The sequence below is a fragment of the Astyanax mexicanus genome, chromosome 13 (assembly GCF_023375975.1).
Source record: "Astyanax mexicanus isolate ESR-SI-001 chromosome 13, AstMex3_surface, whole genome shotgun sequence".
NCBI lineage: Eukaryota > Metazoa > Chordata > Actinopteri > Characiformes > Acestrorhamphidae > Astyanax > Astyanax mexicanus.
Genome location: NC_064420.1, coordinates 20,146,906 through 20,291,084, shown reverse-complemented (window position 1 = coordinate 20,291,084; position 144,179 = coordinate 20,146,906). Strand labels below are relative to the sequence as shown.

The window sequence follows — 144,179 nt, the reverse complement described above, 5'->3', positions numbered from 1 at the left end:
TTATTTATTAGTCTAATTATTTATTGGTAATATTGTATTTTATTATACTGATGTGTCTGTGCAGTTGGTTTGATGTATCTGTGATGGAGTGCTTGAACCGGGGTTTGAACTCCCAACCTTTGGAACTGCAGACGGGTGTGCTACCACTGCACTACTTAGAGTGTGTGCAGTGGCTTTGGATGAGGGCCTTAAAATGTGGCAGTGAAGAAAAAGGGCGGGAAAATCAAATAAAGTCTCTGCTGCCACATGGCATGGCTCAAACAAAGGAAATGAGATCAAACTTTAAGAAACTTAGGAAAGACTTCTTGAAAATCAAAACTTCAAAAATAAACTGTGATCTTTTCTCTCTCTTTTTGCGGCTTCTTTTAAGATCTCTCTCTTTTTTTGTGAGCCTTTGTTTTTTTTTAGATCTTTTTTTGTGGCTTCTTTCAATATCTCTTTTTTTGTGAGAGTTTATTTCTTTTAAGATCTTTTCTTTTTTTTGTGGCTTCTTTTAAGATCTCTTATTTTGTGAGCCTTTGTTTCTTTTAGGATCTCCTTTTTTGTGGCTTCTTTTAAGAGTTCTTTTCTTTCTAATCTCTTTCTTCTGTACCCACTGTTATTGGTCACCCCTCTACAAAGGTGTGGCGGTGAACTGAGGTTTGGCTAGGGTTTTTAAGCTGTGTTCACAGCTGTGCCTGATTTGCAGTAATTACCGCTGGGGATTCTGGGATTTTTTTTGCCCCATATCCACCAGCTCTTCCATTGCAGTGTCCAGGACCTCTGCTGGTGGTTGGCGGCACATGCCGCTTTCTTACGGTACCCCCCCCCCTCTAGGGGCGGCACCTGACGACCCCAAGCCAGCAGCACGATCCCGCTGGAAGTCTCGGATCAGAGCCGGGTCAAGAATTCAGTTCTGAGGGACCCACGAACGTTCCTCTGGCCCGTAACCCTCCCAGTCAACAAGTTACTAGGTGCTGCCACGGACCTTACGCACGTCCAGCAAACGCCAAACTGTGAACGCAGGGGAACCGCCCACAAGACGTGGGGGAGGGGGTCGAGTTCCAGGTGAGGAGGCTCCACACACAAATGGACGTAGGTGGGACACGTGGAATGTCAGGTGCACTTTCATGGTAGATGGAAGTTGCAACCGATATGATACCGGATTTACCCTCCGCAAGATCTTGAAAGGACCCACAAATTTGGGTGCCAGTTTATGCGAGACACCTCGCAGCCGAAGGTCCCTGGTGGACAGCCACACACGTTGACCCACACGAAACTGTGGGGCACGGCTCCTTTTGCGATCTACGACCCGTTTCCTGGCCTTCGAGGTCGCCTGCAAGGTGGCGCGTGCCTTCTGCCAGGCCCTGCGACACCGACGGACATACTGCTCAGCAGAGGATACACCCACTTCCCTCTCCTGTTCCACAAATAGCAGAGGGGAGAACCCGAATTGGCATTCAAAGGGTGACATACCCAAGGATGAATGCCACAGGGTGTTGTGTGCATACTCTGCCCAGAGCAGTTGGTCAGTCCAGGAAGTCTGGTTGACTGCAGTGAGGCAACGCAGCTGTTGGCCAAGGTCTTGATTAACCTGCTCGGTTTGCCCGTTCGACTCCGGATGGATGCCGGAAGTGAGACTCACTGTGGCTCCCATCAGCTTGCAAAAGGCCTTCCAAAACCGGCTGGCGAACTGGGGCCCCCGGTCTGACACAAGATCCTGGGGCATGCCGTGTAATCTCACCACGTGTTGTAGAAGTAGATCCGCAGTTTCCTTGGCAGAGGGGAGTTTGGGCAGCGCCACAAACTTGCATGCCTTGGAAAAGCGGTCCACAAGCACCATTATAATCGTGTTGCCCTTTGATGGTGGAAGACCTGTCACAAAGTCCAATGATACATGGGACCATGAACGGGACGGAATCGGTAGTGAGTGTAGGAGACCGGGCGGTCAGGACCTGGGTGCCTTGTTCTTTTGGCATACCTCACAAGAAGCCACGAAAGCACGAGTGTCTTTGTCCATCCCTGGCCACCAGAAGCGCCTTGGAGGAACTCTGTAGTTCAGACTGCCTCGGGATGGCCAGAAAAGGAGGAGGAATGTCCCCATTGCAGGAGCTGCTGCCGGACGGCCAATGGCACATACTGGCGACCAGGGGGGCCACCTCCTGGGTCAGGCTCCTGTTGGAGGGCTCGTGTAATGGACTCCTCAATACCCCAGTGGAGGGGGGCAACTATTTTGGACGCAGAGACTGATTCAGGGACTGGCTCAGGTCCAGGAGGGACCCAACATCTAGAAAGGGCATCAGGCTTGGTATTTTTGGAACCTGGCCTATAGGACAGAACAAAATGGAAACGACCAAAGAATAGAGCCCACCGGGCCTGACGTGGGTTCAATCATTTGGCCTGCTGTATATAGGCCAGGTTTTTGTGATCTGTCCACACCAAAAACGGATGTTTGGCCCCTTCGAGCCAGTGCCTCCATTCTTCCAGGGCCAACTTCACTGCCAGGAGCTCCCTGTTTCCAATAGAATAGTTGCGCTCCGCTGGGGTAAGCCTGTGAGAGTAAAACGCACAGGGGTGTAGTTTCTTTGTTGGCCCTTGGCGTTGGGAGAGTACCGCTCCCACACCTACATCTGAAGCATCAACCTCAACGATAAATGGTTCATTGGGGTCCGGCAGTTGTAAAACTGGTGGTGAGGTTAGCCTAGCCTTGATTTCTTCAAAGGCTTTTTAAGTGTAGCGGCTCAGTGGTTTAATACCTGGTGCTAATTGAGATGTTGAAATATTTTTTAATTGGGCGCCAGTTATTAAATTAATTTAATTAGATTAATTAATTAATTAATTAATTAATCAAATTAATTAATAACACAAGACATCTCAGGGTGTGGTTTCTACAGGTGACAGAAATTTTCATAACCAAGTTATCCAGAAAAACACACTGAAATGACAGGTTTTGTAAAATAAAAGTATTTATTAAATCACACAGATATGAGTAAATAATTCATTAAAAAGTCATAATGTAGCCATTATATATCAAATCATAGTGTAGAATAATAAATGAGAAATAAAAGAACAAACACGTTATAATGCTGATATGAAAGGAATAAAGATTAATAGAACTATTAAGTGAATATTTCTAAATAAGGGTCTAAGGCATTTTAAGTCTACGAAACCAGTTCTTATTTCCAACCAAGCAACTCAAAATGAGTCATCTATACTAAAGACGCTCTATTAAAGACCCGACCAAACCATGACCAACAGACACCATCTGCCGAAAGATTAAACCCAGCTCTGCCTTACTCTGAGTTGTTGAAGTGGGCCTTGGTGACGTCCGCCTGGGTTGGTCGTCTGATGCTTCACCCCGAAAAAGGATCACGTGAGCCAGTCTGCAGGGTGGGTTGACTTCCTGTGTCAGCACGGAGCCCCATTAGAACCCACAGGGAAAATCCCCACTCTCAGCTGGCTTGCTGGTGGCCTCCGGACCGCAGGTTTCTGGGTTGGATCTGGCGGATCTCTTTTTAAGCTGTACTTTAGCTAAACTTAGATGGAATAATGCTTGGCTTCGTAGATTGTAAAATAACCTTAGATATTTTAACTAGGATAGCTAATAGTATTATACTTGAAGATTAAATGCACTAGTCTAAGAAAACTAACTTAAGATGACTAAACTAACAGTCTATCCTTTCTCCATCTCTGGGCTCCCTAACCTCTCTCCTCTAACTGTTTTCCTCAACTCATCTTCTCCAACTCCTTCTCCCACTCCTTCTCTAACTGCTTCTCCTCCAACTGCTCTGACCTGAACTCCCTAAACTCTACTGGCAACTCTCAACTGGAAACTGAACTGTGTCTGCCCAGTTTAACTATTAGTCTCTGTGGCCTGTTTGGCCCCTGAGCTATGATTGGCCCTGTGGCCCAAATGTCTGTGTTTTGATTGGTCTAGGAGCAATTTCAAACTTTGGTGGGGATTCACAAAGGGCCATAAACCCCCCCTCGCTCACATGGTCAGCATGCATCAGCTAGTGGTCTATTTTTCTAATAGACCCAACCAAAAGAAAACTCAACTAAACAGTGGATCAAAATACATTTTTCAGCATATCAGTTTGTGATGATAAATTCAGGAAACACAATCTTACAATTGAATCCCAATAAATGTAATATATATATATTGCCCACAAACAGTTTTGTAATACTCAAGATAATCTTAGAAATACAATGATGGATGGTACTCTGTCAGAAAGAGATCAAGAGTCATGATATTATTTAAACCCAATTAAATCACTTAAAAGAAAATACATGGTTAAACCACTGATAACCAAATAAAGCTAAATTATCAAATGCTAGTTAAACCTTGTTGATTCAGACTTGAATGTGTAGGAAAATTTAAATCAGGACACATCCAGACACATATACCATATACCAGACACATATACCATTATTTAGTAAACATTCTATAAAACACCTTTTTATATAGTCAATTTATATGTATTTTCAGCAAAATCTTCTTAGTGAGAAATTTCTCCCCCCTCTGCTGTGTTTAGATAAGCGGCTGGTCCTTGCCTGTCTGAATTTACGACGGTGGGGGAAGGAGTTCTTTCTGCACCCCACAGAATTTGAGCCTGCAATGTTGAAAATGGAATCCCAAGCTTAGAACATTTCTCTTAATTTCATTAATCTTATTTCTAAGTGATTGCAGAAATAACTAGGCACAAACCCCTAAATTGGTACAACATTTGGTGAATTAACAATTTCCAAGGCATTAATTAAGTTTTGACACTCTCTTAAGTCCGCAGTCCCGTCCTAGTGATGGTGTTGCAAATGTTCCAAATGTTTACATTAACTCCGAGGTTTATGACTTGGAGGAATGTAAACAGAATTTTACCCTAAACTCGCATTTAGGGCTCTCGAGCGAGGCTGAGTGAAGAAATAGTCAGTAAATGTCATTTTGAAATTTAAGGTTGTTTGAAAAAAGAGATTACTCCAAGGTTTTTTTAGAGTGTTCTGGGTTCGAAGTTTCCTTATAGGCCGTAAAGTGGGGGTAGTGTGTGTTTGTGTCCAAGCAATGAAGAAATCCTCTGGTTAATCCACTACATTCCCCCCCCATCGATCGATGGGCCACTGGACGTTGGGTCATCGGTCGATGTCAACGTGGATTTCTGTAGACAGAGCACGTTAGGGTACATCTTTCATGCAATTGGTGTCTTGTTGGTCATGCTTTCTTAAGACAATCTACTACAAGGTCGCTGACAGAGTTTTTGGTCTAATGGATATACAATTTCTCTGATGATCAGTTTTTTTTTTTTTTTTTTTTGTAGCTATTGGCTTTTGGTTCTGAATAAAATAGTTAATTTAATGTGATAGTGTGGTAACAAGCATAGGAAAGGGTCACAAATAGTTTGCTAGCTATTTGTTCCTTTATAACTTTATCAAGACAACCTACCCATAAGGTATGCTTCAATAATTAGCCACTACTTAGTCAACAATTGAGAACAATATAGCGGAGCAAACGTAGTCAGAAGGGAAACAAAATATGTTTTGGGCACCTGAAGAGAGAAGAAAGAAAAACAAAAAAAATTGGCACCCCCCCTCTCCACGTATTTATTATACTGCTATGCTAATGGTTTGAAATGGTGATTCAAACACTAGGTTTAACAAAATATCCAATTTGTTGTGAGTTATGCTACTTGGATAGGTGAGTTCCAGACAGTGAATGTGTGGTACTTTCTCAATTTAACAATTGCGTCAGGTCAGAATATGGTGGTCAATGAACACTCAGTGTGTCTAAGTATTTGGCCCAGTATTATGATTTAACCTAGGGCATTATTGGTCCCGACTTGTCCCATGGGGCTTTTGCATAGTTTGATTGGGTTACAGTGAACTTGTTTGAGAATCGGTTTAATAAAACACTGACGATGCGGGATTTGGTTCCAGATGCGAGGCAGTTTGTCTGCCTCTGCATGAGGACCAAACCAATGAGACCTGAGCTCGCGAATTGTTTTGCCAGTGCTGTGCTGGGACCTCACCAGTAGCTTGTCAGCAGTGTAACACAATGGTTGGTAGCCAAGCGTGCTTTTTCCCAGTTTTGGGTGTTTCCGCAGTTCACCCCTAGAACGGTGAGATATACCAACACCTGAGAAAGTGTGGTTCAGCGAAAAAGTTGTGGCCTGAGCCATTTCAATAGGGTCTGGGGGACGTCCCCCCCATCTGGCAAATACACCTGCCACAGTGATGAGATGTTTGTTCCTTCGAACAAATTTCATGAGTCTTTCGACCCAATCCATTTGTGGAATTGGCCATATACCACACAGATCTTCTGAAGACTGGGGCTGAAAACACACTAGCCTTTTTCCAACAAGTGGCAGATATGTCAATTGTGGGAATGCTTGGTGTGTTTCCCCCATCATTTTGTGGTCCACCCATGGGTGATCGAGGGCCTGGTCCAGGCTCTCCCCCCCATGGCGCTGAGGCACCACGAATGAAGATGAAGCGTGTGTATCTGGGGCATGAACAAACAGGCCCTTGAGCATCCTGAAAGACGCACAGTAAGTGGCAAGTGGATCAAGTTGAAATGCCAGTGTTCTGAAAGAAGTGTTGCCACATGCACCAATTGTCATGTTAACTTTCCATTTGATCTGAGCATTCCGAAAAGCACATCCATCTGTGTAGATGGTGGGAATGTTTTTACATTCATAAGAATCCAAGGGACTGTGTTTGTCTGGAACCACTGGTGCAGGAACAAGAAGAGAACAATCCTTTTGGTGCACGAACAGAGGATCACAGTTAGTCCGTGGCAAGGAACCTGCAGGTGGTCTGTGAACAGCTGACTTGTCAGCCCCTGGAACAAACATTTCACCGTTGACCATTGTGTTAAGAGTGAATGACTTTCCAGCTTTTGGGTTGTACTCATCTACAGCCGTAGAGGGAGTCAATGCCCATGAACAGGTGTTTTGTTTTAGAATCATGCTAGGGGATTCTGAGGATGGTGGTTTCAGAACCCTGACCATGAGCTTCTCATTGATTCCCGTGGAATTTGAAGGTTCAATGAGCTTGTGTGGCTCAATGTTGCTAGCAACATGATAGCATTGAACTCTATCCTGTGCCTTAGGACAGGGCAGGGGTTCGCAAACCTGTGCCCAGATTCTACGATGCTGAAAGTCAATCAATGGTTTGAACCGGTCAAGGAGGTCTTTGCCAAAGAGCAATTGGACGTTCTCCAATGGAGAAATGTGAATTGGATGGGTGAGGCTCATTGGACCGATGGCAACGTGCACCAGGGCTGCTGAATGCAGAGTGATACCAGTGTGCGAATATGGTTGAAGGTGAAGAGCACACTTTTTCAGAGGTATCTCTTTGTTGTTTCGGCGGGCTGTCGCCCTCACCTGGTCAAAAAGTGAATTTGACATTAAAGAAATGTCTGACCCCGTGTCCAAAAGAGCTTCATACCCGAACACATCTTCCAGCCAGGTGGCTAGGTAGAATTTTGGTGTTGAACCTTTCTTGGTTAAGAAACCCAAGAATTGTTTAGGTGGTGGATCCTCCAGGCTGAGGGAAGGAGCTTCCTCAGTGTGGTTGTCTTCAGCGTCTGGCTGTACAACCAAGGCTGCATTGGAGTGGATGGATTTCGCACCCCCCCAAGCAGGTTGATCTGGAGCATGGACAATTGGCAAGAATTCAGATTCAGCATTGTCCTGCTTGCGTATTTCGTCACGAAATTGTCTGAGCAGACTGCCGTCTTTAGTGCTCAGGTTAGTTGGATATGTCTCATGCTTGTGCCCTTTAGGTGGACACCAATGTTTGTGGTGCTTTGGGCTCTTTCTCCTGAGCGGAGATTGAAGTTTGCTGGAGCTCTGTGCTCGAGCATGGTGCTGTGAGTGTTTGCCATTCCAACTGCGTTTTATCCTACCTTTCCTTCGAAAGGAGGGCTTGTGGTCACTTTGCTGGGCCCAATGTAGGGACGAGCGACGCCAAGAGTGGAACACTCTCTGGTTTTTGTGGTTTAACTGGGTCTTAGGTGGCATTGGAGCCTTGTGTGCCCCTTTTTGCTTGACGTGGGAGGACTGCTCATTAATTATCAGGACGTCATTTGACTCTGATTTTTTATTAATGTTTTGTTGGAACTTAGCAAATCCTCTGAGAGCCAAGTCACGCAGCTGCCGGCTTGTTAGCGTACGAGGGCAGGCTGCGACTCCAAAAGAGTGACTGGTGGAGGGATGGAGGTTTCTCACGAACAATGTTTTGAAAACTTCCTCTTCCTCCATTCCAGGCTCATTTCTATAGCCGAAATAAGCGTGCCTGAGGCGGTGATAGTACTGTAAGGGTGTTTCCTGGCGACTCTGCTTTATTGCAAGAGCCGCAGCAAGGCCGGTTTGAACAAGGTTGTTGGAGAACTCATTCTCCAAAGCCTTGCAAAGAGCAGGATAGTCTCTCTTAACCTGGGGTGGTTGGCGCTCAATGAAACGTCCAACTTCCCGACTAGAGGACACCTTAATGAGGTAGATTTTATCATCTACCGTGGCCTTGGGGAAACGGCGTAAGAAGAAGTCAATGTCGCGAAGATACTGGTGGACATCATTAGAACCGTCCGGTTCTGGTTCAAAGCGTGGGATGTTACGCGCAATTTTGTCCAAATCTCTATCAGAGGGTGCTTGAGGTTGCACAGAGGTCCCATATGGCTGGGAACACTGACGGAACCTTGGTTCTACTGGCGCTTCAGCGCCTTTAAGGGAGACTAGAGGGAATGTATTTGTGGATGGTTGTTGCTTAAGATCCGGAACCCCAGGGGTTCCTGATTTACCAGCTGGATTGATGGGGGAGTCTCCCTCCATCATCAGCTCAAATGTTAACTCTGTTTGGTCTCGAGTTAATTTGACTGCATTGTTAGCATGTGCTAATTCAGTTTGTAGCTCAACCTGTTTTGCAATAGCATGTTTTAGTTTTTCCTGTGACTGAGCTGCAAGTTGGGTAGCTATGTTGGCTTCCTTTTGAAGCAGCTGCACTTCGGTTTTGAGGTCTCTTTGGTTCATTTCAGACTGTACAGTTTTGTTCTCTAGGTCTGCAACTCTATCATTTAAAGTCACAATCTCTGCTTGGAGTTTTTGAATGGTTTTGGAGGAAGCAGCAAGTTGATCCTGTGACAACAGCAGTTGTTTCCACAGTATTAGGGAAATCGGATCCACTTGTTGCTTGCCCTCAAGGATTTTAGATACACACTCATTGAGGCTTTTGGCAATTAGTGCATGGAGACCCCCACTGTCCGTTTGTTGGACTGGGACGGTAAGTCCTGGGGGTAAACCAGCTGTAAGCTCTAAAAGAGCTTTTTCGGTGGCCCACATTTTGATTTACGTAAGACACGTGGAATCAAACAATTTTGGTGACAAACAAGTTTATTTTATGTTCGAGTCAATTAGCATTGTGCCTTTAATAAGAAGAACATCTGTTAAAAGGGGGCGACCTAAGGTTACAATTAGTAGATTAATTTTGAAAGAATAGTTAGATTTGTTGTCAGTGATGCTAGTGAACAGTTTAATAACTGTAGGACACTATACACAATGTCTAAATCTAAATATGGGTATAGTTATTAACTATGTACAGGATGGGAGAATTTAACTATGTATTAAGCACAGGTGTGCTGGGTATATGGTTGAGTAACTGATAACTGGATAAGTTTTTTTTTTTTTTTTTTTTATGGTTAATCAATTAATTAATTTCAATTAGTTATTAATAATTGATCTTAATCGATCAATAATTAATCTTGATTTATTTGAAGATGGTTGAATTAAATTGAAAATAATTAATTAACAAAAATTTAATTAACTTTACTTAATCAAATTGATTAAAATGACCAGTTAATTATTTTATGTTGTGATTAGTTACTCAATGGAGATAGCTATTTAGCTTGGTTCAATGTAACATAAAGAGTAATGTTTGAGAGAGCAGACCTGAAACTTAAATTTAACTATTTAATATTAACCGATTAAATGAATGCAGTTATTTGTTTACTTATTTACAAACCATTTAACCCAACCACAATGCAAATTCCCTTTATTAACTTAACAAAAAGTTTGTTTGAAATTGGCACCCTCTGGCGACAGAAACTCTAAATGCACTCTACAGGATGATAGCAATTACCCAAATACCACACCAGGTGGCGACACAGCTATATGGCTAAGTGGCTCCCTCTGGTGGTCAAACAAATGAAATGCACCTTTCTGCACTGTATGCAGTTAACCAAATCAAACACCAGATGGCGATGTGGCAGTGTACCCCCCCCTAGTGGTGAGGGGTAGTAAAACACCCTTTGAGTTTGAGTGTAAATAGTCAGGCTGTCCACCAGATGGTGGCAGAGGCCGACTGGTGGGAGTGGTCACGCCCACTGATGATGCCACGTTAAGGACCGCCCCTTGGGTCTGGGACCTGGTCAGCAGATTTGACTGACTCAGTCGACTGTGAATAGCAGAGGAGAAGGACTCGGCTGTCCGAAAGTTTAACACAGCAGCAACACACTTCACAAGATGAGCAAAGAGGATTTACATCCTGGCGTGGTTAGTTTAATCACGCACACAATAAACTTCCTGCCACTCAGGGTGGTGTTACGTAAAAGTTAGCTACTCTTTTACGCACGTGGAAGTGTCCAGTACTGCAGGATTTTACGGATTTCGCGCAAAAACCGGCAGTTTTAACTGGAGCGCGGAGTCAATGAGCCGGAGATCCGCGACTCAGACCTGCGCGAAGGCCTTATCAGATCAACACTGGCAAAATATGTCTATTTTACCGGAAACAGTTCGAACTTTATGTAAGTACACACGTATATACACCCGGGTTTAAGGTTGCCCACACACGGCGGTGTGTCAACCAAGCTTATTTTACAAATAAGAGTAATGTTTTCAAGAGCGCTCACGTACCACACACACAACTGTACACGTTATACAGACACACAGGGGACCGTGCGCGCGACGCGCACACACAGCGGGGGACTGGCCAGTCCTGAATTGTAAACAAAAACACGTGTAGAACATGTGCGTGTGTTTCTAACACGCTAGGTTTATGCAGTTAACTCCAGCTAGGCCAGCTAGCCAGCAGCTAACGCATTTAGCAATAAAAACAAAATACACTTTATTCTGCAACTTACAGCGCTATTTTCTGGAACTGGTTATGAAATGTGTATATTCTGGTCTCGCGGCGGAGAGCCAATAATAATCCTGCCCCACGTTGGCGCGCCAAATTATGTAGCGGCTCAGTGGTTTAATACCTGGTGCTAATTGAGATGTTGAAATATTTTTTAATTGGGCGCCAGTTATTAAATTAATTTAATTAGATTAATTAATTAATTAATTAATTAATCAAATTAATTAATAACACAAGACATCTCAGGGTGTGGTTTCTACAGGTGACAGAAATTTTCATAACCAAGTTATCCAGAAAAACACACTGAAATGACAGGTTTTGTAAAATAAAAGTATTTATTAAATCACACAGATATGAGTAAATAATTCATTAAAAAGTCATAATGTAGCCATTATATATCAAATCATAGTGTAGAATAATAAATGAGAAATAAAAGAACAAACACGTTATAATGCTGATATGAAAGGAATAAAGATTAATAGAACTATTAAGTGAATATTTCTAAATAAGGGTCTAAGGCATTTTAAGTCTACGAAACCAGTTCTTATTTCCAACCAAGCAACTCAAAATGAGTCATCTATACTAAAGACGCTCTATTAAAGACCCGACCAAACCATGACCAACAGACACCATCTGCCGAAAGATTAAACCCAGCTCTGCCTTACTCTGAGTTGTTGAAGTGGGCCTTGGTGACGTCCGCCTGGGTTGGTCGTCTGATGCTTCACCCCGAAAAAGGATCACGTGAGCCAGTCTGCAGGGTGGGTTGACTTCCTGTGTCAGCACGGAGCCCCATTAGAACCCACAGGGAAAATCCCCACTCTCAGCTGGCTTGCTGGTGGCCTCCGGACCGCAGGTTTCTGGGTTGGATCTGGCGGATCTCTTTTTCAGCTGTACTTTAGCTAAACTTAGATGGAATAATGCTTGGCTTCGTAGATTGTAAAATAACCTTAGATATTTTAACTAGGATAGCTAATAGTATTATACTTGAAGATTAAATGCACTAGTCTAAGAAAACTAACTTAAGATGACTAAACTAACAGTCTATCCTTTCTCCATCTCTGGGCTCCCTAACCTCTCTCCTCTAACTGTTTTCCTCATCTTCTCCAACTCCTTCTCCCACTCCTTCTCTAACTGCTTCTCCTCCAACTGCTCTGACCTGAACTCCCTAAACTCTACTGGCAACTCTCAACTGGAAACTGAACTGTGTCTGCCCAGTTTAACTATTAGTCTCTGTGGCCTGTTTGGCCCCTGAGCTATGATTGGCCCTGTGGCCCAAATGTCTGTGTTTTGATTGGTCTAGGAGCAATTTCAAACTTTGGTGGGGATTCACAAAGGGCCATAAACCCCCCCTCGCTCACATGGTCAGCATGCATCAGCTAGTGGTCTATTTTTCTAATAGACCCAACCAAAAGAAAACTCAACTAAACAGTGGATCAAAATACATTTTTCAGCATATCAGTTTGTGATGATAAATTCAGGAAACACAATCTTACAATTGAATCCCAATAAATGTAATATATATATATTGCCCACAAACAGTTTTGTAATACTCAAGATAATCTTAGAAATACAATGATGGATGGTACTCTGTCAGAAAGAGATCAAGAGTCATGATATTATTTAAACCCAATTAAATCACTTAAAAGAAAATACATGGTTAAACCACTGATAACCAAATAAAGCTAAATTATCAAATGCTAGTTAAACCTTGTTGATTCAGACTTGAATGTGTAGGAAAATTTAAATCAGGACACATCCAGACACATATACCATATACCAGACACATATACCATTATTTAGTAAACATTCTATAAAACACCTTTTTATATAGTCAATTTATATGTATTTTCAGCAAAATCTTCTTAGTGAGAAATTTCTCCCCCCTCTGCTGTGTTTAGATAAGCGGCTGGTCCTTGCCTGTCTGAATTTACGACGGTGGGGGAAGGAGTTCTTTCTGCACCCCACAGAATTTGAGCCTGCAATGTTGAAAATGGAATCCCAAGCTTAGAACATTTCTCTTAATTTCATTAATCTTATTTCTAAGTGATTGCAGAAATAACTAGGCACAAACCCCTAAATTGGTACAACATTTGGTGAATTAACAATTTCCAAGGCATTAATTAAGTTTTGACACTCTCTTAAGTCCGCAGTCCCGTCCTAGTGATGGTGTTGCAAATGTTCCAAATGTTTACATTAACTCCGAGGTTTATGACTTGGAGGAATGTAAACAGAATTTTACCCTAAACTCGCATTTAGGGCTCTCGAGCGAGGCTGAGTGAAGAAATAGTCAGTAAATGTCATTTTGAAATTTAAGGTTGTTTGAAAAAGAGATTACTCCAAGGTTTTTTTAGAGTGTTCTGGGTTCGAAGTTTCCTTATAGGCCGTAAAGTGGGGGTAGTGTGTGTTTGTGTCCAAGCAATGAAGAAATCCTCTGGTTAATCCACTACATAAGCCTCCGCTGTCCAGCGAAAGGGCCCCGGGGTTTTTCGGGTTAAGGCAGTTAGGGGTGCTCCCACCGTGCTGAATTGACGCACGAAACGCCGAAAAAAGTTGGCGAACCCCAGGAAAGACTGGACCTGCCTAAGAGTGGAAGGGCATGGCCAGTTTTTGACAGCCTTGATCTTGGCTGGATCCATGCGAAGGGTGCCTTTGGATACCACAAACCCCAAGAACGATACAGTTTCTGAATGGAACACAGACTTCTCGAGTTTTATAAATAGACGGTTCTCCAAGAGCAACTGGAGAACCCGTCGGACATATCCTATGTGTTCCTCTAGTGACTGGCTGTAAATCAATATGTCGTCAAGGTAGACATATGCATATTGGTCCAAGGCCTCCCGCAGTACATCATTAATGAAGCGTTGGAACACTGCAGGGGCGTTCATGAGACCAAAGGGCTGTACGCGGTACTTGTAGTGCCCTGTTGGGGTAATGAAGGTCGTTTTCCATTCATCCCCCTTCCGTATGCGAACCAGGTTGTAGGCACTGCGCAGGTCCAATTTGCTAAAAATTGAGGCCTGCTGCAGTGCCTCAAAAGCTGTCTGCATTAGGGGAAGGGGGTTACGGTCCTTCACAGTGATGGCGTTCAGTCCTATGTAATCTATGCAGGGACTAAGTCTACCATCTTTTTTCCCCACAAAAAAAAATCAGCCCCTGCTGGTGATAAGAAAAGCGCCGTTTGAAGCCCGACTCCAAGGCCTCACGAATGTCGGTGTCCATGGCAGCACGCTCAGTTGTGCCTGGTAAAAGGTCAATTGTACAGTCATATGGCATGTGTGGGGGCAGGACCTGGGACTGTTCTTTCCTGAACACCTCACAGAGGTCCCTGTATTCCTTAGGAACTCTGTCTAGGTGCGGTATGGGCATCTCCTTCGGTGGAACTGCCCGAGGAAGTGCTTTATTGAGCTTTAAACAGTTCCCCTGACAAAATGGGCCCCAAGCATAGACTGAGTGGGTTGACCAGTCTATACGCGGGTTGTGAAGCTCTAACCAGGGGTACCCAAGCACCAGCTTCAGGTGGGGAGCCTGAGTCAGGTATAATTCCACCTGTTCCATGTGGGCCCCCACCTGAAGGATTATTGTTTTTTTGCGATGGGTCACAGGGCCGGAGCCTACAACCCTCCCGTCTGTAGCGAGGACAGGTAGCGGACGCTCTAAAGGCTTGACTGGGAGGCCCAAACTAGCTGCAAGGGAGGTGTCAATGAAACTTCCTGCAGCCCCAGAGTCTATAAAGGCTGTTAGTGAGGTATGTTGTCGAGGGGGCCAGGCTAATTTTACAGAGAGATGCAGTCCTGATATGGGGGATACCACAGGGTCTAAGGCCGATCTGCGAGGAGCTGTTTTAAAGCCTTCGCCTGCTGTCTGAATAGGTAAACAGGCACCTCCCAGCTGCATGGGTTCAGGTGCATCTTGCGGGGATACACCTTGGATGGAGTCACCCGACCAGTGGTGCCCAAATCCTGGGGCACGAGTACTAATAGCCCTTTTCCGAGCTCTCTGATACATGCAGGGTGCGGAACTCGATGGTGTATACCGCCACTGGGCGTGCACCCTGCGTAAGGTCTAGCAACCTGGGCCCTGCTTCCTTTCCTCCCAAGGGTTGGTAGAACGTCTGGCGTAAGGCCTTGGTAACAGCCTGGACTGTGGCACACTCGGGGGAGTTTTGCTCCCATAGAGCTGTGGCCCATGCCAGAGCCCTGTCTGTGAGCAAGGACACCATGAAGGTTACTTTAGAGCGCTCAGTGGGGAACCGAGAGGGTTGCTGCTCAAACACTAAGCTGCACTGTAGCTGGAACCCTCTGCATTTATCTGATTCCCCTGAATAACGTTCTGGAGAAGCCACCTGGGCATCATGTCCAGCTACAGCCACCTTGGGGATAGGAGGAGAAGGGGTAGGTTGTGCAGGCTGTGCTGCGTCTGGATTACTGGCCTGGTTCTGAATCAACAGGGCAAGTTACTGTGTGATCTCAAGCAGCAGCTGCCCATGGCAACCAGTGGCTGCCCCCTGGTACTGCACAGCCTCTTTAAGAGATCCCAACTCTGCTGGGTCCATTTTAATGGTCACACTTTCTGTTACGGTTTAGTGGGGGAGGTGGACTCAAATGCAGAGTTATTTATTTATTTTTGCTTATTTATTAGTCTATATTATATTTGATATTACTGATGTGTCTGTGCAGTTGGTTTGATGTATCTGTGATGGAGTGCTTGAACCGGGGTTTGAACTCCCAACCTTTCAAAAATCAAATAAAGGATCTGCTGCCACATGGCATGGCTCAAACAAAGGAAAAAAATTAAATTTTAAGAAACTTAGGAAAGGATTCTTGAAAATCAAAACTTCAAAAATAAACTGAGATCTTTTCTCTCTCTTTTTGCGGCTTCTTTTAAGATCTCTCTCTTTTTTTTGTGAGCCTTTGTTTCTTTTGAGATCTTTTTTTTGTGGCTTCTTTTAAGATCTCTCTCTTTTTTTGTGAGCCTTTGTTTCTTTTAGGATCTCCTTTTTTGTGGCTTCTTTTAAGAGTTCTTTTCTTTTAAGAGTTTTTTGCCCCAGATCCACCAGCTCTTCCACCGCAGTGTCCAGGACCTCTGCTGGTGGTTGGCGGCACATGCCGCTTTCTTACAGTAGCACAACTTTCTCCTATTAAATAGTGATAAAACAGAAGTTTAAGATTCAAAGCTGCTAGAAATAAATGATCAGACTTAATGATAAATCTGTCTGACTCGGTCACACCTGGTTATTGTTATGATAGATTCAGATCTAGCATTAGATAAACACATATCTAATGTTACTAGAACAGCTTTTCTACACCTCTGTAACATTTCCAGACTAAGAAATGCCTGATCCCTGCATGAAGCAGTAAAATTAATACATGTCTTCATTACCTCAAGACTAGATTATTGTAATGCTCTACTGTCAGGATGTTCCTACAGTAACTTCAATAAACTTCAATAAGCTAGTTCTAATGCTGCAGTCAGGGTTCTTACTAAAACTAGAAAATCTGATCATATTAATCCAGTTCTATCAGAACTGCTCTGTCTTCCAGTCAAATTAGACTATAAAATTCTCCTGTTAACGTATAAAGCTCTACACAGACTCACTCCTGAATATTTACGAGATCTCATCTCCTAAATGAACCACCGTGATTACACAGATCTCAGGCTGCTGCTTTCTTAGTAGTTCCCAGAATTCAGAGGAGCTCTGCAGGAGGAAGAGCTTTCTCTTATAAAGCTTCCCAACTCTGAACTAACCTTCCTGAATATGTTCAGAACTCAGACACAGTATCAGTCTTTATCTCTCTGTACTGCTGTTTTGTTCTGTTATTTGTTTGTTATTTGTTTGTACTGAGAGGGTCGACTCGAGGGGGATGTGTTCCTCTGACTGAGTCTTGGTTGTTTCTTCCTCTTAATGTAAGAGAGTTTTTTTCTTGACACTGTTTTTACCACAATAATAATTGTTATCTCTGTGGTGCTGCTCATAAGAGGTGTGGATCTGTTTTTCTCTGTTAAGCTGCTTCATGAAACTTCTATTGTAAAAAACTCTATAGAAATACAATTGAATTGAATAAAATTGAACACAAAGGACAGAGCTGAATATCACATTAAGTAAACTGAAGATGTCCAAATGTTTGTGGACGCCCCTTTTAATAAATGAATGAATTTTTCTACAATAAGATTTACACAGTGCTGACACAGATGTGCAAATGCACACATCCAGCTTATCTAGTCCCTGTGTAAAAGTAGTATCAGTAGAGCAGAACTCTGTGGAGCAGATGATCATCAGTGTATCTGCATCATGTGTAACGTCAGACGTGGGTTAGAGGGGGCTAAATCCCCCCAGCATTGAGCTGTGGAGCAGTGGAACTGTGTTCTGTGGAATGATGGAGCTTCATCCACTACTTTCAGGATGAGTTGAGGATGAGATGGGTGGTGATTCTGCAACATCCTGATCTCACTAAAGCTCTAGTTGACTGCAATCAAATCCTCACAACAATGATCCAAACTCTAATAAACATCCATCCCTGTGAGCTGGAGACAGTTACTGCAGCAAAAGCAGGATAATTCTCTTGATTTCAGAAGAAACTATCAGTAAGCAGGTGCTCCAGTGCTGTTGTTCATATGCTCTACTTTAGCTCCATCTGAAATGATGTTAAACTCTGAGGACTAGCTGTGATCACTTCTTGTTACTGCAGAGCTGCACTGTGGATCTGAAAGTGGGGATCAGTTCACTGAGCTGTGGAGCTGAACATGCTGTTCATATTTCTCTTTTAAAGCTCAGTGTTGTTTCAGAAGTCAGTCTATGTGAATGTAAACTGTTTGCTGCAGTTCAGGAAAGAGCAGCATCTGAACAGTGTTTACATTAGGAATGTTCTAGTGCAGATCCAGAACAATCCCACATCTTCCACCACAGAAAGCTTTTACTGTAATTCCTCCATGTGACTCTTCAGTTTTACACATTCTACATGTAGCTATGATTTAAATTCAGATATGATTCAGATCTTCCAGACTGACGACACGTTTTCTATCAGCACTGAGCAACATTATTCACAGTAGCAGAAAACACAATAAATACAGTAGAAATATAGAAAATATTGCATTTTAACCAGTTAGATGAGGAACTGCAGCTGCATGGGATGGAGTCAGCTTCTGTAGCTGTATTAATTCTTAATTAGTGAAATATAACTCATATGTTGTCTGAACTGACCTGATCAGTCTAGGGCTGCACGATATTGTAAAATTTTGACATTACATTACATTACATTTGGCAGACACTTTTGTCCAAAGCGACTTACAATATTGAAGTGCAAATAATAGAAGAGGTTAAGTACAAAAATAATAGAAGTTAAAAATAAAGCATCTATAGATAGGGCCTTAAGGAGGTCAGAGGGAAATAATGGGATAGAGGAGTAGAGAAGAGGAAGAAGGAGATGAGGTTAGAATTAGTTAGTGTGTTAGAGGTGTTAGGAGAGCAAGTGCTCTTTGAAGAGCTCTGTCTTCAGGAGTTTATTAAAGATAGCGAGAGATTCTCCTGATCTGGTAGTGGGAGGTAGTTTGTTCCACCATTGGGCAACTCTGTATGAGAACAGTCTGGATTGCTTTGTGTGAGTGTTTGGCAAAGCGAGGCGACGTTCATTGGAGGAGCGCAGCGGCCGGGAGGTAGCGTAAGCCTTCAGGAGCGAGTGCAGGTAGGAAGGAGCCTGTACTGTCATCACCTTGAATTTGATGCGAGCAGCAACCGGTAGCCAGTGGAGCTCAATGAGCAGCGGAGTGACATGTGCCCGTTTTGGTTGGTTGAAGACCAAACGTGCTGCTGCATTCTGAATCATCTGTAGTGGTTTTACTACACAGGCCGGGAGGCCAGTTAGCAGGGCATTGCAGTAGTCGAGGCGTGAGATTACCACAGCTTGTACCAGGAGTTGGGTGGCCTGTTGCGTCAGAAACGGTCAAATTTTTCCGATGTTGTAAAGCGCAAAGCGGCAGGAAGGAGAGCTGGTCATCAACCATAACACCCAGGTTCCTAGCAACCTTTGTCGGTGAGAGAGAGAGAGAGTCGATGGTTATGGCAAAGTTGTGTTGAATAGAAGGTTTTGCTGGTATGACCAGAAGTTCAGTCTTTGAGAGGTTTAGTTGGAGGTGATGTTCCTTCATCCATGAGGATATGTCTGAGAGACACTGTGATATTCGTGCAGAGATTGAGTGATCTTCAGGTGAGAATGACAGGTATAGCTGAGTGTCGTCAGCAAAGCAGTGGTAGGAAAAACCATGTGAGCGGATAACCCGACCTAGAGAGGTGGTGTATATTGAGAAGAGAAGAGGTCCCAGTACCGAACCCTGGGGAACCCCAGTGGATAACGATTGGGCTGAGGACAGCCGTCCTTGCCATGACACCCTGAACGAGTGCCCAGTGAGGTACGATCTGAACCACGACAGCGCATTGTCTGAGATCCCCATGTTCGAGAGTATAGTTAGGAGGAAGTCATGGTTGACTGTGTCGAAAGCAGCCGAGAGGTCCAGCAGAATGAGCACTGAGGACTGTCCTGCAGCTCTAGCAGTTTTTAACGCTTCCGTCACAGACAATTTGTGATAAAATTCAGCTTTAGCAGCAGTGAGGCTGAAAAAGAAGAAGCCAAGAGCAGTTGGTAGTTTTTTAGGTCTGTCTGGTTTTGCTTTTTTTGCCATTTTCTTTCAGCAGCTCTGAGTTTGGAGCGTAGTTCCCTGAGCGTGTCATTTTTGAGCCATGGCTGCGGTTTGCTTGGTTTAATGGCTTGAGATGTTTGAGGACAGAGGTCGTCCAAACAGGAGCTTAATGTGGAGCAAAGAGTATCAGTGGCATCATTAACATTGAGTGATGAAAATGAGCCTAGTGGAGGCATATTGTCAGTCACCAGCGAGGAGTACTGGTCTGCTTGGAGATCTCGAAGATTTCGGCGGAACGAGACCGTAGTAGGAGTAGCTGTGGGTTTTTTCAAAATGCGAACATTGAGTTGCATAAAGAAGTGGTCTGAGAGGTGCAGAGGAGTGACAGTTAAAGAGTCGGTGTCACAGTTACGAGTGAAGATCAGGTCTAGATGTTTGCCAGCTTTATGTGTTGGAGGGCTGGGACCTGTTCCAGATCGAAAGACTGCATGAGGGATGAGAAGTCTGTAAAGCTGGTACTGTCATGATGGATGTTCATATCCCCTAGAATGAGCATGGGGCAATCTTGCTCGGGGATAGAAGACGGTATCATGTCAAGTTCATGTGTGAAGTATTTACCAGTGTGGCATGATACTCGAACGAGTTGTATGAGTTTACAGGTAATAGTGGAGTGTATTTTAAGCCATTCGCGAGTAATAGGCCAGTTCCACCTCCTCGTCCTGAGAGACGAGAAGTATGGGTGAAGGAATAATTATTGGAAAGAGCCGCCGGAGTAGCAGTGTTTTCAGGTTTAATCCAGGTTTCAGTCAGAGCCAGCAGTTGTAATGACTGATGATTCGCATAAGAGGCGATAAAGTCTGCTTTATTAACCGCCGACTGGCAGTTCCACAGCCCAACAGAGAATGAGGTAGTAGTGGGCGTGGTTTGCTTAAGAGGAAGCAGGTTAGTACGGTCCTGGCGCCTATGTGTGTTTTTACGCCTTCTGTGCGTACCGGAGATGACAGGTATGTGATGGGAGCACATTTTGTGAGGCAGTAGGACGGGCTGCCTTGTCAGTGGCATTGCTCGGTGGACTCGCGCAGGTAGACTCGCAGGTCTTTACCCGAGTTAGGTCTTCACACAACAGCTGACGCCTTCGGCTGACGCCTCGGCGAGTGTGAGTGACGAAATAGGAGTCTGAATTGCGCGCAGGTGCGGGCGATATAGGAAATCAGCTCCACCAGACTGTCTTTTAAAGCGTGAGTAACGCCCCTGAGGTGTGTAGACAGAGAATGTGTGAATTAGGGGGTTTGCCACGCCCCGCTCAAGTGAGAATCGCTCAGCCTTGTCCGAAAAAGCTCGCAGAAAAGCGCGTTTGCTGTTGCTCTTACAGCGTAGCTGTAGTAAAAATGGGGTAAAAGCGCAGTCTGGTGTAGCTTCAGTTCCTGTTTGCTCTCGTAGTGTGCCCACTCTACATGGCATTGTTGTTGTTTCGGCAATATATATTTCGCGATATTAAATAATGCAGGACCTGTGCCAGCACAAGCCCCGCTCCCACCCGCACGCTGTCTCACGACAGAAATCCAGACCGACTGAGAGCTGAGTCAGCGCTTTGAGTCAGCCAAGCACTCAAAACCCGAGGAAAACAGCATTTACATGCCATTTTATAAGGTAAATAATAGAGTTTTTCTGCAATTAAAAGCGTGATTCCGGCTGTAACTGGAAAAAAAAAACTGCGCGGAACTGAGGTGCACAGCTTTGGACAGTCTGCTATGGATTTGCTCACGTGTAAAAAATAGCTGTGCTCATACATTTTCCATGCTCTCTCTTAGGGATGTCCCGGTCCAGCTTTTTGAACTTCCGATCCGATAACGATATTGGCCGATACCGACCTATCAGAGCATATATTAAAGTTTAAAGTTATTTAACCAACCTACTTTGTTTTCAAACTCATGTTGAAAAGCATTTTTCTCTTGATAACAAGTAGCCAGCTGAATTAGGTGTGTTTGAATAATACAGAATGGTTGGTAAGGAGAAACTGACCTGTTTATTTAGCAATTAATAAACTCACAATAGACAAAATAATAAATAACAAACAGAAATGCTATCAGTAAACCAATGCTTAAAAAAGCCATAAGTGCAAATAATATTGTAAATTGTATTAAAATAGCAAAACACACAACCTGAGTAGAAAATATGATGGGGAGATTCTTTTTTACAAAGACGAGCATTTCAATATGCTCAGGTGTCAGCCAGCTTCTGTGTTAGTAATGTAACCATAATATAATAAATATTTTGTATAAGCCATCAAAGCTAAATTATCAAACTAAGATACATTTCACACAGTTTTACCTTTTAGTTGCATAAATAAGAAACATAACATGTTTCATAAACTTCTTTATTTGCAAATAATTGTGAAATTTACCCATACCCACTAGTTGAGATGAGATACTACAATAAGCATAATGACACTAAAAACACAACAAGCAAAAATATTAATGTTAAGAGAGAGAAAACTTTATTAAATTCAAAGAAAAAGCTCTTCATAAAGGGAGCTAATGCTGCCTCCAGCCGGTCTGACCGGAGTTCATCTTTCCTGGCCTGCGTTCATCCCTGTGGACAAAATAATCTAAATTAGTAACAGAGCTAGGAGCGCTTAATTCCACTATTTACACATTAAATCACCCAGTTACACAGTAATCCACAGTAACTCAATCTAACAGTTTGTAACTATTTACACATTAAATCACTTAGGTATACGTAACATTGACTTAAAACAGTTAAAGGTTTTGTAATACTGGACGGCCGGGTTATCTTAGTTTCCTAGCGGGCTTTCTACAGCGCTGCAGCCGCGTTTGGTACACTGTAACTCGGCTAGATCCGTGTTAGCTTACCCGGTAAATTAGCGTGATACGCTAACGGTAGCTTCACCCGGTCAGGTCTTACATTAAATAACGTACAGGCAAAAACAACACTGGAAAACAACTTAAACAGTCTAAAATATACTAGTCTGATAAACACACGCAGCGGTGAGTGGAAATACAGGAGAAAATTACTTACATTGGTAGAGAAACTCCAGGCTCCGTCCGCCATGTATTTAAATCTGAGCGCTGGAACGCTGAGCTGGTGAATTTCACCGGACCGGATTTTACTCTCACTGGCGAAAACACAGCAAAACTGGAATGGATTATCTAAATGGGTGCGCTGGAAAACCCGGATCAAGCTTTAAAAAAAACTGGATCGGGAGTCTGGATCGGCACTTTCTCGTGCCTGCCGATCCGATACCGATGAGCATATCAGCGGCCGATCCGATCCAAATATCGCATCGGGACAAGCCTACTCTCTCTAAAATGCACGAACCCGGATCAAGCTTTAAAAAAAACTGGATCGGGAGTCTGGATCGGCACTTTCTCGTGCCTGCCGATCCGATACCGATGAGCATATCAGCGGCCGATCCGATCCAAATATCGGATCGGGACAAGCCTACTCTCTCTAAAATGCACGATTATCATACAGAGAGCATTTGTTTACTACCGGTGAAAGAATAGTCAGCTGATAAACTCACCCGCACTCAACTCTGCTCTGTTTCAGCTGCTCAAGCACACAGTGGTGAGAATTTAGTGCAACAGATTTAATCACTCTCCATCTCCCTAAAATAATCGAAATAAAATCAGCAGTGTGGGAATATTTGGATAGCTGCCAAACAGACGAGAGGATGGGAATCTAATTTGAAAACAATATAGTTGTAAAGTGGCAGCTAAAGGAGGAAATACCTAAAACTTGTTCTTCCATCTCCGAGATCATCCGAACTATGGTACCGGACTCGATGTGAAAGACGCCATTAATTTACATATAAATTATAATAATAAACATTTTATTTAAATATAGCATTTGGTCTAATATTTGACTAATATTTAAATTGGTTTGATGTTCCGAAATATTTAAGTGTGAAAAACATGCAAGAAATCAGGAAATCAGGAAATCAGGAAGGGGAAAACACTTTTTCACACCACAGTATCTACAGTACCAGAATGAGTAATTTGATATGTAAATTAATGAGTGAGTATTTAGATATGTAAATGAATGAGTGAGTAATTAGATATGAATGAATGGGTAATTATCTGATGATCTGTTGTGTTGTTAATTAGAGGATCAGTGAATTACAGTTAGTCAGATTTCAGATCATTGTTAGTGGAGGAAACTCATCTGCAGTGATGGAATTCTGTTTCAGTGTTTTGTTTGTGTTTCACTGTTATTTATTATCAGAATGATGAAATATTCACATTTTAACATGAATTATTTCTCTTTTCTTTACAGAGCGTCGTCGAGGTAAGTTGTTCTTTCTTCATCTTTATCAGTCAGTCGGGGGTTTATTCTCTTCATCAGAAGATCAGTTACAGGATGAGCTACTGTATCAAATTAACATATCAGGAATTAAATATGCAAATGAATGAATCAGTAATTAAATATCTAAATGAACAGATCAGTAATTAAACGTAAATTAACAGATTAGTAATTATGTATGCAAATGATTGAATACGTAATTAAATATCTAAATGAACGAATCAGTAATTAAATATCTAAATGAACAGATCAGTAATTCAATGTAAATTAGATTTATAATTAAACACACATCAATAATTACATATGTAGATGAACAGATCAATAAGTAAATCTATAAATGAATAAATAATTTATTAAATGTGTAATTTACCTGATCAGTAATGAAATATGCAACAGATTATTGGGTAAATAATATAGTGACCAGTGTTACAATACCAAAATTATCTAAATATCTGCCTAAATATCTCAGTACTGATATAGAAACGACACCATGAGAGAAGAACTTAATAGAAAAATAGATCATGGAACTAAATGTTTATATATATATTTTTTTAACTTTATTGCCATTAACACACATTGACAGGCAATTAACATTGTGTAACAAAATCTCCTTGAGATTGGGCTTCACTTAACACATTTTATACAAATAGAATAAAAAATATATATCTATCTTTACATAATCTTCATTCATATCTACGTATTGATACATGTTTACCTATAGATACCTACAAAACATACATACATACCTGCATACATACATTCCCACATATCCACCTTTATACCTACATACGTTCCTTTAAGATACAAATAACATTTTGATACAATCTAACTAAGGTACATAATAGCAGGTGTCCATCTTCTTATAAAATTTGGTAGCTTTAGTTGTAGCTGTGCAGTCATGTGCTCCATCATATAAACATATTTGACTTTTTGTAACCATTGTCCAACAGTAGGGGGATCAGGTTTCATCCAATTAATCGTAATAGTTTTCCTCGCAATCATCAACAAAATATGCATTATATAACACTGATTAGGGGTAAGCATATATTCAGAAAACATTTCCAGTAACAAAAATCGTGGGTCCAATGGAGTATGAACGTTTAGGATTTTTTCTATTTCCATTTTAATATTTTTCCAGAATGACTGAACTTTTGGGCAGTCCCAGAAAATATGGGTATGGTCGCCAACCATACCACAGTTTCTCCAGCATTTTTTGGTACCATTATTTTTAAATTTACATGTTACTAACGGTGTTCTGAAATACCTTATTTTTACCTTCCAATCAAACTCTTTCCATAACTGGCTCTCTATCCCCTTGTGACATCCGAGACATATAGTCTCCCAGACATAGTCATCCACTATATTCATTTCCAGCTCCCATTGTCCTTTTACATGTAGGGTGTTGTCTTGGAAATCCATTGTTAGTTTTTTATAAATATTGGAAATGTGTTTTTTTATTGATGTAGGGTATTCAAACAGATTTATAAAATGGGTTTCTATATTAGTTGGTTCTCTTTTAATAATATTCCAATCTGTGTTTTTTGTAAGATAGTGTCTAATTTGAAAATATCTAAATAAGTCACTTGAAGGTAGAGCGTATTTGTCTTGGAGCTGTGAAAAAGATTTCAATATATTTCCTTCAAACAGTTGGTTAACTGTTTTCAAACTATTTTCAGCCCATCTTTTGTACGCATTGTCCCACATGGAAGGAACAAATTCTGCGTTTCCTACAATAGGCATAGCTCGTAACAAAACTACAGCTCCCTTTAACTGCTTTTGGACTGCAGCCCATACTTTCCATCTATGTAATGCTGCAGGCCGGAGCCCAAGTGGGCGTGGCTAAAGGGCGGAGCATGTGTCAATCATTGTCGACTGCAGCCAATCAGATACTACACTTTTGTTGTCAATCATTTTTTACTAAGCCAATCCTCAGACAGACCAAGCTGTCCATCATTTTTTACTGCAGCCAATCACCTTAACAGATCTGTTAAAAGAAGGCGGAAACTGCGTTGCTGCTGGTTAAACGTAGCGCGATTTAAACTTCTGAACAGCGGAGAAGCTGAATGTGTTTTACAAAATACTATATTAACAGTTTAAACACATTTATGTGCTACTGTAGTTAGTCCTGCCTATATGCCACTCTTAAACAGAAGTAACTGAATGAAAACATTAGAAAAGCCCTGACTTTAGATATTTTTAAATCAAAGATTAAAATACTCGTTTTTCTGGAATGGCACTTTCGTGATTTTTTTCCTTTATTGCAGTAATTCCAAAATTTCTCCTCGGGGATCAATAAAGTGTCTGTCTGTCTGTCTTGCATTAAATTGTGTATACGTATGTGTACGTATATATATATATATATATATATATATATATATATATATATATATATATATATATATATATATATATACACACACACACACACACACACACATACGTATACACGATTTAATGCAATTACTGCAATAAAGGAAAAAAAATCACGAAAGTGCCATTCCAGAAAAACAAGTATTTTAATCTTTAAAAAGTCAGGGCTTTTCTAACGTTTTCATTCAGTTACTTCTGTTTAAGAGCGGCATATAGGCAGGACTAACTACAGTAACACATAAATGTGTTTAAACTGTTAATGTAGTATTGTGTAAAATACTTATACACATTCAGCTTCTCCGCTGTTCAGAAGTTTAAATCGCGCTACGTTTAACCGGTAGCACCGCAGTTTCCGCCTTCTTTTAACAGATCTGTTAAGGTGATTGGCTGCAGTAAAAAATGATGGACAGCTTGGTCTGTCTGAGGATTGGCTTAATAAAAAGTGATTGACAACGAAAGTGTAGTATCTGATTGGCTGCAGTCGAAAATGATTGACACATGCTCCGCCCTTTAGCCACGCCCACTGATGCTTCGGCCTGCAGCATTACCCTTCTCATAATTTCAGTGTGTTTTTGAGCCAAACATTATTTATTTTTAATTTTGTCCTATATTGTTGACTATAGAATGGAAGGGTAGATAATGGTATTCCCGGTATAGAGTTTTGTTCAATTGAGACCCATCTGTTCTCTATGTCTTTGTCTATCCATGCCACCATTGCTCGAAGCTGAGCTGCCCAGTAATAGAGTTTTAGATTGGGTAAATTCAGACCTCCTTTCTCTGTTGATGCCATTAGTATTTTTAGTCGAATTCTTGGTCTTCTGTTTTGCCAAATCAATTTTGATATCATTTTTTCCAATAGCCTAAATGTATTTTGTGGACTGGTATAGGTATGGACTGAAATAAAAAGAGTAATCTTGGCAGAATATTCATTTTCACTGACTCTACCCTGCCAAACAATGATAGGGGTAATGTATCCCACCTAGTTAGATCCTTTTTAATTTCCTGAATCAATTTGTCATAATTTGAAGAGAATAATTGTGTTGTTTTAGGGGTTATAACAATTCTGAGATATCTAAATCCTTGTTTGGGTCTTCTAAAAGATACCAGATCATCTAATTGTGAGGGCCATTTTCCATTTATCATCATGGCTTCAGATTTGATTGTGTTAATCTTATATCCTGACACTCTAGAATATTTGTTTAGGCTATGTAGGAGAGCAGGTATAGAGGTAACGGGGTTTTCCAAAAATAGTAATATGTCGTCTGCAAAAAGTGCCAGTTTATGTTGGTCATTACCTTCATCATGTATTCCCTGTATGAGGGGATTACTTCTTATCAATTCAGCGAGTGGTTCAATACTGAGAGCAAACAGAGAGGGTGACAGTGCGTCCCCTTGACGTGTACCACGTCCCAGGGGGAAGAAATCAGAGCAGTGTCCATTTACTCTTACTCTAGATCTAGGGTTTTTATAAAATATTTCAATCCATTTAACAAATGTATCATTAAATTCCATATACTTAAGCGTCTCTTTTAAAAATGTCCAATCAACCCGATCAAATGCTTTCTCAGCATCTAGGCTGAGGAACATTGCTGGGGTTTCTCTTTCAGCTGCTATTTTTTGTAAATTCGGTTATTAATAAAACCAGTTTGATCAGGTTTTATGAGTTTATGGATAATGTTTTGTATTCTATTAGCTATAATAGATGTTAAAATTTTAAGGTCTACACAAAGCAGACTAATTGGGGGATAAGACTCGCACAAAGTTGGGTCTTTGTTATCTTTTGGAATAACACTTATTAATGCATCTAACCATGACCCTGGTGAGTTTCCTTTTGAGAGGGTGTAATTATATACTCTACATAAAACTGGGGTTAACTCGTTTACTAAAAATTTATAGTATTCTCCAGGGAAGCTGTCTACCCCTGGGGACTTACTGTTTTTAAGTCCAGCTATAGTTCCCTTAATTTCCTCCTCTGTGATAGGTAGTGTCAGTGAATTGGCTTCATCTACTGTTAGTTTAGCTAGATTAAGTGAGTTAAGGAAGGATTTATTTTTTTCTTTCTTTTGGGGCAAGTCTTCCTCCTTATACAACATTCTGTAATATGCAGCAAACTCTTCTGCTATGTCTTTCGGTTGATTCAATATCTGGCCCGTATCTAGACATTTTACCTTGTGTACTACTCTATTGGATTGGGCTTTACGCAGCTGAAAAGCCAAAAGGCGACTTGCTTTGTTACCCATTTCGTAATACTTTCTTTTATAAATCGCAGTGCTCCCTCTGTTTTATAAGTTAAAAGGTCAACCAATTTCTGTCTGGTTTCTTTTAAGAGATCTAGTACTTCCTGATTTTGTAATTGTTGGTGTTCTGTTTCCAATTTCTTAATTTCCCTCTCGAATTCAATTTGTTGTGCTAGTCTCTGTTTTTTTGATCTTGAGGAGATGGCTATAATATTACCTCTCATCACAACTTTGGCTCCCTCCCAAAGAACAGAGGGGCTAACAGTGTCATTGTCATTAAAGATCAAGTACTCTGTTAACGCCTGACAAATTTCTTGTCTTATTGCTTCATCATTTAATAATGAGACATTAAGTATCCAGTATTTAAACTGTTTACTTGGTCCCACTTTTATCTTCAGGGTAAGCGGTGCATGATCCGATAAAGTAATAGGTTCTATGATGCATTCAGTAACTCTATATACATCTGTTCTAGACATTAAAAACATGTCCAACCTTGAGTAACTACCATACACCTGTGACATAAAGGTGAAGTCCTTTTCTTTAGGGTGTAAATAACGCCAAATATCCACCAAGCCCAGTTCATCTATCATTATTTGAAGTGTTATAGATTTTTTGGACAGAGGTCCTGCTTCTTTTGGAAGCCTATCCATATTTTGTCTCAAGATACAATTGAAATCTCCCCCTATTAGGATAATTCCCTCTGCCTCACTTGCCAGTAAGGACGCTACATTCTTAAAAAAATCTCTACAGTCTTTATTTGGGGCATATAAATTAAGCATTGTTATTTTAGTACCTCCCAAGTCCCTACTACCATCACGTACCTGCCCTCTTTGTCTCCAATTGTTTTATCGTGATTAAAATAAACCGATTTATTTAACAGAATAGCAACTCCTCTTTTCCTGCCATTTTTGAACGCAGCACTGTACACTTGGTCCACCCATTCTCGTCTTAGCTTTAGATGTTCTCTTTCAGACAGGTGGGTCTCTTGAAGCATAGCTACTGAACACTGTAATTTTGGCTAAATATTTTCTTTCTCTTGATTGGACTGCTTATCCCCTTTACATTGTAACTAATGCAGTTTAGATTTTCCATATATTAACGAATTGAATGTTTTCTGATGCATAAAAAGTAAAGTAAAAATACAATATGGCAATTGCCCGTTAACAATCTCAATGTTACGCCCTCGCTATATTTTCCTGTGTTTTCCCCGTTTCCTAGTGTGTTTCTCTTGTACTTTTCCATTACGTGTGTGTAATTTGTAGCTCCGCCCCTCGTTACCTGTTTCCCCAGGTGTTCATTGTTTCATGTTTAGTATAAATAGTACTTGTTAGTCTACGTTTGCGGTCGGTCTTTGCACCTTCCTCTGTCGTTTTGTCTCGCCACGTTAGCTATTGTTTATTCACGGTTTCGTCACGCTCTGCTTGTTTCTTGTTTATTTCTAGTTCCCTTTATTTCTTGTATATTTCTAGTCACGTTTAGTTCTTGTTTGTTTCTTTGTTTATTTTGTATATATTTACGTATTATTCCTTTGTATATATTCCCTTAGCCCTGTTTAGTTATTATCTGTTTAGTTTAGCTACTTATCTGTTTAGTTTAGTTCTTTGTTGGTTTTCCCTGTTTGTTTATGTATATAGATATTTTCGTTATTCCCCTGTTTTGTTTACTTGTTTATTTGTTATTTAATAAAGTCATGTCTTACCCGTTTAAACGTCCGCCTCCCTTCTGCTCGCTCGTTACAGAAAGACCGACCGCAATGGACGTTTATGCGGGAAACCCTTGGGTTGGATCCGGGCTGGCCATCTGTCATGCCCCCTTTGGGACCTCGGCACAGGAAAACCCGAGGCCTCGAGGCCGGAGAAGGCCTCGGGCTAGGCGTTCTAAGAGGTCCCAAAATTCGGAGGATTTTCTTGGCGGGGGGGGCTAACGGTTGGGGCCATCGGCCTCGCTCCGAACCGCGAGGTAGGCAAGGCGGGCAGAAACGCGGACTGTGAGGACTATTTCTGGGATTACGTGGACCTCCTCGCAGCCGCGTCCAGTTCGGAGGACGAGTTGTACTGTCCGATGAGAGCCCGCTTGCCGCCGCTTGCGGAGGCTATCCTCCACCCGCCTCCCAGGGCGCGCTCCACCTCGTCGGCTCCGCAGCTAGCTTCTGAGGCTAACCAGCTAGCTCCTCCGGCGGCTGCAGCTCAAGGCTTCCCCACGGCTACGCGGCTAACGCAGCTAGCATCTCCAGCGGCTGCAGCTCCAGGCATCCCCACGGCTACGCGGCTAACGCAGTTAGCATCTCCTGCTTCCACGGGTCAAGTTTCTCTGGCTGCTACGGCGCCCGCATCTTCTACGGCTGCAGACCCAGCTTCCACGGCGGCCGCCGAGCAGCGCTTCCAGTCATCCGCAGCGGCAGAAGATCTTCGCTCCGGGGTTCCCATGACAACGGCGCTACACTGTACTGCTACTGCCACCCCGGAACCTGAATACGCTGCGGTGAAATTAAGTCAAGTCTCCGTGCAGTCTTCAGCAGCCCGAGTCGTCACACAGACACCTACAGCCCAAGGGTCCAAGTCTGTTCATGTGTGTGTTCCTGTGTCAGCGGTGCCCGCCACTGCCAATGTTCCTGTGCCAGCGGTGCCCGCCACCGCCAATGTTCCTGTGCCAGCGGTGCCCACCGCCAATGTTTCTGTGCCAGCGGTGCCCACCGCCAATGTTTCTGTGCCAGCGGTGCCCACCGCCAATGTTTCTGTGCCAGCGGTGCCCACCGCCCATGCTACGATGCCAGCGGTGCCCACTGCTCCTGCTACGATGCCAGCGGTGCCAGACACCGTCCATGTTCCTGTGCCAGCAGTGCCCACCGTCCATGCTCCTATGCCAGCGGTGCCCACCGCTCCTGCTACGATGCCAGCGGTGCCCACCGCCTATGTTCCTGTGCCAGCGGTGCCCACCGCCAATGTTCCTGTGCCAGCGGTGCCCACCGCCAATGTTCCTGTGCCAGCGGTGCCCACCGCCTATGTTCCTGTGCCAGCGGTGCCCACCGCCAATGTTCCTGTGCCAGCGGTGCCCACCGCCAATGTTCCTGTGCCAGCGGTGCCCACCGCCAATGTTCCTGTGCCAGCGGTGCCCACCGCCAATGTTCCTGTGTCAGCGGTGCCCACCGCCTATGTTCCTGTGCCAGCGGTGCCCACCGCTCCTGCTACGATGCCAGCGGTGCCCACCGCTCCTGCTACGATGCCAGCGATGTCCACCGCTCCTGCTACGATGTCAGCGGTGCCAGACACCGTCCATGTTCCTGTGCCAGCGGTGCCCACCGTCCATGTTCCGATGCCAGCGGTGCCCACCGTCCATGTTCCTGTGCCAGCGGTGTCCACTGCCCATGTGCCGAAGCCAGCAGTGCCCACCGTCCATGTCCCTGTGCCAGCGGTGCCTACCGCTCCAGCGCCGACCACGCCGCCAGCCCCAGCTGCTCAAGTCGCCGCGCCGTCAGCTCCTGCTGGCCGAGATGCCGCACCGCCAGTGTCTACTGTCCGTGTCGCCGCACCGCCAGCTCCTGCTGCCCGAGTCGCCGTGCCGCCAGCTCCAGCTGGCCGAGAGGCCGCACCGCCAGCTCCTGCTGCCCGAGTCGCCGCACCGCCAGCTCCTGCTGCCCGAGTCGCCGCGCCTCCAGCTTCTGCTGCCCAAGCCGTCGCGTCGCCAGCGAGGCCCGTCACCACACCCATGCCAGTCCCTGCACCCAGGACTAAGTTTTGCCCCAAGCCCCGTGTGCCCAGGTCTGCCCCAAGGCCTCCGGACTCCAGCCCAAGAACTTTGCCCAGGCTGGCTCCATGGACTACCCCACAGACTTTAGCCAGTCCTGGGCATCCCCAAGTGGTTCTGGTCCCCATGTCGCTTCCTGTTCTGGTCCCCGTGTCTGTATATGTTCCTGTTCCTGTCTTGTCTGGTTTTTCTGTGCCTGTTCCTGTCACCGTCTTCGTGTCTGTTCCTGTTAATGTTTTTGTTCCCGTTCCCATGTCTAGTCCTGTCCAGTCACCCGTCATGTCTCAAGTCCAGTTATCGTCCCCTGTCCAGTTTCCTGTCCAGTCTCCTGTCTCGCCCAATGTCCAGTCTCCAGTCACGTCCCCGGTTCAGTCTCCTTTCTCTGTCCAGTCTCCTGTCAGGTCTTCAGTCCAGTCTCCAGTTCTGCCCCATGTTAAGTCTCAGGTCTCGTCTCTTGTGTTTCCCGGCCTCTCCCCGCCGCCGGCCCCCGGGGTTCGTTTTTACGCGCCTCGGGAGCTGTGCGTTTAGGGAGGGGCTTCTGTTACGCCCTCGCTATGTTTTCCTGTGTTTTCCCCGTTTCCTAGTGTGTTTCTCTTGTACTTTTCCATTACGTGTGTGTAATTTGTAGCTCCGCCCCTCGTTACCTGTTTATTTCTAGTTCCCTTTATTTCTTGTATATTTCTAGTCACGTTTAGTTCTTGTTTGTTTCTTTGTTTATTTTGTATATATTTACGTATTATTCCTTTGTATATATTCCCTTACCTTGTTTTGTTATTATCTGTTTAGTTTAGCTTAGTTCTTTGTTGGTTTTCCCTGTTTGTTTATGTATATAGATATTTTCGTTATTCCCCTGTTTTGTTTACTTGTTTATTTATTTAATAAAGTCATGTCTTACCCGTTTAAACGTCCGCCTCCCTTCTGCTCGCTCGTTACACTCAAGGTAGAAACAGAACCTGAACACACAACATAAAAAAATAAAGTGCCAACCGGCTAAAGCGGACTTCCACATACCTAACTGGTTTTTAGGACTAATACACAAACCAGTTCCCGTTGTAACCTGGGCAGAGGAGGGTGACTGCTCCTCCGAGGGAATCACACACAGTGTCTGCGCTGCTGTCATCCGGTTCCCGGAATGGTCGCTGCTTAATTAAGTTAATAATTAAGTTCCGTCCAATAAAAAATAACTTGGAGTCATCGTCCTAACGTTAATTGTTTCATGTTCCATAAAATGAAACTGGGTATCTACTGAAGTCATTCAGTTCCACTGAAAAGGGCTCTGATATCCGTGCCAGTCAGCACCGCTGGGTCTTTTCCTCTTCTCCGTCCCGCGCTGCTCCAGCTGAGCTGGGATAGCTCTCTCTCCATCTGGTCTCGTTCGTCTACACGTACCTGTATGCCGAGCACCTGGAGCTCCTGGAGAGCATCTATGAGGGTCGGGTACGTCTTCTCACCAGACGCAGTGAACAGTTTTAGCTGGGCCGGGTAGATGCACTTGGCCTTGATGCTTTTCTGTTTTAACTGTTTAATCACGGCCCGAACCTGCGCTCTCTTTTTCTGTAACTCCGGGGAGTAGTCGTGATCAAAATAGATCGGCTCGGCTCTGTAAAGGACCTGTCTTTGGCTCCAGGCTTGTCTCAGGATCGCATCTTTAATTGAGTAGTCCACAAACTTGACTATCAAAGACCTCGGAGCAGCAGTGGGTTCCTTTGGTTTGGCAGTTAGAGCACGGTGAGCTCTCTCTATTTGTAGATTTACTGCAGGCATTGGCTGGAGGACTGACTGAATGAGTTCTTTCACAAACGTCTTCACGTCCTTACCTTCACTCCCTTCGGGAACTCGGTAAACCCTTAAGTTGTTTCGTCTTGATCTGTTTTGCAGGTCCTCACATCTAGCAGTCAGGTCAATCTCTCGGCGTAGCAGATAGCGTATTGCGTTCTCATATCTCCGGCCTTTCTCCTCCACGGCGCTAATACGACCCTCCATCTCCGTGGTTCTTTTTTCTAATTTTGTCATTTCGTCTTTGAGCTCACTCATTGACAATTCTAGCTTTGTCAGCGATTGTCTGGTCTGTTCGTGACCCTCTCGGTTTTCAGCCCTTAATTTTCCTAATTCAGCCAGTATTTTTGTTTCCGAGTCGGGTCTGTTAGCATTAGCTTGAGCCGTAACTTCCCCCTTTTCAGTAGCCTGTGTTTGTTCCTTTGAATTTTCGCTCTTCTCTTTCATTTTCTCCAGTTTCTTGGAGCCCTTACCTCGGCCAGACGATGCCATTGTAAAATTATGATGTTAATCCCAGTTTTTGCTCGTTTTGTTAGGTGTTTTTTAGTTAAACGGACGGAGCTTAGTTTTAAGCTGTTGTCTCCAACATGTCATCACCGGAAGTCATCTAAATGTTTATGTTAATAATAAAAGAAAAAGAACAGTAAGGTTTAACATTGCCATGATGTTTATTCTTCATTTCAGTTAAAAACATAATAAGTTTATGGAATTTCTTTGATGACTTGGTTTTCACAATCAGATCTTACTTATTTGATATGTTTTATATCACTAAATACATGTCCATGATAATCAAATTTTCCAGTAATAGAAATGATTATTGGGGGCTCTGAGCGCTGCCACTATGTTCGGGAGATCGTTGGTTCGAGTCCTGTTCATGTAGCTGCCGTCCGAGTCCAGAGAGAGCACAATTGGCCTTGCTCTGTCTGGGTGGGTAGATGGCGCTTTCTCCCCACATCACTCCAAAGGGTGATGTCATTCAGCACGATGCGTCTGTGAGCTGATGTATCAGAACCGAGTTGCTGTGTTTTCCTCCGAGTGCGCTGTGATGCTGCTCAGCAATGCTGCATCAGCAGTAGCTCGAATAGAGGTGGTGGCTGGCTTCACATGTATCGGAGGAAGCATGTGCTAGTATTCACTCTCCTGGTGTTGGGGCATCACTACTGATAGGCGGAGTCCTAAGTCTGTGCTGCAGTGTGGGGTTGGTGGATGGAACGACACATGATGTTCCAGATGTGCTGGATTGGATTCAGGTCTGGGGAATGGGGCGGACCAGTCCATAGCATCAATGCCTTCATCATGCAGGACCTGTTGATCCACTTCAGCCACATGAGCTCTAGCATTGTCCTGTATTAGGAGAAACCCAGGACCAACCGCACCAGCATATGGTCTCACAGTGGGTCTGAGGATCTCATCCTGGTACCTAATGGCAGTCAGGGTACCTCTGGTGAGCACATGGAGGTCTGTGTGGTCCTCCAAAGAAATGCCTCCCCACACCGTTACTGACCCACTGCCAAACCGGTCATGCTGGAGGATGATACAGGCAGAAGAAGGTTCTCCACGGCGTCTCCAGACTCTGTCACGTCTGTCACGTGTGCTCAGTGTGAACCTGCTCTCATCAGTGAAGAGCACAGGGCACCAGTGGCGAATCTGCCGATCTTGGTGTTCTCTGGCAAATGCCAGTCGCCCTGCACAGTGTTGGGCTGTAAGATCAAGCCCCACTTGTGGACGCCGGGCCCTCATACCACCCTCACAGAGTCTGTATCTGACAGTTTGTGCAGACACATGCACATTTGTGTCCTGCTGGAGGTCCTTTTGCAGGGCTCTTGCACTGCTCCTCCTGTTCCTCCTTGCACAAAGGAGGAGATAGTGGTCCTGCTGCTGGGTTGTTGCCCTCCCACGGCCCCCTTCCATGTCTCCTGGTGTACTGGCCTGTCTCCCGGTATCTGCTCCATGCTCAGGACACTGTGCTGACAGACTCAGCCAACCCTTTTGACACAGCTCGTATTGATGTACCATCCTGGATGAGCTGCACTACCTGAGACACTTCTGTGGGCTGTAGACTCCACCTCATGCTACCTCTATAGTGAGAGAACTGACAAAATTCAAAAGTGACCAAAACATCAGCCAGAAAGAATGAGAACAGAGAGAAGGTCTGTGGTCTCCAGCTGCAGAACCTCTCCTTTATAGGGGTTGTCTTACTAATTGCCTCTCAATTCTACCTGTAGTCTGTTCCATTTGCACAACAGCAGGTGAAATTTATTCACAATCAGTGTTGCTTCCTAACTGGACGGATTGTGGTTGACTTGGAGTTACGTTGTGTTGTTTAATTTCCCTGTATTTTGCGTGAAAATTAAGATTTAAGAAGGACCTTGAATGTATACATTTTTTTGTTAATATTTCTTTATTGATTGCTTTGATGAAAAATAGTAAAAACCAGCACATCCTCTCTGTCATCTGGTGTGGATGAAATAGAGCAAAACTCTGTTATTGAAGTTAAGTTGGAAGTCTTTAACCCACTTCCACAGCTACAACTAGAGAAAATGATCTCCTCATTAAACAGCACAACCTGCACACTTGATGCAGTTTCTACACAATTACTAAAACAGAAACTGCTAGATATAATTAAAGGGCTGTTAATGATAGTAAACTCGGGCTCTGAGTGGTTCAGTGGTCTAAAGCGCTGCCACTATGAACGAGAGGTCGCCGGTTCCAATCTTGTTCAGGTAGCTCTGCCATCGGCTACCGGCGCTCAGAGGGAGCACAATTGGCCTTGCTCCCTCCGGGTGGGTAGATGGCGTTCTCTCCCATCATGCTTAAAGGTGGTGGCGGGGGGCACGAGGCGTCTGTGAGCGGATGTATCGGGACCTAGTCGCTGCGCTTTCCTCCGAGCGCTCTAGCTGCTCAGGTAATGATTCATCAGCAGCAGCTCGAAAAAAGGGGTGACTGACTTCACACGTGTCGGAGGAGGTGTGTGCTCGTCCACATCCTCCTAGGGTCACAGGTGCCACTGGTGATGAGGATGCACAAAGGGGTGGGACAATTGGATATCCAAATTGGGAGAAAAAGGGGAAAAAAATCAGAAATAAATTATTTTTAAAAAAATGATAGTAAACTCATCACTCACCCCGGGGCATATACCCAAAGCCTTTAAAATAGCAGTAATTAAACCTTTGATCAATAAACCAAATCTTGATCCTGTGGCTGTGGCCAAACAACTTTGTTCTTTCCTGCAAAGAAGCCAGATCTTTAAAAAAATTCAATCTGGATTTAGTTCTTATCATAGCACTGAGAGAGCTTTAGTTAAGATAACCGCCGACCAAGGCTGTGTTTCCCTACTGGTACTTCTACAATAGATAACACTTTACTTTTAGAAAGATTAGAGAACATGGTCGGTGTAACTGGAACTGCCTTATCATGGTTTAAATCATACTTAACCAAACGTTATCAGTTTGTGAGAATAAATGATATACCTTCCAGTTATACTAAGGTAAGATATGGAATACCACAAGGCTCTATATTAGGACCGTTATCATTTATATTATATATGCTCTCACTGTGCAAAGTTATTAGAAAACATGAAGTTAATTTTCATTGTTATGCGGATGACACACAGCTCTTCATATCAGCAAACCTGATGACAGAGTGAGAATAAAGAAAATAGAGGATTGTGTAGAAGATGTAAAATCATTGATGTAGCACAACTTTCTCCTATTAAATAATGATAAAACAGAAGTTCTCCTATTAGACTCTAAAGCTGCTAGAAATAAATGATCAGACTAAATGATAAATCTGTCTGACTCCGTCACACCTGGTTATTGTTATGATAGATTCAGATCTAGCATTGGATAAACACATATCTAATGTTACTAGAACAGCTTTTCTACACCTCTGTAACATTTCCAGACTAAGAAATGCCTGATCCCTGCATGAAGCAGTAAAATTAGTACATGTCTTCATTACCTCAAGACTAGATTATTGTAATGCTCTACTGTCAGGATGTTCCTGCAGTAACTTCAATAAACTTCAGCTAGTTCTAATTCTGCAGTCAGGGTTCTTACTAAAACTAGAAAATCTGATCATATTAATCCAGTTCTATCAGAACTGCACTGTCTTCCAGTCAAATTAGACTATAAAATTCTCCTGTTAACGTATAAAGCTCTACACAGACTCACTCCTGAATATTTACGAGATCTCATCTCCTAAATGAACCACCGTGATTACACAGATCTCAGGCTGCTGCTTTCTTAGTAGTTCCCAGAATTCAGAGGAGCTCTGCAGGAGGAAGAGCTTTCTCTTATAAAGCTCCCCAACTCTGAACTAACCTTCCTGAATATGTTCAGAACTCAGACACAGTATCAGTCTTTATCTCTCTGTACTGCTGTTTTGTTCTGTTATTTGTTTGTTATTTGTTTGTACTGAGAGGGTCGACTCGAGGGGGATGTGTTCCTCTGACTGAGTCTTGGAGTTTTTTTCTTGCCACTGTTTTCACCACAATAATAATTGTTATCTCTGTGGTGCTGCTCATAAGAGGTGTGGATCTGTTTTTCTCTGTTAAGCTGCTTTATGAAACTTCTATTGTAAAATGCTCTATAGAAATAAAATTAAATTGAATAAAATTGAACATGGAGGACAGAGCTGAATATCACATTAAGTAAACTGGTGTCCAAATGTATGTGGACGCCCCTTTTAATAAATGAAGGAATTAATCTACTTTAAGATTTACACAGTGCTGACACAGATGAGCAAATGCACACATCCAGCTTATCTAGTCCCTGTGTAAAAGTAGTATCAGTAGAGCAGATGATCATCAGTGTATCTGCATCATGTGTAACGTCAGACGTGGGTTAGAGGGGTCTAAATCCCCCCAGCATTGAGCTGTGGAGCAGTGGAACTGTGTTCTGTGGAATGATGGAGCTTCATCCACTACTTTTAGGATGAGTTGAGGATGAGATGGGTGGTGATTCTCCAACATCCTGATCTCACTAAAGCTCTTGACTGCAATCAAATCCTCACAACAATGATCCAAATTCTAATAAACATCCATCCCTGTGAGCTGGAGACAGTTACTGCAGCAAAAGCAGGATAATTCTCTTGATTTCAGAAGAAACTATCAGTAAGCAGGTGCTCCAGTGCTGTTGTTCATATGCTCTACTTTAGCTCCATCTGAAATGATGTTAAACTCTGAGGACTAGCTGTGATCACTTCTTGTTACTGCAGAGCTGCACTGTGGATCTGAAAGTGGGGATCAGTTCACTGAGCTGTGGAGCTGAACATGCTGTTCATATTTCTCTTTTAAAGCTCAGTGTTGTTTCAGAAGTCAGTCTATGTGAATGTAAACTGTTTGCTGCAGTTCAGGAAAGAGCAGCATCTGAACAGTGTTTACATTAGGAATGTTCTAGTGCAGATCCAGAACAATCCCACATCTTCCACCACAGAAAGCTTTTACTGTAATTCCTCCATGTGACTCCATGTTTTACACATTCTACATGTAGCTATGATTTAAATTCAGATATGATTCAGATCTTCCAGACTGACGACACGTTTTCTATCAGCACTGAGCAACATTATTCACAGTAGCAGAAAACACAATAAATACAGTAGAAATATAGAAAATATTACATTTTAAACAGTTAGATGAGGAACTGCAGCTGCATGGGATTGAGTCGGCTTCTGTAGCTGTATTAATTCTTAATTAGTGAAATATAACTCATATGTTGTCTGAACTGACCTGATCAGTCTAGGGCTGCACGATATTGTAAAATTTTGACATGGCATTGTTGTTTTTTCGGTGATATATATCGCAATATTAAATAATGCAGCACCCGTGACAGCACAAGCCCCGCCCCCACCCGCACGCTGTCTCACGACAGAAATCCAGACCGACTGAGAGCTGAGTCAGCGCTTTAGAGTCAGCCAAGCATTCAAAACCTGAGGAAAACAGCAAAACAACAGTAATTAAGCATTTAAATGGCATTTTATACGGTAAATAATAGCGTTTTTTAAGAGATTAAAAGCGTGATTCTGGATGTAACTGGAAATATCAGAGCAAAACTGTGCGGAACTGAGGTGCACAGCTTTGGACAGGCTGTCTGCTATGGATTTGCTCACGTGTAAAATATAGCTGTGCTCACACATTTTCCATGCTCTCTCTCTCAGATGAACTCTCCTCTTGTACCAAACTGCTCCTTACCTCGTGATTACGCCCGCTCCCTGTCTTCAGGAGTTTCTCAAAGATAGTGAGAGATTCTCCTGATCTGGTAGGGGAAGGTAGGTTGTTCCACCATTGGGGAACTCTGTATGAGAACAGTCTGAATTTGATTTGTGTGAATGTTTGTTTGGCAAAGCGAGGCGACATTCATTGGAGGAGCTCATTGGTCTGGAGGTAGCGTAAGCCTTCAGGAGTGATCAGTGCAGGTAGGAAGGAGCTGTTCTGTCATCACCTTGTAGGCGATTGTAAAAGCTTTGAATTTGATGCGAGCAGCAACTGGTAGCCAGTGGAGCTCAATGAGCAGTGGGGTGACATGTGCCCGTTTTGTCTGGTTGAAGACCAGAAGTGCTGCGTTCTGGATCATTGGGAGTGGTTTTACTACACAGTTAGTAGGGTATTGCAGTAGTCGAGGAGTGAGATGATCACCGCTTGTACCAGGAGTTGGGTGGCCTGTAGCGTCAGAAATGGTCAATTTTTTCTGATGTTATAAAGCGCAAAGCGGCAGGATCGAGCATCTGAGGCCACATGGTGCGTGAAGGAGAGTTGGTCGACAACCATAACACCCAGGTTCCTAGCAGCCTTTGTTGGTGAGAGAGAGAGAGAGTTGATGGTTATAGAGAAGTTGTGTTGAAAAGATGGTTTGCTGGTATAACCAGAAGTTCAGTCTTTGAGAGATTTAATTGAAGGTGATGCTCCTTCATCCATGAGGATATGTCAGAGAGACACTGCGATATCGGTGCAGAGTTTGAGTGATCTTCAGGGGAGAATGACAGGTATAGCTGGGTGTCATCAGCAAAGCAATGGTTGGAAAAGCCATGTGAGCGGATAACCTGGCCTAAAGAGGCGGTGTATATTGAGAAGAGAAGGGGTCCCAGCACAGAACCCTGGGGAACCCCAGTGGATAAGGAGTGGGCTGAGGACAGCTGTCCTTGCCACGACACCTTGAACGCGTGCCCAGTGAGGTATGATCTGAACCATGACAGCGCATTGTCTGAGATCCCCATGTTTGAGAGTATAGATAGGAGGAAGTCATGGTTGACTGTATCAAAGGCGGTAGAGAGGTCCAGCAGAATGAGCACCGAGGACTGTCCTGCTTCAGTCACAGACAACAGAGCCTTCTCGGTACAGTGTCCTTTTTTGAAACCAGATTGGTTCTGGTCCAGGAGCTCATTCTGGGAGAGAAAGCCAGAGACCTGATTTAAAACTGCTCTCTCTAGTGTTTTAGAGAGAAAGGGCAGTAGTGAGACCGGTCTGTAGTTATCAACCTGGGCGGGGTTGAGAGAAGGCTTTTTAAGCAGTGGTGTCACATGTGCTGGTTTGAAAGCAGTCGGGAACACACCAGATGTTAAAGAGGCATTGATTGTGTGAGTAATAGCCGGAATGATTGCAGGTGCTATTGTTTGCAGTAGGTCTGTAGGAATTGGGTCAAGTGGACACGTAATAGGACGGCTATGTGTTAGGAGAGCCAGTGTCTCGTTCTCAGTGAGAGGAGTAAACAAGGAGAAATAGACGCCTTCGGTGGAGGGACACCGGGCTGCAGAGCATGATGTAGGACTGCTACATGTTACATCAGTGAACTGGCTGCTGATAGCTGTCACTTTCCCAGTAAAAAAGAATGAGGCAAGTGTTTTAGCTGTAAGGCATGTAGCCGGAGGTGGAGTTGGAGGGTTGAGTAGTGATTTAAATGTAGCAAATAGTTTCCGGGAGTCTGTGAGGGAGCTGAATATATTGTGATAAAATTCAGCTTCATCTGTAGTGAGGCTGGCTGAAACAAAAGCCAGGAGCAGTTGGTAATTTTTTAGGTCTGCATGATTTTGCTTTTTTGGCCATTTTCTTTCAGCAGCTCTGAGTTTGGAGCGTAGTTCCCTGAGTGTGTCATTTTTAAGCCATGGCTGCGGTTTGCTTGGTTTAATGGCTCGAGATGTTAGAGGACAGAGGTCGTCCAAACAGGAGCTTAGAGTGGAGCAGAGAGTATCAGTGGCATCATTTACATTGAAATGAGCCTAGCGGAGGCATATTATCAGTCACCAGCGAGGAGTACTGGTCTGCTGAGAGATCTCAAAGTAGGGATGCAAATGATTAATCGACTTTAGATTAATTGTCGATCGAGAGGTTGCTCGAACAAAATGTAATACTCACAATTAATCGCTAGAGGGCGCTACTGTAGTAACTTGAACAGAGCGTGAGAACGAGAGGTGAACATATCTCACAAGAGACCAGGGTTCAAAACAAAATGAAGCGGGCGAAAAGAAGTGCGGTGTGGGACCATTTCAACATTGTTAATTTAGGCAAAGAAGTCAAATGTTCTCTGTATAATGCGGTATTGAAATACAACAGTTCCATTAGCTCACTCAGTTATCATTTGAACACCGCGCAGGCAGCTGTCCTGCATGGCACCAGTGCACCTGGTCAACCAAAAATCACAGCTACACTGGGAGCACGAGCATGTGATGAGAGAAGGGCGGAGGGCATTACAGGGAGATATGCAGCATGATCGAGAGAGATTTGATGCCAATCAACACAGTTGACGGTACAGGGTTTCAGGATCTCATTGCGTTGAGGATTGTTGAGGATTTCCTAATTAATAGCTTAGATGCAGTTTCTTCATAATCTACAGGCTCAATTATATTCTGTTTGGCTCTTTATTTAATTTCTTCTATTCTTTTTTTTTATGTCTAATGTTACAAAACCGCAAAAACGTAATTTCTTTCTTTTTTTTTTATTAAAGATTGTATTTTGTTATACCATAAAAAATGTCTGCTTTCTTTTCCTAATGCATAATTATTTGAGGAATATATAATATTATATAATACAATATAATTATCATAATATAATATATACTTTTTGAACTCAGTGTTTAAACTTTTTAGCTGGTATTTTTAAAGGCCCTATTGAAACACTGAAATTCAGGTGAAAAACGCCACTTATCAATTAATCGAACGTCGATCAATAAGATCAATCAACTAATGATTAATTAATTAATCGATAATTTGCATCCCTATCTCGAAGATTTCGGCGGAACGAGACCATAGTAGGAGTAGCTGTGGGTTTTTTAGAAATATGAACATTGAGTTGCATGAAGTAGTGATCCGAGAGGTGCAAAGGAGTGACAGTTAAAGAGTCGGTGTCACAGTTACGAGTGAAGATCAGGTCTAGATCTTTGCCAGCTTTATGTGTTGGAAGGCTGGGGACTCTAAATTGTGCCCAGCTGCAGGCGATATAGGAAATCAGCGCCACCAGACTGTCTTTTAAAGCCGCGAGTAACGCCCCCGAAGTCTGCAGACAGAGAAAATGTGAATGAGGTGGGTTGCCACGCCCCGCTCCAACAAAACTCATCCAACCTTGTACAACCTTGGTACAGCGTATCTGAAGTGAAAGTCAAGTAAAAAAGCAGTCTGGTGTAGCTTGAAGTTTCCTGTTCGCTCTGTTAGTATGCCCTGCTCTTATTTAGGAAATCAGTGCCACCAGACTGTCAGACAAAAGCTGAACTCTTTGGAAGGTGTGTGTCCCAGTACATCTGGTGTAAAAGAAACACCACATTCCAGAAAAAGAGCAAATGAATGAGTGAGTAATTAGTTATGTAAATGAATGAATGGGTAATTAGATATGTAAGTGAATGAGTGAGTAATTAGTTATGTAAATGAATGAATGGGTAATTAGATATGTAAGTGAATGAGTGAGTAATTAGATATGTAAATGAATGAATGAGTAATTAGATATGTAAATGAATGAACGAGTAATTAGATATGTAAATGAATGAACGAGTAATTAGATATGTAAATGAATGAATGAGTAATTAGATATGTAAGTGAATGAGTGAGTAATTAGATATGTAAATGAATGAATGAGTAATTAGATATGTAAATGAATGAACGAGTAATTAGATATGTAAATGAATGAACGAGTCATTAGATATGTAAATGAATGAATGAGTAATTAGATATGTAAATGAATGAGTGAGTAATTAGTTATGTAAATGAATGAATGGGTAATTAGATATGTAAGTGAATGAGTGAGTAATTAGATATGTAAATGAATGAATGAGTAATTAGATATGTAAATGAATGAACGAGTAATTAGATATGTAAATGAATGAATGAGTAATTAGGTATGTAAGTGAATGAGTGAGTAATTAGATATGTAAATGAATGAATGAGTAATTAGATATGTAAATGAATGAACGAGTAATTAGATATGTAAATGAATGAACGAGTCATTAGATATGTAAATGAATGAATGAGTAATTAGATATGTAAATGAATGAATGAGTAATTAGATATGTAAATGAATGAGTGAGTAATTAGATATGAATGAATGGGTAATTATCTGATGATCTGTTGTGTTGTTAATTAGAAGATCAGTGAATTACAGTTAGTCAGATTTCAGATCATTGTTAGTGGAGGAAACTCATCTGCAGTGCTGGAATTCTGTTTCAGTGTTTTGTTTGTGTTTCACTGTTATTTCTTATCAGAATGATGAAATATTCACATTTTAACATGAATTATTTCTCTTTTCTTTACAGAGCGTCTTCGTCGACGTAAGTTGTTTTTTCTTCATCTTTATCTCAGTCAGTCGGGGGTTTATTCTCTTATTCAGAAGATCAGTTACAGGATGAGCTACTGTATCAGATATTTCTATTCTCTTTAAACTGAACACGACTGCATGAAGCATCAATATTCATAAATAATCAGTGCTGCTCATTTCTGAGGATCAGTTCTGATTCATTTAGTCTGATTTAGTTGTAGAAAATCAGGATTTCTTCTGTTGTGTGAGTTTTACTGTAGTCACTCCTCCAGTGACTCCACAGTATCTCACTATCTAATGAATGATCACAGACCTGGTAGAAGATGTTTCCTCACTTTATCTTCAGAGAATCCTGTTATTCTTAGTAAACAGATGCTTTAAATTTAAATCATGTTTCTTTGTGTTGAAACAAATCATGTTGATGTTAAATGTTGTGTTAAATCTGCAGTCAGTAAACACATTTAAATCATATAAATTAAATTAAATGTTTTTCAGTGTATGTTAAAAAACGAATGTTCCTAATTGTGGGTGAAGTTTGAAGAGAAAGGATAGTGATACAGTTAAATATTTAAAAATATATTGGCCTCACTCACCTTGGGTCAGGACTGCCCACAGCTGAAGCAAGGCAGCGACGCCATCCCGTCAGATCAGAGCTAACAGCGCTAGCAACAGCACGGCAGCTCGTTCCTGTGTTATTTGTGCAAATAACACATCATAACAATTCAGAACTAAGGAACAAATGGTTAGAATTTGTCTATGGAACACCACCAGGGAAGTACAATTGAGATAGGTAGGTGTATTTTTAGAACAGTTCTGATTCACTTAGTAAAAGTAAAAATCCACCCCGGGGTTTTGTTCCAACTGCCAGCTCAGAAAACACAACATGTTGCACAATGATGCAGTTCCATTACATTACATTACATTACATTACATTACATTTGGCAGACGCTTTTGTCCAAAGCGACTTACAATAGTCAAGTACAATGTAAAATAAGTTTCAAGGTAAAACATCTTTGGATAGGGATAAAAGGAGGACAAGGGGAGTAATAGGATAGAGGAGTGAAGGAGAGGAAGAAGGAAATGAGGTTAGAAGTAGTTAGTGTGTTAGAGGTGTTAAGAGAGTAAGTGCTCTTTGAAGAGCTCTGTCTTCAGGAGTTTCTTAAAGATAGCGAGAGATTCTCCTGATCTGGTGGTGGAAGGTAGTTTGTTCCACCATTGGGGAACTCTGTATGAGAACAGTCTGGATTGCTTTGTGTGAGTTTTTGGCAAAGCGAGGCGACGTTCACTGGAGGAGCGCAGCGGCCGGGAGGTAGCGTAAGCCTTCAGGAGCGAGTGCAGGTAGGAAGGAGCCTGTTCTGTCATCACCTTGTAGGCGATTGTAAGAGCTTTGAATTTGATGCGAGCATCAACTGGTAGCCAATGGAGCTCAATGAGCAGCGGGGTGACATGTGCCCGTTTTGGCTGGTTGAAGACCAGACGTGCTGCTGCGTTCTGGATCATCTGGAGTGGTTTTACTACACAGGCCGGGAGGCCAGTTAGCAGGGCATTGCAGTAGTCGAGGCGTGAGATGACGACCGCTTGCACCATGAGTTGGGTGGCCTGTTGCGTCAAGAACGGTCTAATTTTTCGGATGTTATAGAGCGCAAAGCGGCAGGACCGAGCAACCGAGGCCACATGGTGCGTGAAGGAGAGTTGGTCATCAACCAGAACACCCAGGTTCCTAGCAACCTTTGTCGGTGAGAGAGAGAGAGAGTCGATGCTTATAGAGAAGTTGTGTTGAAAAGATGGTTTTGCTGGTATAACCAGAAGTTCAGTCTTTGAGAGATTTAATTGAAGGTGATGCTCCTTCATCCATGAGGATATGTCAGAGAGACACTGCGATATCCGTGCAGAGATTGAGTGATCTTCAGGTGAGAACGACAGGTATAGCTGGGTGTCATCAGCAAAGCAATGGTAGGAAAATCCGTGTGAGCGGATAACCTGACCAAGAGAGGTGGTGTATATGGAGAAGAGAAGGGGTCCCAGTACCGAACCTTGGGGAACCCCAGTGGATAAGGAGCGGGCTGAGGACAGCTGTCCTTGCCACGACACCTTGAACGAGCGCCCAGTGAGGTACGATCTGAACCATGACAGCACATTGTCTGCGATCCCCATGTTTGAGAGTATAGTTAGGAGGAAGTCATGGTTGACTGTGTCAAATGCGGCCGAGAGGTCCAGCAGAATGAGCACTGAGGACTGACCTGCAGCTCTGGCAGTTTTCAACGCTTCAGTCACAGACAACAGAGCCGTCTCGGTAGAGTGTCCTTTTTTGAACCCAGATTGGTTCTGGTCCAGAAGGTCATTCTGGGAGAGGAAGCCAGAGACCTGATTTAAAACAGCTCTTTCTAGTATTTTAGAGAGAAAGGGTAGCAGTGAGACCGGTCTGTAGTTGTCAACCTGGGCGGGGTTGAGAGAAGGCTTTTTAAGCAGTGGTGTCATATGTGCTTGTTTGAAAGCAGTCGGGAATACACCAGAAGTTAAAGAGGCATTGATCGTGTGAGTGATAGCCGGAATGATTGCAGGTGCGATAGTTTGCAGTAGGTTTGAAGGAATCGGGTCAAGTGGACACGTAGTAGGACGGCTACATGTTAGGAGAGCCAGTGTCTCGTTCTCAGTGAGAGGAGTGAACGAGGAGAAAGCAACGCCTTCGGTGGAGGGACACCGGGCAGTAGAGGATGCAGTAGGACTGCTACATTGTGCATCAGTAAATTGGTTGCTGATGGCCGCCACTCCATAGGTTTGATCTTTAGATAGATAGAAATGATCTTTAAACCTCAAATGCTGATCTGTAGAGTTTATGCTTAAATAAACAGATAATTATTCCAAAATGTACATAAATGGATTGATCATTAAATATATAAATAAATGATTCATTCATTAAATTCATTTCATTCATATCAAAAATATGAAGATTTATAATTAAACACACATCAATAATTACATATGTAGATGAACAGATCAATAATAAATCTGTAAATGAATAAATAATTTATTAAATGTGTAATTTACCTGATCAGTAATGAAATATGCAACAGATTATTGGGTAAATAATGTACTGATTAGTAATATAATCTGTACATGAGCAACTCAATAATTAAATATGTAAATGAATGAATGAGTAATTACATATGTAGATTAACAAATCAGTTTTTCAGCATTTCAGTTCTACACTGAATTAAAGCCGTATGAAGACTAGTGACTAGTGTTACAATACTAAAATTATCTAAATATCTGCCTAAATATCTCAGCACTGATATAGAAACGACACCATGAGGAGAACTTGAAAAATAGATCATGGAACTAATTTTTTATTTTTATTAATTATAAAAGAAAAAGAACAGAAAAGTTTAACAATGCCATGATGTTTATTCTTCATTTCAGTTAAGGGAGACACTATGGGCCCTGTCGTACACCCTGCGCAAGGCGTGTAGCGTGGCGCGTTGCCATTGTACACCCCGTCAACAATTTATTTTTACGGCTTGCGCACGCGTCCTTAAAATAGCAATGAACTTCTGGAATATATTAACGCTAATGGGCGTGGTGGTCTGGAAATTACGTGTGTTGAGGTACATTTCTTGGCGGCGGAAAAACGCGTTGCGCGATTGATCCTGTGAAAGGACGTCGAAATTCAATGGTCAGTGGCGCACCAAAAACTGAATCACGATCACCCTGCGCCCCAAAAAACCTCATACCATCACTTCTTTACCACAGAACAAAAAACTTACCCAGAGCCTTCAGCAATTAACTATAAAAATAAAATATACTTAAAAATCTGCATGACAGTTATAAGGAGTTATATATTTATGTTCAGTACTCAGACTTAATAACTGTAACTTCATTTCAGCAGACACAGGCATTCTGCTGTTTGAGAATTTTATCAGATGCTTACTCTCACTCAAATGCTGGAATTTTAGAAATAAAAAATAAACATAATGGACAAATCTACTAAACATATTTTTTTTATTTCACTTCGCTATTATTTAACAAAACAAAATCACTTTTATTATTATTTCTTATATATATGAAAAATAAAGCACATTGTCACCCTGGCCTCTGGGGCTGTCCGTCAATTATATAAAACTTAAAACTTTTAAAATACACAGAAATATAAAGCTGTATGGTAGCGTTCGTTTTGTATCACCAGGGCAATTTTATTAAAATATTAAATATATTACTTCATTAACGAAAATCTGGTTCAGCGCTCAAAAAAGACCGCAGGCGTGCGTAGTGGGGTTTGGCAGTGCGCACGGCGCGGGATTACCTCTGTTTTCTTAAAAAAAAAGTCTTTTAATAAATAAGGTCGTATCAAGTGTTGTGAAATTCATATTATAAACTCAATATATTTATGGATAATTAATCAAAAGAAATCAAGCAAAATGCGCTGCGCCTCTTTCTCTCTCTCTCTCTCTCTCTCTCTCTCTCTCTCTCTCTCTCTCTTTCACAGCGCGGAGCTGAATTCACCGCGAGGCTACAGATAATATAAAACTCAGTTTAGTTAAATAAATTAAGATGAGTAAGTACCTGTAAAGTTAATCAAATATTGTCAAATATAAAGGATAGGTTGAGGTTTTAAAGAGATGTTTCAATGATTTGAAACTGAAACTTTTATTATTCTGCGCACTATTAAAAAGCCTGTGATTGTTTTAAATATATTTTTTAATACGTTTATATTTTATATTATTTATTTTTTAATTAATTTAAAGTGTTTTAATTATTTTATTGATCAAATTATATTTAAAAAACATTAAACATTTGTATATTTTTCCCATGATTCCCATGTTCTTCGTTTACTCATATAAATGTTATAATTTTTTATCATTCTTATCATTTTACTTTATATTCACTACCTTATTTCAGCTGCTTCCCTTATTTGAACAGCGTGATGCGCAGTTTATACGCTCTTAAAATAGGAATGAACAGAAGACAGAGCACAGCTGCCTCTTAAAGGGGATGGATCTAGTGACAACTGATTTGTTTATTTCACATTACGCCCAAAACACACCCATGAATAATTAAGGGAATTAAAACACGCCCTTTGCGCCGTTGGAGCTGCACAAGGCGTATTTTTCACGCCCTTACAATAGCAAAGACACAGGACACACCCCTAAATCCAGCTGCGCAAAGCGCAATTAACTAGTGCGCTATAGATCATTAAATTAGGGCCCTATATGTACAATACAATAGGAACACAAATAGACATACGTGAGACAGAAGACAATAGTGCAGTAGTGATGGGGGTGAAAATAGATATATAATATAAAGAATGGGAGACACTATATGTACAATATAACAAGGACACAAATAGACACACTTGAGACAGAAGACAATAGTGCAGTAGTGATGGGGGTGATTAAGATGGAATGAGAGTACAAGTATAAACAGAACCCGTATAAATCAGTAGTGTAAATATGGTATAATAGCTGGTAAAGTGAATGAGTGAATAAAGTTCACAGTTTATGGGGAGTTAAAGTGAGTAATGCAGTGCGAGTGTAGCAGTAGTGCAGGTATGGGATGTGTAGTGCAGGTTCCAGTACTGTGTGTGTTCTAGTGCAGAGTTCTAGATATAATTAAACTGCTGTTAATGATAGTAAACTCATCACTCACCCCGGGGCATGTACCCAAAGCCTTTAAATTAGCAGTAATTAAACCTTTGATCAAGAAAACAAATCTTGATCCTAGTTTACTGTCTAACTATAGACCCATTTTAAACCATTTATCTCTAAGATTTTAGAAAAAGCTGTAGCCCAACAACTTTGCTCTTACCTGCAAAGAAACCAGATCTATAAAAATTCCAATCTGGGCCTCATCATAGCACTGAGACAGCTTTAGTTAAGATAACAAACAATCTGCTTCTTACCGCCGACCAACGCTGTGTTTCCCTACTGGTACTTCCTGATCTGAGTGCAGCCGTTGATACACTAGATAATACTATACTTTTAGAAAGATTAGAGAACATGGTTGGTGTAACTGGAACTGCCTTATCCTGATTCAAATCATACTTAACCAAACATTATCAGTTTGTGAGGATAAATTATATGCCTTCCAGTTATACTAAGGTAAGATATGGAATTCCACAAGGCTCTATATTAGGACCGTTATTATTTATATTATATTTTCTCCCACTGTGAAAAGTCATTAGAAACATGACGTAAATGTTCATTGTTATGTGGATGATACACAGCTCTTCATATCAGCAAACCTGATGACAGAGTGAGAATAAAGAAAATAGAGGAATGTGTAAAAGATGTGAAATCATGGATGTAGCACAACTTTCTCCTATTAAATAGTGATAAAAGAGAAGTTTAGGATCCAAAGTTGCTAGAAATAAATGATCAGACTGAATGATAAATCTGTCTGACTCCGTCACACCTGGTTATTGTTATGATAGATTCAGATCTAGCATTAGATAAACACATATCTAATGTTACTAGAACAGCTTTTCTACACCTCTGTAACATTTCCAGACTAAGAAATGCCTGATCCCTGCATGAAGCAGTAAAATTAGTACATGTCTTCATTACCTCAAGACTAGATTATTGTAATGCTCTACTGTCAGGATGTTCCTGCAGTAACTTCAATAAACTTCAGCTAGTTCTAATGCTGCAGTCAGTCTTAAAGGTAAGTTGTTTTTTCTTCATCTTTATCTCAGTCAGTCGGGGGTTTATTCTCTTAATCAGAAGATCAGTTACAGGATGAGCTACTGTATCAGATATTTCTATTCTCTTTAAACTGAACACGACTGCATGAAGCATCAATATTCATAAATAATCAGTGCTGCTCATTTCTGAGGATCAGTTCTGATTCATTTAGTCTGATTTAGTTGTAGAAAATCAGGATTTCTTCTGTTGTGTGAGTTTTACTGTAGTCACTCCTCCAGTGACTCCACAGTATCTCACTATCTAATCAATGATCACAGACCTGGTAGAAGATGTTTCCTCACTTTATCTTCAGAGAATCTTGTTATTCTGACTAAACAGATGCTTTAAATCATGTTGAAATTAAATGTTGTGTTCATGTGCAGTCAGTGAACACATTTAAATCATTTAAATTGAACTAAATGTTTTTCAGTGCATGTTGGAACCTGGACGTTTCTGATACTGGATGAAGGTTATAGAGGGAAAGAATAGTGATACAGTTAAATTAAAAAAAAAATCACTCTAAACCTATTAAAGATCAGTTCTGGAGAGTTAATTTTACTACATAGACTGTCAGTACTGTAATAATAATCGTCATCAGAACTGAATCTCTTACAGAGTATTTTTAATAAACTCTGAAATCCTGACATGTTCTAGTGTTCTAGTGAAGACAATTCAGTCTAATGGCACCCGTTTTCACATCAACCCGTCAATTAGTATTCATGGCCTTATATCCACAGCTGAACCAAGGTAGCGACGCCATCCCGTCAGATCAGAGCTAACAGTGCTAGGAACAGCATGGCAGCTTGTTCCTGTGTTATTTGTGCAAATAACACATCATAACAATTCAGAACTAAGGAACAAATGGTTAGAATTTGTCTATGGAACACCACCAGGGAAGTACAATTGAGATAGGTAGGTTTATTTTTAGAACAGTTCTGTTTACACTAGTTAAAAGTAAAAATCCATCCACGGGGTTTTGTTCCAACTGCCTGGGCGAATCTGCTGCAGCTCAGACAACAAAACCCCAGGGTTGATTTTTACATTTTGGACCTGGACTACCCACCTCTGTGTGTAACTATAGGTTTACATAGGATCTCCAGTGGATTTCCCATTTTACAGAGACTCAAAGACACTAGGTCAGTGGCTGAATTGCACTTGAACATGTTGCACAATGAAGGAGCTTCATCCACTACTTTTAGGATGAGTTGAGGATGAGATGGGTGGTGATTCTCCAACATCCTGATCTCACTAAAGCTCTTGTTGACTGCAATCAAATCCTCACAACAATGATCCAAACTCTAATAAACATCCATCCCTGTGAGCTGGAGACAGTTACTGCAGCAAAAGCAGGATAATTCTCTTGATTTCAGAAGAAACTATCAGTAAGCAGGTGCTGTTGTTTATATGGTCTACTTTAGCTTTAGAAATCGTCTACATCTGAAATGATGTTAAACTCTGAGGACTAGCTGTGATCAGTTCTGCACTGCAGAGCTGCACTGTGTATCTGAAAGTGGGGATCAGTTCATTAAGCTGTGGAGCGGAACATGCTGTAATTTAATACCTCTATTTCTAGAGGGGTTTGGATGTATCTATGAGCTCGCTCTGACTGTCAGAGTTATATTCTAAATAAGTGGATTAAGTACAAGTTAAGGAGATTCAGAAAAGCTCTGGTAATATTTATCGCCCATGTCTGGCTTTCTCTTCCCACTCTCTGAATATGTCTGCAGGGAAAAGTAGAGAAAGTGGTGTGCGCTCTCTCACGCCCCCTGTGGTACTTGTTTTAAAAGCACTCGTTCTTAAAGTTCCAGTAGTAAATAAATTAAGTATTGTACTGTTTTTAATGAAGAAGTATAATCAGCTCACTCTGCAATGCTGCAGTGTGGGACTTGTTTGGTTCACCCCTGCTTTTTAAATTACATTACATGACATTTGGCAGACGCTTTTGTCCAAAGCGACTTACAATAGTGAAGTACAAACGTAATAGAAGTTAAAGGTAAAAACATCTTTAGATAGGGCCTAAAAGAGTTCAAAGGGAATAATGGGATAGAGGAGTAGAGAAGGGGAAGAAGGAAATTAGGTTAGAAGTAGTTAGTTTAATAGGGGTGTTAAGAGAGTAAGAGAAGAAGAGCTCTGTCTTCAGGAGTTTATTAAAGATAGTGAGAGATTCTCCTGATCTGGTGGTGGAAGGTAGTTTGTTACACCATTGGGGAACTTTGTATGAGAACGCTCTGGATTGCTTTGTGTGGATTTTGTTTGGTAAAGCGAGGCGACGTTCATTGGAGGAGCGCAGCGGCCGGGAGGTAAAGTTAGCCTTCAGGAGTGATCAGTGCAGGTAGGAAGGAGCTGTTCATCACCTTGTAGGCGATTGTAAGAGCTTTGAATTTGAAAACGAGCAGCAACTGGTAGCCAATGGAGCTCAATGAGCAGTGGGGTGTCATGTGCCCGTTTTGGATGGTTGAAGACCAAACGTGTTGCTGCATTCTGGATTATTTGGAGTGGTTTTACTACACAGGCCGGGAGGCCAGTTAATTTGGCATTGCAGTAGTCGAGGCGTGAGATCATCACTGCTGTGGCCTGTTGCGTCAGAAACTGTTGAAATTTTCTGATGTTATACAGCGCAAAGCGGCAGGATCAAAGAACAGAGGCCTAATGGTGCGTGAAGGAGAGCTGGTCATCAGCCATAAAGCCAGGCGGACACTGTGCGATTTTAGACCGATTTTAAGCCCGATCTGGTCGGATGCGACTGAATTTCATGATCGGGCCGAATTTTAGCTTGATCGTGCGTCGTTTGTCGTGCAGTGTGAGAGGGGAAGCGATGTCAGATTAATTGCCCATACGAGCTGCGAATGAGCAGTCGGACGCGACCAGGGATTTCTGACATGCCAGAAATTTTGGTCGCTTGTCTCACAGTGTGAGCTGTTTTGCGGGCCGATTCTGCTGTTTAATAATTTCAACAGATGCTTATTCTCAGTCAATAGCTGGAGTTTTTGAAAAGATAAATTAAAAGAGAAAATAACTTTGACAAACATAAATTTATTTTATTTCACTTTGCTATTATATCTGAAAAATAAAGCACATTGTCAGCGTCTGGTGCTGCCCGTCAATTATATAAAACTTAAAACATGCACAGAAATATAAAGCTATTTTTTATAATTCGTTTCTTTTTGCCAGGGCAAATGTATTAAAATTATAAATATTTAATTTATTTAATTTATTAATTAAAATCTCGTCCAGTGCTCCAGAATATTAGCCACGCAAAGCCAGCTTAGCGCAGCGCGTGGCATTGCACGCGGCATTGCGCGCAGAATAACCTCTGTCTTCTAAAATAAACGTTTTAATAAATAAGGTCAGAGAAATGTAGTAAAATTAGTGCTATTAAACTTACGAAAGCTAATAAATGTACTGATAATTAATCAAGATAAATCGGACAAAATGCGCTGCGCCTCTCTCTCGCTCTCTTTTGCAGCGCGGAGCTGAATTCAGCGCGAGGCTACAGATAATATGAAACTCAGTTCAGTTGAATAAAAATAAGTAAGAGCCTGTAAGTACAAGCAAAGGACCTGTAAGTAAATATTGTCAAATATAAAGAATAGTTTGAGGTTTTGGTGAGCTGTTTTCATGATTTGAAACTGAAACTAACTGAAACTTTGATTATTCTGCAGATGAGTTTATATTTTATATTTTTTATTTATTCATTTTAATTATTTTTCTTCTTTTATTAATCAAATCATTAAATATATATCTTCATAAGATATAAATTTTTTACCTTTTATGTCAATTTTTATGATCTTTTTAAAAGGTCCTATTTTTCCTTTTTACGTATATATTTTATTCGTCTATAATAAATGTCAGTTTTTATTTCTATTTTTTATATATTTTTTAATCCCTTTTAAACTGTTAATGCTCAGCGGCACTGTAAATGAGGGCCCCTATCCAGTGTGAATAACCGATTGCTTGTTTAATATTCAGTGTTGCAAAACCAGTTTTTACATAAACAATAAACAGAATAAAAAATAAAATTATTTTATTTTATTTAAGCTGCTGGTGTTTCTTTCGCAGCCTGACGCGCAGTCATTTTCTATGCGCTCTCCTTCTGTAAAACGGACAACCCGTAGAGTCCACGTCACCTCAGCCACCTGCGAGTCCATGTACGTCTCTTCCGTGGACTTTCAGCGCACAACAGGGCACAAATAAGCAAAGCTCCCCCGTCGCAGCAGGTCAGTCGGACCGTACAGTGTGTGCAGATGAATCGCAGGCGTTGTTCATACACGACAAACGATTCAAACGTGCAGTGTGAGCTCTCCAGAACGCATCCGATTAAAAAAATCGCACAGTCCGCCTGGCTTAACACCCAGGTTCCTAGCGACTTTTGTCGGTGAGAGAGAGAGAGAGAGCGAGAGTCGATGCTTATAGAGAAGTGTTGAAAAGATGGTTTTGCTGGTATAACCAGAAGTTCAGTCTTTGAGAGATTTAGTTGAAGGTGATGCTCCTTCATCCGGATATGTCTGAGAGACACTGTGATATCCGTGCAGAGATTGAGTGATCTTCAGGTGAGAATGACAGGTATAGCTGGGTGTCATCAGCAAAGCAATGGTAGGAAAAGCCATGTGAGCGGATATCCTGACCAAGAGAAGAAGAGAAGGGGTCCCATTACCGAACCCTGGGGAGCACCAGTGGATAATGAGTAGGCTGAGGACAGCTGTCCTTGCCACGACACCTTGAACGAGTGCCTACTGAGGTATGATCTGACCCATGACAGCACATTGTCTGAGATCCCCATGTTTGAGAGTATAGTTAGGAGGAAGTCGTGGTTGACTGTGTCGAAGGCGGTCGAGAGGTCCAGCAGAATGAGCACTGAGGAGTGTCCTGCAGCTCTGGCAGTTTTCAATGCTTCTGTCACAGACAACAGAGCCGTCTCAGCAGAGTGTCTTTTTTGAACCCAGATTGGTTCTGGTCCAGTAGGTCATTCTGGGAGAGGAAGCCAGAGACCAGATTGAAAAGTGCTCTTTCTAATGTTTTAGAAAGAAAAGGTAGTAGTGAGACCGGTCTGTAGTTATCATATATTTTATTTATATTAGTTGTGCCAATCTCTTAAAAAATATTGTATTTGTCACAACAATATTCTGTGAGCAAGTTTTAATTTTAATCACAGCCTTAAACCAGCAGCACTTATGTCCAAACTGACAAAAAAACAGGCAGGTACTGAAGCTCAGATTCAGCCATTCACACCAGCAACACTTTTATAGAGTTCTTTGATAACAAAATAAAACAGATAAAGAGCACATTGTAAAGGCGGGTGCCCGATCGAGGCATCCTCCGGGGCATCGGAGGGCGCGCCAGGCCAGCGCTGAGGGTTAATTTGGCTAATTACTAACACCTGCTACCACACCTTATAAGCAACTTTAAGACTCTTTGGCCCATTTTCCAGGCTAAAACTGCACACTCTCTCCGCTTTTAGACTCTTTGGCCCGTTTCCTGCACTACAACTGAGCACTCTCGCCGCTTTTAGACTCTTTGGCCCGTTTCCTGCACTGCAACTGTGCACTCTGGCTGCTTTTCACTCTTTGGCCCGTTTCCTGCACTGCAACTGCGCACTCTCTCCGCTTTTAGACTCTTTGACTCGTTTTCTGCACTACATCTGAGCACTCTCTCCGCATTTAGACTCTGTGGCCCGTTTTCTGCACTACAACTGAGTGCTCTCTCCGCTTTTAGACTCTTTGGCCCATTCCCTGCACTACAACTGAGCACTCTCTCCACTTTTAGACTCTTTGACTCATTTTCTGCACTACATCTGAGCACTCTCTCCGCTTTTAGACTCTTTGGCCCGTTTCCTGCACTACAACTGAGCACTCTCTCCACTTTTAGACTCTTTGACTCATTTTCTGCACTACAACTGAACACTCTCGCCGCTTTTAGACTCTTTGGCCCGTTTCCTGCACTACAACTGAGCACTCTCTCCACTTTTAGACTCTTTGACTCATTTTCTGCACTACAACTGAACACTCTCGCCGCTTTTAGACTCTTTGGCCCGTTTCCTGCACTACAACTGAGCACTCTCTCCACTTTTAGACTCTTTGACTCATTTTCTGCACTACAACTGAACACTCTCGCCGCTTTTAGACTCTTTGGCCCATTTTCTGCGCTACAACTGAGCACTCTCGCCACTTTTAGACTCTTTGGCCCGTTTTCTGCGCTACAACTGAGCACTCTCGCCACTTTTAGACTCTTTGGCCCGTTTCCTGCACTACAACTGAGCACTCTTGCAGCTTTTAGACTCTTTGACCCCTTTAAACCCTCCTCAAGTCGACACAGATACCCCCCAAACCCCCGCCCCACCCCAAACACACACACACACCACATCTCTCCAAATGTCCATTACAATCCACACATTTCTAAATGTGCACACTCTCAGACAATATATACATATATACTCACATAACTCTAGAGAGTGTGGTGGTTGCCATCTTAAAGCCAACATTTTTTGGCGGCAGTGAGACCAGCCCATAGAATACGCTTCTGTTGCAAAGATGGGTCTACAGAGGAATCATCATTAAGTAAAAGTAATTCTGGTGAATGTGGAATTCTGCTTTCAAGAATGTCACTTAAAGTTGAAGATACCTGTTTCCAAAAAATATTGACCTCAGGGCAGTCCCACTATACATGTATAAATGACCCCAAAGCATTAAGTGTACATAGTTTACAATTAGGAGATGTTATAATCTTCATAAGGCAGCTTTTCCTAGGAGTTAAATACATCCTGTGAACAAATTTGTAATGTATTAAACGATGGTCAGGGTTTTTGGGTGTATTACATGAATTGTCCCATACTGTACTCCAACAAATCTCATCAGTTTCGACTGATAAATCTCTTTGCCATGTGGCTTCTACTGGGAGGGGTCTCTGAGGATTAGAGATAAATCTATAAATTTTTGATACCATACCCCTTGTGAGTCCCATAATAGTCAGTAGGTTATGGAAAGGGTGAGTGGGCAGGTCTGAACCCCATGGAACACCGTACGCTCGCATGGCTGACCTTAACTGTAAATATAAGAAAAGGGATTATCCAGGTAGACTATATTCAGCTTATAAATCACTGAAGGCCCGTAGACCTTTATCATTGTAGATATCTTGCAAGACATTGACTCCTAGGTTTTTCCACTGCGGGCGCGTAAAAGGTACATTGCCCGTTAGGAGACAGAAATTGTTGAATATTGGTGAATGTTTGTGCCATTTACAATCCCCATGTACATTTTTGATTACAGTATGGTAAGTTGTGAGCAGACCTGATATAACTGGTCCTAATTGTGATTTCACTTTCCTCACAGAAATATTAGAAAATATTAAATCTTCTAGTCTGTGAGGTGACAAAAGGTTTTCCTCAATCTGCCTCCAAGAGACAGATGAAGTAGGGTTAAACCATACAGAAAGAGGCCGTAGCACAAAGGACCAGAAGTACATCTTAAAGTTTGGCAGGGCCAGCCCACCCTGTGCCTTGTCTCGCTGGAGTGTAGTGAGCTTTAAGCAAGGTCTTTTTTTCTTCCAAACAAATGTAGAGAGTAATGAGTGAAGTTTCACCCAATACCCCTTTGGAGGTGTAAGGGGTATCATAAAAAGAATAAAATGTCCATTTTAATTATTGATATTTGAGAATGTAATGAGTTTGGAAGGGTTTTCCAGCGTTCGAGATCTTTCTCAACCAGACTGTATATATTCTGAAAGTTATTTTTTACGATAGAAGTGATAGAGGGGAAAATCTCAACACAAAGATATTTAAAACTTTTGACTAATGGTATATGAGGGGGTAAGATTGTTTGTGATGCGCTTGAATTTAAATGCATCAGTGATGACTTTGTCCAGTTAATTTTGTATCCTGATATTGAGCTGAACCAATCAAAGGTAGAGAGCAGATATGGTAGTGAAGACTTGGCATTACCTATATACATATAACAGTATATTATCGGCATAAAGTGATATTCGATGTTCTGTATTGCAAAAGGTGATGGGAGAGACATACGAATGCTGCCAAATTTTTCGAGCTAGTGGTTCGAGAGAGAGAGTGCAAACAGTAAGGGTGAAAGAGGACAGCCCTGACGAGTGCCCCTGGAAACAGAAAATTGTGAAGAAAGAATATTGCCTGAACACACCATAGCTGAGGGGTTTGCGTATAAGATTTTAATCATTCGAATAAACTTCATGCCTAACCCAAATTTGTCCAAAGCACTCCAGAGATAAATCCATTCCAGTCTGTTAAATGCCTTTTCTGCATCAAGTGACAAAACTGAGCAGAGAAGTTCAATATTATTTACCTCATGAATAATGTGCAGCAAGCGACACACATTATCAGATGCTAGGCGGGTTTTAATAAAACCAGTCTGGTCACTATGTACCAATTTCAGCAAATGCGCCTCCAATCTAGATGCCAGCACTTTAGCATCTCCATTCAAGAGGGAGAGAGGTCTATAACTACCACACTGGGTCGGTCTTTATTTTGTTTGGGTAGTACTGTAACTATGGCCATATTAACACTTGCATTAAATGAATCTTTATCTATAGCTGTGTTAAACATATCTAATAGTGGTTGTCCTAACTCCTCCCAGAAGGAAAGGTACAGCTTAGGTGGAATACCATCCCAACCTGGGGATTTGCCTGCTTTCATATTAACAAGAGCAGCCTTTAACTCGTCTAAAGAAATTCAGTATTTATATCTTGAGGAGTAGTAAACATATGTGAAGGTGTTTTCATAGCCATGATATTGGAATATTTCTCCTGATTTTTTAGTCTCAATGATAGTAAACAGCTTGGTCTGGCCCCATAAAAATAGTATGTTCTTCTGGTCGTATGCATAAAAAATTCTGCTCGCAACAATGAATTAAGTCCAGATCTAACCACAGCTATTTTCCCTTGCAAAGTCCCGGACCGCTTAGCTTGTTGCTGTGCCTCAAGCTGGGTGAGCATTTGCTCCAGTTTGATTATCCTGTTAATTTTGCATCTATTAAGATGGGAGACAAATGCAATTGAGGAGTCCCTAATACAGCCCTTAGTGGCATCCCAAAGGAATCTAGAATCACTCACAGAGCCTGTGTTAAGATCTATAAAAAAATTCTATTTATCTCTAAGGAATATACAAAATTCTTCATTTTTTAGAAGTGAAGTATTGAAGCGCCAGCGTGGTGGTCTCAAAGGCACCCCCGTCAATGTGCAGAGATAATGCTGTGATCTCAAGGAGCAAGGTCTAATTACCACATTATGTTTTTTAGAAAAAGATATGGGGGACCAGAACAGATCTACTAAGCTCAAGGCATGAAGAAAATTTTGGAAGTCTTTGGATGCACGTATCTGAGTAGATGTAGCATGTTGGATAGATTTATCTAATGCCAAGTTTACAAGTGCATTCATATCAGCACCAAGAATGAGTGAGTACTCTTGGAAAGAACTCTGATTTATATAGAGAAAGAGCATAGACAGAGATAAATGCAAATTTATGCCCTGATATTATTGTCTTCACGTATGAAATTCTACCATCTTCACTGCCGAATATTTCTAATATGTTTAATAAGAGGCTGCATTCAGCACTACCAGCGAGCCCCTGGTTTTGGTATCTAAAGATGCAGCTGCGGCCACATAGTAATGCTTATTTGAAAATCGACCGGTATCTGTTTTTCTTAAATGTGATTCCTGTATAAGGGCAATGTCCACACGCTGCCTGTGCAAATGGTCCAAACAAGCTGTACATTTGATTTGGCCGTTCAGACCGTTTACATTCCAACTAACTATGTGTAGACTGTTTATTTAAGCTTAAAAAAAAGAGAATCTTGATTTATAAAATACAATGGGCAAACATAGCAAAAGTAACATATAATACAGTGCGTAGTGCAGTAAACAAACCTTACACTGAGAGAGATCCATCCCACCCCAACTATCCGTCGCCACAATCCCCCACTCTGAGGAAAAAAAAAGACAACACCCCCCTCCCCCCACCAAAACCAAACTCTATTAAACCAAGTCCCAAAAGACCCAACTTTATCTAATAAAGTTGGACCCGTGAACCTTAAGTGATGTACCGTCTCTCCTCCTTTGGCCCGTTTTCTGCCATACAACTGAGCACTCTCTCCGCTTTTAGACTCTTTGTCTCGTTTTCTGTGCTACATCTGAGAACTTTTAGACTCTTTGGTTCGTTTCCTGCACTACAACTGAGCATTCTCTCCGCTTTTAGACTCTTTGGCTCGTTTTCTTTGCTACAGCTGAGCGCTCTCGCCGCTTTTTACTCTTTGGCCCGTTTTCTGCACTACAACTGATTGCTTCTGCCACTTTTAGGGCCCTATCGTACACCCAGCGCAAGGCGTGTAGCGTGGCGCGTTGCCATCGTACACCCGGTCAACAGTCTATTTTTACACCTTGGGCACACGTCCTTAAAATAGCAATGAACTTCTGGAATATATTAACGCTTATGGGCGTGGTGGTCTGGAAATGACGTGTGTTCAGGTAAATGTCTGCCGTGTTTCTATCTTGCAGTGGAAAAACGCATTGCACAAATGATCCTGTGAAAGGACGTCGAAATTCAGTGGTCAGTGGCGCACCAAAAACTGAATCACGATAATCCTGCGCCCCAAAAAACCTCATACCATCACTTCTTTACCACAGAACAAAAAACTTACCCAGAGCCTTCAGCAATTAACTATAAAAATAAAATATACTTAAAAATCTGCATGACAGTTATAGGGAGTTATATATTTATGTTCAGTACTCAGACTTAATAACTGTAACTTCATTTCAGCAGACACAGGCATTCTGCTGTTTGAGAATTTTATCAGATGCTTATTCTTATTCAAATGCTGGAATTTTAGAAATAAAAAATAAACATAATGAACAAATTGACTAAACATAATTTTTTTATTTCACTTCGCTATTATTTAACTAAAAATTCACTTTTATTATTATTATTATTTTTTGTATATCTGAAAATTAAAGCACATTGTCACCCTGGCCTCTGGGGCTGTCCGTCAATTATATAAAACTTAAAACTTTTAAAATACACAGAAATATAAAGCTATATGTTAGCATTCGTTTCTTATCACCAGGGCAAATTTATACAAATATTAAATATATTAATTCATTAACAAAAATCTGGTTCAGCGCTCAAAAAAGACCGCAGGCGTGCGTAGTGGGGTTTGGCAGCGCGCACAGCGCGGGATTACCTCTGTTTTCTTAAAAAAAGTCTTTTTATAAATAAGGTCGTATCAAGTGTTGTGAAATTCATATTATAAACTCAATATATTTATGGATAATTAATCAAAAGAAATCAAGCAAAATGCGCTGCGCCTCTTTCTCTCTCTCTCTCTCTCTCTCTTTCTCTTTCTCTCTCTCTCTCTCTCGCTCTTTCTCTCGCAGCGCGGAGCTGAATTCAGCGCGAGGCTGCAAAACTCAGTTTAGTTAAATAAATGAAGATGAGTAAGAACCTGTAAATTGATCAAATATTGTCAAATATAAAGCATAGGTTGAGGTTTTGATGAGCTGTTTTAATGATTTGAAACTGAAACTTTTATTATTCTGCGCACTATAAGAAAGCCTGTGATTGTTTTAAATTATTTTTTTAATACGTGTATATTTTATATTATTTATTTTTTTATTTATTTTAATTATTTTATTGATCAAATTATATAAAAAAATCATTAAACATTTATATATTTATATATTCTTATCATTTTACTTTATATTCACTACTATAATTTTTTTTCTTTATAAGATATACATTATTTATTTTTTATGTAACAATTTTTATGATATTTTAAAAATGTCCTATTTTTTCTTTTTTACGTATATATTTTAATTGTCTTTAGTAAATGTCAGTTTTTATTTTTAATTTAAAAATATATAAACAATAAACAGAATAAAGAATAAAATAACATTACACTTCCCTTATTTCAGCTGCTTCCCTTATTTGAACAGCATGACGCGCAGTCAGTTTATGCGCTCTTAAAATAAAAATGAACAGAAGTCAAAGTGCAGCTGCCTCTTAAAGGGGATGGATACAAACGCACTGATTGGTTTGTTTCACGTTACGCCCAAAAACCACACCCATGAATAATTAAGGGAATTAAAACACGCCCTTTGTGCCGTTGGAGCTGCACAAGGCGTATTTTTGCACCCTTACAATAGCAAAGACACAGGACACGCCCCTAAATCCAGCTGCGCAAAGCTCAATTAACTAGTGCGCTATGGATCGTTAAATTAGGACCTTTAGACTCTTTGGCCCGTTTTCTGCACTACAACTGAGCACTGTTGCTGCTTTTAGACTCTTTGGCTCGTTTTTTTGCACTACAACCGAGTAATCTCTCCGCTTTTAGACTCTTTATAAAAACCTGCTTAATAGCGGGCCAACTTTCACTTTATTTCTAAAATATCTGGCGAGCTACTCCAAAAAAGAAAACGGGCTGTAGTTTGGACACCTGCTGCGTAATTTATACTCTGCAAAAAGAGATACAAAGACTACACCTTCACAGCATGATTTGTTAAAATTAGAGCGCAACATCTGGTCATGTTCTTCCAGTTTATGTACAGTGCACATTAGACAGCATTCAGGAATATAAATGAAAAGGTTTATTTTCTTGTTCATACAAAGATAAAAAGATTCCATGTGATAACTGTTTAGTTTTCAGTTTGTTAAATGATTCTTCTCTAGCTGTTATTGTAGCATGTTTATAATTTCAAACCCTAGGTCTTCTGAATTCAGAAACTTAGATCAGTTTAGGTTTGAGGGAAGTGTCTCATCATTCACCTCCTCTGTGCAGCATTCATCAGTGCTGGTGAAAACAGTGATTTCACAGGGGGAACAGAGCTTTAACTATCAGTAACTGTAATATTTCTTCTCCACATTTAATGTCTCATTTATGTTGCAGTGGAAGACTCAGATGAGCAGTCTTCATCAGCTGATGATCGTCTTAAAGAAGAGAATCGCAGGAAATCACCACAAGACAGTCAGTTTCACCAAGACCCTCCTGGTAAGTCTTTCACTTATAGAGGAATAGAGGAGTAATTACATTATCATTTATTTATTAGTCTTTAATCACACCAGCTCTTCCTGATGTTCTGATCTGGAGATTAATGAGAATATAATTTTCCACCCTCGTGTACGAAATGATTTTACTGTTTCTGTTTCTAGTTTCAGACCCTCCCTATGCCAGTAAACCTCCTTACTTCAGTTCAGTAGAGTGTTTAGGTATCTGTGTGTTAAAGCTCAGAGTGGACCCTATACCTCCTGCAGTGTGTTAGAGGTACCTGTGTAATCTGGTCCAACCTCAAATGTTGCTTCAAATGTTCACACTGCTCTGAGATTCAGTTTAAAGCTCTTTTAAGTCTTGAGGAGCCTGGTCTAGACCCCAGATCTTATTAAATCATATCAAAGAAACACTTTCAACAGCATCACAGCTGGTAAAATGTAGCTGCTTTGATTGGCTGTATTGATGGCACAAATCCAGTATGCGTTTCAGTCGTTCTCTTGCTCCCACCCATGTCCTAAACTCTCCCAAATGACATTTTCCAAATGACAGAGGATCAGAGAACAAACTCCAAATTACGTTCGATTTTCTCAAAACAGTCAACCTTTCCGTTTCTCCAAGGATATTTATTGAAAATATCAGGAATCATGGGTGCTGAAGTTTCTTAGGGGGACCGTCTGTAGAGTACGAACCCTGTTTAAAAACGTTAATTTGTTTAGTATATGAAACATCACTATTAAAATGAAATTATTTAGAGAAGTTAGTGTACAGCTTGTATAGCAGTACATATTTACTGAAAATATCGTTAATGGAATGGAAGTGAATACACCTCAGTACAGTAAAAAGGTCCAAATTGTTTCCAAAGTTCCAATATTTTGTGTGACCACCATTGATATCTGGCACTGACATAATTCTCATGGGCATAGTGTTAACTTGTAGTATGTTTATCAGATATATATGACTACAAGTAGACTGTAAATAACAAAAAAATGAGATGCAATTCTTTCATTAAAATCCAACCATAGTCATATTTTTCTAAACTAAAAAATGAATTATGTTCAGCAGATTAATCTTTAAAGATTACAAGTAATCTTATATCTATATTTCATATGAGCATGTCACAGTAGAAATGTATGTACTTAAAAATGTAATAAAAAAGTCTTTTTTTTTCAAATCTAAAAGTAGTAGTATGTTTATCAGGTGTGTCTCTAAAGACTACAAGTTATTTTATGTCTATTGTTAATCTAGGTGTGTTACAGTAGCATTTTTTTCCTTTAAACAATTTATAAAAATTCAACACTATTTTTTTTTCAAAACGTACAAACTTACTTCAAAATATACTTTAAAAATTTCAATCAAGCTATATTTTGCAAAACTGTAGTAGTTTGTTTAGCAGATAGACTACAATTGATTTTAAATTTATATTTCATATGAATGTGTTACAGTAGCAAAGTATTGCATTAAAAGGTGCTGTAAATGTTTACGTACACATACATGAGCAGGCCAGTGCTGTGTAATTTTAACTTGTTCAACCTTTGTTATGATAACCTGTGATTTGTTAATTTGCTATATTGTGATTATCACCCCACAGCTTATATGAAATGATAACTAGCATTAAAAACATAGGACTCTGCCACAGACCATTTTCTTGAGCCCTACTTGACAAGGCCTGAGGAAAGTGGTGGGAAATCTCTGCCCGATCCGGCCTGAGTGCACGTTTTGCATCGGGTTCAGGCAGAGAATCTAAATTTAAGCGTTGGCTGTTGATGCTCTCTAGAAGTTCTGTGACAACAATCAAACCACTTTCTGAACCAACGAGGCTTCAGATGTTATAAGTGATGTCATTCTCCCTTAAAGAAGCTTTAGTCACAGTATAATTTTTCTTGAATGTAGACAAGACAAATTTATCTTGGTACTCCTCACGACCAGGGTGCTGCCACACATGCTGGACACCATCTGAGCCAAAAACTTTTTTTCTTGGTCTCGTCAGACCACAGAACATGGTACCAGTCCTCTTGGACTGCTTGTCTTCAGCAAATTACGGGCTTTCTTGTGCGTCAGCTTAATTCAGTGTGTGGCATATGGTCTAAACTCTGCAGGCTGACCTCTCACTTCTTTAACCTCTGCAGCAATGCCGGCAGCATTCATGTGTCTCCTTGTTGAAGCCAACCTTACCCTGAACTCAACTTCTTTGTTCAACCCTCACAAGGCCTGTTCCAAGTAGAACTTGTCCTGGAAAGCTGCTGTATGACCTTGGCCACTGTGCTGTATCTTAGTTTTAGGGTATTAGCAATTTTCTTATAGCATCCATTTTTATGGAAAGCAACAATTCTGTTTCTCATATCCTCAGAGTTCTTTGCCATAAGGTGCCATGTTAAATACACAGTGGCCAGTATGAGATAATTGTACCCAAAACACCAAATTTAAAAGGCGTGCTCCCCATTCACATCTGGAACCTTGTAACTTTAATGAGGCATTTAATTTGGGCTTCAGCTCATAAAACCCAACGAAAACAGGAATTCAAAAAAATCGAATACTGTGGAGAAATAAGTCGAACTACTTCTTAGTATTTGCAGAAAAAAGAACTTAGCATCACATCAAATCAATTATATTTGGCACTTTTAAAACAATGTCAATCTTCAATACTTGGTTGGGAATCCATTTACTTTAATCACTGCCTCAGTAAAAGAAATCAAGAAAACCTCTAAAACATTCTGATAGACTGTTGTGGTGACATTGGATATAAGAAAGCAGAGTTTACCAACACCTGCACCGGACATTGCACCTCAAATTATGACTGACTGTAGATATTTCATTCTGAAGCCCACGGCAATCATTTTTGCTGGTGCATCTTCTCCTGACACATTTTGTCCTTCCACTAGACCTTCCATTGATATGCTTGGACTCAGTACTTTCTGAACAGGCCAGAAGGCCATGAATGATGCAGTCGTTCCCATACTACACCCAAATGAGACAACTGAACCAAACTGAAGCAATTTAATGACACCTGGTGAAACCTGTGCAGGTGCTTTGAGTTTAGTAAATGATTAATGTCACTTTCAGTTTAAAACATTCATGCCCTGCAAAATTTGGGCTGATTTCTCCAAATAGAATAATGTAGATATACTATTCAATTTTTTTGCATTCCTGTTTTTGTGGGTTTTATGAGACTTTTTGAATGGAATTATGCAAATTAATCAACTTTTCCATAATATTCATTTTTTTTAGAATGGGTCTGTGTTCACTTGTGTTGCCAGCTATTTGAACATTAACATTGTGTCCTGAGTTACTACTGACTGAATACTGACTACTCTAAGTTTTTTTTTGTAATGTGTGGCTTTGTGTTTACAGGCAGTGAGGTATCACCAGCAAAGACAACACTGAAGGAGTCAGAAAAAATACAAAATCAGGGTGTGCATGATAGCCAAAAAAACAGACAAGAGCAACTGGATAAGAAAGAAGAACAGCTGAAGAAAAAAGAAAAGCAGATTAAAATACAAGAAGAGAAGATAAATCAAAAGAATACAAACCTGAATTCCAGAGAAGAACAGCTGAACAAATTGAATGATGATCTATGCAATGAAAAGAAAAATATAGAAATTCGGCAACATGGTCTGACAAATAAAGAGAAGAGAAGAGAAATTCAGCTTGAACAATTACAGAAACAGGAAAATGAGATTCTTGTGAAAATGGAAATAATTAAAAAGTTGACAAAGATGAAACAGGAAACAGAAGAGGAGAAAAATAAAAATGAGGAAATAGTGAAAGACCAATCTTTACAGATAGAGAGAAATCTTGCTGAGCTTCAAAAACAGAAAGACAAGCTACAGGTGCTTGAAAATGAGATAAGTCATATGAAGAAAGAAAAACAGAGTGAGAAACATCAGATAATAAGAGAAAATCAACAAATAGAAGAACAGAGAGAGGTTTTAAAAAGACAATGGACAGAAATAGAAACAGAGAAGGAGAAAATTCAGGAGCAAGAAGTCATCAACAAAGATCTAATAGACAAACAGGACTTGGAAAAATTGAGAAATGAAGAGGAAATAAAAGCTCAGGAAGCTCTTCTACACAAACTGAAAAAGATGATGAATGAGTGTGAAGAAACATTACGAAGACAGGAGAACCTGAAACAGACAAACAAAACTGAAATACAGCAACAAAACATTCAGCTTCAGGAACAAAAGCTGCAAATAGATACACAGAGTAAGGAGATTGAAGAGCAAAAACAGGATATCCTCAAACACAGAGGAATTATTAAACAAACAAGGAGAAAACTGCAGACACTTAAAACGGTTTCACACATTGAAGAAAAAAAACAACAGATGAAAAAAGACAGGGTTCAGAAACAGCTGAGTGAGCTGGAAAAACAAAAGGAAATGCACGAACAGAACATGACTTTCATTCGAATTGAAACAGAACTGCAAAAACACAAGAATTTAAGAAGAAAGGAAGAGAATTTACACACTCTGCAAAACATCTGTGAACAGCTGGAAAACCAAGCAATCACATCAAACTACACACAAGAAAGTGAAAGTGAAATCAGAAAAGATCTAAATAAGGTTATTAAGAGAATTTTGGAAGAGCTTACAAGTCTGAATTTCACAGACGAGCAGAAAGAGAGACACATGGAGCAGGAAATCAGCAAGAAACATGAACTAGGTAGGAATTTAATGTACTGTTTAATGTAATTTTTGTATGAACATTTTGATATTAAATATAATTAAATTATTTGATTATTTAAATATAATTACATTTTGATGCTATGATTTACAATATTTATGACTTAGAAGTATTCAGGACTATAAATGCAAAAAAAAATGTTTTTGCAGATGATTCTACACAGGATTCAACAGATAATACTGGGGTACCTTAGGAACACACAAGGTAATGTAACAAATAATAAATACATGAAAACAGACAGTATTCCAATGTTTTTCTAACTAACATATAACATCACTTTGAATAATATAGAATAATACTCAGTATATGAACAATGAAGTAAATGCAATACAAATTTTTGCAGTTGATTCTTGTTTATATTAGTTTACTTTTATTAATTGTGTATGATCAGTTACAAAACACTTTAATTTTTTTTTACGTTTTTAACATCTGTAACACAGCAGCACCAGGGAGTTTGATGTATCCACATGCATGCTTTTATTAAACATAGGAAAACAACCACAAATCAGAGTCCATTATCAGAGCTTCTCTGTAGAGCATTGAGGTGAAAAGCCCAAAGAGCAGTAATCATAATCAGCAGACAAGCTAGTACAAAAATCACAGGGCAGAGACTACATCATCCAATTGTACAGTTGGGGAGCCACAGCAGTTCTAGACCAGAAATTCCAAGGTGTGCCATAGTATCAGCAGCTTGTATATTGCAATAATCAGTTGTATAAAGAGCTTATTTGTTAAATATGCCCATTGATTCTCAATTATTTTAGCTAAATCAATTAACTATTTTTATTCTTTTTTTTTTAAGTTTTAAACTATAATTTAAAACTTGATAATTAATTTAGTATTTTTTCAGTTTTGAGGAATTTGTGCATTTACACTCACAGCTTTTCTCCTGAAGATGTTATACTTTTTTAATTATTTAAATGCACATACTGCATTACTGGCATATTTTGTATTAAAAATCAGCAACAAATACTTAATGACAGGATGCTTTCAGTCAGTAATAATGCGTTTCCAGAATGTTAGAAGTGTTTTTTTTACTCTTGCACATTTATTGGCATGCAACTAGCAACTTACACATATGATACTTGTAGTTATTGCCAGAGTAATTTGCACTGGAAGAGAATTTTACCAATCTTAATTGATCTGGCAAACTCTTAATTTTTTATTTTCTTATACTGAATCTCTACTATTGTACTATTAGTATATCATTTATTAGGATTAACCAATATGTACATGTTGACTATTTCATCTAGTGTAACAATAGTATAAATGCCTCTTGTTTATATTCATCATTAGGTTTACAATAATTAATGGCCAGGCATTGTCAAATCCAAAACAGTGTTCAACCTGAAGCTGACATCCATTTAAATACCCACTTCTTTCCTAAAAACACTAGCAGAATAACTGATGTGTTCCCTATATCAATATTTGCATTTTTTGAATATGTTAATAACCAAAGCAATTTAAGAATAATAAACAAATAAAACACATGATTAAAATTGTTAGATTTTTTTTACTGGCTTGAATGGCACATCGATTATTAAGCCATTCAGATATCTATGTACACTATAATTAGCTTCAATTTAATTTAAAAAGTAGTAGTAGTACAAAAAGCCTATGAATATATTTAAATGTTTTGCAGTCAATTTAGTTTTTATTTAATGGTTCTTTACATATGCATTAATTCTTTAGATTCCTCAATAAACTTTTCCATGTTATATCTTAATTCAAAATTAACAAAATCAAACATGTTTTAATACAATTATTATGTTCCATATAACTAGGTCTGACATGATTTCTATAACAAAATATTAAAAATACATTTTATGAAATTGTAGTGACAATCATCTTAAATCAGTTTAGAGATATGCGCTCTTATCACAATGATGAACAATATGAATGAACTGCTCAGTTGTATAAATATTAATATCATGTTCTGAATTCTTATGGCTTAATCATGATGGAAAAATACTACTTTAGGACTGTTTGTCGGGGTTGAATTTTAGCTAGCTAAAGTACTAATAAATGAAGTGTAGTTAGTGCTAATTCCCTTCCTTTACATTGTTTACTTTAACTTAACTTAATAAACTAAGACACACTCTCACTAACGAGTTTCATCTTTCATGACATAAACATTATGATAACACAAAAATGACCATCAGACATTACTAGCTATGCTTGCTTACAAACATCACTTTCCTCAGTCTGCTGCCACGACACTTCAAAACAGCTTTTAAATATATAATGTTATATTCCAAGACGCTAGCCTGCACACGTCTATGATTATGGCACGTCTGGAACTGCAGGTCTAGATGTCTAGGTTAGTACTCTGGTGGCCTCTGATGGCTAGGTTGGGTATTTACAATACACAATATAAAATATAAAAAAATTAGACAACAATAACAATAGTGCAGCAAGATGAATATTTGGCAAACATGATGCAGTTATATTTATGTGGTATAACTGCTTATCAGTGATTTTTTTTGTGAGTTATTTAATTAATTTAGTTAATTAATTATTTCTATCCATTCATAAACTCTTATACGAGTAGTCATGCTGTAAAATGGTACCAATATTAAATTTGAAGCCAGCTGACAAAACATTATATAATGACTGACTTTTTATTACAGTGTAAATAATAACTGTGCCCACTACTGGAACATTTTATTTTGAAATAATATCATAACAAATACACAGAACAGGTTAGATTCCAGTTAACTGATGCTCCATATTGTTAAGTTAGAAGACAAATATCAATTTTAAAAGAGTTTTGTTCTACTCTGTCTTTTTTTGTTTAGTGTTAGTGATTAGTAAGAGGAAATGGCAATTAGCTTAAAATATGTACACAAACTGGATTAATAGTGAGTTATTGTTTACTTAGGCTGTTAAATAATTTTGAGGTTAAAACTGATCTATTTTAATCCACATTAAAAATAGCGTACTCTACCTTAAGTGGCATATGTGCACTATACAGAAACAACTAATCACCAAACCCACATCTGTGGTATTTAATATCCAATTCAATTGCTTGTTAGAACGTGTGTCTTTGTTAAAAATGTGTGACTCTTACTTTATGTTTGTACTTCTAAAAAACACATTTTCTTTCTCAAAGGGGTCTGAAGACATTGAGATACCAAAGTTCATCACCAGTAAAAATGGAGATTCTTCAGATTCACAAGGCAAAATGTCAAACCTGAAGAGTCTTATGGAACTTCTGCAAAGTCTCAGTCTAGATGATGTCTATCCACATAAACTGAGCAGGGAATCCTTCCTCTCTGTCGACGGTTTAAAGAAGAAGCAGTCAGACTGCAGTGTGGCTTTTATTTATCTGCAGAAACTGCTAAAGCTAAACTATACAGCGAGATTCATTACAGAAGGAAATCGTAACCAAGACCCTACTCTCTTCATTAGAAAAGGTGGAAAATGTGCTGAGAAACATAACGCTGATGCTGATTTTGTGCCTGATTCCATGGAGGATAATGATGATGCCAGTGCTAAATGTGAGACTGTTGCAGAGGACATCTCACAGGTGGCCAAAGAGAAGAAGGAAGTACCATATACACATGATCATTTTGATGAATCTGACAGTGGTGAGGTAAAGGAAAACTTTCACCCAATGGATGTCCAGATGGCAGTGTTTCACTGTGCAGATAATTTCTTAAAACAACACATAGTAAATAAACTCTCCTCCTGCCAGTACGCTCTCCCCCTGCTGGTGCCAAACCCTCTGTCCTCAGATATTGAACTTCCTCTCTGGACGTTTCGACAGATGAACAAAACCTGGAGTTCAGCTGATGGCTCCAGCAAGTCAACACCAGTGATTCAGCTGAAGACTCCAATGGTGTTTTTCTGCAGGCTGGGTTCTGTATCAACTTCCAAATCTCAGCTGATGAATTCTCTGATCAACCCAAAGCATGATGCCTTCATCCACAGGGACAGTCCAGGCAGCAGCAGATCTTCCCTCTTTAAGGATGGACTTGTGGAAATTGCCTGGTACTGTCCTGCAGGAAACAACGATGACCATTTCAGTGCATGCATTGCATTCTGTAATCTTCACGGTGATGCTGCAGAGTACAGACAGCAAACTGACTTTCTTGCTGAAATATCCACAGTCACTGTTGTTTTGATGGAGAATATGAAGCCCAATGACAAAGACAGGGAATTGTTACAGATGTTTTACAAATCCCCAAAGCCTCTTATTTGTCTTGTCAGTAATCAGCAGAAAGCTCCACTTAAGATCAGTAGTGGGATTAAAATGAAAATTGGACTGAAAGACAGAAATAAGGATGAATTTCGAACTGAACTGACAGGAGGAATTAAAATGTGTTTAAACAAGTGCAAATTCAGTCCCACCTTCAGTCTTGAGGGAAGTACTGAACTTGCAAAAGGCAATGGGTTTAGATTGGATGAAGATTGTAAGGACTGCCAGAATGGAAAGGCCAAAGCTCTGAATGTTATGAAGCTTCTGGAAGGTGAAGAAAACTCTCAAATCAAGGCCAGGTTTTTGCCATGTCAGGGAAAACTGTGGCATGAGTGGAGCAAGAAAAACAAAGAACTTCATCGTTTGCATGGAGGAAATGAACAGACCAAGGAAGATATACTGACAGAAATGAACCAAATAAGGGCAAAACAACAAGGCATCAGTCTGAGATTTGTGAAAGATTTTGTAAAAAATCTACTCTCAGGTAGTTTGGTGGAAAGAAGGTTCTTCATCCACTGGATCCAAAAATTCATTGATGACAAGTTTTCAGAGGACGTTTCTCAACTTCGTCTAAAATACAACAGCAGATTGCTTGATGTGCAAATGTTGAGAATTATCAAAGAAAAGTCTGAAGAGCTGAAGGAAGGATGTGACGAGCTAGATACACTGTCAAAGGAGCTTGACACAATGACGCTTGGTCTGGAGCACTTTTTCAGGGAAATGGGTCAGATCTATGAGGCTTGGGCCAGAGTGCCTGACGAAATGGGATCAGAGATTTCTAATTTCCCTGCTGTGGCTGCAGACCTGCTGATCTCTGGACATCCACTGGAGCTGATGGATGGAGATGCTGCTCATGTTCCTCTGACCTGGATAGAGTCTGTTCTAGATAAGGTCATTGAGAGACTGGGGGATCAGAGAGTGTTTGTTCTGTCTGTTCTGGGTCTACAGAGTTCAGGAAAGTCTACCATGCTGAACACCATGTTTGGACTGCAGTTTGCAGTGAGTGCTGGCAGGTGCACCAGAGGAGCTTTCATGCAGCTGATCAGAGTGAAAGAAGAGGCTAAAGAAGAGCTGAAGTTTGATTATCTGCTTGTAGTCGACACAGAAGGGCTGCAGTCTTTACAACTGGTGAGCAAACAGTCAGCACTTGTTCGTAACAGTGAACTTGCTTCTTTCATCATTGGTCTTGCAAATATGACCCTAATAAGCATTTTGGGAGCAAATGTAGAAGAAATGAAGGACATTGTTCAATCTGTAGTTCAAGCATTGGCAAAAATGAAAAGCATAAAAGTGAAACCCAGCTGTATGTTTGTTCATCAGAACATTCCAGATAACCTTAATGAACAGAGCAATATGAAGAGAAGAAGCCAACTCCAGGAAATTCTGGATGCAATATCTCGAGAAGTGTGCAGTACACAGTGTTTTACTGATGTGATCGAATTCAGTATTCAAACAGATGTACGTTACATTGCCCAGTTGTGGAAAGACAACCTACCCATGAGTCCTCCCAACCCAGAATACAGTGAGAATATTCACCAGCTCAAACAGGATATTCTCAGAGCTGCAGCACAGAAAACATCTTTGAGATTTTCACAGCTCAAGGTCCACATTAAAGAAGTGTGGACTGCAGTGCTCAATGCAGGCTTCTGATGATTTCTGACTGAACTATAAATGTAATTCATTGTGACCACAGCTGTACAGACAAAATTTTAATGAGTAAGTAAAGTGTTTATAGTGGTGCCCACACAAGATAACATTTACTCTGTGTGACCTGGTAGGGGCTCAGTACAAACAAATCAGTCTTTGGTATCACTCATGCCATAGACGTATACCACAGAGGAGGAAACAATGTAATTATGCATCTGGACAAGAGGGAGAAGACATGATCTACCAGAGCTAAATATTATGGATATTCCTAAGAATATACGCTTCTTAGAAGAATAAGTTTCAAAGAGTTGACAAAGTAATGTGGGATAGCATTAATGCTATGTTTAACCAGCTGCAAGATTGCAGAATGCTGCTAAAGATTTTTTTTACAAATATTTATAAATATCCAATCAATAGTTAAATAGCTTTTTTTTACAGCTGATATTGTAGAACAACTGTACAGAAATCAGTAATAAGACAGATAATCAAAGAAACAAAAAAACCTCAGTGAGCAAGTCATAAGCAACAAGGGCATGGAAAACTCCCTCAAACTGGAGGAGGAAACCTTGTTAGGAACGAAGACTCTGGCCACTCCATTCTCTAGCTTATGGACTCTAAAGAAAATGTTATAAACATGAGGACCACAAGGTTTGGCATTAGCTCAATGCCATGAGATATTAAAGGCTCCACAGGTATCAAATATATGTATGTTCTACACACATTGAATTACTTTATGTACAGGCTTTACAAGGTAACTTGTTTCTGTAGGTCCTTATTCTAATGAAATATTGTAAATAAACTGGTTGGATTTTTCTACTGTTCATATCTGCAGGCAGAAGAGACTTTGATGTGTTTGGTGAAGCAATTACTTTGTTTCACAGTGTTTATTTGCACCTTCTTTTCTTTGCCAATATCACACTATACATTTAACAACAGTAGCCTTCCAATATTTTTTGGAGACAATCCTTCTCATTCTTCAAAATGTACAGTAAGAAGCATATTAAAGTGTATGTATAGTAAGACATATTGTTATTATTAGAGGTGTGCCAAAAAATCGATTCACATAAGAATCTTGATTCTCATTTACTACGATTCAGAATCGATTTAAAATGTCCCAAAATCGATTCTGAGGGGCGGGTTTTAGACTGATTTTGGGCTGGGTATTTTTGTTGGACCTGGCAACCCTGGGGATAGCGCTTGTCCTTTCAAACGGAGATCTTCCAGACACACACAGAGCGTAGGTGTTTGAGAATCACCGGTAAGATGGCAGAACAAGCACTATATTACATTAGATTAACGTGTAGTTTCAATGTTTTATGGCAGAATGCTTCATAACAAGCATAAAAAAGATCGCTAGTAGTTAGTTTCAGTAACTGTTAGCTAGCTAACTAGCTAACTTTCCAGTTCCACCTTAAATAACGCTACAGGTGGCAGCGGGCTGCAGCATTTAAGGCGGAACGGAAAAATACAATAAGCTAATCAGAGCTAATTTCAGCTCCCCATCACAGAGGAATTAAGGAATGGACAATATGAATTAATTTCTCCACCTCCTGCCCCCTTTCTGAAGAAATACAACGACCTTAAATTAACTAGTTAATCAGCAGCTGCTCCTGAACTTTAGCGCTCCACTGCTATCATCACATCAGCCCAGCAGCGTCACCTACACACCACCGCTAGTAGCCTGGTAATAAAGCAGTGTTATTTATTATTTATTTATTGTTCATTAACGTCATTGTGATATCCCAGTGATTCCTCTGTCACTGAGGACCCACATTCCTGCACATTTTATTGTTTTTGTAACACATTACCTGCTCCAGGACCAGTGTATATTATGGAGGGTTTTTTTTCAATAAGATTCATAAGCCAGAAGCAGAAATTTTTATAATTCAAATCGTTTTGAATCAAAAATCGATTTTGAATCGAATCGTGGCCCCCAAAATCGGAATCGAATCGAATCGTGAGATAGTAAACGATTCCCACCCCTAGTTATTATGCTTAAATAAGAGAAATTATTTTTGTTGATTTTGAATATTAATAAATACATTTTAACTGGCGTTTTGCTTTTCTTCATTTTTTTTTTTTTTTTTTTTTAAACAACATGGGTCAAACGTTACCCACATTTATTTTCCAGGTTATTTCATATTGGCTGAGATTTATTTGTTCTATCTTTTGAAATAAAGCTACTGCATGATTAAGGTATGAGTCAAAAATGACCCATTTATCCAAGTATGATATAATATAAAGAAAATGAATGCTATAATAATTTGTTTCTAATAGTTACTTTAGCAGTCAGTGGGGCCAAATACTTATTTAGTATTTCCAACATGTATTTTTAATGATGTTATGTAATACCTGTTTATAACAGACTATCAGGTTCTCAGGGTTGTGATGCGGGTAAACCCAAATGCAGACAACATAGGCAGGGAGAAGTTGAAGCATCTTCATAACCTTAGAAAATCAGTCATTATTATTAGCTAGCTATTTGTTGACATGATCTGTTTTAGTTAGCTGAATCTAATGTAGTTAGATAACTATTTTTGGTCAGAAATTAGACTATTTAGAAAATGTATTTAGTTCACTTATTTTTGAACACTAAAAATATATATTGTGATAATAGTTGTCACAATAATATTTATAATTATACTTATGGATAGTTGTTTGTGTGCACTTTGTGATTTTTGTTACATTATTTTTTATTAATATTTTATACACAAAAGTCAGAATCTTGATAAGTTACTGTCAATTTTTTTTAATCTACATATCTTTACAGATGTTTCTATTTCTACTGAATGCTTGAAACTTTTATACTACATGCAACTTTACCATTGATTTAGTTTAACCTGATTATTCTTAAAATGAATACAATATTTGTTTTTGTCAATATCATTAGGGCAAAAATACTCTGTAGCTAAATAGCCTACCTGTGAAATGGCAAAGGTAGGTTGTGTCTGATGCATGTGTGTAAACTTGATGTAGAAATACAAAAGCTGTGCTTCTTTATAAAGTAAGAAAGGAAAATATTTTTTTAAGGATCAGGATAAACGATGATTAAAAACTAATTAATTAAGAAATGCCTAAATTATTAAATTAATTTATTGCAAAAATACAAAAAAAAAAACTTAGTCCGGTCACCTTTGAGTGTATTTCAAAGTATACTATGCATAAAGTAGACCCATATTAATGTACTGGTTGTATTCTAAATGATTTGTTTTCTATAATCTATGAAAGTATAATGTCAAGTTTTTAGGTTTTATTTTCACATTTAAAATATTTATCTGTACTTAAAGGTAACTAGTATGCAGATATAAAAAAAATCACAAGACATATTAAGAACATCAAATGTCCAGTATTTAATTTTGACAGACCATTTGATTCTGTTACATGTTTTAGCAGGTAGTTGAAGAAAGAGCCGTAACCTGCTGGTGTTCTGTCGATTTATGCTAACCGTTGATAAGTGCTTCCTAAAGGCACTGCGCATGCGCTGGCCCACACTTTTGTAAATTATTTCTCGTGTTTTGTTTTGTTTTGTTTTATATATAATAAATATATTACAACCTGGACTCACAGTCATTGCAGAAAAGTATAAATGGAAATGAATAATAATAAATAGTTACTATTTGAAAAAAAAAAATTCAAAAGCAGTTTGTAATTATCTCTTATTGCCATAACTTTAATATGACATTGATTTATGCTGAGACTTCTACAGGGAACATGCTCTAACATAGTGCTTCTTTTGTATTTTTTACAGTTAAATATACACTAAGGTAGCACGGTTTGACAAGGTAGCACAAATTGACAGTACACCACGTTTAATGTGCAAGTGACTTCCTGGCGTGGGGCGAGTCAGACAAGTTAAAACCCAGTTAAAAGTGAAAGCAGAATGATCGGTGGCATCCATTTTGTGGAGAGAGGATTATAAACGAACACTGGAGGAGGAACTAGAGGTAATTAATTGTGTTTTAATCAGTATAATTAATATTAACCTCACAGCCAACGACATTTTATGAAACGTAAACTTTATTATGGACCACATAAACTAAGCTACGTGTCAGAGGATTTAATGGTAAGGTAAGGTGAGCATATATCCTGTTTTTAACCCCTTAATAAAGGGTTTGTATTTTTACAGTCACCACACTGTTCACCATTATGTATGTGTATAATTTTACAGCTTAAAACACTACAGGTGTGATATATATTTGCAGCTATATGCAGCTAGTCATTTCCACCACAGCTGACTATAGCCTCAATATGCAGGCTACACTGATATGAACATGATGCATGAAAGATGGTATGAGTAAAAGTCGTTTTTGCTTTTTTTATTTATTTGACTTGTGAGATGACCTAAAAGGAGGTGATTTGGTTATAAGACATTGAGATTATTTAGTACTGGTACATGCTGAATTGGTGAATAAAGATTTATTAACATAACCATGTGCATTTTAACCCACTGCTACATTCCTACAATGTATGTCTACTTTACAGCGAACAGAGAAAACTTAAAATAGACACTTCAAAAATTAAGAAAAAAACAGGTGGCGAAAAAAAATCCACTATGTGCTCATGGACCCCTGTTTCCATCTAGACTATTAAGGTTACCATGTGTTATGCATTCTTAATATTGGAATGTTTTTCATACCAAATTTCAATTAGACAATTAAAACTAATGAAAACATAGACAAAATATTTTCAGAATTTACATATATTTCAACTTTTAAATTATTCTGTTACTGTCTGACGACATCAGAAAACTGTTCGGTTCAAATATCCATGCCATAAGCAGTGTTGGGCACGTTACTTTGAAAAAGTAATTATAGTTACTAGTAGGGGTGTCACGATTCTCTAAATCCTCGATTCGATTTCATTTTCGATTTGAGGGTCACGATTCGATTCGATTCTCGATTTTCTTGTTTTTTTTTCTTGTTATTATTTTATGCCTCATAAAATTTAAATAATATATTTATTATTATTATTATTATTATTATAAATATTATAAATATTATTATTATTATTTATTAAGATATATATGGTAATGCCATCTAGTGACTTTTTTTGGTAGCAACAGTGTGCACTATTAAAACAAGCAGTTTATCAGAGCTGTGTGTGGATGGCTGGTGAAACTGCAGTTCTTCATCCAACCACTAGCAGCAGCAGCACAAGCCCCGCTCTCTTCACTCAGTCACTACTTCAGTACAGCCCAGCCACGGGCTACAGAGCTCAGCCAGTCCGTTTTTACTGTTTCTGTAAACAAATAAAGGTTTTAACTCCACTAACCGGATAATACAGCTCACTACAGTTCATCTTTCAGCCCAAGCAGCTAACAGCAGCAGGTTAGAACAGCCGACACGGAGTCACTGCTCGGATTACATTATAAACAGGTCAGTTAGCGCGCTGCTAACCTCATGATGTTTATAACTACGGAGTTTAGTGGACACACCACGGCCGCCAGGTAAGTCTTTTAAAGGCTACTGAAGACTATTAAAGGCTATTAGAGGTTATTGAAAGCATTATTGGGGGCAGAAATCAGTACAGGCTGGTTAGATAAGTGATGTGGTGAAACTGACTAGCGCTGTGACAGTGATGTTTATTAACGTCATTAAAACAGATTTTGTCAGGTATTGTCTTATAAATATTTACACATTACTTATATCTCTCCTGAAAAGCTTTTATTTTAGTCAGAAACACGCTTGTGTTTACTTTATCTGAGAGAAAGATGTTTTTTTTAATTCAATGGAAAGCAACAGGTGTAGTCAATTATAAGTTTAAGATTTTTAATCCACCTCACTGTGATCTATAGTCAGTGTTCTCAAGTCACACTGACACACGCATTTCAGCATTTCACGCTCTCACCTGCGCGCACCCACCCCTCCGTTAGATACAGATACAAAACCTGCGCGCCCAACCCCCGCCCCCCCTCCCCCGTTGGACAGATAAAAACAGTGATCACACTCCCGCCGACTGCGCTCATGCAGTGGCTCTCTCTATTTAAATGAATAGGATGCGCTGTGTTGGTGCCGCGCCATTTGCGTAGCGCGCGCGGGAGGGATCGTCGATCCTCTTTTTGACTTCGATACTCGAGATCGTGACCTCATTTCGATTCGATTTCGATAAAATATCGAGATCGTGACACCCCTAGTTACTAGTTACTTCTCCAAAAAAGTAACTGAGTTACTAACTGAGATAGTCCACTACAAAAGTTACTAGTTAACAGTAAAATTAACTGCGTTCCTATTGTGTTACTCGCCCCATAAAAGAATGCTACAATGTGTTTAAATATATGTATTTTTGAATTGGTCACATTTCACATGAACAATAAAAAGTGTTTCTTCTTTAGAATATATAGTTAATTAATTTATACACTTATTTATATACCATACCATATGTCTGTCTTTGCTTAAGAGCATAATACAAAGTATTTCAGCATCAAAACACGTATTTGTAATGTGTGACAGCATCCCCATGTAAGGGTTTTATATAAGCTATTCCAGTGCATTTATAGGCACTATCTATTAAAAATAAATAATTCAATTAAACACTGTAGTCAGTACCAGTCCTGATACAGGTGATAAGTTTATTAGGTATTACAGTGGTTCAGTGGGATAAATGTGTGTGAAAGAAGTTGTATGAAGGGTCTTGTGTGTACATGCAGGGGTACAAAGCTTACTTTTGTCAGTTGAAATTATGCTCCATTTAATAAGGGCAATGAAAGCTCTCAGGGATTAAGGATTGATTCATTAAATCACTGATTTTTTTTTTTTTTTTTTTTTTTACATTAGTTTGTGACTAAGACTAAACTGATTTAATCTTTTTCATACATATACACTACCGTTCAAAAGTTTGGGGTCACTCAAACAATTTTGTGTTTTCCATGAAAAGTCACACTTATTCACCACCATACGTTGTGAAATGAATAGAAAATAGAGTCAAGACATTGACAAGGTTAGAAATAATGATTTGTATTTGAAATAACATTGTTTTTACATCAAACTTTGCTTTCATCAAAGAATCCTCCATTTGCAGCAATTACAGCATTGCACACCTTTGGCATTCTAGCTGTTAATTTGTTGAGGTAAGCTGGAGAAATTGCACCCCACGCTTCTAGAAGCAGCTCCCACAAGTTGGATTGGTTGGATGGGCACTTCTGGCGTACCATACGGTCAAGCTGCTCCCACAACAGCTCAATGGGGTTCAGATCTGGTGACTGCGCTGGCCACTCCATTACCAATAGAATACCAGCTGCCTGCTTCTGCTGTAAATAGTTCTTGCACAATTTGGAGGTGTGTTTAGGGTCATTGTCCTGTTGTAGGACGAAATTGGCTCCGATCAGGCGCTGTCCACTGGGTATGGCATGGCGTTGCAAAATGGAGTGATAGCCTTCCTTATTCAGAATCCCTTTTACCCTGTACAAATCCCCCACCTTACCAGCACCAAAGCAACCCCAGACCATCACATTACCTCCACCATGCTTAACAGATGGCGTCAGGCATTCCTCCAGCATCTTTTCATTTGTTCTGCGTCTCACAAACGTTCTTCTTTGTGATCCAAACACCTCAAACTTGGATTCATCCGTCCACAACACTTTTTTCCAGTCTTCCTCTGTCCAATGTCTGTGTTCTTTTGCCCAGCTTAATCTTTTTATTTTATTAGCCAGTCTCAGATATGGCTTTTTCTTTGCCACTCTGCCCTGAAGCCCAAAATCCCGCAGCCGCCTCTTCACTGTAGATGTTGACACTGATGTTTTGCGGGTACTATTTAATGAAGATGCCAGTTGGGACCTGTGAGGCGTCTGTTTCTCAAACTAGAGACTCTAATGTACTTATCTTCTTGCTTAGTTGTGCAACACGGCCTCTCACTTCTTTTTCTACTCTGGTTAGAGCCTGTTTGTGCTGTCCTCTGCAGGGAGTAGTACACACCGTTGTAGGAAATCTTCAATTTCTTAGCAATTTCTTGCATGGAATAGCCTTCATTTCTAAGAACAAGAATAGACTGTCGAGTTTCAGATGAAAGTTCTCTTTTTCTGGCCATTTTGAGCGTTTAAATGACCCCACAAATGTGATGCTCCAGAAACTCAATCTGCTCAAAGGAAGGTCAGTTTTGTAGCTTCTGTAATGAGCTAGACTGTTTTCAGGTGTGTGAACATGTGTGGGTTTTCTAATCATCAATTAGCCTTCTGAGCCAATGAGCAAACACATTGTACCATTAGAACACTGGAGTGATAGTTGCTGGAAATGGGCCTCTATACACCTATGTAGATATTGCACCAAAACCAGACATTTGCAGCTAGAATAGTCATTTACCACATTAGCAAGACACAGAGTGTATTTGTTTAAAGTTAGGACTAGTTTAAAGTTATCTTCATTGAAAAGTACAGTGCTTTTCCTTCAAAAATAAGGACGTTTCAATGTGACCCCAAACTTTTGAACGGTAGTGTATACATTTCAAATAAAGGTGCGTTTTGTCCATATGGACAGCAATGAAATGTTTGTGCATCCAACTTTTGGTGCACCAATGCAAAAAATTATTCCAGAGCCCTGCCCTTCTTTTCCTGAATCATGATGGGGCGTAAACCTATGTTTCACCAATGTTTTATTTCTTATAACGAATGGTCTCCTAGGCAAAGTGTTAGTTAATGTTAGCAGGCTATTACTGCTACCTACTGCTCTCTCTCTCTCCTAAATGTATTTCCATTCCACAGAGGGCAGCTAATAATGCTAAAGTGAAATGATGCGCCTGTCTTAACACTATTAAAAACTTCTGTGTGTGTTTTCATGTTCAGGTATAATCTGAAGGAGGAGAAATTACCTCCAAAATGAGTTCCTCAGCTAAAGCTGAGAGATGTGGCTCGCCTGATCCCAGCTGTGTGTCCATGAGGAGTCACCAATCAATGGACAAACCTATGAACCTCGGAGAGGGTAACAGTTCTCTTGACTTCAGGTATGGATCCCGTGACTCTGACAAATTAAACCTATCCTACTATCCTAAGTTAAATAGTAATTTGTATTATTGTTATTCAGTGGTGTAAAATACCTAATGGTAATGTAGTCAAACATAACATGTCAAACATAAGGTGATAGTTATGGAAGGAGCAGTTTGCCTAAATACTGCTAAAGACCAGTAGCCAGCTACACGAGCTGAACAGAAGTCTGATCGTGGTACTTTAAATATAAACCTTAAAAAAAAAAAAAAAGAGTTTTAACAGTTTATTAATAAAGGGGATATGCATAAGGAGAGTCTAGGGCAAGCAGGGTCAATAACAATGAGGCAGCATAAAAAAACAACATACCAGGAAGTAGAGGAGTAAACGCGGTCGGAGTACAGGTAATCCAGCAGAAGGGAAATAGGCAAGAGAGTAGTCAAAAAAAACTTTTTTGACAGTTACTTCGGCAACAGAAAAACAAGCAATTAGGCAAAAAGGGTAAACGGAAATGCAGAAACGGGTCAAATACAAAAGCTAATAAACAAAGAGAAACACATCAGAAGAGCTAGGGAACCTAGATTCAATACTCTGCAATGTAGCTGTAAGCCAGGTGCTAACAATCAATAGCTAGAGGAACCAGAAGCTGTGGTGTCACGTGATCCAATTAATCATTGTAGTCCTGAGTAAGAGGATGCTCGGAAATGGAGTCTTTGTGTCCTTCAGAGTCCAGAGCAGGCAGACTGAAAGCATCAGGACTGACACTTTTATTCATTTTGAAAATGTATATTTTCCCATTTTCATTGTTTTAAAATTAAAATGATTATGGAGTTAATACCTGTAGATTTACAGCACAGCTCAGGTAAAGCTCTGACAGTCTCTACAAGGCTATCTCTACAGTTGGGTTTGAGATATTTCACTACATGTGAAACAGTCTGTAATTGGTTAGCTTTCATTACATATACACTCAGAGGGGAAAGTAAATTATTAGCATGTAGATCACAAATTCTTTTTAAAATCATTAATAACTTTGCACAACTCTATTCAATTAGCAACTACTTTATTAGGGGTTTTCTGTTAATAAATAGTACAAAGACCCAGATTAAACTTACCCACACAGATATGAACAACTTAAAAGAAGCAACATGAGGTGTTAAATAAAATGGAATTCAGTTTTATGAAAAAACAAAATTTGTTGCTGAAACATAAATATTACAGACAAACTTTACATGAATTAAAAACACTGCTAAGTATAACTTCCTGTGTATGTTTAGCTGCATAGCAGGTATGTTTTTTTTTCATGGACTTCGGTCTCATTCGGTTACATTTTTTGTGATTTTGCTTGTGTACATCAGCTTTTCAAAAACTGTTAAAATAAAAATATTGTTGTGTTTTAGCGTGGATCAGCACAAGAGATGCAGCTCACCTGATCCCAGCTGTGTGTCCTTGAAGAGTGATCAGTCCATGGACAAACCTGTAAACCTCGGAGGGGAGAACAAGTCTGTTGACTTCAGGTAAAGAATTGTGAAATTATATGTATCCTACATTTTAAGTTGAATAGTATTTTGCATATGTATTATTGTTATTCAGAGGGAGAAATAAACAAAATATATGTAATTTGTTATTGTAATTAATTATTGTATCAGACATGACAAAGGGTAAGGAGCAGTTTGCTTAATTTCCCCTCAGTACTAAAGGTCAGTTGTAATGTATTGCCAGTAACTCTATCTGCATACCAGGCCAGCTATCATTTTGCTTTTTTGGATTTTGACACCAAAACTTTTTTAAAAACATTGACATTGTTGTGTTCTAGTCTTGTTCAGGCAGAGACATGTGGCTCACCGGAACCCAGCTGTGTTTCCATGAAGAGTAACCAGTCAATGGACAAACCTGTAAACCTTAAAGAGGGTAACAGTTCTCCTGATCATAGGTAAGGATGGAATAACACTCAGAAAAGTGATAAAAACCTTAAATTTTAGTTTTGTACTACAATATTTAATTTTACTGCTAGTCAGTAACAATGCATATGTAGTTCTTTATAATACATTTTATTCCATTACAAATCATAACAAGAACCATGTTCGTAACAATATGCACAAAATTATTGGTACACCTGCTCATTGGCGTAGGAACCGGGGGGGATGGGTGGGACATGTCCCACCCAATATTAGAAACAGGTGGATTAAAAATTATATCAGTTCGCTCAGATCAGCTGTACTATTAATGAGGAGACAGACTGGACCAATCACGGAGCCGGTTCAGGTATTAAGTCCCGCCTTTCAGTAGAAACAGCCAATCAGCTTGCTGGTTTTGCGGCGCGCGGAGGAGAGGCAGTTTGCTGTTGGGGAAGCCCCGCCCCCTCGCTGTAAGATTTAGCAGCGGGATCGGGACACGCAGCAACTTCAGCTGATTTTAAAACAGATCTGGATATACGGAGATTTTTCTAAAAGGAAGGAAACGGTAGGCTAACCACGTCAACTGTGATGATATGTTTCTGATAGCTGGTAAAAAATACACGTCTCTGAATCAGCACACAGATTAAACCCACTGAGATTAATAAACTGCAGCTGTGTGAGTGAGTTAGCTTAATTTTGGAATTAGCTAGATGGGGAGTCAAGGTTAAAGAAAAAAAATATATATATATATGTAATGTTCAACTTTCCCTGTACCTGATCAGCTAATCACTATTTCATTTTCAAACTGTGTTTATTAATTTAGTATTACAGGACTGTGAGTTATAATTAACGCAAATTAATTTAGCTAACTACTTATCTAGAAGCTGCATGTAGTGGATAGCCAGAATTTAGTACAGTACATTACGTTTTAGTTTAAAGCAGTTTCTTAACCCTGATAACTGCCCCAAAATTGTGTTTTCCACCTGATCCAGCTGATCAGCTAATAAACAATCATTTACTGAGTTTATTAAATGTCTTTAAACAGAGGAAGCTGTAGAATATGCAGAACAGTGTTAATATGCAGTAGAATATGTAAGAACAGGCTTCTGTTCAGTTGTAGTTCACAGTAAGACCACATGTCCTGACATTTATAAAAATCTCTATGAAGCGTAAAGGTACATTCTTTACATAAAAGGACACCATCTTAAGAAGAGCTCTCAGTAGAAAAAAAATTAAAGCGCAGGAGAAAATTTAAATATACAACAGAATTGACATGCCAATACATAATAATAATAATAATAATAATAATAATAATAATAATAACCGAATCTGTTATTATTTTAAATATTAGATTTTTAAAATAAAGCTAAATATTAGATTAGATTAGGAAACTATAGGGTGGGCTTGGGTTCATATTGGTAAATGTGTCCCCCCCAATATCAAGCCCGCTCCTACGCCCTTGCACCTGCTCATTTAAATACTCTTTTAAAAAATGTTTTTTTAAGTCTGTCCTGCCTTTGATAGAGTAACGCTAATCTCTATTGTTCATTTTGAAGCATTTCTGGGAGCATGTATTGATTGGGAGTGATTCAAGTCTAGAGGCCAATTCTTGCTTGTTTGTAAACACACTGTTATGTTTACTGACAGGGTCCAGAAAGAGACACCAGACATTAGAAAAAATAACGAATCCATTTTCAAGGTATGTGTGTAACCAGCCTAATTATAACTTTCTGTAAATCCTATGAACTGAAATCCTATGATATATTAAACTGAAATTACTGATCCGAACAACCAATGATTTATAAAGGAAAAATATGAAAATGATCAGGGATGGCCAAACCTTTTCATAACACTTTTTTTTCACAGTCACAGGTGTGGCATATCAAGATGCTGATTATACACAGTGATTATAAAACAGGTGTACTTTGGGTTGGCCACAGTAAAACGCAGCTCTAAAATGTGCAGTTTCGTCACAAAGTACAATGTTTTGAAGGAACATGCAATTGGCATGCTGACTGCAGGAATGTCCACCAGAGTTGTTGCCGATGAATTTAATGTTCATTTCTTCACCATAAGCCGTCTCCAAAGATATATCAAAGAATTTGGCAGTACACTCAACTGACCTCACATTCGCAGAACATGTGTAACCACACCAGCCCAGGATCTACACATCCAGCATCTTTACCTCAAAGATCGTCTGAGGCCAGCCCCGCCTGATAGCTGCTGTAACAATCAGTTTGCATAACCAAAGAATTTCTGCAAAAACTGTCAGGAACCATCTCAGGAAAGCTCGTCTGCATGCTTGTCATCCTCCTCAGGGGCTCCACCTGACAGCAGTTTGTCATCGTAACTGACTTAAGAGGGCAAATACTCACTTTCGATCGGGTCTGTCACAATGGAGAGGTGTTCTCTTTATGGATGAATGCCGTATTTCACTGTACACGGCAGATGGCAGACTGTGTGTATGGTGTTGTGTGGGCGAGCGTTTTGCTGATCTCAGTGTTGATTGAGTGGCCTACGGTGGCGTAATAGTACAGGGAGTGTATGTTATGTTATTGACAACTAGCACAGCTGCATATTTTGGATGGATTTTTGAATGCATGAGATACCTTGATGAGATCCTCAGGCTCGTTGTTCCATTCATCCAAATCCATAACCTCATGTTGCAAGGATCTGCACCCAGTTCCTGGAAGCTGAAAACATCCAGGTTCTTGCATGGACAGCATACTCACCGGACACCCATCGAGCAGGTTTGGGATGCTCTGGATCTGCGGATGCGACAGCGAGTTCCAGTTTCTGCCAACATCCAGCAACCTTGCCCAACCATTGAGTAGGAGTGCACCAACATTTCACATAACACAATCAACAGCCTGATCAGCTCTATGTGAAGGAGATATGTTGCACTGAGAGAGGCAAGTGGTGGTCACACCAGATACTGACTGGTTTTCTGAACCTCAGATCCTCACAATACAGTAAAACTGCACATTTTAGAGTGGCCTTTTATTGTGTCCAGCCCAAGGTACACCTGTGTAATAATCACTGTTTGATTAGCATATTGATAAGCCACATCTGTGACTGGTGGATAGTTTATATGCTCACTAACACAGATTTAGACCCAATTGCTCATAAAAAAGGGAGCAAAACTAAAAGTTGCATTTATATTTTGGGTATATATGTATATATTCTTTATTTATTTATTTACTTCAATAAACTGTGTATACGGGAGTGTATATAATTATTACAGTAATATGGAATTAAGATTATTACAAAATGATGTGGCCTATGTGTTGCTGTCACTGTGACCTTGCCCCGTGTTTCTGCTTTGTCAAAAACAGGAACTGGAGCACAAGTTAATCTCTTTGGTGAAAGATGAACTGAAGAGGTTTGAGAAGCTACTGAGTCTGGATTACCCAGCATCCTCCAGAAAAGAGGTTGTGGATAAGGCCGATCAGAGCAGTATTAGAGATGGGTTGCTGAAGGTCACACTGCATGTCCTGAGAAGCATGAACCAGACAGACGTCGCTAATAAATTACAGATCAGTAAGAGCTCAAATTCATGCATTTTAATGAGTTCAATTTAGAAATGTGCTTAAAGGTAAAAAAAAAAGTATATATATATATATATATATATATATATATATATATATATATATATATATATATATATATATATATATTGCATTTCCTCATTTAAATCTAGAACCACCACAGAACAGGTATTATTTGGGTTGTGGGGTCATTCTTAGCACTGAAGTGACACTGACATGATGGTCATAGTTTGTTAGTAGTGTGCGTTGCACTGGCATGATTGGATTAGATACAGCAGTGCTACTGGAGTTTTTAAACACTACGTCCACTTACTGCTGTAACTGCTCCACCTTGTAGATGTAAAGAGACTCCTATAGTCTTAAATAAGTGGTCACAGGATGCTGTTGGCTGATTATTTCTGGTTAGTAGACAGATCTCAGTTCAGATGTAACACTGAGGTGTAATCTGTCAAATTCTGATGTTTTGTACATTGATGCAGATTCGTGAGGCAAAGCGAGTGGCTTATCATAATCACATATTGATTGTTCATTTGTTTTTTTTTTACAAGGACTGGCTCCTGCTTGTCATCAAAAGCTCAAATACACACTAGAAAAAAAGTATCTGAAAATTCATGAAGGAATTTCACATCATGGAAACTCAGCTCTCTTGAATGAGATCTACACAGAGCTTTACATCACAGAGAGTGAGAGTGGGGGGGTGAATAAAGAGCATGAGGTCAAACAAATTGAAACAGCATCCAGGAGGTCAGTAACACAGGATACACCTATCAACTGCAATGACCTCTTTAAAGAGAAATCAACAAGAACTGTGCTGACCAAAGGAGTTGCTGGAATCGGAAAAACGGTCTCTGTGCAGAAGTTCATTCTGGACTGGTCTGAAGGAAAAGCCAATCAGGATGTTCTGTTCATATTTCCACTTCCTTTCAGAGAGCTAAATTTAATGAAGAATAAAAAATGTAGTCTTTTAGATCTTCTTTTACACTTTTTTGCAGACACAGAAGATTTAAAGCCAAGAGATTACTATCGCTACAAAGTCATGTTCATTTTTGATGGTCTGGATGAATGTCGACTTCCTCTAGATTTCCAAAAGAATGAGATTTTGTCTGATGTAGCTCAGTCTGCCTCAGTGGATGTGCTGCTGACAAACCTCATCAAGGGCAACCTGCTTCCTTCAGCTCTTCTCTGGATCACCTCTCGACCAGCAGCATGTGGTCAGATCCCTCGCGAATATGTCGACCAGGTAACAGAAGTCCGAGGCTTCAGTGATCCTCAGAAAGAAGAGTACTTTGAGAAGAAAATTAATGAGAATCAGAGTCTGGCCAGAAAAATAATCACACACATAAAATCATCAAGAAGCCTGTACATCATGTGCCACATACCAGTCTTCTGTTGGATTTCAGCCACTGTTCTGAAGAAAATATTTGATGAAGCAGAAGGTGAAGAGATTCCCAGGACTTTAACTCAAATGTTCACACACTTTCTGATCTTTCAGGTCAATAAAAGCAAGCAAAAGTATGAACAGAATAGTGACACAGACTTGGACCAGACTAAAAAGATTGTCTGGACACTGGGGAAATTGGCTTTCCAACAGCTGGAAAAAGGCAACCTGATCTTCTATGAGGAAGACCTGAGAGAGTGTGGAATTGATGTCCAAGATGCATCGGTGTACTCAGGATTATGCACCCAAATCTTCAAAGAGGAATATGGAATGCATCTTGGCCAGGTGTTCAGTTTTGTGCATCTGAGTGTTCAGGAGTTTCTGTCCGCTTTATTTGCATTTCTGTCCTTCTTGTCTGAGAACAGAAATGTGATTGACAAGGAAACTGTACTACCACAGTTGGCTGATTTCCTTAAATTTGCAGTGGACAAAGCTTTACAGAGTGAGAATGGGCACCTGGACCTGTTCCTCCGTTTCCTTCTGGGTCTGTCACTGGAGTCCAACCAGACTATCTTACGAGGCCTACTGCCACTGACAGAAAACAGCTCCTACAGCAAACAAGAAACAGTCAGTTATATCAAGGAGAAGATCAGAAATAACCTCTCTCCAGAGAAATCCATCAATCTGTTCCACAGTTTGAATGAACTGAATGATCACTCTCTAGTGCAGGAAGTACAAACATACCTAAACAGAAGAAAGGACAGTTGTCTCAGTGGAGCTAAACTCTCTCAAGCTCAGTGGTCAGCACTGGTGTTTGTGTTACTGAACTCAGAGACTGAGCTGGATGAGTTTGATCTGAAGAAATATGACCCATCAGAGGAATGTCTTCAAAGGCTGCTTCCAGTGATCAATGCAACCAGTAAAGTTATGTAAGTTTTTTGAATTTCTTGCTGAATTGTTTAATTAATTAACAGAGAAATAATTTCACATTTATGCTTTTCTAGTTGGGCATCAAATGTTTTAATGTGATTTTCAAAATGGGACAATCGAGGTTGTACATTTTTACATGTAAAAGCTGCAGCTAAGTAGATAAGTAGACATTTACTTCAGTCAGAAACCTGTAAAGAACTCTCTTCTATAACAGTGATTTATTATTTTTTTCTTATATGAAATACAAGGAGGTTATGTTTGTGTAAGGCTTTCCATAAGGTTTAGGTGCGTGTTTATGGGAATTACATTTGTGAGGTCAGACACGCCAGTTTCTGGAAAGTTGGGAGCATGTAATACAAAAATCCCTTGGTATGCAGAAGCATAAAGTGTTCATTTCACTAAAACCAATGGGCTGAACCCAACTCCTGAAAAAAAAAAAAAAACATAATTTAATGCGTGGCCACGCTTTACACCACTGCATGGTTGGTGAAGAAATGCTTGGATGCAGATGCTTGTCCTAAGAAACTCATTACTTTAAGCTCTCTGTACACTGTTCTTAAGATAATCTAAAGAACACAAGTGACTGCACCCCCTCTGCACAGTGACTCCACTCTGTCATTTTTCATGGTCTACCACTTTGTGGCTGAGTTGCTGTTCTTACCAATATTTAGTAGTGAGAAAATTTAACGACGTTGCAGTGAGAATTTTTTTACTCCTGAGAGCAAATCATTCTTTTACTAATGTTTGTAGAAGCAGTGTGCATGTCTAGGTGCTTGGTTTTATACACTTGTGACCATAAAAGTGATTGGAACACCTGAATTAAATTATTTAGATGAGAGAGTTAATACTTTGTGACAAAATGTCATCATTTCTCTTGCAGACTGTGTTTGTGTAATCTCTCTGATGAAAGTTGTGGGGTTTTGGCCTCAGCTCTCAGCTCAAACTCCTCATGTCTGAGAGAACTGGACATGAGTCACAATAACCTGCAGGACTTAGGAGTGAAGCTGCTCTCTGATGGACTGAAAAGTCCACACTGTAAACTGAAGAAACTGAGGTATGATGCAGTTTCTCTGCAGATGCAGATTGTACTCACACATATACTACAAAATTAATTCGTAATTTCAGCAAAATTCTAATAATTCTTTCTTTCACACTTATCACACAGTAACATGGATGATATTCACATACACATTATACAAATTATACTATTACATATTCAGATATTTCTAGTTTTTATAATGTGTAGGTTTGTATAAATTTCCATATTTGCAATTTCAGTTTTTCATTTTTTTTCTTCCCAGCTTGTGTTGGTGTAATCTTACCACGAAAAGCTGTGCAGTTCTAGTCTCTGTTCTTGATTCCTCAAATTTGAGAGAGCTGGAACTCAGTAATAATGAACTGCAGGATTCAGGGGTCAAGATGCTCTCTGCTGGATTGCAGAACCCACACTGTAAACTGAAGGCACTAAGGTAAAATCTTACCTGTGTTTGTGTGTGTGTATGTGTATGTGTGTGTGTGTGTGTGTGTTAGCATTGTCATTGGCAGTGCTCTGATATATTTTCATTTTTTCCTTCAGGCTGTGTGATTGTAACCTCACTGATGAAAGCTGTGCAGCTCTTGCCTCAGCTCTCAGCTCAGAGAATGCAGGTCTGGAAGAATTGGATCTGAGTGACAATGAACTGCAGGATTTAGGAGTTAAGCATCTCTCAGCTGGACTGGAGAATCCACATTGTAAACTGGGAATACTAAGGTGATAGCATTGCTTTATTACTGTCAGTCTCTCTAGACCAATCCAATTCAATCCACGAGTGCAATTACTGCAGAAGGTCTCTAAGACTCTTGGAAATCAACAGTTTAAAAACAAGCCTTATATGGCAGTTTTGAAGTGCATCATTCAAAATTCTGAATTTATTAAAAATAGACAATCTTGCCTAAAATGAGAGATCTCAGATGTAATTCTAAACAACAGAGGTTAAGCTGTTTAGCCATAATTAGTCATGTTTAAAACAGTGTTTGATCCATATCCACTGTAAATCATTGCTTGTGTAGCATTGTTTGTGTATTGTGTATGCCTTACTATTATGGTTTGCCAATTGTTGTTATTATTACTTAATAAGTGCACAATCCTGTAGCATTACCAAGTAGCCAGTGAGCTCGGAGGAAAGCGCAGCAACTTGGCTCTGATACATGAGCTCACAGATACCTTGTGTTGATCAGCATTACCTAGAGAGTGATGTGCAAGGCCAGTTGTGCTGTCTCTGGGCTCTGGCAGCTGATGGTAGATGCATTTATTTACAAAATCTAGAGATATGAATTGGCAAACTCCTGGAACAGTGAAAAGCTTTGTTTGTGTCATGAATGGTGTTGAAACCGCACCTGTCTCTCCTACTCAGCTCTGTCTGCGATCTTCAGTCTCCGAGCTACAATGCCCACAATGCACATCTCCTAGACATCACTCCTCCACACAATTATGTGAAGAAGTCATTACCTGAACATTTTTCACCTGTTCACGGCCCTATAAATACTGCATACTGCATCTCCTAAATACTGCATCTTGTTTGTACAATGAAAAAAATATTTTACATTGTACAAACTTCCACATCTGCCTACTCCCTTTCACTTTTTAACCCAATTGCTTGTATCCAAAAGTATAGCAGGACACTAGGGTACTATTGCTGTCATACCATTACTTCATTATTGGTATTTGCTATTGATAGTGGATTATACTATTTAGCCTCAGAGGCAACATCATGAACAGTACATATAGATTTTTTTATATATACAATTTGTTTTAATTTTAATAATCTTGCTGTGTGTGGACTTTGCAGGTTGTCTGGCTGCAGTATCACACAGGAAGGCTTTGCTGCACTGGTTTCAGCTCTGAAAACAAACCCGTCACATTTGAGAGAGCTTAATCTAAATTACAGTCAACCAGGAGATGTAGGAATGAAGCTGCTCTCTGATCTACTGGAGGATCCACACTGCAAACTGGAAACCTTACAGTGAGTTACTGACTGATGTACAGTGGTTTGCATGGTACAAGTGGCCAAGCCTTACATCACCAAACATAAGGCAGCCAAACAGATACTTTTGGAAACATAGTGTAATTTGAAAGTTAGTGTGCTGGAAACAATATAAAACGATCTGGTATAAATAAACAATATTCATTGCACAACAAAATGAGAACTATAAATAAATGTGTCACATTAACCATTGAATAATCACAATATTAAACTAATAAAATATTAAAATGTACAAATCTTGGTAAAAATAATAATGTTTTAAATGTTAGATCATGGATTAAATGGCAACTATGGGCCTTTATCTGTATCTGCTTTTTGTACTTCAGACTTGAATGCTGCAGTATTACAGAGGAAGGCAGTACTGCTCTGGCTTCAGCTCTGACATCAAACCCATCATACCTGAAAGTGCTAAATTTGGACTACAATGAACCAGGAGAAGCAGGAGTGAACCTGCTTACTGCTTTACAAGAAGATCCACGTTGTAAACTAGAGAGTCTACAGTAAGTTACTGATTTACATACTGTTTTATAGAGCTGCACACACTAAATCAATGCATGGGGATTTAGACAATTTTATGTTTTGAACGAATTCTGAGCCTAAATTCATAAATAAATTAAATAATTTAAAATATATACACTAAGTCTGTTTTATGTTAACTGGATATTTTCAAACAGTGTTTAGTGATTAGGCAAATAAAATTAAAAGCAGAATTATTGTACAAAGCAATTATTATAACAAACATCTTAAGTTAAAAGAACTTAATATGTCAGTAAACATTAGTGTAAAAATTATTTAATCAAATTAAACTTATCCAGGCTTACAGTGTACTTTTAACTGTATATGGACAAAAATGTTAAGATACCCACTCATTTATTGTTTCTTCCAAAATCAAGGGTATGAAAAGAGTTTATTCTGCCTCTGTCGTGTTAATTGTCTTTACTGTACTGTTTTTCTTGGTTTGAATTCACCCAGATTTGAAGTAAATATTACCAACAGTTTCACACTAACAAAAATAAAGTCTTAGTCCTTAAAGTAAAAAGCAAATCTTTCCTGTCATGAAACAATTTGCAAAATGTGCAGGCCCCACCAACCGTCACTCACTTACCGTAAGTGTGCAGTCTTGCCCACCAGGGTTCCTTCCCTTGGGTATACAGTTATGTTTTGTATAATGGTTAAATGTGTGACTACAGTGTTGTAGGTCAACAGCAAGTTACAATTTTAATTACTGAATAGTGTGACTTCATGCTGGCTGAGAAATTATTAGTAACTCTGTGCTGGATTACACTGACAAAACATGAAAAAAAATACTTTACCATGTTAAGGATACCTTTATTCCTGAAAAGAGTTTAAAGAATTGATGGCCATTAGGAAGCAGTTGAATCAGTTGAATTAGAAAAGTGCTGAATAAATGTTAGTGTGAAGCTTTTAACAAATGTCTTTATGCTGTTATCAGTTTATCAGTTTCCTACTATTACTGTTTTATTCTTTCATATTTATATTGATGCTTATTCACAAAAATGAACATTTACAACACAAATGTGTGTGAATTCTGAACATAAATAATTAAATTACTGACATGATTCTCCATTTCATATTAGCCATGGAACTTATGACCATTAATGGGAGAGTTAAATTATGGGAGTGATTTATACAATATTTTTGTCACATTCAGACATTTACTATTCAAACATGTATATTATTTACTTGTAAAATTTACAAGTGGTGTAACAAAACACTTTTTGGGATTAAGAATATTACTACTTTGAGCCTTTATAACCATGAATAACCATATCTGATCATTATTTGTTCAACTTTCTTACAGAATAGGACGATTAAAACACATGTGACCTGGTATACGTCTTCCAGATCATGAGTACAGCAGCACGTTTTGGTCTAAATTGTGATCACAGCTGCAGAACACTGTTGTGCATTCTCCCAAGGTTCACTTCTGTTCACTATAGTGACTGCATGACACATACAGACTATTTATATTTAAAGAAGACTTTAGGAAAAAGGAAAGTAGAACAGCAAATAAGTGAAGAATTTTGTGATTTTATTTTTTTTACATAGGGCAGATATCTTAACAGTTGACATTTCAGTGTGCATTTAATTTAACTATTTTGCCGATATTAACAAGATATTTCCCAGATGTATTTGTAATATATATATATGTGTATGTAATTCAGTGCACATTGCAAGACATTTTGGCCTGCCTTTTTGTTTCTGCTGACCAAGGAAAGATGTGTTGTTTTAAGTGTTTTAAAATACACTCTCTTACAAAATACACATTTTTTAGATGTATATTTTTAACACACTAATGGCAAATTGTTAAAGGCAGATTAACACAGTGACATGTTTACAGTGACAGTGTTTTAAATGACAGTATAAAATTGTATAAGAAACAGTTCCTTTAAACCTGGGTCTATATAAGTACAACTTTCTTTGTTTTTGTTCATTTATTTTTTTGTTCATTCGTTTTGGAGATGTCTGTCAAAAAACAGACAACTACTATTATGTCCATGATTTTAAAGTACATTGATAAACAAGTAAATGTAAAAAAAAATGATATTTCCTGTCAGCGCAGGTTACAGAACATATATGTGTAAAATGCTGCCATAAACTGCTGTTATTTTACAGACATTTTCAGTCTATCTAATAAAACATAAAAGTACTGTCAGAACAAAATTTTTGTGTTTTGTAGTGTTTTAAGAGATGTTTTAGGGCAGTTGGAACGATATCTTTGATTTGTTTAAGTATCACTGATCATGATGGACACTTATTATTTTGAATTATTTTGGAGGCACGCTAGCATGGGGTGTTGTAAAAATATTTTTTATTTAAATAAGTAATTTATGCATTTGAAACAATATTGACTGTCAATTTGCACTAACCCATGAAAGTACTGTGTATAGACATTAGTTTGTGTATTCTTTCTAAATTTAAATGGAGGTTTAAATTAAAAGTGGATATGATGAAAGAAAAAAACATTTTATTTTATATTAACAATTATTTTTATATATAAGTAATAAGGAAATCCCACCTACTAACCTATGCCAGTGGAAATCGATCAACTCAGATTGACTACTGGATGATACGCAAGCTCGTGGTCGATGTAAAAGCCATACCATCTGACAACGTCACCCCACAGCATCGTCCCCTCGTCATAGACTTGCGGTTGAACATTGGGCAACATCAACGAGTACGTACAAGTGGACCTACCCACATTAAATGGTGGCAACTAAACGAGCACAAAAGTCAATTAAAGATGGCCCTCCATCAACTAAAAGTCAACGCCGGCATGCCGGTGGCTGACCTATGGCACAGTGTGGCCAGCCAGATAAAAGAAGCCGCCTGCGAGATACTTGGGCAGACAAAAGCAGGAAAGCGACTGAGGAATACCAAGATTACCGTACAAAGAAATTGGCAGCAAAGCAAGTAGTGGCTGAAGCCAAGGCGGCTCATTACGATCAGTTGTATGCTGACCTTAACACGCCTGGTGGAGCGAATAAGATCTACCGCCTCACCAACTCTCAACACCACACAACACAGGATATAGCCCAGATCAAATGCATCAAAAGTGACGATCATCGGATACTACAAGACCCAACCGCAATCCTTTAGCGCTGGAGAGAACACTTCTCGAGCATCTGCAACACTGAATTTTCACATCCACCGACCATTAGTGCAGACCCCATACCTGGACCTGTACCATACATCAGCGAAGCTAAGGTAGCCTCTGCCGTCAGGAAGATGAAAAACGGAAAGGCAACAGGCCCTAATGACATTCTAGCAGAAGTGTGGAAGTTGCTTGGTCAAGATGGAGCTGCCATCCTTACTAACCTATTTAACAGGATTACCACTGACGGCAATGTTCCAGACCCCTGGTGGACCAGTACGAAGGCCCATCTGGAAGGGCAAAGGCGACATTGCTGACTGTTCCAACTACCGCCCAATCCGCCTTCTATGTTACTCCATGAAAATATTCGAACGAGTACTAGACACTCACCTCAGGACGATCGTCCCCATCACGCTGAACCAATGCGGATTCGTAAAGGGCAGCAGCACGACGGATGCAATCCACGCGGCCCGCCTGATTCAGGAAAAGCACCACGAAAAGAACAAGTCAGTACATATGACGTTCCTAGATCTGGAAAAGGCATTTGATCGCGTGCCTCATGAACTCATTTGGCATGCCCTTAGATCACACAACTTCTCTGAAGTCTATGTGACCTGCGTACAATTTCTCTACACCAACATCACCAGTACTGTCCGCTGGCCATCTGGAACATCGCCGCCCTTCCCGATTACTGTTTGCGTCCACCAGGGCTCGGCCCTCTTGCCTCTTCTGTTTATCCTCTGCATGGATACAATCACCACCGACCTACAAAACCCGCACCCATGGTCGCTATTGTTCGCTGACAAAGCCAGTGACACAAGGGTTGATGTGCAACGACAAGTCCCGCCTCGACAACTATGGGCTGCGGCTGAACATCAAGAAGACTGATTATATCCGCCTCAAAGCCAAGGTATACAAAACCATCATATGTCCAGTGGCACTGTATGGAAATAAATGCTGGCCAGCAACAGCAAAACAAGAACAAGCCATGCATGCCATGGAAATGCGGATGCTACGATGGACCCTGGGCATCTCACGCCTTGATCATGTCAGAAATAAAGACATATACGAAAAAATAAGAGTCGCACCAATCACAGACAAGATGCGGGAGGCTCGACTATGATGGTATGGACATGTGGTACGTAGTGATGAAAACTCTGTGGCGAAATCAGCAATGCGGTTAAGCCCCTAAGGACACCGACCACACGGACGACCAAAACAGCGCTGGCTGGACAAAATAAAAGCAGAAAGACGCCCTGGATCGAGCAGCAGACCCTGCAACTGTGCAGGATAAACGCTAGGATGATGATAAGTAATATGAGTAATAAAATAATAAATTAATACATTAAGTGTATAAACCCTGAGGGCAGTATTAGACGTTATTCTGGTGTAATTTTCTTGTAATCTGACGTCATGACCAACATTCAACCTGAAATTAATAGTCGTGGTGCGCCAGCCTAGAGACGCCCTGATGACAACAAAGCTTAATCCCCATTGGATAGAAGATGACTCTTTTTATTATTTACATTATCATATCTAGTAGCAAGACAGTTTTTCATGCAGCATTCAACATATTTGTTCATAATCAGCATTTTATATCATATCGCAATATAACAAAGCTCAATTGATATACATTTTTACTGTTTTCAAACATTTTGAACTGCTCTTATTAATGTATTTAAAAGCACTACATAACTATTACACTGAGATCTACTTTTCTTTCCTTTTATATTTTTTTATTTATTTATGCACTATACAATTAAAGGTGTGTAAATGAGCATGATGTATTTATTTCCAAGAACAGAAAAGCTGGTCTGCAGTAACAAAACAATGTTCTAAAGCTGATTGTATTATGTGTGATTCATCTTGAGTGTCTGAAAATCTACTTTTCTGTGTCTGAAGAACAGACTTTTTAATAATGCACAATTCAATCCTATTATTCATTTAGTGCTACACAATACTAATCTGTAACATGCCAGTATCTTTTGTGATCACAACTCAAGTACATACCAACTACGTTTTCTAGTTTTTTTTACTGCACACGAAACATTGCGATGCATTACATGTATGTGAATAATTACTGATACACAGACTTATTACATATTTTTAAATATTTAAAAAGTTCATACAGTGCAGAAAACCCCTACAGTATGTAACCACGAATGCATTTGTTTTGCTCTGTACAGATCATGACTAAGTGATGCTGATGAACAGTAAAATTAAGGGCTATATTGCTGCCATCAGGCTGATCAAGACCTCTGCTCTTATATGATGAAGTGGATAAATACATGCAATACTGCCTTCTAAACCTTACACTACTATATACACAAGCAGAGTGAAATGCAGACCAATATGTAACTAATGTAATTGATAAAATGATCAGGATGTATCATCAAATATTAAGGAAACATGTTGAGTGAAAGCACTGGCAGCTGGCCACGAGGTTGGAAGGAGATAGCTAGAAGCTAAAAGAGCTGGCGCTCCCTCGCTTAGGGGCACAACCCCGTCGACCGCGGCGCTCCCTCGTGTAAAATACAGTCAATATGACGCTAAATACGGGTAATAAAAGAGTTTAGAAATGCTGTATTTCTCCTCTCGATCGTACTCTAAGTTTTCTGCCTCTCCTACTAGTCTAAACTTTGTGTAGAATTCAGCCTGCTGAATTTGGCAAGCGAGGGATTTTCATGGCTGGGGGAGGGGTGGGCGGGGCAGACTACTCTCTGTATTGTTTTGGAATTGGACTGCTGTAGCCATTTCACACACTCGCTCGCAGTTCCAACAGAATGTATATAGAATATAAAAAAAATAGTTTTATTTTTAATACATGATCAGTTAAGCAGACAATTCCTAATACTACTTAAATAAGCACTACTTTAAGTACTTTAAACTTTGTTGACAAATTTAGGGTAAACTTTGTTTAAGATAAAACACCGAATTTGAACACACTTAAACATTTAAAGGTACATTCTATAGGAATTTAGAGCGAGCGTGTGAATAGTCACAGCAGTCCAATTTCAAAAACCACACAGAGCAGTCTGCCCCGCCCACCCCTCCCTAGCCATGAAAATACCTTGGGTTGCCAAATTCAGTAGGCTGAATCTACACTATGTACACAAATTTTAGACTAGTAGTTTAGAGCAGCAGGCGGAGACAGAGGACAAAACTGACACAAAACTCCAGGACGGAGTGAACACTTAAAATAGGAGTGTACTGCTGAAGCCCTGCGGACAAGAGCTGCCAGTGCTCAACATGTTTCCTTAATATCTGATGATACATCCTGAAGTTTCTAATACAATAAAAAGAAAGTTCGAATTTACAATATGATTATGAATGGGTAAATATCAAATAACTGATCTAAATATTAAAATTCATTTTTTCCCCCTATTTTATTATTTATAAAACAGTTTCTACAAAATAATGACTAATTCAATGTAAATAAAGTGGAGAGCTTTTGTGAACGTTAATAAATTTTATTTTATACACTAATAGATAGAACCTTGCTAAAGCACATTAAAAATTTTATTCACCATCAAATAAGTTCTAGGTGTAGCTGAAGGATATTTAATACTTTCCAGTACTCCTGCTACTGCAAACTATTGCATTCTTATTTGGTCTCTGGTACTGCAATCAAGAACAGATATTTAGTCTTTATATCTAATATAAAATAATATCTGATAGAATTCTAAAAACAGAGAACCGGTCACCATTTTTAAAGGAAATAAAAATATTAAGTTATGGGTACAGTTTTAGTGGTTTTAGTAAAGCCCAGTTTCATTCGTTTTTTATTAGTATTTTGAACCACAATTCAGAAGCAATTTCTTTGATTGTCAATTGATTTGAAGTATATTTGTAATTATTTATTCTTTTGTCAGTTTTAGTTTTGGAGACCATTGTAGCTTTTTTTGTTTATGAACACGTGATGTATGGAAAAGTGGAAAGGGCAGTTTAAAAGAAAGTGGGGGAGGGGAGTAAAGACACGGAACTATCACAAAGTGATTTCACAAAGAGTGAAGAACTATCACAAAGGAAAAGGATGTCAAAGTGAAATATTCATGCCTGAGAGAAACTGATCAACAGTAAGATGCTGGCCATCAGGCCAAATGAGAATGTGGAAGAATACATGAACAACGGATTTCTAGACAACTCATTGCTGCAGTCTCTGTACACAAACAGAGTATAGGGTTTTCTAATTAAATTAACCTAAACAATTGGACTGGAAATGTACAGTTTTATTATTGATATTTGCTCTAAAACCACTTTAAAACAACAGAAAGATTTTGTAAATCTTTGTAAATAGAGTAAACTTAAAATCAAACGTAAGAATCAAATTGAAATAGACTAATACATTTAGTGTTTTACTTCATGTTAAATGATGAACTGATCAAGGTCAAAAGCCCAACCCCCAGCTGACTGCAGAGTGCAGTCGCCATTAACTGAGAGTAATATTTATAAACATCTTCAGCAGTGCTGTTCCTGGACCTGTGCTTCTGACTGCATATTCTCTGAGGTGTGTCTGATGATCAGATCTGATTCTGGATCTGCTGTTCTGTGTCGAGAACAAGCTTCTAACTATCACAAAATGGCCGTGACCACGAAGGACTTTTATCTAAGCGAGTTACTGATTTTGCAGATGTACTTTATTGTTTATAGCCTGTGGAAAAACTTTGCAGGTGTTTTGTGCTCATTAGCTAATTAGACACTTTTCACAATATTCAAAAAAAAGATACTGACCTTTGTGTTTTCATTATTTGTAAGCCACAATCATCAACATTAAAAGATTAAAATTCTATTTTATTCATTTAAATTAAGTAATTACATTTTTATTTTTATTTATTAAACATTTAAAACATAAAAAATACATGTTTGAAATAGATCACTCTGTGTGTAAAAAATAATGTTTTTTTATCACTTTTGAAAAAAAAAGAATAAATAAAATAAATGAACTCTTCTGGGATTTTTAATTTTTTTTTATATGTACCTGAAAGTTACACAAATACTAACAACCTTTTCTAGTTCCATCACTGCAGATTTTCCACTTCATTTAAGTGAAAACAATGATAATTACTGAGATTCAACCCACTTTCAAAGATTTATTTTATTTTTGAATGGGGGAAAATGGGCTTAAAATTTCCCTTTTTATACTTGATGTATTTATGACCTAATTAAGATCAAAAGCTAGCTGACATTAAGACACCATTATCTAAGAATAATATTCATAAAAAGAAACCCAGCAGTGCTATTCCTGGATCTGTAGTCCTGACTGTATAGTCTCTGAGGTGTGGAGAAGATCTGATCCTGGAACTGCTGCAAATACAGATGACTTACATCTAAATGAGTTAATGATTTGTACATGTTTTTTTTATAAAATTGTTAAATGTCTGTCATGATCATTTAATCAATGTTAATTTAATGATTTAACACTGTTAAATACTTTAACCTCAGTCCATCCAACATCAAAAAGGACCATCAAGTATAAACAGGAACAATCAAGTTGAATCGTTAAAGAAAATAAATCCACAGCAAAATACATTAAAATCACCCCACTTGAGGAATAAGGTCTAAGGAGCTGTCTAAGTGCTCCTTTTTCATTATTGGAGATTATTTCTATGTAGCTAATCTCTAGAATTTCACATGTATAACTCACATCACAACATTTGATTCTTAAATTGTTGAACAATGAATTTAGTCACAACATCAAAATGTAACATATGCCTGCATTTGTTGTTGGGTTGTAATACTTATGTTTTTGGATATTCTTGTCAAATGTCTAGCTATAGTTCCACCATGTGGCCATTCATGGACTCTTAATTTATGAACATACCTGATGCTTTTCCAAACCAAAATAACTGGTGTGAAAGTCCAACCAAAGGTTTTGGTCGGAATTGGCTGAACCATGGTCCTGTTAGTTTGCAGGTTTGCAGGCTAGTGTCATCCATTACACAATAAAAGAAAAAAAAAGAAGCAAATAACTGCTGTTCTGCTGAAATACAACTCCCTAGCAAGCTTCTTTGATCTTCTCACCAATATACAATGTGAAATCGAAACTAACTGGACCAAATGTACAAAGTGCATCAAAAACTTCAACCTTGGTTTGGACTTTGATTTTCAGGTATGAGAATGCCTTTATAACGCGTTTCAATTTAATAAACACAATTGAACAGTTTTCCCGCAGCACATTTACTGTTGTTTATTTTTTGTTAGTATTGTAATCTAGTTTAATATTACTGTTTAGCTCAATACATACACCAGTTGGCCATAACATTTCCACCACTGACAGATGAATTGAAAAACATGAATCATTTTCATCTACTGTAGCATTTGTCAAATAGTGAATGTTATATGGCAAGCCAACAGTCAGTTAGTGAAAGTAAAGACAGCTATTTAATTTTTAGATCAAATTAAAGATTTGTATTCCAATGCAGACAGTATGAACCTTTTGTCTGGTCAGTGTAATTTCACTTAAATAAAATTTTATGGTGACAGAAAATTTGTAAATTAAATGCTCTGATCACATAAAACAAATTCCTATAGACGCTATATGACGGTAAAAATCATTTGTTCAATGCTTTTTCAATGAGAATGCAAAATCACATGCTGCACACATTGCAAAGATGTGGCTGCAGAAAGAGGAGGGTAGATGTACTGGATTGGCCTAGCTGTAGTCCTTACCTTTTCTCAGTAGAGGCTTTCGAAACTTAATATCAGACAAAGACAACACCACATCTTAAGAGGTGTTTGCAGGAAGAATACATGATCTCTTTAGTACCATAACATATTTTCCATGTTCCAATTTGTTTTTTGTAGGTCTAAAATGCTGGAATAGGTGTATATTAACGAATGACATGTGAGCAGATAAAACATGAAATATATTGAGTTCATACTGTGCATACTGTCATACATAAGATAAAAGTTAAAATGTATTTAAATTTTTTCTTTTTTTCAGATTTGCGGTTGAGTTTAATACATAATTTATAAATATAATTTAAAATGCTAACGTTGTTCAGAGATTGGGGAATTAGCATTGACAGAAATGTTATTTGTTGTTTGCCATAAATCATTAAAATTAAGAAATTTACTGACGTGATTCCTTTTTAAAAATATTTTAGTACTTTGCAGATTTGCACATTTATTTACAGTAAATTGATTTTAACATTTAAAAATTTAAAGACTACATTGATAGACACAGTAAAGATGCATTCTGTAATAACTCCAAAGGTAGGGCGATAGTGGATCACAATGGGTTCTGTTCTAGTTTATTTTCTCTCACTGCTTTCAGAATTGTATATATTATACATTTAAATTATGTACAAACATTGCTTAGCTTCACAGCAGTTTACAAGCAGTAGCCCCATTCATCAACATAAATTTCATTTTTTTTTTTTTACAAAAAAAAAAAAAAAAAAAAAGGCTGGAACAGCTTCCTCTATAGATATAGCTGCCACTGTTCTCAAATGTCAGAATGTTTGAAAAAACTCAATGAGTTTAAATGAACAGAGCAACACAAATACAAGGCCATAAATCATTATAAAAGACATATTGTGCTAAACTGAACACATGTGACTGTAGATACAGATTTGGTTAAATAACAAGGAGAGGAAAATGCTGCCCATATTACTGTTGTTTACATTGCTCTGTGACTTTTCTGAACTGAGGAAATTTCTTCAACTTGATCTCTCTCACTGCTCTTTCCCTCAGCTCCAGTTGCAGTTTATTTATTTCCTTGTCTTTGGCTCTAACCTGTTTGTCTAACTCACTCCTCAGCTCGTTCTCTCTCTCTTGAACTGCTCTTTCCACATTCTGACTGAATTCGTTTCTCAACTCCTGCTCTCTCTCCTGAATCGCTCTTTCCACATTCTCATACATCTCATTGGTGTAGCAGCCCCCTTCACTTTCCAACACCATTTCATCAATTTTTTCGATCAGTCTGATGACCTGAAACCGATCTGCCATGTTTTCATTGTTAAAGACACAATAACGGCCACCACACTTCTTCACCACCTGATTCAGGGCATCTCCTGCCACTGCCAAATACTCCTCTATGGTCTGTTGTTTCAGCTGGTCCCCCCAAGTAAAGATAATGATGGTGTATTTGGGGGCCTTTTCTCCAAAGATCCACTGCAGTCTCTTCACCGTCTCATTTTCCTCTTCAGTGAATCGACCCAGCGACAGCACCAGGAGGAAGACGTGAGGTCCAGGGCAGGACAGTGCGATACACTCAACCAGCCTGTTTATTACTGATGATTCTGTCAGGTCAGTATCAAACAGCCCAGGAGTGTCAATCACAGACACTTTTCTGCCTTCAACTTCTCCTTTTACCTTTATACAGTCTTTGGTCACTGACTGAGCAGAACATGCTACATGAAAGACCTCCTTGTCCAAGATGGTGTTCCCAGTAGAGCTCTTACCCACACCAGTCTTCCCCATCATCACAATCCTCAGATCAGACACTGAAGACAGAGCAGAAATGATAAGAAACTAATTTATTCAAATGCTTATCTATGTATATATATTATATTTTACTTAAATATAAAAAGTATATCTTCATTTCAGTAGTTTGTTAACTTTTAAACATAATCAGAAAATGACACAACTTAATAATTTGCATTGTGTAAACATTTTATGATAAACTGTTCAAACAGTTAAAAAAACAAACTCCAATTGAACTTTAAAGGAAGTTCCTTTACACTTCTTTCCACGTATAGTTAAGATTTTTTTCTTCTACTGTAAAGATGCAATGTTTTTGAATGACACTGACAATATAAATAACTACTACTGATGCAATTTGAAATTTGTTTACTGACTAACTTGTGTTTGTTCTTATTTAATCATTAGTTATTTTATATGTCTCTTTTACAAATAAATGTAAACATTATAAAAACATTCACTAACACAAAAATGTAAGATTTTGTTCAATTTTCAAGTGTATATATATATATATATATATATATATATATATATATATATGCTTACACATATTTACAAACACACACATACATGGTCACTGTCACACTGCCATTCTTCATATTAATAGCTTTATTGTCCATTATATTATATTAAATTATGTCCATCTCACAGTTCCTTTTCTCGCATTAATCGATAAAAATGGTCAGAAAAGACTTGGTAGCATCTTTTTACGCGGATTTGCATTTATAGTTAAGATTTTGACCATAGATACAATGTTTTTGAAAGACATTTACGATATAAATAGTTACTACTTATGCAAGAAGCTTGTGTAAAAATTTAATTATTCGTTATTTTAGTTTAATTATATATTTACATATGAATTAATTGTGTTCAAGGCGAAACTTACTGAAAGGAGGTTCATGTATGCTGTCAGCGTCTCCTGGCTTTTTGTCATCTGTATGGAGACAAATATTGTCTAGTAAAAAAATCAAGTAAACATAAATAAACCGTGGATAAATATAGAAGATCGAGAAAGATTAATATATGAAGGGATAAAAAACAGAAGGATATCGTGTCATTTAGGGTTTTTTTAAATCGAAAGTAATAGCTGAAAGATCTGCGTATGGGCGAGTTGTGTTGTCTTTATTATGAACGTTTTAATCAGGATATGAATCACAAAACCTCTTCATAAGAGCGTAAAGATGAACAACAAAAATAACATGATCACTCACCAAGATCAGAGACTTCTTGTTTTGCAGCCATTTTTGGGTAAGAACATTTAAGGTGGACTGTGGAGTGGTGTTGTGGATCTGTTTCTTTCACTTCTGAATCTGCGCAGACTCTGCGGCGCTCTTCTAAAGTACTTCCTGATTTCGAAAGTTTACGTGGTCTTGCCTGTCGGCCGCACCGCCGCGTCGCAGTTTAATCTGCGTTTGTACACTTTATAACAGAATGGTTTTAACGGACCGTTGACAACGACCGTGATGAGTCCGGCAGGTGAAGTCCGTCGCTGGAAGTCTTGAACCGCCCCAGTTTACAGCGATGGCAGACGTTCACAGTAAGTAACTTACAGTATATGCCAGCCTGGCAGCGACATGACCTACAACTTCCTGAGTCCTGTGCTATTGCAGTGTTTGATTTGTCAGACAATGCTTACCTCGACTTTTGGCTACCTAAGATATATCACTGCCATTCTAACACTCTTTCAGGAAAAATAAATTAATTTTAAAATATTCTTTGTTCAAAAATAAGGAACATTTGCTGTAACAAATGTCTATCAAATACAGAGACATGTTATATTTCATCATTTTACGATGGGTTTTTTTTTTGGTTTGCATTTGTGCTTAGTTAGAAAAAATGACTTAGTAGGCAAAGAGTGTCATTTAATGTTCTCAGAGACATTTTGGTGAGATTGGCTGGATATTTTTTTGGGTAACATCATCATCATCATCATCATCATCATCATCATGAAAACTAATCAGTTAGAGTTGTATTGTAGAGGCCTCACATAGGAACAGCCTGTTCTTTGTGTAAATTTGCTGTGTTGTTTAGTAACATGTACACATTTTTAATTAGTCAAATAAATAGTAAATATATTAAATATAGTAAATGAAGTGAAATAATGTAAATGTACAGCTATTCTAGATGCAGAGCAAGTCATTTTTATTTTTGTAAAATGTACACTTTTTAATTGACTTGTAATCAAACTGAACTTCCCTGTTTTTGACAATTATGAACTGTAAAAAAATATATATTTTCTGTCAGCAGGGCAGATAATTCACCATTTTGTAACTTACCATTTTTTTTTTACAGTGTATAGAAATTAAGGCAATAATGTCAGACAGGTTGTCAAATTTGCAGCCATAGTTTGTGCTATAGAGACCAGAGGTAGAGTCAAACTCACCTGTTAATTTCGTAGGCTTTTCCAAACAAACCCTTTTAGACTGTCTTCATTAAGTGAACTTGACAGCCTAAAATACCAGGGACAAAGCACATCTGGGGCGACGCGTCGACATAATCGACGTCATCGATTACGAAAATACATCGCATAACGTGCGTCGGCGCGTCGTAAACATGGCGGCGCCTGTGGAGAGCATTAGAGGTTAGATCGGGCCCAAAAATTCCAACTGGCTGTTTTCGGGCTGTTTTAATGAGCGAAATATGATCAGAATTATGTTAATTAACACGGTAACATAGAAGCATAGAACTATTATTTAATTAAAATGATTTTTAAGAACAGCTAAACACAGTTCTGCAAGTCAAACGCGGAGGAGTTCACGTGCGAGAGACACAGAGAGAGAGAGAGAGAGATTTGCTTGTTCTGGTGAGAGCTACTCACAGGTGAAGGTTCTCTTTGATCTCCTCGTGCTCATATTCTAGTCCCATACATAATTCTGCAGCTCCCTCAGTGTTTTCTGCCGTATTTTGCGGCTAGCGCGAGCGCTTACAACTGACACCGCGGACCGCGAGGTGCCGCCGCGTTTGTGCCGAATCCGACTCTCTGCTGAATCTGACTCCCGCTTCGCGGACAGAATCGGCACAACACCCCCGCTGTAGAACTGCGGTAGTGAAAACAGCGCTTATAAATAAATTAGTTTAGTTTCACTTTCAGTTTTCGTTATTTTTTTTAAAAAATAAAAATATAATTAAAAAACAGACGCCTACATCTCGGACTATTTTCTGGAGCCCGGGTCGGATTTACGGGCGGGCCTCGGGTCATGTCGGGTTCGGGCAGAGAATCTAAGCTCTAGAGAGCATGGACTCCGGAGAGCAATCTCCAGCTACAAAAAAACGCCAGCGGGCATCTAAAGTTTGGGAGCATTTCACGCAAAAGGGCAACAATGTGGTCCTCTGCCATATGTGCAAAAGGAGCACTTGAAGCGCAAACATCCAGGAGCACTATGTCAACAGGGTCACACAGTAAGTTACCGTTTACATCAGGGTCTCCGCGGGTGTCCTTAAAAAGACTTAAGGCTGTCTACCAAAGGTTTTAAACCTGCCACAGGCATAAATTATTCATTTTTGGTTTATATTTGTGCATGGCATTTCGCAGTTTCCAGAAACAGTAGCATTATTCATAAGTTCAGGTGTTTAGCTAAGCTAGCTGCCTTAAGTTATTTTAGCTAGCGCCGTCGGCGCTGCAGTGTCACACCGTTTTCTGTCACCGTCGGAATTTTGTGACCAGTGCTCACGGTTATGAGCGTTCATTGGCAAAACGGAAGCTTTCTATACCTACACCTTACCCTCAGCCCTAAACTGAACCGTTTTGGCCAGTCGGGGTAAACATTAGAAACGAACACGTTTCGAATCGGCCAGTGCACCGGTCTGCTGAGAACTAATTGCCAGTGGTCACAAAATCTAGCGGTCACAGACAACAGTGCAACACACGGTTGTGGTGTATGGGAGCTTATCCATTTTTAGCGTTATAGATCTAAACGTGTTGTACATGTAAGTGATTATAAGTGTGGGGTGTGGTTTAGTAGGCTTGTGTTGTTGTTGTTATTATATATAAATATAGTAATTTATCGTTTGCTTTAAAACGTAAAATAATAATTATTTAAATATGTTTCTCAATGAATAGATTAGTCGACTAATCGAAAAAAATAATTGTTAGAATAATCGTTTAAAAAATAATTGTTAGGGACAGCCCTACTAAATACCCAGTGTGTCTCGTAAAAATAATATTTCAATAATAAAAGTGTAGTTCTTGTATTTTATTACAACGAGAACACTGACTGAGACTGAGAGTAGGAATACTCCAAGTCAGTACTTCTAACTACACCAGCATTAGATGAATAACAACTAATAAGAACATGTTTACCATTTTACACTAACTGACCAACTGTTGGAATTAGACACTGGATAATTGGAAAGAGAGAGAGGAATAAGATAGAAGTTGATATCTCATTGAAACCTATTGAACTGGGTGTAGATCAGGGCCATGCAGAGACCTTTGGTGGGGCAGGTGCTTAAAGTCAATAGGGGACACATGGAGCACAAATTTGAAACACAGTACAGAAACATACCTTACAATATAACTGGTTGATTTGTAGAAACCCATATTCATAAAAAATGTAATCATGGAATCACAACATACCATATTATTGTCCACATCTCATATCTTTGTAAGGGGGCAAATGTAGCCTATATCTATAATCTATTTGTATCTGATGGTGTATATTGGACAGTGACATTTACTTTTTAAGACATATACTGTAGAGCTACAAATTTGCCCCATGGTATTGATTCATAATATGCTCTTTATTAGTAATACTGCTGAAAATAAAGTACAAATATTTTTTATAGAAATCATGTATTTAAATGTATTTGTGCTTGACTATCCACTTTGTACAAGACAGCAATAAATATAAAAGTTATATATTTTATATTTACGCATATTAATGCATTATAAAATTATTAAATCGAATTTTATTGAACAAACCTCCCGACGATAACAGTATATTTTTCAAAAATAAAAAAGACTCAAAATCACTGTTCCAAATGATTATGCACAGCAGAGTTTCAAAACATTTTATATGTTGTAAAAAACTGAAAAATTTCATTTGTTGAATTTGCAGCATTAGGAGGATTTCACATTCACTGAAATCAAAAGCTCTTTCAATGAAAAACATCCTAACAGGCCAAGTTACATGTTAACATAGGAAACCTTCTTTAATAGTTTCTGCTTGAATGTCTTTGCATGATGTCAGAATTGCCTCCCAGAGCTGCTGTTTTGATGTGAACTGCCTCCCACCATCATAGATCTTTAGCTTAATGATACTCCAAAGGTTCTCTATAGGGTTGAGGTCAGGGAAAGATGGTGGCCACACCATGAGTTCCTTTCTTTTTATGCCAATGACACAGAGGTATTCTCTGCAGCATGAGATGGTGCATTGAGTTCGTTCCGGAAGTCTATATACTTTGCTGAGGCCATTTTTACACCTTCAGGGACCCTAAAGGAGCTATTAGCTCTCTCCCCATGATTCAGGCCCAAAACATGACTCCGCCCCTCCTTTCTGACGCCGCAGCCTTGTTGGGACATGGTGTCCATCCACAACCATCCACTACTATCCATCTGGATCATCCTGGGTTTCACGACACTTATCAGTAAACAAGATTGTTTGGAAATGACTCTTCATGTATGTCTGCATCCACTGTAACCGTTTCTGCTTGTGAGCTCTGGTTAGGGGAGGCCGAATAGAAGGTTTATGCACCACAGCAAGCCTTTGAAGGATCTACACCTTAAGGTTCGCAGGAATCCAGAGGGACCAGCAGCTTAAAAATTAACATATTTTGATAAATTTCATTATTTTCTGTACTGATTATGTACTGATAAAAATTAGACTTTCATATATTGTATATTCATTACACACAACTGAAGTAGTTCAAGCCTTTTATTGTTTTAATATTGATAAAAAAAACAAAAATCCCTGTCTCAAAAAAATATCATATTTCATCCGACCAATAAAAGAAAAGTATCAAATAATTATTTTCAGTTATGCACTCAATACTTGGTCGGGAATCCTTTTGCAGTAATGACTGCTTGAATGCGGCGTGGCATGGAGGCAATCAGCCTGTGGCACTGCTGAGGTGTTATGGAGGCCCAGGATGCTTCGATAGCAGCCTTAAGCTCATCCAGTGTATTGGGTCTTGCGTCTCTCAACTTTTTTTCACAATATCCCACAGATTCTCTATGGGGTTCAGGTCAGGAGAGTTGGCAGGCCAATTGAGCACAGTTACACCATTTACCAGTGGTTTTGGCACTGTGAGCAGGTGCCAGGTTGTGCTGAAAAATGAAATCTTCATCTCTATAAAGCTTTTCAGCACATGAAGTGCTCCAAAATCTCCTGATAGCTAGCTGCATTGACCCTGCCCCTGATAAAACACAATGGACCAACACCAGCAGCTGACATGGCACCCCAGACCATCACTGACTGTGGGTAATTGACACTGGACTTCAGGCATTTTGGCATTTCCTTCTCCCCAGTTTTCCTCCAGACTCTGGCACCTTGATTTCCGAATGACATGCAAAATTTGCTTTCATCCGAAAAAAGTACTTTGGACCACTGAGCAACAGTCCAGTGCTGCTTCTCTGTAGCCCAGGTCAGGTGCTTCTGCCGCTGTTTCTGGTTCAAAAATGGTTTGACCTGGGAAATGCGGCACCTGTAGCCCATTTCCTGCACACGCCTGTGCACGGTGGCTCTGGATGTTTCTACTCCAGACTCAGTCCACTGCTTCCGCAGGTCCCCCAAGGTCTGGAATCAGCCCTTCTCCACAACCTTCCTCAGGGTCTGGGCCTCTTCTCGTTGTGCAGCGTTTTCTGCCACACTTTTTCCTTCCCACAGACTTCCCACTGAGGTGCCTTGATACAGCACTCTGGGAACAGCCTATTCGATCAGAAATTTTTGTGTCTTGCTTGAGGGTGTCAATGATGGCCTTCTGGACAGCAGTCAGGTCGACAGTCTTACCCATGATTGCGGTTTTGAGTAATCAACCAGGCTGGGAGTTTTTAAAAGCCTCAGGAATTCTTTGCAGGTGTTTAGAGTTAATTCGTTGATTCAGATGATTAGGTTAGGTAGCTCGTTTAGAGAACCTTTTCATGATATACTGTAGTGGATTAAACAGAGGATTCCTGCATCGCTTGGACACACACACACACACACACACACACACACACACACATACTACCCCCACTTTATGGTCTATAAGGAACTTCAACCCCCAGAACACTCTAAAAGCCTTGGAGTTATCTTTTTCAAACAGCCTTAAATTTCAAAATGACATTTCCTGACTATTTCTTCACTCAGCCTCGCTCGAGAACCCTAAATGCAAGTCAGGGTAAACATTTTTAAATTCTTTTTTGACATTCCTTCAGACGCTGTCAGTCGTAAATCTGGATTTAGGACCGTTAATGTTTAAACATCTGGAACTGTGCACAATTGTGGTTTTGCCAACAGCACAATCACCAGGACAAGGACGGGACTACGGGACTTGAGAGAGGGTTCAAAACTTAATGAATGCCTTGGAAATTGTAAATTCACCAAATATATTATACCAATTTAGGGGTTTGTGCTTTCTGCAACCACTTAGAAATAAGATTCATGAAGTTAAAATGAATGCTCTTAGCTTGGAAATTACATTCCCAACACCAACTTCACCAACTTCCCCCACGGTCGTAAATTCCGACGACAGCCGCTTATCTAAACACAGCAGAGGGGAGGAATTTCTCACTAAGAAGATTTTGCTTAAAATACATATATATTGACTATATAAAAAAGGTGTTTTATAGAATGTTTACTAAATAATGGTATATGTGTCTGGTATATGGTATATGTGTTTGGATGTGTCCTGATTGAATTCTCCTACACATTCAAGTCTGAATCAACAAGGTTTAATTAGCATTTGATAATATAGCTTTATTTGGTTATCAGTGTGGTTTAATCATGTATTTTCTTTTAAGTGATTTAATTGGGTTTAAATAATATCATGACTCTTGATCTCTTTCTGACAGAGTACCATCCATCATTGTATTTCTAAGATTATCTTGAGTATTACAAAACTGTTTGTGGGCAATATATATATATTACATTTATTGTGATTCAATTGTAAGATTGTGTTTCCTGAATTTATCATCACAAACTGATATGCTGAAAAATGTATTTTGATCCACTGTTTAGTTGAGTTTTCTTTTGGTTGGGTCTATTAGAAAAATAGACCACTAGCTGAAGCATGTTGACCATGTGAGGAGGGGGGGTTTATGGCCCTTTGTGAATCCCCACCAAAGTTTGAAATTGCTCCTAGACCAATCAAAACACAGACACTTGGGCCACAGAGCCAATCGGAGCTCAAGGGCCAAACAGGCCACAGAGTCTAACAGTTTTTTCCGGAGTCCAGTAGAGTTGCCAGTTGAGTTTTGGGAGTTCAGGTCAGAGCAGTTAGAGAAGGAGTTGGAGAAGATGAGTTGAGGAAAACAGTTAGAGGAGAGAGGTTAGGGAGCCCAGAGATGGATAAAGGATAGACTGTTAGTTTAGTCATCTTAAGTTAGTTTTCTTAGACTAGTGCATTTAATCTTCAAGTATATTAATATTAGCTATCCTAGTTAAAATATCTAAGGTTATTTTACAATCTACGAAGCCAAGCATTATTCCATCTAAGTTTAGCTAAAGTACAGCTGAAAAGGAGATCCGCCAGATCCAACCCAGAAACCTGCGGTCCGGAGGCCACCAGCAAGCCAGCTGAGAGCGAAGGGATTTCCCTGTGGGTTCTCATGGGGCTCCGTGCTGACACAGGAAGTCAAGCCACCCTGCAGACCGGCTCACGTGATCCTTTTTCGGGGTGAAGCCTCAGACGACCAACCCAGGCGGACTCACCAAGGCCCACTTCAACAACTCAGAGTAAGGCAGAGCTGGGTTTAATCTTTCGGCAGATGGTGTCTGTTGGTCATGGTTTGGTCGGGTCTTTAATAGAGCGTCTTTAGTATAGATGACTCATTTTGAGTTGCTTGGTTGGAAATAAGAACTGGTTTCGTAGACTTAAAATGCCTTAGACCCTTATTTAGAAATATTCACTTAATAGTTCTATTAATCTTTATTCCTTTCATATCAGCATTATAACGTGTTTGTTGTTTATTTCTCATTTATCATTCTACACTATGATTTGATATCTAATGGCTACATTTATGACTTTTTAATGAATTATTTACTCATATCTGTGTGATTTAATAAATACTTTTATTTTACAAAACCTGTCATTTCAGTGTGTTTTTCTGGATAACTTGGTTATGAAAATTTCTGTCACCTGTAGAAACCACACCCTGAGATGTCTTGTGTTATTAATTAATTTGATTAATTAATTTATTAATTAATCTTATTAAATTAATTTAATAACTGGCGCCCAATTAAAAATATTTCAACATCTCAATTAGCACCAGGTATTAAACCACTGAGCCGCTACATAATTGGCTCGCCAACGTGGGGCAGGATTATATTCTTATTGGTTCTCCGCCGCGAGACCAGAATATATACACATTTCATAACCAGTTCCAGAAAATAGCGCTGTAAGTTGCAGAATAAAGTGTATTTTGTTGTTATTATTAAATGCGTTAGCTGCTGGCTAGCTGGCCTAGCTGGAGTTAACTGCATAAACCCAGCGTGTTAGAAACACACGCACATGTTCTACACGTGTTTTTGTTTACAATTCAGGACTGGCCAGTCCCCTGTGTGTGTGCGTGTCACGCGCACGCTCCCCTATGTGTCTAAATAACGTGTACAGTTGTGTGTGTGTGGTATGCGAGCGCTCTTGAAAACATTACGCTTATTTGTAAAATAAGCTCGGTTGACACACCGCCGTGTGTGGGTAACCTTAAACCCGGGTGTATATACGTGTATATACGTGTGTACTTACATAAAGTTCGAACTGTTTCCGGTAAAATAGACATATTTTGCCAGTGTTGATCTGATAAGGCCTTCGCGCAGCTTTGAGTCGCGGATCTCCGGCTCATCGACTCCGCGCTCCAGTTAAAACTGCCGGTTTTTGCGCGAAATCCGTAAAATCCTGCAGTACTGGACACTTCCACGTGCGTAAAAGAGTAGCTAACTTTTACGTAACACCACCCTGAGTGGCAGGAAGTCTATTGTGTGCGTGATTAAACTAACCACGCCAGGATGTAAATCCTCTTTGCTCATCTTGTGAAGTGTGTTGCTGCTGTGTTAAACTTTAGGACAGCCGTGCCCTTCTCCTCTGCTATTCACAGTCGACTGAGTCAGTCAAATCTGCTGACCAGGTCCCAGACCCAAGGGGCGGTCCTTAACGTGGCATCATCAGTGGGCGTGACCACTCCCACCAGTCGGCCTCTGCCACCATCTGGTGGACAGCCTGACTATTTACACTCAAAATCAAAGGGTGTTTTACTACCCCTCACCACTAGGGGGGGTACACTGCCACATCGCCATCTGGTGTTTGATTTGGGTAACTGCATACAGTGCAGAAAGGTGCATCTCATTTGTTTGACCACCAGAGGGAGCCACTTAGCCACATAGCTGTGTCGCCACCTGGTGTTGTACTTGTGTAATTGCTATCATCCTGTAGAGTACATTTAGTGTTTCTGTCGCCAGAGGGTGCCAATTTCAAACAAACTTTTTGTTAAGTTAATAAAGGGAATTTGCATTGTGGTTGGGTTAAATGGTATGTGAATAAGTAAACAAATAACTGCATTCATTTAATCGGTTAATATTAAATAGTTAAATTTAAGTTTCAGGTCTGCTCTCTCAAACATTACTCTTTATGTTACATTGAACCAAGCTAAATAGCTATCTCCATTGGGTAACTAATCACAACATAAATTAATTAACTGGTCATTTTAATCAATTTGATTAAGTAAAGTTAATTAAATTTTTGTTAATTAATTATTTTCAATTTAATTCAACCATCTTCAAATAAATTAAGATTAATTATTGATCGATTAAGATCAATTATTAATAACTGATTGAAATTAATTAATTAATTAACCATTAAAAAAAAAAAAAAAAAAAAAAAAAAAAAAAAAAAAAAAAAAACCTATCCAGTTATCAGTTACTCAACCATATACCCAGCACACCTGTGCTTAATACATAGTTAAATTCTCCCATCCTGTACATAGTTAATAACTATACTCATATTTAGACATACTGTGTATAGTGGCCTACAGTTACTAAACTGTTCACTAGCATCACTGACAACAAATCTAACTATTCTTTCAAAATTAATCTACTAATTGTAACCTTAGGTCACCCACTTTTACAGATTTTCTTCTTAGAAAAGGCACAAGGCTAATTAACTCGTACATAAAATAAACTTGTTTGTCACCAAAATTGTTTGATTCCACGTGCTTTACGTAAATCAAAATGTGTGTCACTGAAAAAGCTCTTTTAGAGCTTACAGCTGGTTTACCCCCAGGACTTACCGTCCCAGTCCAACAAATGGACAGTGGGGGTCTCCATGCACTAATTGCCAAAAGCCTCAATGAGTGTGTATCTAAAATCCTTGAGGGCAAGCAACAAGTGGATCCGATTTCCCTAATACTGTGGAAACAACTGCTGTTGTCACAGGATCAACTTGCTGCTTCCTCCAAAACCATTCAAAATCTCCAAGCAGAGATTGTGACTTTAAATGATAGAGTTGCAGACCTAGAGAACAAAACTGTACAGTCTGAAATGAACCAAAGAGACCTCAAAACCGAAGTGCAGCTGCTTCAAAAGGAAGCCAACATAGCTACCCAACTTGCAGCTCAGTCACAGGAAAAACTAAAACATGCTATTGCAAGACAGGTTGAGCTACAAACTGAATTAGCACATGCTAACAATGCAGTCAAATTAACTCGAGACCAAACAGAGTTAACATTTGAGCTGATGATGGAGGGAGACTCCCCCATCAATCCAGCTGGTAAATCAGGAACCCCTGGGGTTCCTGATCTTAAGCAACAACCATCCACAAATACATTCCCTCTAGTCTCCCTTAAAGGTGCTGAAGCGCCAGTAGAACCAAGGTTCACTCAGCGTTCCCAGCCACATGGGACCTCTGTGCAACCTCAAGCACCCTCTGATAGAGATTTGGACAAAATTGCGCGTAACATCCCACGCTTTGAACCAGAACCGGACGGTTCTAATGATGTCCACCAGTATCTTCGCGACATTGACTTCTTCTTACGCCGTTTCCCCAAGGCCACGGTAGATGATAAAATCTACCTCATTAGGGTGTCCTCTAGTCGGGAAGTTGGACGTTTCATTGAGCGCCAACCACCCCAGGTTAAGAGAGACTATCCTGCTCTTTGCAAGGCTTTGGAGAATGAGTTCTCCAACCACCTTGTTCAAACCGGCCTTGCTGCAGCTCTTGCAATAAAGCAGAGTCGCCAGGAAACACCCCTACAGTACTATCACCGCCTCAGGCACGCTTATTTCGGCTATAGAAATGAGCCTGGAATGGAGGAAGAGGAAGTTTTCAAAACATTGTTCGTGAGAAACCTCCATCCCTCCACCAGTCACTCTTTTGGAGTCGCAGCCTGCCCTCGTACGCTAACAAGCCGGCAGCTGCGTGATTTGGCTCTCAGAGGATTTGCTAAGTTCCAACAAAACATTAATAAAAAATCAGAGTCAAATGACGTCCTGATAATTAATGAGCAGTCCTCCCACGTCAAGCAAAAAGGGGCACACAAGGCTCCAATGCCACCTAAGACCCAGTTAAACCACAAGAACCAGAGAGTGTTCCACTCTTGGCGTCGCTCGTCCCTACATTGGGCCAAGCAAAGTGACCAAAAGCCCTCCTATCGAAGGAAAGGTAGGATAAAACGCAGTTGGAATGGCAAACACTCACAGCACCAGGCTCGAGCACAGAGCTCCAGCAAACTTCAATCTCCGCTCAGGAGAAAGAGCCCAAAGCACCACAAACGTTGGTGTCCACCTAAAGGGCACAAGCATGAGACATATCCAACTAACCTGAGCACTAAAGACGGCAGTCTGCTCAGACAATTTCGTGACGAAATACGCAAGCAGGACAATGCTGAATCTGAATTCTTGCCAATTGTCCATGCTCCAGATCAACCTGCTTGGGGGGGTGCGAAATCCATCCACTCCAATGCAGCCTTGGTTGTACAGCCAGACGCTGAAGACAACCACACTGAGGAAGCTCCTTCCCTCAGCCTGGAGGATCCACCACCTAAACAATTCTTGGGTTTCTTAACCAAGAAAGGTTCAACACCAAAATTCTACCTAGCCACCTGGCTGGAAGATGTGTTCGGGTATGATGCTCTTTTGGACACGGGGTCAGACATTTCTTTAATGTCAAATTCACTTTTTGACCAGGTGAGGGCGACAGCCCGCCGAAACAACAAAGAGATACCTCTGAAAAAGTGTGCTCTTCACCTTCAACCATATTCGCACACTGGTATCACTCTGCATTCTGCAGCCCTGGTGCACGTTGCCATCGGTCCAATGAGCCTCACCCATCCAATTCACATTTCTCCATTGGAGAACGTCCCATTGCTCTTTGGCAAAGACCTCCTTGACCGGTTCAAACCATTGATTGACTTTCAGCATCATAGAATCTGGGCACAGGTTTGCGAACCCCTGCCCTGTCCTAAGGCACAGGATAGAGTTCAATGCTATCATGTTGCTAGCAACATTGAGCCACACAAGCTCATTGAGCCTTCAAATTCCACGGAAATCAATGAGAAGCTCACAGTCAGGATTCTGAAACCACCATCTTCAGAGTCCCCTAGCATGACTCTAAAACAAAACACCTGTTCATGGGCATTGACTCCCTCTACGGCTGTAGATGAGTACAACCCAAAAGCTGGAAAGTCATTCACTCTTAACACAACGGTCAACGGTGAAATCTTTGTTCCATGGGCTGACAAGTCAGCTGTTCACAGAACACCTGCAGGTTCCTTGCCACGGACTAACTGTGATCCTCTGTTCGTGCACCAAAAGGATTGTTCTCTTCTTGTTCCTGCAACAGTGGTTCCAGACAAACACAGTCCCTTGGATTCTTATGAATGTAAAAACATTCCCACCATCTACACAGATGGATGTGCTTTTCGGAATGCTCAAATCAAATGGAAAGTTAACATGACAATTGGTGCATGTGGCAACACTTCTTTCAGAACACTGGCATTTCAACTTGATCCACTTGCCACTTACTGTGCGTCTTTCAGGATGCTCAAGGGCCTGTTTGTTTATGCCCCAGATACACACGCTTCATCTTCATTCGTGGTGCCTCAGCGCCATGGGGGGGAGAGCCTGGCCCAGGCCCTCGATCACCTATGGGTGGACCACAAAATGATGGGGAAACACACCAAGCATTCCCACAATTGACATATCTGCCACTTGTTGGAAAAAGGCTAGTGTGTTTTCAGCCCCAATCTTCAGAAGATCTGTGTGGTATATGGCCAATTCCACAAATGGATTGGGTCGAAAGACTCATGAAATTTGTCCGAAGGAACAAACATCTCATCACTGTGGCAGGTGCATTTGCCAGATGGGGGGGACGTCCCCCAGACCCTATTGAAATGGCTCAGGCCACAACTTTTTCGCTGAACCACACTTTCTCAGGTGTTGGTATATCTCACCGTTCTAGCGGTGAACTGCGGAAACACCCAAAACTGGGAAAAAGCACGCTTGGATACCAACCATTGTGCTACACTGCTGACAAGCTACTGGTGAGGTCCCAGCACAGCACTGGCAAAACAATTCGCGAGCTCAGGTCTCATTGGTTTGGTCCTCATGCAGGGGCAGACAAACTGCCTCGCATCTGGAACCAAATCCCGCATCGTCAGTGTTTTATTAAACCGATTCTCAAACAAGTTCACTGTAACCCAATTAAACTATGCAAAAGCCCCATGGGACAAGTCGGGACCAATAATGCCCTAGGTTAAATCATAATACGGGGCTAAATACCTAGACACACTGAGTGTTCATTGTCCACCATATTCTGACCTGACGCAATTGTTAAATTGAGAACGTACCACACATTCACTGTCTGGAACTCACCTATCCAAGTAGCATAACTCACAACAAATTGGATATTTTGTTAAACCTAGTGTTTGAATCACCATTTCAAACCATTAGCATAGCAGTATAATAAATACATGGAGAAGGGGGGGTGCCAATTTTTTTTTTCTCTTCTCTTCAGGTGCCCAAAACATATTTTGTTTCCCTTCTGACTACGTTTGCTCCGCTATATTGTTCTCAATTGTTGACTAAGTAGTGGCTAATTATTGAAGCATACCTTATGGGTAGGTTGTCTTGATAAAGTTATAAAGGAACAAATAGCTAGCAAACTATTTGTGACCCTTTCATATGCTTGTTGCCACACTATCACATTAAATTAACTATTCTATTCAGAACCAAAAGCCAATAGCTACAACAAAAAAAAAAAAAAACTGATCATCAGAGAAATTGTATATCCATTAGACCAAAAACTCTGTCAGCGACCTTGTAGTAGATTGTCTTAAGAAAGCATGACCAACAGGACACCAATTGCATGAAAGATGTACCCTAACATGCTCTGTCTACAGAAATCCACGTTGACATCGACCGATGACCCAACGTCCAGTGGCCCATCGATCGATGGGGGGGGAATGTAGTGGATTAAACAGAGGATTCCTGCATCGCTTGGACACACACACACACACACACATACACACACACACATACTACCCCCACTTTATGGTCTATAAGGAACTTCAACCCCCAGAACACTCTAAAAGCCTTGGAGTTATCTTTTTCAAACAGCCTTAAATTTCAAAATGACATTTCCTGACTATTTCTTCACTCAGCCTCGCTCGAGAACCCTAAATGCAAGTCAGGGTAAACATTTTTAAATTCTTTTTTGACATTCCTTCAGACGCTGTCAGTCGTAAATCTGGATTTAGGACCGTTAATGTTTAAACATCTGGAACTGTGCACAATTGTGGTTTTGCCAACAGCACAATCACCAGGACAAGGACGGGACTACGGGACTTGAGAGAGGGTTCAAAACTTAATGAATGCCTTGGAAATTGTAAATTCACCAAATATATTATACCAATTTAGGGGTTTGTGCTTTCTGCAACCACTTAGAAATAAGATTCATGAAGTTAAAATGAATGCTCTTAGCTTGGAAATTACATTCCCAACACCAACTTCACCAACTTCCCCCACGGTCGTAAATTCCGACGACAGCCGCTTATCTAAACACAGCAGAGGGGAGGAATTTCTCACTAAGAAGATTTTGCTTAAAATACATATATATTGACTATATAAAAAAGGTGTTTTATAGAATGTTTACTAAATAATGGTATATGTGTCTGGTATATGGTATATGTGTTTGGATGTGTCCTGATTGAATTCTCCTACACATTCAAGTCTGAATCAACAAGGTTTAATTAGCATTTGATAATATAGCTTTATTTGGTTATCAGTGTGGTTTAATCATGTATTTTCTTTTAAGTGATTTAATTGGGTTTAAATAATATCATGACTCTTGATCTCTTTCTGACAGAGTACCATCCATCATTGTATTTCTAAGATTATCTTGAGTATTACAAAACTGTTTGTGGGCAATATATATATATTACATTTATTGTGATTCAATTGTAAGATTGTGTTTCCTGAATTTATCATCACAAACTGATATGCTGAAAAATGTATTTTGATCCACTGTTTAGTTGAGTTTTCTTTTGGTTGGGTCTATTAGAAAAATAGACCACTAGCTGAAGCATGTTGACCATGTGAGGAGGGGGGGTTTATGGCCCTTTGTGAATCCCCACCAAAGTTTGAAATTGCTCCTAGACCAATCAAAACACAGACACTTGGGCCACAGAGCCAATCGGAGCTCAAGGGCCAAACAGGCCACAGAGTCTAACAGTTTTTTCCGGAGTCCAGTAGAGTTGCCAGTTGAGTTTTGGGAGTTCAGGTCAGAGCAGTTAGAGAAGGAGTTGGAGAAGATGAGTTGAGGAAAACAGTTAGAGGAGAGAGGTTAGGGAGCCCAGAGATGGATAAAGGATAGACTGTTAGTTTAGTCATCTTAAGTTAGTTTTCTTAGACTAGTGCATTTAATCTTCAAGTATATTAATATTAGCTATCCTAGTTAAAATATCTAAGGTTATTTTACAATCTACGAAGCCAAGCATTATTCCATCTAAGTTTAGCTAAAGTACAGCTGAAAAGGAGATCCGCCAGATCCAACCCAGAAACCTGCGGTCCGGAGGCCACCAGCAAGCCAGCTGAGAGCGAAGGGATTTCCCTGTGGGTTCTCATGGGGCTCCGTGCTGACACAGGAAGTCAAGCCACCCTGCAGACCGGCTCACGTGATCCTTTTTCGGGGTGAAGCCTCAGACGACCAACCCAGGCGGACTCACCAAGGCCCACTTCAACAACTCAGAGTAAGGCAGAGCTGGGTTTAATCTTTCGGCAGATGGTGTCTGTTGGTCATGGTTTGGTCGGGTCTTTAATAGAGCGTCTTTAGTATAGATGACTCATTTTGAGTTGCTTGGTTGGAAATAAGAACTGGTTTCGTAGACTTAAAATGCCTTAGACCCTTATTTAGAAATATTCACTTAATAGTTCTATTAATCTTTATTCCTTTCATATCAGCATTATAACGTGTTTGTTGTTTATTTCTCATTTATCATTCTACACTATGATTTGATATCTAATGGCTACATTTATGACTTTTTAATGAATTATTTACTCATATCTGTGTGATTTAATAAATACTTTTATTTTACAAAACCTGTCATTTCAGTGTGTTTTTCTGGATAACTTGGTTATGAAAATTTCTGTCACCTGTAGAAACCACACCCTGAGATGTCTTGTGTTATTAATTAATTTGATTAATTAATTTATTAATTAATCTTATTAAATTAATTTAATAACTGGCGCCCAATTAAAAATATTTCAACATCTCAATTAGCACCAGGTATTAAACCACTGAGCCGCTACATATACTAATTTTGTGACATAAGAATTTTTGGTTTTCATGAGGTGTATTCCAAAATCATCAGTATTAAAACAATAAAAGACCTGAAATATTTCAGTTGGTGTGCAATGAATCTAAAATATATTAAAGTTTAATTTTTATAATTTCATAATGGAAAAAAATGAACTTTATCACAATATGCAAATTTTTTGAGAAGGACCTGTACCTGTTTGCTGATTTGTAATGGCATTTTAGCAGCTGCTCTCTTAATCCGATTAACTTGCCTGGCAGAAACCTTCCTTATTTTTTCTTTATCTGCACAAACCCGTCTGTGCTCTGATTCAGCCACAAATCTCTTCACAGTACAATGATCACGCTTAGGTTTTCGTGAAATATCTCATGTTTTCATACCTTGTCCAAAGGATTGCATGCTTTTCCATGTTGCTTGAAACCTGTGTCCTGCTTAATAATGTGGAACATCCTTCTTAGGTAGTTTTCCTTTAATTGGGCTCACCTGGTAAACTAATTGTCACAGGTGTCTGAGATTGATTTCAGTTACCCAAAGAGCCCTAAGACACAATACCATCCATGAGTTTAATTAAGAAACAAAAAAAAAAATCTTCATGACACTTAAATCCAATTTGCATAATCATTTGGAAGGTGGTGTACAAATGTTATAAACAAGTTCTGATTTTTTTTTAAATAAGAGGTTGAGAAAATCACAATTCAAATTCTTCTTATTTATTATTATTATTATTATTATTATTATTGTATTTATACTAATATAGTATATATGTGAATAAGCATGTACATTGCATAGTTTTAGTAAAATAACCTATATCTCTTTGCCTCTAGAAACATACATGTAGGAAAAACACTGCAACTGACTTGACAGTAAAATTATCTCTGTGATGCACTTTGCCCATGACAGAATAAACATGTAGAAATAAAAAGAAGCATACAGACTTACTTTTCCACTCAGCACACTTAATTATGCTTAATTAGCAGCTATAACTTATGAGAGTGTGTGAGAGCCAGACGCACACACACAGGATGCTGCTGACTTTATTTTTTATTTTTTATTTTTATTCTTTATTTAACCAGGCAAGTCATTAAGAACAGTTTCTTATTTACAATGGCAGCCTGGCAAGAGGCAAAAAGTCTCTTGAACATAAACTCACATACACAAAATATATAAAAAAAATAAAAGTAGAAAATAAATAAGAAATAGAAAGTAGAAAGCAGAGATGGGAGATGGAAAACAGAGACATGGAAAAAAAAAACATCAGGCAATGTTACAACAACATTTCTCATTCAACAATTCTTCAATAGTTTTCTTAAAATCTGACATTGAAATAAAAAGATCTAATTTTAATGTTTTCTGCAGCAAGTTCCAGTCATTGGCAGCAGCAGCTTGGAATGCCGACAAACCTAGTGAAGTTTTCATCTTGGGGACTTGAAGCATGATAAGATTGGCAGAACGGGTGTTGTAAGAAGAAGAGGTATATTGTAACAAACTACTGAGGTACTGAGGAGACAGACCAAGAAGAGTTTTATAAATAAGCATGTACCAGTGACTCAAACGACGATTATGCAGTGATGGCCAACTTACAGCAGAGTACAGGGAGCAATGATGTGTTTTAAAAGGAGCATTTATGGCAAACCGGATGGCTGAGTGATAAAGCACATCAAGTTTGTGGAGAAGGCTTTTGCAAGCAGATCTGTATACGACATCGCCGTAATCAAACATAGGCAGAATAGTCATTTGAACTAGGGTCAGTTTCGTAGTGCGACTTAGAGAGGAGCGGGTTCTATACAAATAGCCAATTTTAGACTTAACATTGGACTGCAGCTTGTTAATGTGTGTTGAGAAAGACAAGGTGTTATCCAACCAGATACCTAGGTACTTATATTCTGTAACTTGACCTATTTTATCACCTTCTAGAGTAACAATATCCTGGTGGGGATGGGGTACAAATCCCTTTCTGTCAAACCATAGCACCTTAGTCTTAGTAGTGTTTATTTGAAGTTTTAATGTACAAAAAGCTTGTTGGAGCCTGACGAAGTTATTTTGAAGTAAGTTACTGACTACCTCTGGAGACGGACCAGTTGCATAAAGGACTGTGTCATCAGCATAAAGGTGAATAGATGAACCTTTAACACAGAGTGCAAGATTATTTATGTATATGGAGAATAATGTAGGGCCTAGGATTGAACCCTGAGGGACACCCTTAGTAACCAAATGTGACTCTGAGAGGAAATGTTCTGACCTAACTCGCTGGACTCTACCTATAAGGTAACTAGCAAACCATGCCAAAGACTGTTCTGAAACTCCAATACTGCACAACCTATCAAGAAGAATCGAGTGGTCTACAGTATCAAAAGCTTTAGCTAAATCTATAAAAATAGCTGCGCAAGATTGTTTTTTGTCCAAAGCAGAAATAATGTCATTAAGAACTTTAAGGGAGGCAGTAACACAGCCATGACCTTGTCTAAAACCGGACTGGGCATAAGACAGAATATTAAAAGTATCCATGTATTTTGTAAGATGTTTGTTTACAATTTTTTCAAACACCTTTGACAGACAAGGCAATAGAGATATTGGTCTGTAACAGTTCGGGTCAGTCCGATCTCCTCCCTTAAAAAGTGGTTGTATTAGTGCCGCTTTCCATGCCTGTGGGAATTCGGCTGTATGAAGGGACAGATTAAAAAGATCCGTAATCGGAGCTGCGACTATAGGGGCTGCCAATCTCAAAAACTGAGGATTTAGCTCATCATACCCTGCTGGTTTCTTCATATCTAGCTTTAGGAGCTCTTCCAAAACTTCACCCTCAGATATAACCTGCAAGTTAAAACCTTGATTTGGGCTCAGAGACTTGCTGCGAAGAGTTAGGTTTGAAATTTCTGAAGAATGGGTCATGTTTAATGATGCACCAGTCGGTATACAGGTAGGATTTACAGACTCAGAGAGATACACCCAGATTTTATGAAATGCTTATTAAAAGTGTCCACCATAGCTGCCTTATCAGAGACAATATGGCCATCCACATTAAGCAAAGGTGGAAGCTGAGCAGGGGTTTTATTTCCAAGACCTTTAACTGTTTTCCAGAATCTTTTTGGGTCAGAGCTACAGAAAGAGAGCTGTTCTTTAAAATATTCGGCTTTGGACTTTCGAAAGGCTTGTGTAGCCTTATTCCTGATTTGCCTAAAAACTAGATAATCACCGGGGGCTTTAGATTTCCGAGCATTGCGCCAAGCAGCATTTTTTTGCTGTAGGAGCACGGCAAGCTCACGACCAAACCAGGGACTATTTCGAGTTTTTACTCTTGTTTTCTTGAAAGGGGCATGTTTGTTAGCAACAGTACTAAACATATTAAAAAAAAGACTCCAACCATCATTTACTGAGGGAATCAGACTGACTCTAGACCAATTTTCCCTATTCAGATCATTTAAAAAGGCTTGAGTATCAAAATTTTTAAAAGTTCGCTTATAACTGACCCTAACAGACTTTTTAACAGAGCAGTTTGCCCAAACACAGCCAATAAAACAGTGGTCACTAAGATCGCTGCAAAAAAACCCCGAACGATACTTATGAGGAGAGTTAGTAAGGATAATATCAATCAGTGTGGCCCTTTCAGAATTCATGGCATATCTTGTGGGAAGAGCTATTATTTGATGAAGGTTTAGAGAATCAAATTGCGACAAAACTTTATCAGGTGGCTTAAACATGTCCCAATTAAGATCACCTAGAAGGACGAACTCTGACCTAGTAAAAGGTGCTAGGGCAATGCTTAGAGCCTCGAGAGAACAGGCTGGGGCAGATGGAGGACGATAACAACCAGCCACAGTCAGTGAGAAGCTATTTGACAGTTTCAAATTAAGAACCAACAAGTCAAACTGTTTTGGGATAGATTTTGCTAAAGCAACAGAGCACTGCAGATTTTCTTTTGTAAAAATTGCTACACCCAAGATCTGTCTTGCCTAAAGAGGTTGTAACCTGATAACATTAAGTCAGGATAATCAACAGACTTTCTCAGCCAAGTCTCCGTTATAACCAGTATATCGGGGGAGGAGCTGTGAACCCAAACTTTCAACTGATCCATTTTGGGTAAAAGACTTCTTACATTAACATGTAAAAATCCCAAATTTCCTCGATTACAGAAATCACCAAAACAGAGATCATTTGTGTTCTCCACATTTGTACTAGGGCCTGGGTGTACATGCACATTTCCAGAAATGACTAACAAAAGAACAATCAGTGCACGACAGAGTACTGAAGAGGCATTATACGGGCGTTTTTTTGCAGAGGATTTGAAGGCCTTTGAGGACAACACTATCAACTTACAAAGTAACCTCATAATGTGGCATGGTAATAGGGCTGATACAAAAAGAAGTGGTTTGGAGCATAAACCAATAATCTTAGTAACAAACATAGAATCGATATCTCTGTTTTGATCAAAGGAACCAGCATTTGTTTCACCATTGGGAATATTGTAAGGCTTGCAAGAATGACACAAAAATGGTTGTGTAGAAGATGCCAAGTAGCACAATAAAAGGAAACTGGCGGCGGTGTTAGCTGCACCCTCAGGCAGAGTGTGGAGCAGCGCTGGCGGCGGTGTTAGCTGCACCCTCAGGCAGAGTGTGGAGCAGTGCTGGCGGCGGTGTTAGCTGCACCCTCAGGCAGAGTGTGGAGCAGTGCTGGCGGCGGTGTTGGCTGCACCCTTAGGCAGAGTGGGGAGCAGCGCTGGCGGCGGTGTTAGCTGCACCCTCAGGCAGAGTGTGGAGCAGCGCTGGCGGCGGTGTTAGCTGCACCCTCAGGCAGAGTGTGGAGCAGTGCTGGCGGCGGTGTTAGCTGCACCCTCAGGCAGAGTGTGGAGAAGTGCTGGCGGCGGTGTTAGCTGCACCCTTAGGCAGAGTGGGGAGCAGCGCTGGCGGCGGTGTTAGCTGCACCCTTAGGCAGAGTGTGGAGCAGTGCTGGCGGCGGTGTTAGCTGCACCCTTAGGCAGAGTGTGGAGCAGCGCTGGCGGCGGTGTTAGCTGCACCCTCAGGCAGAGTGTGGAGCAGAGCTGGCGGCGGTGTTGGCTGCACCCTCAGGCAGAGTGTGGAGCAGTGCTGGCTGCGGTGTTGGCTGCACCCTCAGGCAGGGTGTGGAGCAGAGCTGGCGGCGGTGTTGGCTGCACCCTTAGGCAGAGTGTGGAGCAGCGCTGGCGGCGGTGTTAGCTGCATCCTCAGGCAGAGTGTGGAGCAGTGCTGGCTGCGGTGTTGGCTGCACCCTCAGGCAGAGTGAGGAGCAGTGCTGGCGGCGGTGTTGGCTGCACCCTCAGGCAGAGTGTGGAGCAGTACTGGCGGCGGTGTTGGCTGCACCCTCAGGCAGAGTGTGGAGCAGCGCTGGCGGCGGTGTTAGCTACCCTCAGGCAGAGTGTGGAGCAGCGCTGGCGGTGGTGTTGGCTGCACCCTCAGGCAGAGTGTGGAGCAGTGCTGGCGGCGGTGTTGGCTGCACCCTCAGGCAGAGTGTGGAGCAGCGCTGGCGGCGGTGTTAGCTACCCTCAGGCAGAGTGTGGAGCAGCGCTGGCGGTGGTGTTGGCTGCACCCTCAGGCAGAGTGTGGAGCAGTGCTGGCGGCGGTGTTGGCTGCACCCTCAGGCAGAGTGTGGAGCAGCGCTGGCGGCGGTGTTAGCTACCCTCAGGCAGAGTGTGGAGCAGCGCTGGCGGTGGTGTTGGCTGCACCCTCAGGCAGAGTGTGGAGCAGCGCTGGCGGCGGTGTTAGCTACCCTTAGGCAGAGTGTGGAGCAGCGCTGGCGGTGGTGTTGGCTGCACCCTCAGGCAGTGTTATCAGTCATGCAAGAATACACTGTGGCATGCACAAACAAATATCACTACAAAACCTACTCACAGGACTATCAGTTGTGCTCTCTCCATATCTAGCACATACCTGTAAGGGAAATTTCCACCACCCGCTTCGAGCCGTCCCACCAGCCCAACCGAGATTCAGTAACCCTTACATTTTAGGATGGTTTTACAAGAAATCTAAAATAACCACCTGTAAACCACTTAGAAACTACAATTAGATTACCAGAATCTGATAAGCCTACCTTTGTTGACACTGAATTACTGTGGACATATAATTCTTATAATACTGCCTAAAAGAAAACACTTTTCTAGATATTTATATGAAGTCTTCACTTTTTTGGCAGAAATGCACTCTCATATATGTTATATGTTTATTTATTTAATGGATTTAAAATTGAACAAAGGGTGCACAAATTCTGCAAAATGACTGTTGTAGACCTAAAAATAGTATCATGAGCTTTTATTAAAGGACACGGACCAGATATATTCCATCAGTGAATCCATTCCTCAAAAAAGTATGCAAAACAGTACGTCAACAATTTAATAATTATATTTCTAAATTGTTCTTTTACCTTTTATAACACACTGAAACAAATTATTGAAAGAGAATAAATATGAATAAATATGAATAAATACTACACAATTAATAATATTTAATTAATATTTCTTTCTTTTGATCAGTTCAGTTCATTTTAGTCCTCTCCACATTTTCTCTTTCTCCAGCTCTACCATCTCTTCTACCCCTTCTAAATAATACATTACACCACAATACTTAGTTCTCTTTCTCTTTTTACTTTTCTCAAACTTGTTTCAACATTGTCACACTATTGAATCATTTGCTGTATAGTTGCTCAAAACATACAATTACATTGAAAAAAAGCCAGAATCCCTCTATTTATTTAGGACCTATGGTCTTACTGTGGTCTTACAGTGAACGACAGATGAACAGAAGTCACGTTAGATCAGTGTTTCTCAACCCTGTCACTGCATATTCTGGCCAAAACGGGCGACTTGACCGGTATGATCTAGCAGCTTAGCAGCTAGTTAGAGCAGTGAGGAAACATCTCTGTGGATCATGTGACCCACCAAGGGTAGATCTAAATTATTATTATTTTTATTATTATTATTTTGGGCCACACAGACAGACTTATACACATACACTAACAGAAACGTTCCTGTGTAGATACACATCATACTGCAACCCGATTTGCTAAACCCGTTGCCAGCTTTATGTTTATGTGCAAAAAAATGCTTACTTTTCACCATTCTTTTGTTTCCTTTTCATTTCAGGGCAGCGGGAACTCAGGATGGTCCTTTTGGGGAAAGTGGGTGCAGGCAAGAGTGCATCAGGCAACACTCTGCTTGGCACCTCCTACTTTTCCTCCATACTTAGTGCCCGCCCAGTCACTCAGCAGTGTGAGGCTCAGAGTGTAAATGTGGGTGGTAGGTGGCTCACAGTGGTGGACACTCCAGGACTGACTGCACAAATAGTCACAGACACAGCTAAGAAAAAACTGCTTCAGTGCCTTCAGCTCTCAACTCCGGGCCCCAATGTTTTCCTGTTTGTGATCCGCCTGGACCGATTCACCCAGGAGGAGCAAGGCGCAGTGCAGAGGGCGGTGGAGGTGTTTGGATTAAGACTGTACATGTTCACCATCATTCTCTTCACTTTAAAAGATAGGTTAAAAAACAAGCCAGTTGAGGAATACATCAGCACCGCTGGAGAGAGTCTTCAGCAGCTGCTGCAGAAGTGTGGCAACAGGTACCATGCCTTCAACAACAACAATCCCTGTGAAGACAATCAAGCGGAACAGCTTTTAGTGAAGGTGGACAGACTAGTAGAAGCCAACTGTGGCAGATGGTACACCACCAAAGATTGTGACCTAGACCCAGCAAGACTGATGCAGCAAAATGTATACAGTAAGTAAATTACAACTTTGGTCATTGCGCAATGTTTAATAGCCTAATGATTACAATATTGTAATATAATCACAAAAAAGTTGTTATAAAGGGTTATAGCTAAAACACAAATTACATTGGTAAAAAAAACGTTTCAGAACATTTTGTTTCCTCTATAGTTTTTAGTAAAAACAAGTTTTTAATATGCTCAATATACATATTTTTTATAATGTCTCTGTCACATACCAGTTGTGATATTTGTTCAGATTTATTTTACGTCTAGAGATATACACTTTGATGGCAGGGTTAGCATTGGGAAACAATACCTTTTCTCCATCTTGGCAATATCTTGATGAAACCTCTCACTATGTTCATCACTCATGATGCTGAGGTTGTCTGGGAAGATGTCCGAGTGGGAATGAAGAAAATGTGTCTTTAGTGACATGTTGCACTTCATGGATTTGTATGCCTGAAACCGAATTTAGGCCTCTTGGGCATAGTCCGGTGCTTTACAATTGCCTAGAATGTGACAAATCACATTCTTAAAGGATGTCAATGCAACATGTTCTGCACCCTGCAGAAGACCATCAAAGTGTCTACCCTTCGTCTATGATTTGTGGACCAATGATCACTTATGTGTGAAAAAATCTGCCACAAAAAAACATACAGAGTTTCTTGATTTTCTTTTTCTTTTATCCGGTTCAGCCTGTTGAGATTGTTATGTTGGTTTTGGCTGTCAAGAATATGATTTTAACCAAAATAAAACAAGGAAAACCCCACAGTATTTGTAAAACAAAATTGGTAGTTTCTCAACAAGTTTTTGTGACCATTCTGTGATCAGCATCAAAAAGTCTATTTGAAACACCAAAAATTGCAAACAAAACCCTTATAAATCAGTGTTATAGGCCAATAGACTAGGATGTCTTTTATGCGTTGTAAAGGACTGTGGAGTCTTAATCTCTTGTGTTCACTGCCTTTATTACACCCCAGGCATTACAAATCATTAAATGTACAGTAATATCAAAATAAACTGGCTCAGTAAATCATAAGCTCTAACTGCGAAGAAAAACAGGAAAAACATCAGTGGTTTAGATGTGTTTAAGAGGTTTAAGTTATATTAGCAGGTACAAGAGGTAAAAGTGTGTGGGCGTGTTTAAAAAAAGACACGTTTAAGACACTATCCGTTTCGTCTGCAGTGGGTGATATGCAATATTAATATCTTAAATGATTAATCTGCCATTTAAAATGTTTATTTTGTGCATAGACTCAGTAGGTTTTTACTTTTTTTACTTTACTGCTGAAAAAGCTGAATACAAAATAAGTTATAAAGAATTCCACCACAACCAAATTTTGTTTCTTGGTCTCAACCAGATATAATTCTGAGAGGCAAAGTGTGTCCTGGTGTAAACGAGGTCTGAGTTTTAGTCAAGTTATATTATTTATTTGTTTTGCACTTTGCACTTTTTTTTCCAGATTCCTGACAGTAGAGTCGTGTTATGGGTTGGTGGTTTGAAACCAGCTGAGAGTTATTAGTCTCCCACTGCCCCTTATTTTTAATATTCTATTTAAGACCTGTTCTCACTGTTTTTTCCCTCTCAATCCTGTGATATAAAAGCCAAATAATCATTTAATTTATTTTAAGTGACATTGTATATTATGGTATGTTCCTAAACTATTAAAACAGTGTTCTTTCTGAAAGTGTTGTATGAAGGTTAACCTCATTAGATTTATCTTTCTGTAGCTCATACTGAGGACTCAGGCAGCCACAGTTTGGGAGCTACAGCCGAGGTATGTAATGTATTTTGTTTTGCATACTGACAATTCCTGTGTTTATTTTTTTAAAGCCTTACCAGTATCTAATGATAGCAGCTGATATTCACACAGTATTACCGTTTTCACAGTTTTGCTGTTCTCAGTGAAAATATTATCTATTTATTTTTGCCGCTTATCCATTTCTGTGCTATTTTTACTATTTTTTCCTAGCTTTCATGGGCTACATTCTGAATGAGTTGTCCAAGCACATTCAATATGCAACATGCTTATGATCACTTCATCAAATAGTCACTTATTTTTTCGCTAATGCTAACAGAATGTGTGCTTCAGCAGTTGTTTCTGAAAAAAAAGCACATGTGAACTTATAAAGCACATATATGAAAATGTGCACAGTGTAGGCCTGTCATAAGGCTAATGGTGAAAATACAGATTTGCTCAGAATCACATGGAAACATTGAAATGAAACTTATATACAAGGGTTGGACAATGAAACTGAAACACCAGTCATTTTAGTGTGGGAGGTTTCATGGCTAAATTGGAGCAGCCTGGTGACCAATCTTCATTAATTACACATTGACCCGCCCCCAAACTGTCAAACAAACTTTCACTTCGGCGCAAAAACCTCACTCAAGTGCGCATAGCGTGCGAAGAAAACCTGTAAATTAAAGAAAAAAAAAAACACTTAAAGAGTAAAAATAAGTCTGAGATTTTGTTCAACGTGCACATTATTCCCTTTTTTGTGGTTGCGAGTGTTACATTTGCGCTTGTGAGATGAAAATTTACACATGCAAAATGTTAAAACTCGTGGGTTCATTTTTTTTTCACCTGGTGTTTTTGCTCCCCCGACTTTTGGCATTGATGTGACGCCATAGAACAAACTTTTTTTTTATTTTAAGAATATAACCAAAGTGTGAAAATACAAACAGCAATAAGGCTATGCACTGCACGCACAGTGCTGCAAGTCAAGGGCACAATGTGGAAAAACAAAACGAATTGTGTCCACGGTTTAACTAGCTAATGGTTAAGTTATGATGAAGCATCCCTGGGTAATCATTATTCCATCTACTCAAATACAATAAAAAGTAGACATAGTTTGTGTTATTATATATATAATTTTTCAACCCTGTTTATTGCAGAAAATATCTTGTTTTTGTATCTGATATTTAAATATTTCATTACTTTACTTTTAACAGGATGTGGTGGGAAAGGAGGAAGACTTGCATGTCAAAATTCAAGACCTCGTCTGTAAATTGAATCTACATGATTTCTATCCTCATGAACTAACAACTGGGCGTGCACTAAATATAAGCAGGACTTCAAATCACAGAGAAGATCCATTATCAGAAAAAGACGTGGTCTCTGTGTATCTAAATAAATTGTTCAGGTTGGATTATGGAGCCAGATATGTAACATTTGCAAAGGATTGTGTCACAGATGAGATAGAGAAAAACGTTGATGAAGATTTTAATGATTTCCTTTATGAAGACAACAAACACAACAGCTGTGAAAATAACCAGATTCACCCAATGGATGTGCAGATGGCAGTTTTCTACTGTGCTGACAGTTTCTTGAGTCAAAACATGGTGAAAAAGCTCTCCTCCTGCCAGTACGCCCTGCCACTGATGGTACCCAATCCTACATCTGCAGACATTGAACTACCCCTTTGGACGTTTCAACAGATCAAAAAGACTTGGAGGTCAGTTGATGGCTGTGAAATGGCATTGCCAGTTTGTCAGCTGAAAACTCCAATGGTGTTTTTCTGCAGACTGGGTTCTGTAGCAGCTTCTAAATCTCAGCTGCTGAATTCTCTGATCAACCCAAAGCACGACACCTTCTTCCACAGGGACAGTCCGGGCAGCAGCAAGAGTCGGCTTCTCATTAATGGGTTGGTGGAGATTGCTTGGTACTGTCCTGCAGGAAATGCTGATGATCATTTCAGTGAATGCATTGCATTCTGCAATCTTCATGGTGATGCTGTGGAGCACAGGAAGCAAACTGACTTTCTGACTGAACAATCCACAGTTAACATTGTCCTGATGCAAAACATGAAGCTTAACGATGAAGCAAAGGAACTGTTACAGAAGCTTCACAGTTCTTCAAAACCTTTGATCTGTGTTGTCTGTGATCTACAAAAAGGTCCACTCAAAATAGCAAAAGGGTACAATGTCAAACTTGGACTCAATGGCAGAAACAAGGCTCAGTTACATAAGGAAATGATAACTGCTGTTGAAATCTGTTTGCAAAAGTGTAACACTTTCAGTCTTGAAAAAATCTCAGAAGTGGCCAAATGCTCTGGGTTCAGAGTCAATGAGTGCAACGAAACACTTATCAGTAAACTAAATCTTAGTGCTTTTTTTCCAAACAAATTGACAGATAATGATGTACTCAGCATTAAGATGGCTTCCTTTCAGAGTGAAGATCCCCAGACAGAAAAGGACTTAGTGTCTTTGTACCTATCTAAATTATTCACACTTGATTACAGATTTAGATCTATAACACTTATAAAACTCAACACTACAATTCAAGAATGTGTTACAGATGAGTCGGAAGACTTCTTTGATTTTTTTTCAGATTTCCAATGTGAAGAGTATGAAGATACCTACATTCACCCAATGGATATACAGATGGCAGTCTTCTACTGTGCAGACCGTTTTCTGAGGCAAAACATGATGACCAAACTCTCTTTCTGCCAGTACGCTCTGCCAATTCTGGTACCCAGCCCTCTGTATCCAGACATTGAATTCTCTCTTTGGACATTTCGGCAGATTAAGAAGACCTGGAAGTCTGTTGGTGATTCCAGCAGATCATTACCAGTCTGTCAGGTTAAAGCTCCAATGGTGTTTTTCTGCAGGCTGGGTTCTGTATCAACTTCCAAATCTCAGCTGCTGAATTCTCTGATCAACCAAAGACATGACACCTTCTTCCACAGGGACAGTCAAGGCAGCAGCAAGAGTCGCATCTTCATGGATGGGATAGTGGAGATTGCCTGGTACTGTCCTGCAGGAAACACAGATGATCATTTCAGAGAGTGCACTGCTTTCTGCAATCTTCATGGTGATGCTGTGGAGCACAGGAAGCAAACTGACTTTTTAACTGAACAAGCCACAGTTACCATTGTACTGGTGCAAAATATGAAGCTTAATGATGAAGCAAAGGAGTTTTTAAAGAAGCTCTACAGTGATTCTTCAAAGCATTTGATCTGTCTCATCAATGATCTACAGAAATCTCCACTTACAGTTTCAAGTGGTAATAACATCAAAATTGGCCTTAAGGACAGAAACCAGGCAGAATTACATAAGGAACTGATAGAAGCTGTCAGAATGTGTTTACAGAAATGTAAATCATCTCCCACTTTTAATCTTGAGAAAAGCTCAGAACTGGCTAAACACTGTGGTTTCAGAGTTGATGAAGACAGTGAAGACTGCCAGGAGGGAAAGAATGCAGCTCTGAAGGTCATGAAGCTGCTAAAAGGAGAAGACATCTCACAAATCAAAGCCAAGTTCCTGCCCTGTCATGGGAAACTGTGGCATGAGTGGAGCTGGAAGAACAAACTACTCTATCAGTTGTATGGTGAAGTTGAGCAGATCAGGATCCAGATCCAGCTGGAAATGCACTCAATACGGGATCAGCAACGAAAACAAACACTTGATTTGATTAAGGCTGTTCATGTAAATGTAAACTCAATGAGCATTACAGAGAAAGCGTACTTTGTGAAATGGCTTGGGGTCTACCTAGATGACTTATTTTCAGATCAGCTTTCAGAAGTTACTCAGCAGTATTACAAGCAGCTGTCAGAAGTGTATCTTTTGAAACAAAAAGGAAAAATGACTGAAGAAAAACAGGAGCAGCTTGAAAGATTATCAGAGAAGGTTGATTCATTGACACTTGGCCTGGAGCACATAGTGAGAGAAATGGGTCAGCTATACGAGGCCTGGTCTGCAAAGCCTGAAGAAATGGATGCTGATGTTTCTGCTCTTCCTGCTCTGGCTGCAGATCTCCTGATCTCTGGAAATCCACTGGAGCTGATGGATGGAGATGCTGCTCATGTTCCTCTGACCTGGATAGAGTCTGTTCTAGATAAGGTCATTGAGAGACTGGGGGATCAGAGAGTGTTTGTTCTGTCTGTTCTGGGTCTACAGAGCTCAGGAAAGTCTACCCTGCTGAACACCATGTTTGGACTGCAGTTTGCAGTGAGTGCTGGCAGGTGCACCAGAGGAGCTTTCATGCAGCTGATCAGAGTGAAAGAAGATGCTAAAGAAGAGCTGAAGATTGACTATATTCTTGTAGTCGACACAGAAGGACTACAATCTTTACAGTTGGTGAGCAAACAGTCAGCACTCGCTCATGACAATGAACTGGCCACGTTTGTCACTGGTCTTGCAGATTTGACCCTGATAAACATCTTTGGAGAAAATCCAGCAGAAATGCAGAACATCATTCAGATAGTAGTTCAGGCTTTTCTAAGAATGAAGAAAGTAAGACTGACACCCAGCTGCATGTTTGTTCATCAAAATGCTACAGATATTAGTGCTGGAGAGAAGAACATGGAGGGAAGAAGGCGACTGCAGGAAAAACTGGATCAAATGACTTGTTTGGCTGCAGCTGAAGAAGTGGTCAGTGCTGAGAGTTTTACCGATGTGATCAAATTTGACATACAGACAGATGTGCATTACTTTTCCCAGCTGTGGGAAGGCAATCCCCCAATGGCTCCCCCCAACCCACTATACAGTGAAAATGTTCAGAAGCTCAAACAGGCCATTCTCAGATCTGCAGCACAGAAGACTTTCAGTCTAAGAATTTCAGAGTTCAAAGTTCACATTAAAGACTTGTGGACTGCAGTGCTGAATGAAGACTTTGTTTTCAGCTTCAAAAACACCCTTGAAATATCAGCATACAGGAAACTGGAGGTCATGTATGGAAAATGGACGTGGAAGCTCAGAGAAAAAATGCTCCTCATTCAGAACAGACTCCAAAACCAGATTGAAAATGGAAAGTTGGTACCTGTTGATCAAAAACAGATTCACGAAGAAATGAGTGATACTTTCTGCAGTGTAAAGAAAGAAATGGAAACATTCTTTACTGAAGATAGAGATGCTGAGATCCTTTCTCAGTGGAAAGTGAGAACAGGACACAAAATTGCAGACGTACATGATAGCCTTTGTAAAGCAACTGAAGTAAAAATGAATGAACTTTGTGAACTCAAGAAAACGTGTAAGATGTTAGATGACAGAAAAAGACAGTATGAGAACGAGATGTTCAATATGAGTAAAGTTCTGGCTTCTAGGTTGAAACACAAGGCTGCTGATGAACAGGAGCTAAGACGAGACTTTGACACAATGTGGGAGAAATGGCTGTCAAATCTGAAGAAAGAGGTTCCTCCAATTAAAGATGTTGACATAGAGCAGGAAGTGATGAATATACTGAGTTCATTTTTTGAGAGAGGTGCAATTTATTCCAGCAAGCAGAGTGGTGATTACAAGAAGATTTATGACAAGGTAACATATTCTGAGTATGTAACAGTGAAGAAAAAGATGATTTTTTTGTCACATAGTTTAAACAGTGAAGATCACGATTCAATCCGGGAGCTGGTGCAGCAAACAGTGAGAAAAGCTGAGGAGATCATTAGAAACAAACCAGTGGCCAAAACGGGCTACAGTGACACTTATACACAGGAGATTCTGAACTGTGTTATGGAGAAAGTCAAGGGGTTTGGATCTAAGAAATTCAGATTAAGGAATGAATTCTCGGTGGATCTCTCTCTGTATATCTGTGATACTGCTGTAAAAAAGTTCACTGAGCTGCACAGGGTCTTCAGAGAAGCTAATGACCCTCTGATTTACCTGGAAATGATGAAAGAAGATTTTTTCTCTGTGTTCAAGATGCAGTTTCAAGGAGCATCAGCCACCACTGTTTCGGAAGAGTTTCTCTTTTAAAAAACTAAATCTGTCTGTCCTGCAGGCTATCTATGATCAAACTACCATTGATTAAGCTTATGAAATGAATGTGAATTTCGCAGCATTCAATGGGAACAGATCAAAACTGGAAAATCACATTCAGCTGGATCTGGCAAAAGCAGGAGACTTTGAGAAGTTCATCACCTACACCAAAAATACCAAGAAACATTTTCAGATTTCATAAAAAGAAAATTTCAGGAGCAGATGTTTGGAGGTGAAAATCCCAGAATACTGCAAATTCTAAAGAATGCTGTAAAATTGAAGGTCACACAGGAAATTAGATCACCAAAAGAGTGGCTTTACAGATTTTCACAAGAGCTTGGAATAAGACAGTCTTTCTGTGGATATCTGCACCAGTTTAGTAGCTAGTAATGCTTACATATACACATCAGATGGAAGGCGTGTCCCCTACAGGAGATACAGGGAGGCTGGTCCAGAATATGCCTGTTGGAGTATTTACCCTGACTGTTCAGAGCAGCCCTACTGGAAATGGTTTGTGTGCCAATTTCAAAAAGACTTGGAGAAGTTTTATGGCAAAACTTTTAAGGGGAAAGGAGAGATCCTACATCTTGGAGGCGCATCTCTAGGAGAGATGCCATACAAAGCTTAGATACATTTTGGTAGAATGCATGCCAAAATAATGTAAGTTACTTCATTTCAGTAATTCAGTTCAAAATGTGAAACTCATATATAATATAAATGTATTACACACAGAGTGATCTATTTTAAGTGTGGATTTCTTTAATTGTTGATTATGGCTTACATCCAGTGAAACCCCAAAAATCAGTATCTTAGAAAATTAGAATATTATATTGGACTAATTGGTACTTTTGGCAGTGTGGAAAGTGTGGGCAATGTGCCAAGTCCTGCTGGAAAATGAAATCCGCTTCTCTATAAAAGTTGTCAGCAGAGGGAAGCATGAAGTGCTGTACGATTCTGTGGGAAAACACTGCACTGACTTTAGACTTGAGAAAAAACAGTGGACCAAACCATCACTGATTGTGGAAACTTCACACTAGACCTCAAGCAGCTTGAACTGTGTGTCTCTCCACTCTTCCTCCAGACTCTGCTCCCTTGATTTACAAATGAAATGTGAAATTTACTGATGATCAGTGATGGTTTGGAGAGACATGTCATCTGCTGGTGTTGATCCACTGTTTTTATTATCAAGTCTAAAGTCAGTGCAGTGTTTTCCCACAAACTCTTACAGCACTTAATGATTCCCTCTGCTGACAACTTTTATGGAGATGCAGATTTCATTTTCCAGCAGGACGTGGCACACTGCCCACACTACCAAAAGTACCAACTGATCTTACATAAAAAAATTCTGCCACTGATTTTTGGGATTTTGCCATAATCATTGGCTGTAAGCCATAATCATCAACATTAAAGAAATAAACACTTAAAATAGATCACTATGTGTGTAATAGATATAATATAAAAAATAAGAGTTTTACATTTTGAACTGAATTACTGAAATAAAGTAACTTTTCCATGATATTATACTATTTTGAGAGACACCTGCAATATATAAACTGTCTGAACTTCTCTGATAGTGGCTACCATCTAGCCACTAACACGAATTTAGGAGAAATGTGTGTTTTACATTTGTAGCTGGATGAAAATAATTCAGTGCACATTTTTGTAAATATCATTACTCATGTTTAAAAGTTCATAGTAAAAGACAATGATTGTTTGTATGTTTTATGGTTGTCATTTAAGTTAAGTGTGTATTTTATTTTTGAATGTGAATGTTTAAGGATTGCTTAAGCATTGTTTGACCAGTGGTCAGATACCTCTTTTTTGTGGAAAAGAAACTGCAGTGTTTTTGTTAACCATAAACATGGAATATATTTGTTATTTAGTAGTCATGAAAACTGTCTGTATATGTGTGACAAGCAGTGTAAAAATGTGTTTAGTTAATGAGCTCTGCTTTAACCTGGAAGAGTCTGGACCTGGAAACTGTGGCATTTGTGAATAACATTAGTGATATTATCTGAATGATTTGATAAGATCATGCTAGACATATCTTCAAGACAGATTAAGTTCTGTAAACTTATCATTGAAGACGTTTGTACAGAGTTTATGAGTTTATGATGTATTTTACAGGACCTGTGTATTATTTTTTACACATTGTAATTTTTTGAAACATGCTTTTCTGCTCTTACATTTAAAAATAAAATCAGTTTACACAACCCTTTTCCAACCTATGTTTATTCTTAAAGAAGTTCAACTGAATTAAACAGTGATTCTAAAAGTTTAAAAGTAAAAGTGAGCTTTGTTCTGATTGGCTGCACTGATTTTTGCCTTGTTCAAAAAGCACTTAGAACACTGGGTGGAGCTAAACTGTGATAAGCAAATCAGTTGGTTCTTACATATCAGAGAAACAGTTGATAGAGTGAAAGTTTTGCATATATACTCACTTCCACATATATGAACTGTATGGACTGGAGAGTAAAACTGTGTACATATTTTTACATGATACTATAACTGCTCTAGAGAAATTACTGTGTATTATTGTGTATGATGATTATTTTATGGTATCTTTAAATATATTCACAGCTAAATTTACTACAGCAATCCAGATGTATTTGCTGCATGGGCAAATATGTTGATCTTTACAGGAAACATGGGCAGAAAATACATTTGTCTAGACACAATAAATGTAAAGTGCACAGACTAACATTATTTAGGAAATGATTTGTTGATGAAGAATACTGTGCAGACTCCTAGACTATCACAAGAAATATCTAAATGTCTAGATCTCAGTAATGAGTGTATTCATTATACTATTAAAAAAGAAATGTAACATGTAAATTACCCTAATTATAACTCTTACAGAATATACTTGTAAAAAAATTAACTGAATCACCTGTAGAGTAGCACAAGTTTCAACGCAAAAAAAACTTTGTATGTGATTTTTAATCTACAGTTATGCCCATAAATATTTGGACAGTCAAACAATCTTTATATCTTGGGCTCTGTGTGCCACAACATTGGATTTAAAATTAAAGAACTGTAATTCAATTACAGTGTAGACTTTCAGGTTTTATTCAAAGGGTTTATAAAATATATCCAATGAAATGTTATGGAATTGCAGCGATTTTTCTTCAAAGCCTCCTCATTTCAGAGACTCAAATGTAATTGGACAACTGAACTTCACCACAGATAAAATGTTCATTTTAAATACTTATAAGAATTTGCAGGTAATGACTGCCTAAAATAAAAAAAATCCTCCATTATGATGCTTTTTCAAGTCTGCAGCTGTCATGTGGGTCTTTCTACTTTTAGTTTTGTCTTGCAAGGAAATGCTGCCTAATCGGGTTCAGATCTGGTGATTGACAGAATATTTGATTTCTTTACCTTAAACACCTGAGTTGTTTTACAGTATGTTTTGGGTCATTGTCCATCTGTACTGTGAAGCTTCATCTAATAATCCTTCTGCATTTGCTTAAACCTGAGCAAAAGATCCATGTAAACTTCATCCTTATGCTTCTGTCTTCTGTCACATTTTCAGCAAACACTAGTGACCCAGTGTCACTGAAGGCCCTGCACACCCATCCACCACCATGTTTTACAGAGGAAGTGGTGAGCTTTGTGTTGAGCTGTTCCAAACCTTTTTCATACTTTCTTTTTCCCATCATTCTGGTACAGGTTGATCTTAGTTTCACCTGTCTAAAACTGTTCCAGAACAGGGCTGGCTTCTTTAGATGTTTTTTTTTGGTAAAGTCTAATCTGGTCTTTGTATTAATGATTTACTCCCTGTAGTGAACCCTCTGTATTCGGTCTTATGAAGTCCTCTTTTTATGGTAGACTGAAATACTACTTTCTGCAGAGTGTTCTTCTCTTAAAGAGTTTGTTCATCATCATTACACTCACTGTATTAGCGTAACTGATTGACACTATTAATACTAAATATCTGTATTGCAACATGACGAAACATGAACTACATCAAA

At 39.6% G+C, this 144,179-nt stretch overlaps 3 protein-coding genes across 3 annotated transcripts; 2 read left to right on the top strand and 1 right to left on the bottom strand.

Annotated features, from left to right (window-relative positions):
- The first annotated feature begins 83,919 nt into the window (after positions 1-83,919).
- LOC125780588 (NACHT, LRR and PYD domains-containing protein 12-like) lies at positions 83,920-97,429 on the top strand. Its single transcript, XM_049462969.1, has 12 exons — positions 83,920-84,044; positions 85,422-85,538; positions 85,877-85,954; positions 87,567-87,618; positions 89,255-89,459; positions 90,016-91,774; positions 92,656-92,829; positions 93,077-93,244; positions 93,352-93,525; positions 94,604-94,777; positions 95,125-95,298; positions 96,621-97,429. Exons 1-12 carry the CDS (start codon positions 83,920-83,922, stop codon positions 96,643-96,645), a joined length of 3,225 nt encoding a protein of 1,074 aa, XP_049318926.1. The 3' UTR covers positions 96,646-97,429.
- An 8,348-nt stretch (positions 97,430-105,777) lies between these two features.
- LOC125780587 (GTPase IMAP family member 7-like) lies at positions 105,778-108,080 on the bottom strand. The gene is made up of 2 exons (XM_049462968.1): positions 108,050-108,080; positions 105,778-106,861 (listed from the first exon to the last, which is right to left on the bottom strand). Exons 1-2 carry the CDS (start codon positions 108,078-108,080, stop codon positions 106,026-106,028), a joined length of 867 nt encoding a protein of 288 aa, XP_049318925.1. The 3' UTR covers positions 105,778-106,025.
- A 279-nt stretch (positions 108,081-108,359) lies between these two features.
- Positions 108,360-140,202, top strand: LOC125780586 (interferon-induced very large GTPase 1-like). Its single transcript, XM_049462967.1, has 5 exons — positions 108,360-108,375; positions 130,027-130,419; positions 131,888-132,517; positions 134,238-134,284; positions 135,463-140,202. Exons 1-5 carry the CDS (start codon positions 108,360-108,362, stop codon positions 140,200-140,202), a joined length of 5,826 nt encoding a protein of 1,941 aa, XP_049318924.1.
- The last annotated feature ends 3,977 nt before the right edge of the window (positions 140,203-144,179 follow it).

Excerpts from the sequence above, each read along its gene's own strand:
- LOC125780588 (XM_049462969.1), top strand. The coding sequence starts at position 83,920 with ATGAGTTCCTCAGCTAAAGCTGAGAGATGTGGCTCGCCTGATCCCAGC. Across the intron at positions 93,526-94,603 it reads TGTAAACTGGGAATACTAAG|GTTGTCTGGCTGCAGTATCA; the intron begins GTGATAGCATTG and ends TGGACTTTGCAG. Across the intron at positions 94,778-95,124 it reads TGCAAACTGGAAACCTTACA|ACTTGAATGCTGCAGTATTA; the intron begins GTGAGTTACTGA and ends TTTGTACTTCAG.
- LOC125780587 (XM_049462968.1), bottom strand. The coding sequence starts at position 108,080 with ATGGCTGCAAAACAAGAAGTCTCTGATCTTG. Across the intron at positions 106,862-108,049 it reads ACAAGAAGTCTCTGATCTTG|TGTCTGATCTGAGGATTGTG; the intron begins GTGAGTGATCAT and ends CTCTGTCTTCAG.
- LOC125780586 (XM_049462967.1), top strand. Across the intron at positions 132,518-134,237 it reads GATGCAGCAAAATGTATACA|CTCATACTGAGGACTCAGGC; the intron begins GTAAGTAAATTA and ends ATCTTTCTGTAG. Across the intron at positions 134,285-135,462 it reads GTTTGGGAGCTACAGCCGAG|GATGTGGTGGGAAAGGAGGA; the intron begins GTATGTAATGTA and ends TACTTTTAACAG.